The sequence below is a fragment of the Columba livia genome, chromosome Z (genome assembly GCF_036013475.1).
Source record: "Columba livia isolate bColLiv1 breed racing homer chromosome Z, bColLiv1.pat.W.v2, whole genome shotgun sequence".
In the NCBI taxonomy this organism is placed as follows: domain Eukaryota; kingdom Metazoa; phylum Chordata; class Aves; order Columbiformes; family Columbidae; genus Columba; species Columba livia.
In genome coordinates this window covers 19,532,448-19,676,626 of record NC_088642.1, presented here as the reverse complement: position 1 = coordinate 19,676,626, position 144,179 = coordinate 19,532,448, and the positions used below count along the sequence as shown (strand labels likewise).

At 40.4% G+C, this 144,179-nt stretch overlaps 3 protein-coding genes and 1 non-coding gene across 10 annotated transcripts; 3 read left to right on the top strand and 1 right to left on the bottom strand.

Annotated features, from left to right (window-relative positions):
• Positions 1-16,665: 16,665 nt before the first annotated feature.
• SUB1 (SUB1 regulator of transcription) lies at positions 16,666-29,835 on the bottom strand. Of its 3 annotated transcripts, none has more exons than XM_065047511.1 (5): positions 29,751-29,835; positions 27,821-27,893; positions 25,998-26,117; positions 20,573-20,681; positions 16,666-20,137 (listed from the first exon to the last, which is right to left on the bottom strand). In XM_065047511.1, the coding sequence occupies exons 2-5, from the start codon at positions 27,890-27,892 to the stop codon at positions 20,058-20,060; spliced, it is 381 nt and encodes a 126-aa protein (XP_064903583.1). In that variant the 5' UTR covers position 27,893; positions 29,751-29,835; the 3' UTR covers positions 16,666-20,057. The 3 variants fall into 3 exon arrangements, with proteins under 3 accessions (XP_064903583.1, XP_064903585.1, XP_064903584.1); XM_065047513.1 differs by lacking the exon at positions 29,751-29,835 and adding an exon at positions 29,404-29,555; XM_065047512.1 differs by lacking the exon at positions 29,751-29,835 and adding an exon at positions 28,269-29,501.
• An 11,612-nt stretch (positions 29,836-41,447) lies between these two features.
• Positions 41,448-88,839, top strand: ZFR (zinc finger RNA binding protein). Of its 4 annotated transcripts, none has more exons than XM_065047510.1 (20): positions 41,448-41,649; positions 41,925-42,009; positions 59,667-59,949; positions 61,690-61,834; positions 62,562-62,780; positions 64,050-64,297; positions 65,343-65,534; positions 66,634-66,922; positions 67,844-68,037; positions 70,674-70,793; positions 71,753-71,898; positions 72,276-72,438; positions 74,082-74,287; positions 74,518-74,668; positions 76,100-76,241; positions 81,072-81,169; positions 81,991-82,086; positions 85,711-85,822; positions 85,932-86,029; positions 86,443-88,839. In XM_065047510.1, exons 1-20 carry the CDS (start codon positions 41,613-41,615, stop codon positions 86,620-86,622), a joined length of 3,204 nt encoding a protein of 1,067 aa, XP_064903582.1. In that variant the 5' UTR covers positions 41,448-41,612; the 3' UTR covers positions 86,623-88,839. The 4 variants fall into 4 exon arrangements, 2 of the variants coding, with proteins under 2 accessions (XP_064903582.1, XP_064903581.1); XM_065047509.1 differs by having other exon boundaries at positions 66,634-66,934; XR_010469259.1 differs by lacking the exon at positions 81,072-81,169.
• Positions 57,868-58,004, top strand: LOC135577475 (small nucleolar RNA SNORA66). The gene has a single exon (XR_010469288.1). It is a non-coding gene; the product is annotated as a small nucleolar RNA SNORA66 (small nucleolar RNA).
• Positions 88,840-101,265: 12,426 nt separating the features above from the next.
• Positions 101,266-138,991, top strand: MTMR12 (myotubularin related protein 12). Of its 2 annotated transcripts, none has more exons than XM_065047505.1 (16): positions 101,266-101,480; positions 109,622-109,676; positions 110,841-110,980; positions 112,817-112,889; positions 114,090-114,220; positions 114,891-114,984; positions 117,421-117,544; positions 118,738-118,813; positions 121,195-121,301; positions 123,497-123,621; positions 130,499-130,577; positions 132,229-132,299; positions 133,153-133,325; positions 134,077-134,244; positions 135,161-135,322; positions 136,159-138,991. In XM_065047505.1, the coding sequence occupies exons 1-16, from the start codon at positions 101,421-101,423 to the stop codon at positions 136,732-136,734; spliced, it is 2,214 nt and encodes a 737-aa protein (XP_064903577.1). In that variant the 5' UTR covers positions 101,266-101,420; the 3' UTR covers positions 136,735-138,991. The 2 variants fall into 2 exon arrangements, with proteins under 2 accessions (XP_064903577.1, XP_064903578.1); XM_065047506.1 differs by lacking the exon at positions 101,266-101,480 and adding an exon at positions 105,912-105,950.
• The last annotated feature ends 5,188 nt before the right edge of the window (positions 138,992-144,179 follow it).

Sequence of the window (144,179 nt, the reverse complement as noted above, 5' to 3'; positions counted from 1 at the left end):
TTTTTCTTCTTACAATCCCTTCCATTAATTGCCTTACAGAAAAGTTTGCTGCCAATTAACACAGACTGTAAACCAGCAAGTCAGAGAGCATCCTTATCCTCCAGATTTCAACACCAATGGAAGTCACACTTGCAAAGCATGCAAAAGAGAGTTGTGACCCCCCCCCCAATTTCACACAAATGACCCTGAAGCATTGGGCACATTTCAGGTGAGCAGCAGGTACACACTAGTTACAGCCTGAGGTCTGGCCCCCAGGATGTCCGCATGACCTTTCCTTCTCCCAAAAACAGAGGGGTTTGGACACTGCCCTACAGCAGCTTTGCTCTGTCTCTCGGTCATGACTGGAAAATATTTCTGTGTCCACCAGCTTCAATGCAACAAGAAATATAGGGACTTTCATGATACACATGAAAATACAGAGTAGATGATGTTGGCCCAAGAGGCCATGGCAATTTCATACCCACTATAGCCAAAAGGCATCTTTCCTTTCCTTCACCAGAAAGTATTTGTTTCTTTGTTTTCCTGGCTGCATCAGTAAATTGCACTAACAGCAACGTAAGCAGAGTCTGTAGAATTACAACCTGCACCACAAAAGTCATAATGGGCTAGAGACAGAATTTATACTTAAATCCTTGCTTTTACTGTGGGTTATTCAATTAGGTACCTTACGTTACTGAAGAGAGGAAGTAAGTGCTCTATACTCAATATTAAAAATGTACACAGAAGATCCACATGGGTCAGATTATTAGACAGCTAATGAACTTGCTGAGAAAACATCTAAGAAAAATCACACAAATAAGTAGCAAACAAATTCCACAGGATCTGTGGATCAGCACTGCACAGGAAGCAGACTGAAAAGAGTCGAAGACACTCAGATAAATGAAAGGAGATTTAACCTGAAGCTGGCTTTAAATAAAGCCACAGAAAGGCAAATACACATTTAAGGATTAATCCATTTATGTATTTAGGATAGATTTTGATGCTTGTTTGATAATATTTGTTTAAGAATGAACTAAGACATTGCTCTCTAGCTACAGCCGGTTTATATGCAATCAGTCCTATGTTGCTTAAGTTGCAGATCTTCCAAAAAATAAAGAAAATATTATTAAAAGCTGAAAGAAAATATTTTAGAATTATATTTAAATAAGCTAAGAAAAGATACCTAGGGCCAAATTAATCTGTGTTGCCATCACACTGACCACAACAGGATCGCATTTGGAAAGTTTTGCGTCAACTTTGTCAGCTGCATATCTACATCTTAAAAACCAAAAACTAACACAACAACTGACATGTCTCATGCTCTCTACTGTCTCACAAGGTCATTTGCTTTCACAGCCACTCAAAAGGAAACTTTGCACTTCAGTTCTGTCACTGCATAGCCCTGACTGCCAGTTATCAGAAGGGCAGCACTGAAACTGGTGAGGGGTCTGGAGCACAAGTCTGATGAGGAACTGGGGCTGTTCAGCCTGAAGAAAAGGAGGCTGAGGGGAGACCTTATCGCTGTCTACAACTACCTGAAAGCAGGTTGTAGCATGTAGGGTGTTGGGCTCTTCTCCCAAGTAGCAACTGAGAGGATGAGAGGAAATGGCCTCAAGTTGCACCAGGGGAGGTTTAGTTTAGATATTAGGAAAAAATTATTCCCGGGAAGGGTTGTCAGGCATTGGAACAGGCTGCCCAGGGAAGTGGTGGAGTCACCATCCCTGGAATTATCTAAATGACGCATAGATGAGGTGCTTAGGGGCTGGGTTTAGTGATGAACTTTGAGTCCAACCATATATGTAAGACTGCCGTCTTAAAAGGTCTTTTCCAACCTAAATGATTCTTACATACAAGGACCTTGCCTCTCTGATTTGTAATTAGTGACGATAAGGTACAAGATCTGTAACAGCCCTGATTTTGTTATAAAACTCTTCTCTCGAGTCAGACCAATAATCCATTTAGTCCAGTATTACATATTCAGCAGTGGTAAAGGAGACATGATTTAGGGCATGGCTTCGTAAGTGCACTACTTTCTGCTCTCTACTCCCCCAAGCTTCCGCAGCATCCAGAACCAAGGATGTTCATCAGTACATTTCTCCTTGGTTTTCTTTTTTCAGATTCCCTTCATGCACATGCCTTTGTCACATCCTTTTGAACCTGCCTCCATCACCCTTTGTGGCAGTAGCCTCACAAAGTGCTTTCCTTTTCCTGTCTTAAAACTCTCTCCAACTACTTTCACACAGTGGCACCTAGCTCTTGTGTTGTGCGACTTGTGAGAACAGCGATCCTCCATTCCATTTATCCACCACCTTCTAGACTTCCTAAATTTCATCATAAACCTCATCAACATCTCCCCACACACTGGGGAGTCCCAGTCTTTGCTGGGGCCTCACACAGGTACAGCAACATCATGGGTCTATCTACATGTCCAAGAGCATCTGACTTTGAATTAAACTAGTAAACTCCTTGGTTTGTGGAAAAAATAAATAGGAAGAAATTTCTATCCATTACAGTAAACATGTATTCATGATGAAACCCAGACAAAGTAGATAGGCATAAGGTTTGAAAGGTAAATATTTATTTCATTGAATCTTTGAATTATGTTTTCTGATAGCATACAAAAAAATTAATCACTCCTAATTATGGACTCGCGCTAAGTGTACCAATATTGAAAGAATTTTCATTCTCTTAGGCATAGACAAGATGGATTTTAGTGAATACAGGGTGTTAGAGCTTCTTTCACAGAAAGTCTATGAAAGCTGTGATCATGAAACAGTCAATGGGAAGAGCTGTCCCCTGCAGATCCTTCAGGATAGTATTTTATACCTGGAGCTGAGTCATTCTGTCAAAGACAATGATACTCAAATACTAGCCTTGCTCTGGGAGCAATCAAATTGTAATAAGATCTCTCAGTTATCACCTTGTCACATGAGGCCTGTGCAATTTGGTCTAACGAGGCATTCAGAACAGCCAGGCTCTACTAGGTAATGCAATCACAGTAAAATGTAATATATAAAGATCCTCTAATTGAAATTACTGATTAGAAACTGTCAGTGAGATTCAAATATACAGTATAAGGATTGCAAAGTAATGAAGTCCACAGAATTTCTGAAATAAGTCACAAATGATCTGACAGGGTCTGTGGCAAGAAATAATCTAGTTTAGCTTAATGACAAACCTTAATAACATTCTCCATATCACCCAGCTTTTCTAGCACACAGTATTATTTTGTAAAGCAAATGAGAAACCAGCTGATATTTTTTCCCTTCCAGATTCCCTGCAAAGCTGAGTGTCTAAATCAATTGCACTCACATTTCAGAAGACATTGGCCTCCCATGCTGAATGCTCATCTGCCAAATTTTAGCCTAGAAGATATTTGGGGATGTGGGGAACAACGCCAAATGTAAATTCCACTGGGGGGTATAACAGAAGCACTGACAGCACAACAACATAAACACATCTCTGTCTTCCTGGATGCTTCATAAAACCAGCTCTCTCAACTCTTAATCTCTGCTTCAGGAACTGATGAGCTGTGCTGTTTCCAACAATATTTTGTGTTACTTGTTCTCAGTGTAAGATCTTCCTGAGGACTCGGGGCCCCATTCCTGCAAGCTGAGGCATGCGAGCCTCCACAAAATCCCATTACCTTCAACAGGACTTTGTGTGGGTGTAAGAGTTTGCCTGAACAAATCAGTTTGCAAAATCAAAGCCTGAGAGACTGCACTTGAGTACATTTTCACCTCTGTCTCCTCTCCTCCCTGCAGCTGGGCCTTAACTGTATTTCCCCTTAAGACGTCCCTCCTCTTCAACTCAGTCAAGGCTTATATCCCAAATTTCTCTGCACTCAAGTCCAGACTTTCACGCTCCCTCATCTTTCTATTCAGAAGTCACTATGCCTTTACTCACCAGGTTTTTTTTCCCCTTTCTATCCACCATCCACCTCTTTACCCCCATTAAAAGCTCAGTCTTCTGCCCAGCATATCAGATTAGGAGCAGTCTCAGCTCATCACAACCTTCACTCATAAACAAAGCCAGGCCTGAATCATAGCTGACATTTTCATGAACTAGAACAGAGCCATGATATCTGATTCCCTAGAAAAGGATTTGACTCTCTGGGGACACACATTTATGGTCAAATCCTATTCTAGAATAAACTTCTTATGGATTTGCTTTTAAACTTTAAATCACTGTTTGTACTAAGTTCTGTAAAACCTATTCCTAAAGAAAAATTATTCATAGTGTAACCAGTAAAACTTTACTGTTAAGCCTGGTGTAATAGCCTTCACTTTGAACATTTTATTTCAAGGCCAACCTTGCAAAACTTCCTCACCTCTTCTCATTGAAACCCTGAAAACTCGTATGACTGGTCCTGCTGTACAAAGTTACTTACGGGTGTATTTCCTGGACCGAGGCACACATGAGGTGTTTAACACATAATCCCAGAAATTGCTTCCATCCAAACAAACTACCCTGGCATAACAAATTATGCAAATGTCCACATCAAATCCAGAACTCCATGGCAGGGGAAGGCAGACACGATTCCACGCTGTTTTTTCCAGCTCCATCTACTATTACTTGCATTCCTGAACCTGCGGCTTTTTGTTTCACAGGCAGTGTCTGATTTTCCTTCAGGATGAGGCTTGGCATCATTTTTAATGGTTCACTTTTCAGACTGGTAATTTCAGAAGATTTTTTAACATACTTTATATGTTTAGAAAACTGGAAAGAAAGACCCAATATTGTCTGACACCTGACACTGGATGCAAGGTCTCCCTTATCTCCCTAAATTCTATACAAGCTGGAAAGCATAAAACATTCTACAGTCCTTCATTGTAAAAAGACAGCCATCTTCAGCTTAAAGTCTCTGTTGGTCAGTAAAGGTATTTGCCCAGTCATCCTCAACGATTACCGCTGCTGAAACTAACTATACTTGCTTACTGAAATGCATCTTTAACACAACCCTGATCACCTTAAGAGGTATCTCAAGTTTGCTCCTAGATTTCCTTCTCATAATAAAAAAATAAGTTTAGCAGTAGATTTGCTAAAGAAACATGCCTTCCCACTTCTCTTAGAGAAAACATTCACCTCGTTTCCTGTTGTATTTTATAACCAGTCTTTTTCCTGAAGATTTCTCTAAGTATACATAGCAAGGGGTGCATTGATTGAGCTGTTGCAGGACTCTTTCAACAAATTCAAACAACAAAACAACCCCTTTGCTCTTTTTTCCTGTCTTTGATCCTACAAAACCCAGGAATCACTGTAAATCTGTTATCACTAACAAAACAGGTGTACTTTGAAGTCCTACAAACATTGTCTCCTGCCTACAATTTACCCAGAGAGATGCCCCACCTGGGTACCCCAACTCCCTTCTGTGCATCTGCTCCCCCCACATGCACCTACCACAAAAACTGAAGTTGCTTTCTTGTTTCTACATAATGTCTTCCTGCACCCCTGGGAAAGGGATGTGGATTATCACTTCTGAGACACGTAAGAGGTGTAATAATCTCAGTAGGCTGAGAGACTTTCAAATTGATGGGATTTCACATTCAGAGTAGGTGTGAGGATTGTCCACATGCCCAGTCCTCCCAGATTTTGAAAAATGCTGAAGGGATATTACCTGCAGACCCACAGGGGTAAGAATTTGATGCATCTTGCTCTCCATATTTAGATCTATTTCCATCTTTCCACCTAACAGACGTATAAAACCAAAAAAAAAATACTGCAATTTACTACAGCTTAACAAGATTGACAAATTCTGAATTTTTCCATCACTTAATTGGTCAAAGTAAAAGAAACTATAATGCACACTTTATAATTTTTCAGTGCAATCTGTGTTCTTCTCACTTCCCCTCCCAAAACAACAACATAAATTATATGGAAAAATATGGGTTTCTTTTTTAATTAATTCTGGGCTGAGACCAAGTTTTTAAGTGGAAGAAAAATTTTATGTCCAAGTTTTAACCTCTGAAAAACAACTTATAATGAGAACGCTGACACAATTTTAAGTGGAGTGACATGAATGGCGCCAATATAATGTAGTAAAAACATGTGGAAAATAAAGTATTTTGTTCCAAAAGGATATGAAATTCCCAACTCAGAATAAAGTATATATCTGATATTTAGTGGATTCTACCAAACATAACAATTTTTCAAAACATACAAGGGCTTCAGGGAGTGTAGGATTAAACCACAATTCAAAACCTCTTCATATTGGATACATTTGAGACAAAGGGATCCACGAGCCACAGGGGCTAACTTCTTTCCTTCCTCCAGAAACTCAAGTGGGACTTACTCTGTGACAATAATGGTAATAGATAAAATAGGAGCTCAGCAAAAGATCTGCCCAGCAGAAGCATTCGAAAGCCCACATAAAATCAAAAATATTATAAACCACTTGAAATGATGAGCTGTGTAGTGACTATGCAGCACGGGAACAATAGCAATATACCAAAAAATAACAGAATTGGAGTTGATATATCTTTTACAAATCAGCAGAGGTAGTTTTAACACTGACATGAAGCAGACCCTGAGATGAGCTATTATAACGTTATTCTTTATTAGTTGTTAAGCACCAACGTTACATTCAGTTCTTCGCCAAAGAGCCCTTGTCCTAATGGATTTACAGTTTCAGGCCCTCTGCCATTTTTTCCAGCCAACTCTTAAGTCCTTGCAAACTCCTAACGTCAAAATGGATAAAGAGATCTGCCAACACAAACCAAATCACTGCACGAAAAAGTACGATAAAGAAACTATACAAGGCTAGAAATACAGAAAGAGTTAATAGCACTTTTACAAATCACTTGCTGTGGGAAATAAAGAAAAAAAGGAAATATTTAAGAGTTATTTGAATGGGAAGAGATGGATCAGGGAAACAATGGATTAATTTTCTCCTGAGAACAAGAAAACTGGTATGGAGAACTTTAGAAGACACTTGCAGAGTTCTACCCAGCATATTTGATAGAGCAGAAAAGGGAAAGAACAGCCAGGAAAAGCAAAAGGAGCAAAAGGGGTTGGAAAATGTGTCTTGTATAGGATTGGTAGATATTGTGTCTCTTGGGCAGGGTACAAACAGAAATCAGGGAAAAACCTAGTGACTCACATTTGTAAAAAAAAAACAGCTGTCCCTCTGTCTTCCTTCTTCCTGCTCTGAGCTGTAGGGTCTCACCCTTGGTGCTGACATAGGCACTCATCTGATGGGAGAGGGATCATCCCCCCATGTTCCTGCTGAGTTATTTTCTGGCCAAATTAGCCACTTGAAGAGCAATAGAGAGAGGAATGGAACTGTACTTTTTCTGCATCAGCGAGCCATTAAATTGGTTTAGCCAGCTTCCCCCCGTAGATGCACCTCTAACATGCACACAAAGGAGCTTCAGCTGAGGGGCTCTGTGATGCAAAAGCATTCTTGCTGGAGTGGAGCTGCCTCCCTCACCTCTCTGATGGGTCCATGCTCAAATGCAAGCACAACTGAACTTCAAAATTGTTACTATTAAAGCTCACTTTGTTCTTAACCCCTGTAGCAGGTATCCATGTCTATTTCATGAGGATTAAAATGCAGCAAATTATTAAGCAAATCCATTCTGGTATGCTGCTAGCAACGTGGGTTTCACTGATCATCTCACAAATACAAAAGCCTGCACTAGTACCTGTCTATACTAGTTACCAAGTCTCTGTCAGAAATCAACTTCACATCAGTGCATTTTAAGTAGCGATGGCCAAGTGGTACCTCAGCTGTCAATATTTAAAATAATGCTGACATCTAGTGGCTGGCTGTACTCATACACGTCTGTGCAAGACTAAAAGCCATTTACCTTCCAGTTGTGCACTGTTCGAACTTAGAAGATGCATCCTAGTTCTGTAGAGATCATAAATTAAATATAAAAGGATAAGAAAAAATATAGTCAAAAAAAAAAAAAGGAAGAAAATGTTATTATTCGACTTTTGTAGATAGAAGTTGCCACGGGGTAAAAGAACTCAGGGATCTGGGCGTTCTGTTTGACGGCAAGTTGACCATGAGCCAACAGTGTGCCCTGGCAGCCAGAAAGGCAACCGTGTCCTGGGTGCATCCAGCACAGCATTGCCAGCCGGGCAGGGAGGTGACTGTCCCGCTCTGCTCTGCACTGGTGCGGCCTCACCTGGAGCACTGTGTGCAGGTCTGGCCGCCACAGAATAAAAACGATATAAAGCTGCTGGAGAGTGTCCAGAAGAGGGCTATGAAGTTGGTGAAGGGTTTGGAGAGGAAGCTGTATGAGGAGTGGCTAAAGTCACTGGGTTTGTTCAGCCTGGAGTAGACTAAGAGGAGACCTCATCACAGCTACAGTTTCCTTGCAAGTGGAGCAATAAGGGCAGGCACTGAACTCTTTAGTGACCAATGACAGAACCCCAGGGAATGGCAGGAAGATGTGCCAGGGGAGGTTTAGGCTGGACATTAGGAAAAGGTTCTTCCCCCAGAGGGTGCTGGAGCACTGAACAGGCTCCCCAGGGAGGTGTCACAGCCCCAAGCCTGAAAGTGTTCAAGAAGAGACTGGACAACACCCTCAGACACATGGTGTGAACTGTGGGGTTGTTGTGTGCAGGGACAGGATTTGGACCCAATGATCCTTGTGGGTCCCTTCCAACTCAGAGCATTCTGTGATTCTATGAAATTAGAAGCCAGATGATTAGAAGCTGATGGGGTCAGAACGGATGCCAGCTGGAGCTGAGGAAAACTAAAGCAGCGTCCAGACTTTCCCAAAAATATCAAGTGTTTGAAAATTGTCAGATTCGATGAGCTAGAGAGACACACATTGAACACTAACCCTACCACACTTACTTCTCACAGCCTCCCCGCAGGACAAGGCTGTTGGCTGGCTCCGCACTATGCCACTCACTGCTGCTCCTGGTCTGAGCAGGGAGGAGACGTCCTGGGCTGAAGTGTCTTAAGTGACACATATACAAAGAGAACACACCCAGAAGAAGCAGCTGGGCCTCAAGAGACCAAAGAGGAGCTTGAAATCTGGCCAGGGCAAAGATTAACCATCTCTTGTTCTGTCTTACCTGGACAGTAAGCTTTTTGTTGAGACCTGTAAGCTACAAATCAAATAAAGCTATACAAGGATGAATCTCATTGTGAGAAGTTTCTGCAAAGACCTTCACATGGATCTCACTTTTGCCCTGGACTGCAGCTCTGCTCACCTTAACTGCCAGAAAACTAGAAAAATCTAAATAGATACATTTCCAACAAATGAGCGTCACTGCCCATACACCACTCCCATACTGCATTTCTTTCCTGATGCATTAAAAAGCAAGAACAGAACCCTTGTTTACACAATGCATTTAAATTTTCCAGTAGAACTTAAACATCAGGCCCTCGAAGATGAGACTGGGAAGCTTTGCATACATTCACATGCTGACTAAACTGTGAGATGGTTCCCTCTCTTCAGAGTTATGCAAAGCTGCTCTGAAGTTTTCTCCAGATGTTGGTTGTTAGAACAGCATTTATTGATAGAAGAGTATAGGCTGACCCTGCGCCTTACCTGCTGCAGCAGTGAAACAGACAATCCAGAGATTAACAAGTCCACCTTCCTCGTGCTGGAAACTGAGTTGTGCCATTTTCTAGTGACAAAAGGCACGTGTTCATCTGGAAACAAGTTATTGGCCTAGAGATACACTTCATACAGCTGGTTTTGCATTATTTTTTTCCACAAAGAACCACCCAAAGAGACAGCTGCTATACTTTGCAACAGTACCTTGCTTCATTTCAGAGCAGACTTTGGTGGAGGAAGGGTTTTCTCCTTTTTCCAGGTACCAAGCAGCACCAGAGATAACAGGTAACAAAGCAGACAGCAAGATCCCATAGGTGCCACTGCTGCTACTACCAGCACCCCAAGAGAAATGCCCACTAGGACTGAAAAGCTGTCGGGGGTTAAAAATAATTTACGGAGAATTAGGACCACATCAAGATCACTGATCATTTGAGAAAACCTGTATGTACACTGAGTGCCACAAAATACTATATTTTAGTACCAGAACAACAGATGGAGTGGGGCCCACCTTGCCAAAGGACAAGCCATGAAGTCCACATGCAATAATCCATCTTCACAAATTTTTCAAACTTTCAAATATTTGACAGCAGTAAATGTTCAGTATTGTCTGAAATAACCAAGTCCTGAGGCAACAGAAGCAATATGTGGCTCATGTGATCTATGCTGGTGTTCATCTCATTGCTCTGGCAACTTTCCTAGAAACTGAAACAAAATTCTTAGCAACAGTAAACACATGTTGTTCTAAATATTTCGAACAATGGACATTGTCTTGTTTCAACATACTACTCAAAGTCGGCATACCAAGACAAAAATATATCTGCAAAACATTGGCTGATTAAGTCTTCAAACTGAATTGACACAGCAACGTTTTTCCTGGGAGCTGAAGACAACTTGTTCTCCAATATCCCCAGTCCCATCATTAAAACAATGAGGGTGTTAAGATGATGTTCTAATTTCATTACTTTGAAAACAATGACCCAAATCCCTGTCCTACCAAAGTCAAAGACTCATGTCTCAAGAAATGAGACATTTGTGTGTCAAGAAGTAGGGGAAAGCACTCCAACAGATTTCTTTTAAGTGCTGAGACGGCCTGGCACTACTGGCAGGCAGCAGCAGAGCACTCAAATAAGCTTTATTCACAACTATTTGCCATCATAACCCAATACTCTCGCTATGCTGACTTCAGTCTTTTCACAAGAGTCCTCCATAAAACATGGTTGACCTCTAAAAGACGACAGATCTAGGGGGTTCAGAAACATTTTCAAAGTGAAAGATTCCAATCTAATAATGCAGTGTTATTACAGGCCACACACATGTAGACTTACAGATTTTCTACAACAAATACCTGTAATGACAACAGCGCAGAGTCTGGTTGGAGGCCCGTTGTTAGTGGGGTTTCCCAGGGATCAGTACTGGGTCCAGTCCTGTTCAACCTGTTCATCAGTGACCTGGATGAAGAGACTAAGTGCACCCTCAGCAACTTTGCTGATGATACCAAACTGTGAGGAAGGGCTGACACACCAGAAGGCTGTGCTGCCATCCAGAGAGATCTGGACAGGCTGGAGGACTGGTCAAGGAAGAACCTGATGAATTTCAACAAGGGCAAGTGTAGGGTCCTGCACCTGGGGACGAATAACCCCAGGCACCAGTACAGGTTAGGGGTGGACCTGCTGGAAAGCAGCTCTGCAGAGAAGGACCTGGGAGTTCTGCTCAACAGCAGGTTGGCCATGAGTCAATAATGTGCCCTTGTGGCCAAGAAGGCCAAGGGTATCCTGGGGTGCATTAGGAAAAGTGTGACCAACAGGCCGAGGGAGGTTCTCCTCCCCTTCTACTCTGCCCTGGTGAGGCTGCATCTGGAGTACTGCATCCAGTTCTGGGCTCCCCAGTTTAAGAAAGACAAGGAATTACTGGAGGGAGTCCAGCAATGGGCTACGAAGATGATGAGAGGTCTGGAGCATCTTTCTGATGAGGAGAGACTGAGAGAGTTGGGCCTGTTCAACCTGGAGAAGAGAAGGCTGAGATGGGATCTCATCAATGTTTATAAATATCTCAAGGGTGGGTGTCAAGAAGATGGGACCAGACTCCTTTCAGTGGTGCCCAGCAACAGAATGAGTGGCAACAGGCACAGACTGAAGCACAGGAGGTTCCATCTAAACATGAGGACAAACTTCTTTACTTTGAGGGTGCCGGAGCACTGGAACAGGCTGCCCAGAGAGGTTGTGGAGTCTCCTTATCTGGAGACATTCAAAATCCGCCTGGACACGTTCCTGTGTGATCTGCTCTGGGTGATCCTGCTTTAGCAGGTGGGTTGGATGAGATGATCTCCAGAGGTCCCTTCCAACCCCAACCATTCTGTAATTACCTTTCTACTCTTCAACACCCAAGAAAACCAAGTGCATGGATCGAGACGTGTCTCAGACAAATTATTAAGAGCCATTGTTATGGGGTTAACTAAAAGGGTTTTCTTAACACTTAAATGATCAAGTGAGAATTAATCAATGATTGAATATAAATTAAATTATAATTAAGCAATAATTGAATGGTAATTAGTGATTTGGCAATTATTTAAATTACTATTTAAACAACAGTTTAGGCAGCAAACACTGCTACTCACTACTCTTCTAATAATTAAGCTATAGCTGGAGATATATTTACACATAAATGATATACCTTTAGACCAAATGTAAAATGCCACTTACCTCACTGCAGATACCAGATGCCGGGTGAAGGGTCTCTCAGCCTTGAGCAGCCACCTTGAGAGGGGTCCGTGCCCCAGGGGAGCTCGCTGCCGTACCGCAGAGCTCAGTGGGCTCAGCGAGGCCACAGGCATTTACAGCATGAAGCGACAGCCTCGTCATCAAACCCAGCCTTGGTGTTTGTGCAAGTGTGCAGCCAGGGCAGCTTTGGTTTTGTCTAGTCCCAGCTTGGGCTGGTGCTGTTATCTCCTGATAAGACATGGCCCAGACTCCCTGGTGCCTGAGGACACGCGGCCTCACGGGGTTCTCAGGGTTTGCATGGCCACAGCAGGGCTGGTATCGGCGTCACGTGCATGTCAGTGATGACTGAACCTAAGTGCTGCTGTCAGTCAGAACCAGGGCATCCATCACAGCACCATTACAAACTTACCGTACACATGCTCTGCTAACCTACACCAAATTATTATTTAAGCAACATTTCCAGCAGAGAACTTGCATTTAGTAGCCACTTACATAGAAATCTGTCTGAATATTTGTTAGAGAAGATGTAAGTTATTGAAAAGTAATTATTGAGGTTTACCCAAAAAAAACAAAACAAAACACACCACTTATCTGAAATATTACATTCACTGTTGAAGATACACCAACAGGTTGTCAAATTGTTTTGTAGGAAGGTTTTCAATTCAGATCCTGTATTTTTCATGTGAAAAGCAGTAATAAGAGTTATTTTATTCCACTTCACACCTTCCATACGTACTGCATGCATGGAAAAGATCCATAATGAAAAAAGATCTGCTTGGCAACAAAACAGTACCTTACCTTGCACTGGGATTTCCATCCTAAATGCTGCACCGGTCAATGATGCCTATGGAAGTACATGGACCATGACTCAAGCAGACATGTAACCAGATGCAAAAGAGAACTGAACATTATCTGAACTATATACCAATTGCAGAATTATAAGTTTCTTGACCATGTGCTAATCTCCATCCCCTTGAGGACAAAACCACACAAAATTGAATTTTTAATTCATAAAGCTAATATCCATCCAAATTTTACTTCAATAAATACACCAAAAACTCTTAAAAAGTCAGTTGTGCCCTTCACCAATACTGCAAACTGCTGATACCAAGGTTTTGAAGCCACACTGACCTAAAGCAGACGTAACTCTTTGCCCAAAGCACACAGCAGCCCCTTTGTGCGAGAACTTCCACACAAGTTAAAAGTCTCTTACCGCAGTCAAGCGACCTCTGTCTGTGGAAAGCTACAAAGTTCTCACAAAGCATCAGAGCAATTTACTTCTTCAGTTAAGATTAATGCTTCAAAGGATCAAAAACACTTAAAAACTATATATTGGTTTAGATTCTACCAGCTTTAAAAATTTCCTGGTGCTAAACAGTGTTCATGTAGGCAGATTTTTTTTTTTTTTGAATCACTATAATTATTTCAAAAATATTGCATTAAAAAGGGCACGTCTGACGAACTTGTGTTTGAACAGAAGTACAACTTTAAGCTTAGCATTTTTTAATAGTTTTGGGTTTACTTTTCACCTTCAAAATAGGAAAAATATTGTTTCTGGAACATGTCCTGAAAAAGTTCAGAAAATAACTCATTTCTTTAGCTGCACGTTTTCCCCTCCTCACCTTTTCACATAGCGTACCACAGCCTTGCAACTTTACAGTCCTGACAGACACTTCTCTCTTTTATAAGCAGGTGCTTAGACTACACAGTAGTCTCAGGCAGATAACAATCAGGAACTTAACAAAATCTAGTAAGAAATGCATCCAAGCATGAGTTTGCAAGTCCATTTTCAAAAGCTACAACTGGAGCATGTTAAAAATAAGAGATTCAAAACTCCTTAATGATCACAACAAAAAAAATTTCAGCTTCCTGTAAAACAGTGCCAGAAAATTAAAATAACAAAAGGCATGAACAAATTTATTGGAGGAGCAGGGAAAATACCTAGATAACCTATTTACAAAAAATTGCCCCCAAAACTCAAAATGTTTGTTCCAAAACATTTTAAAAGCCACAAACATTTTCCATAGGTTGCAAATTGTTTTGACAGATGAAATGCGCATTACTATGGGATAGTAACACAACAGACGCTGTGGGAAAAAAAAAGATATTACGCATTCTGTACACAGTCTCAGAGGAGCGACTCAATCACAAAGAAAACAAGCAGGGACAAGCACACTGCAAATTAAGACTGTTCAAAGGTTCCTCTGCACAGACAGGAGGGCAGTCTTTACATCATCATAAATGCTGCTCATGTCCTACAGTGCACCTCAGGAACTTTTCAGGCTACCCAGGCAACTGAATTTTCTTTCCAGTACCCAAACCATTGCAATTACAAATACCTCTGCTTATGGCAACCAGATACCCAGGTGGCAACTCTAATAATGTTTACCCCAGGAACAGTCTCACTGTGGTATTTTTCAAGTTGGTAGTATTCACTTCAGGGGGAAAAGCACCTGTCCACTGCTTTCACTGCAGGCAATAATTCAAGCTAATACAAAGGAAATTACTGCATTTGGGAAGTATGCATGTTGGCAAGAGTAATCCAGCTATTTCACATATACTTTATATTATTTTTTTTAGCATTGTGATAAAGACATATGACCATTAATTGGCCTGTGGTAGCAATAGCAGCTGTATCTGCCAACCATAATTAGGAACCAATCTTTAAGGTATCTTTGACTTGTGATGACATGAGTGTAGTCAGAGATGCTTCTGTTCCAAGAGATGGAAGCGATGCCTCCAGTCAGAATACAAATAACAAAGGAAATGCAAAGGGAGCTGCAGATCTCAGTAAGGGATGGCGAATGGAAAGCAGAGGAAACAGCAGAACTCCACAGAGACACTTCATGTTGAGAGAGCAAAAAGCTTCAAAGATCACATATAAGCAGCACCACAAAGAGACAACTTTTATTCCTATATACCACCTAACTTTCAATTTCAAGTAGTTAATTGTTAGGGCCATGTCAATCTCAAGTTTGTTCTTAACAATGTCATTCACCTCTCTCTCAGATGTATTGTGTGAGGATATTATAGTGAATAGAAAAACTTAGGTCTTCCTACTCCTAAAATGTAAGGGGCTTTATTGTCTACAGCCTGAAAATTGACACATTAGCCCACTAGTGAAATCATAAAACATTTAAAATCTTCATATGTGAAACAGTTCCTCCTTAGATAACAAAGGTAATGGGGCTTATGTAGTATCTTACCCCTTCTTCACTTAAGTAGTTTTTCTGCTCAACTGAACCAATCACTAACAGCAGTCTACGAGGCATGCTGGGCAAAGAGACATAAAATGTTTTTCTTGTTTAGCCTTATCAAACACACCCAGAGATTTCCAAGAACAGTCTGTTCACTCCACCAACTTCCAGTTTTTCAGCAAGCTGTGTTCACCTTTAGGACTGAGAGCCCACCTCCTTCCAAAGGATAACAACGTTCTTAAAAACTCGAGTCCTCAGCCCAACCTCAGTTCCTACCTCACTTATCATCCCATCATTGAAGAATACATGGATTCATTGAAAGCAAAGAGGAAGTACAACGAATACCAAATTAAGAAGATCTTACAAAAATAACATTTTTCTTAAATGAACCACAATTTAAGCTTCCCTGAAAGACTATCACTAAGCCATGGACCATTTATTCCAGTTCTTCAGCAAGTGTCTCCTACACTTCTACACGACAATAGAAAGGACACATAGGCTTGATCCATAACAGGAAAGATATTGCCTATCAGAATGCTCTTCCATACCTGCTCACCAGACATCCAGTGAAAGATGTGGAAGGCAATAAGTGGAAAGCAGTAGACGATGAACAGGTAGAACATGATGACCCTCCGTCAACCCCAAACTCCATTTCTTCTCTTTGAGCCACAGTAATTTCTGTGCCCGTGGCTAGAAATTGCTAAACTAATCAAAATTACTTGAAAAATCTGTTCAGTTCGACACTACAATCAGTTAATCCACTCCTTACAAACCAGTCACAGCAAGCATGTAAAAACCAAACATCCTTCCCAAAGAAGCCTCCGCTGACCTAACTGGCCAATGCAAATAAATAAATAAATGTGTGAGAAGCTTTAGCTTTTTTCTATCTAACCTAGGCTTAATTTATTGTTAGATCAAAACAAAACTCCACTGAAAAAGATAATCAGCCGTTTTCTTAACAGCAGTGGGTTAGCAGGCACTTTCCTTCTCTTTGATATTTGAAAGTGTGTTCATATCTGCTGGTTCCATATTTACACACCACTTGTTCTTCCATCATTACGAAAAGTTTCTCTCCCTCCAGGCTATCCTATCAATCCCCCACCCACAAACATGGAACAAGTATAAGATGATTAAGTTTTCAAATTTCCAAATTACAACAATTGCAAGAATGAAGCATCAGTTTCCATAACAATTTGGGGAAAAAAAAAAAGTTTTAGTGAAGCTAAAGTTCTATTAAAAATAACACTTATGTCAACAGAAGTCTTCATTTATTTCCAATTGTTCAAATTGTTATTACATGTATAACATTTAACTATTTTTTTATTTGAACATTAAGGTAATTACAGCTGGAGATCATATTTCCAGTGGTCTCTTTGCAGTGGATACCACCAGAGCAAAACATAAAACATTCCACATGGTTAACAACATGACATTTGAGTTACCAGAATTACAATCATGAATTTTTTTACTAACATATCACATAAGAAGTATGTAACTGGGGCATTTCCTTTAACAAAAATATCAAACTTAGTACTGGATTTGCTAAATTTCGATATGAACATCTCTACATAAGAGGAACATCATACATGACAGTTTGATTTATCACACATACAGTACTTTGGCAACTCTGTGATGCATTTTTCTCCCTAAGCTCCTTAGTAGGCTTAAATTATAAAACATATTGCTAATATGCCCCTGCACAAATATAAAAAATCAAATGCATCTTTATTTTACCACCTTAATGGGAAAGGGAGCAGTGTTTTATCTGACATTACACAGCCTTTTCACATATGCAGAGTCTTCTTCCATAGACACTTACTTCTACAGGTATCCAAACTAACATTTTGTCTGCAATAACAGATTAAAAAAAAAAAAAAAAAAAATCTGAATTTTCTTCTCAAATTAGAAAGACTACAGCTATAGACAATTGCATGACAAATCACTACCAGCTGTTTATTTCAAAATAACAGCAAACATGTCAAATTTTTATCAAATAACAAGCACATCAGTCATCTGAGGTGCAATGGATTTCCTCAATTCAACTCAACTCATTTTGAGCTTTTGTGAAACTGATAGGTTTATTTAATTACCTTTCTTGTGGGACATTCATGCAGAAGACTGGCTCAGGTAAAATGTATTTTATGATTATGACAGGCAAAAGGAAAAATATTTTTAAACACACAAGCTAAGTAAAGTCAAACTGCTCCAAGTTTCATCAAGTAAATGGGATAAACATCTCCAGTACTTATCACAAATTCAGCAAGGGGGTTACCTATAATAGGACTGTTAACAAATACTTGTTTATTTGAACACCTCTATCACCAGTTTCCACAAGAGAACTAATCACTATATTGAAACTTTTTCACTTACTCCTCTCGAATGAATTCTCCACCTTCTGAATGCAATTACATTGTACTCTGATACACAACTGCCATCCAATGGCCTACTACAACAGTAATCAAAGCGAGGACAACGTTCCCTCTAATTATGCACTTTAGAGTAGCCACATGAAAGTCTTCAGGTACAGTGGCTAAAATCTGGTTGCAAAATTTCAGGTTTAAAGGAAAAATTCGTATATACATACCACAAATACAAGTTACCTAGAGCCTGTCAACCATGACCTGAAGCAATTTATTTCATTCACCTATCTGTGAAATTTTAGCACATCTTTCATATTTATTCTATTTAGTCCAAGTATCCCCACACACCTATAAGAGTAACTCAAAAAAAGAACATTGTGCCCAAAAATGCACCTGCTACCACAAAACATTGCTTTACCCTTTTATTCACCCTCAAGCAGTTCTTAAAAATTCAGATTTCCTGAGCTACACAAATCCAGATCTTTATTTGTAACATGTCAACAATAGGTAAGTTAAAAAGCACGTAGAAGTATCTAGCATAATATTTAAATTAAATACTATAAATTTAATTTGATGAAGTCACTCTTCCTCACCCTTCAACGCTTATTTATATTGAATTACAAACTGCAACACAGGAATAGTATGTGTATGGCACCTCCACACATGCCTGCAGTATAAACATACTAAGATATTCCAAAATTAAACAAATAGTAAATCCTGTTTATCTATACAAAATTTTAAAAATATATGAAGTTTAACAACAAATCAGAAAACTACAGCTGAACCAATTAAATTGTGCCTTCACTACACATCTCAAAATATCAATTTCATTAAGCTGCTTCATCTTCTTCCTTCAATTAACTGAATTAAGCCAGAAAAATGAACTCCTGTCTAATTCTGCTAACTAACATTTTTTCACTGTAGTTATTACATGTCAGCTAGCTTTGATTTTTCACTGTTAACTTCTGCACTGGCACACCCCTTATCTCTCCAAGTTCTACTCAAACATCATATTGTCCCTCCTTCATTCCATTGTTTGTGACACCTACCAAGAAGCCCTTCAACTGTGGCAGCGTCTTGTCTAACAGAGCTTCCACTGCACAGAAGCTTCTCTTCCAGACACTGCAATGTTTGACAAGTGAAGTTCGCTACTCGTGATCCACTATGTACCAGCACTCCACTACAAGCACGAAGCATCTTCTGTACAAAAGATAAAACAGCTGTGCACATATAAGCCACACAAAGCATGCCAAGTTAAGTGGTTTGGGCAGGCAGTGTGGACAGGGCAGAAGCAGGAGATCCAGACGTTTTGGTTGAAGCGATTTTAATCCTGTTTGACCTGTAACAGCCTAGTTTATGCATCGATTTTTATGCAATACTCTCGAATGAACAAAAGCCCTACAAAGACAGGTCAACTGTTCTTCTCTATAGAATAACTAGTTTGTATGTGCTTAAGAATGAATTTAACGCAGAGCTTGAAAAGGATACCTAACTAATAACCACATTTGGAGCTTTTAAATACTATCTTACTCTGAGGTATATGTTTATTACTGTAAAAGTTTATGCATCACATTCTAAAATCTAGGGTTCAATAAGAAAGGCTAATTGTGTTTTCTAAGACAAGCAAGATATAAAAAAATGGGAAGAAATTGTGTGTGGCTTGTGTTCAAGTGTTACTGTTTATCGTAACATTTCATGCAAGTAATGCAAAAAAGTCATATACTCAGGAATGTTTACATCTGAATAAATAGGGTAAATTAGCAAATACAGTATTTAAAATTATCTACAAAAATGTGTTTTACCAAGTCTTCACTGTTTGTATCAAGTCTTAAAACAGAAAGCTGTCAGGGCAATACTAAAGAGTATGAAATAAAAGCAAAAAAATAAATTGAGGCATTTTAAGAAATCTCCTCAGAAAACAAATTCATATTAACCATTAACTAAACTGAAACTAAAACGAAGACTAAAGCTATTAGGTGGTCTTATCAGCAAACACCTTCAATCAAACAGCCATAAACAATTATGCTTTACATATTACTTGTTTTGTTTATTTTACATCATGTGGTGAAAGCAACACTCTTACTTTTAGTAAAGTATACACAAATAGCCTCACTCAGAATACACTTTTAATGCACATAAGAAAAGTATTCATCTTACAAATCGATTTGCAATCCAAATATACAATAGATTGGAAAACAATATTTTAGAAAACAAAAGCCAATATAAAAAAAAAAAGTTCGCTTTAAACAACTGAAATGATTAAAGTTTCTGTATGGTCTGTCTTTACAGTTTTCTTACTGCATCATCAATATCAGAAATCTGTTCCTTCAGCTGGTTCCACTGTTCTGGATTTAAAGAAATACCTGAAATGCATTAAAAATAAACACTTAAGACAAAAAGAAAAATGTAGAGAAGAATCTTGCATAATTACTATTAAGGCTGGTTTCATACACGAAGTCTATGTTGTGACTACTAATGCCTGAGCTACTTCAACAACTGTCTCAGTTACAAAACTAAACTACTCATTTGGAACACTTCAGATTAACTTCAGACTTTAGCTGATCTCTGATCAAGTTTATAAACTACAAATAAAATTAGTACAGTAAAACAAATTAATTCACAAGTAGTAGGCAAAACACAGAAAGTGAATACAGCTCTGGCCTTGACAGAAGGCAGCACAAAATAATATTACTCTAAAAATATAATGTAGTAACAAAATATAAAAATCTGATACACAACATTCTCCAGCACACTGTAGCCAATGTTTTAATACAAAATAACATGAAACGGAACAATACCTTTTCTGCCAGGCTTCATTTCACCTTCTTGATCCATCCAATATTCTCTAATATCAATTAAGACTTTCCCTTTAAAGTCACGAACACTGACATACCTCATTTTGCCAATCTGTCAAAACACATACAAGAGTCTTTTAGGTATTTTACATTATTACAGCCCTCACTTTTCCCAGCAGTATCAGATTCAGACGTGTGACATTGCACACTGAAGCCCATTTTAGACACCAGAGAAACAACTAGATCAGAAGCTTAATCCAGAGTAGTCAGTAGGCTAATAAGTAATGACAATATAAATGGATGAACAACTTAAAACAAGTTGAGCATTCAGTGCTCAATGCAAAAGTAGCTCTCCTAGGCTAAAAATACCTATATTCTTAACATGTTTACTTCTTAAAAAGCCACTAATTTTCTGCTTTCTGAAATAAAATTTTGCCTCTATTATAACCATCTCTGTTTGCAGCATTTGTGAACAAACAGGGAAAGAGGGAGCTATACTCCCAAATCTAAATCTTGGTACATTCCATGTACAGAAAGCAAATTAGATACACAGGATAATAACAATTTCTGGACGGGTTTTTGTTTGTTTCTCTTTTTTTTTTTTAAACACAGTTAATACAGATGGAAATTAAAGTTAGTCACCAACTATCCCATGTTTATTCCGAAATCCCCACGGCTCTTCGCTGGAATTGTAGTTAAAAGATTATCTCACTGTACCAGGTGTTCCAAAAAACCATTTTAATCTTTTAAGCTTACCAGTATGCAGCATAGTATGAAATGACTTTGGAATTCCATAATTTCTGCACTACAGTGGCTTTACTGAATTATGAGGGCACTTTCTTCTTTTTTTTTTTTTTAATGGGGAGGTAGGGGCGCAGAGGGGGAAGCCAGCAAGGGAACTGACAACAATGCATTACACCACATATTTAAGTGCATTAAAGATTTTCCAAATCGGATAAAAAACTATTTGTTCACATAAATTCAAACTATAGTGCGAATTTGAGAATCAAAAATTACATAATAAAATTACAATTCATGTAAGAAATTAGTAGAATTCTGCGTGTACCTTCTAGATACACTTTAAGAAGAAAGAACACATTCTAAAGTAAACACTATTAAAACAGAATATTCCTTTCTAATAGAACATTAGTTTTCAACTTCCTTAGCTTATGCATCTTGCATTTTGATACTATTTAACGAGGGCCCAAACCTTACTGCCATTAAGTCTGACCAAAAATGTTGAACAATTCTCTAATCAACTAAAATATTCCACAGATGTTTAAGTCATAAACTGTTATTTCACAAAATAGATATAAACAATAGAATTTTGTTTCCTTAATGTAATTTTTCTTCTTATGCAGATCATGCTAAATTAATTCTAAAATTGATTTTAAAACACTAGGAACATCTTTAGATACACAAGACTGAAACAGTTTTCTTACTTCACAGCATCCTTTAAAATTACCAAGACGTAACAGTTTATAAGATAGTACTTTTGATTGATTTATTAAATACTTTCACAGTACTACAAATGTAACATTCAAAAATAAGGTATGATGTCATGGTAGCTTAGCTCTTTCAGACCAAACTTGGTACCATGCCCAAGCCCGTCAGCGCTGCTGGCAAAGAATATCTTCGACTACATTAACAACATTTCTTGGTTTTACCCTTTAACACCTCGGTGACTTTTAAGGTCGCCTTTAAGGACAGCTTCAAGTGATGGTACTCCACAACACCTTGTTTTTCCAGGACTATCAAAGAATATTAGAGCATTGCCAAGTAATTCCAGATTTGCTATAAAAACTGAAACTTGATATAATATAGCAGATTACAGCTACAAATACAGTAAAAGTGTTTAGGATTTGAATTTTAAGCATGAGACTATATCTCTTAATTCAACTACAGCAAGGAGCGGAGCAACAATGTAAAGTTCATTTACTCAGTTGGTAAATCTACCTTAAATGGAAACAGTTCCACATGAAAACACTGAAATTAGATTCTACATCAGTGTCTATATTTCACCTGAATGCCCATTTTAAATTTTGAATGTTTAGTTGAACTCTGTGCAAAACAGTAGCCGCTGCTAAAAGCTTGAAATAGGCTTCTAAAGTATGGTTTCAATTAACATCTAAAGTTAAAACCCTCAACACAAATCTGATTTAACTATTCAAGCAAACTGATCTTTCTTGATCTTCAGTTACCTGCAATTCTGCCAAATTCATTCTGAACAATTATTTTTTCAAGCAGCCACTGACAGTCCTAGAATAATTTCACTGACCTACAACACCTTTGTATCTCTATGACCACAGCAGTATTCCAAGGGCTGAATTGACTTATCACAGCTTAGTTACTGCAGTTCAGTGTTCACAGACAACATATGCTTTCTATTAAATATCACTTGTCCTTAGATTATACTATTCTATTGAATTACATAAATCAGAAGACATTAAAAGCATTATTTCCAGGCTTCCGTTTCTTAGAATAAAATGCAATGAACTGTGTCGTGGTTTCTTTCACAGCTACACAACTGACTTCCTTTGTGAGTTTCAACAACCACCTTCTTCACCATTCTTTCATCTTATTTCCAGTTTGTCTTGATTAAACTGTATACAGACTGTGGATGCAGAAACAGCAAAAAAGCATCCTTCTTTCTTAGCTGCTCACTATATGCATAGGATCAGAAGCAGCACAATAAAGAGTCCCATAAACAGAGAGATCTGCAATACAGCAAATGGATTGTGAAACACGTTGGTGACCACTTAAGTTTCAGAACTAATGTGCTAAACCAACCACCTTTCCAGAGCACCATAAACTTGTATGTGTATCTACTTTTAGGAGCCTATGATAGATAAAGATATTACACTGTGAAACTGAAGAACGTATTCCCCAAAAGTCAAAAACCAAATACAACCAAACTTACATAAATAGGAAAAATTAAGTGGAGGGGAAAAGTGGGACAACACACAGGCAGACATCTTTCGAAGTAAAAATTCCAGTGAAATGCAACACGGTTCCACTCTCAATAGCCATTAATACGGTATCCTGACAGCATTAACAAACCTTATCCAAATCAGGCATAGGCAGATGACAGGATCTGTCAAACTAACCAAAGCACATGATGCAGAGCTCACGTTGGCTTGAAGCCACAGAAGGAATCTACTGTATCAACACTAAATCCTTCTAAACTAACATGAATAATGCTTGTCCTTAGGGCCTCTACAAGAGTAAGGTAAGTTTCCACATGCCAGCTGTACCCAAATCCCTCAACAAATTCCAAAGATACTAGCCTACATATAAAGCCTAAAAAGGCCAAGACACGTAAATAAAGAAAATACACAGAGTCTTTTATATTGAATTAATTCCCTTCTACTTACATTTATACTGTTCTTCATAATTAGTTTCAAGAATACCATTACACCAACACTAGTCTCAAACAAAAATAATAAAACTTAGCTCTTTATGAACATGTTGAATCTTTCAAATACAGCTGTCACAGCAAGCTCTATATCAAGTATACTTTAAGAGCATAGTCTGAAGGTGTAGAACAACACGCCTGTAAGTTTCACATCATCTGCTGCTGCTCACATAGTGTGGACGCCACAGAACTACTGACTATCCTATGAATGCTTTACAGCCTGATTTCCATCAACTGAAGCCACACTCGTAAGTTATACTGCAAAGTCACTTGCACACCAGAGATCATTTTACTGCCACAGGAAAGCAGAAAGGAGAGTTTCTAGTATTACTAAGAGTCCTAGAACAAATAAAACCATACCTAAAAAATTAACGTGCAACTAGATCCTCCAGCACAGTCTCCTGGGGAGGGCAAAGAGAGAAAAAGTATCCTCAGACCTACAGTGCTATTTCTACACTGAAACAGTTGCATCTTAGTTAACGTACATAAGATGTTGCAGCATGAAGAAAATTCACAATGCTTCACATAACACAATAAGTGATATAAAAAAAGAAAAATCTGTTTTTGATAAACTAAAAGGCAGACAGAGACTAAGTAACACTGATGTTTTAGGTCAAGGTGATACTCAAGTATTTTTTCTTTACTGTACTCAACACTGTTCTTATCAGACTAATAGGAGTCCTCTACTGCCTGTTTTTAGTAATTTATCATCTTAGATCAAAAAGGTTGAAAGAAATCAGAGTACGCAAATACTTTTGCTTTTATTTGAAAGGGTTTGGTTTTTTGTTTTTGTTTTTGTTTTTTTGTGCACCGGTGAGATTCAAACATTTTAACTGCTTTCCCCAAGGCTGGAATTTCCCAACTTATTACAAACAGAATAAACCTTATACACATTTTTTTGAGTTCTAACTGCAGTTCGCCTCATTATTTATAGAAGACATTACTTCATTTTTCCTACATGGTTCAAAGTATGCCCCAGCAGAACTACAAATATTATATTCTTCCTTTGATGAGGAAGAGTCCAGGCATTGCTCTCAATTGAATCTCTCCCTCCCAACTATATGTGAAGAGTCAAGTGAGAAATGATACATTAAAAATAACTGCCCTGTATTACAGTCACAGTTAAGCAAGTCTTCCCCCTGGAAAAGCTTTTTTTTCCCATATTATTTTGCACAACTACAGCCCAAAGCCACTTATTTTTGCCTTACTCTGTGATGGGGCCATCTTATTAGGCACCTCTCCCATACCCTTTCACAAACATAAGAACCAAAGTTTCTAAAAGTTTAAGTTCCTTTCCAGACAGCTAGTCAGAGACATTTAAGAAGTCATGACACACACCCCTAAAACACGTAATTCTGAGCTTCATGTCTTCTTGCAAAGCCTTCAGCACACACAGCTACTACCTCGGCTAACCCCAGGAACTGCAATACTCTAAATTCACAAATGGATCTTACTACTGAAAACTGTACATTCATCCCACCCTAAAAACGAGGACAATGTCAAAAATTACAATATTTTTGGATATTCAGTGAGAAAAACATGCATCATAAAACAAAGGTACACACAAAACTTATTACAAGACACTGTACTGTAATACAGCAGCCACATTGCCCTTGACCTAGTTAAATAGGAATGAAGAGTCCAGACTTTGGTTTCCAAGAACCTTTCAGGAGCCCTGATTAAAAAGCATTTCCATGTAGAGATAGTTCTGATCTAACATTTACAGTATATTCATGGTAAGTGCTGTATTTATGGACAAAATTACTACCCAGCAAGTTACTATGGGCAAAGATATGAGGGTTAGTTCAACTGCTACACCTCAGATTCTTTTACTCTGCTGAAAACTGACAACGCTTTTTCTGAGCATCTCATCTGCACAGCTAACATCAAAATCCCCAACACTTACGGAGACCAAGCACTATGCCATCAAGATATTTGATCACCTCATAAAATTTATACTGAATATGGTATAGCATGTTACCTTAACCAGGCTCTAAGAGTCATCAACTTTACCTGAAACATATTCTCGTCTCTGTTACTGCTTTGCTTAGAAGAAGCTGCACCTTTTGAACTTTCACCAGTCTTTTGTTTCTTTATAGGTTTTTCTGGAGTTACTTGCTTTTTCCGCTTTGCCTTGGAGCAAAAATAAAAAAAGAAAAATATGAACCACAACTGATCTTATAAGTTATGAAAAAGTTTACGTTAGAGGTCACAAATTACTACTATGCAATGCACATTATCATCTTCTTTCTGTGAAACAAGAATTCAATGCTGTATATTTAGACTGGAATTAAAAAAAAAAAAAAAAAATATCAAATGAACTTTATTCCATTTCCCAGTGAGGTTTACCACAACAGTTTGGCTTTAAAGAGAACTGAATGAGATGAGAATATATTTCAAAAAGCCTGTTCTTTCTGCACAGTAATACTGTCAGTTCAGTCATTTTAATAAAAAAATTAAGGTCTCATAGAAGTTTCACCCTACTTTCCACTGAGTACAACAAAAAATGCAGGACAGCTTACAAATCTTCTAAAAAAAAAAAAAAAACAGATAATATAATGAAGAAAGGATCTAGTAATCAGCTCCATTAGAGCAGATTTTTCTCTTTTGTTAAATCACAGTCCAATCTCTGTCCATAACACGATAAATCAAACATGTTTTAAGAACATTCAGATGATATCACCTGTAAATCACATTACCTGCAGATGTTACGAAGTTACTGTTTCTATTAATGGTTATATAGGAATCATGCCCACTCCAAAAAAAAAAAGTAATATGAAGATACCAAAACTTAGTCTCAACTGCTAGAATCATATTGTGGATAAACTCTTTTAAAGGCAAACAATTCCAACAAATATGGAAGGTTATAATAGGAAAAAACCCAATGCCTTAGGCCACTAAAGCAGAGTATTAAGACTCTGTCTTTTCAGGAATACATTTCCCTATCAAACTCACCTGAACATTTTCTCTTATGTTAAGATCCAACACAATGCCTGGTTTACGAAGTGCAACCAAGTCACATTTGAATCAATTCACTAAAGCAGAATGACTCTCTTCACATACTACACTTGAAGACCTGACACCTGTGTTACCACCTAACATTTCTTAAAAAGAGAAATTCAGTGTTTTTTTCAATTTTCGTTCATGCCTAGCAGATCTATATAAATGTATAAATTAACTAACTATAAAAAAATAAATGGGAGCACTCAATTTATATATTTAAACTAGTCAACACACGTTAAAATTAATCAACTCGAAGACATTCAGGCTGGCTCAGATTTTAAGCGAGAAACTAGCAGGTGCTATTACAGTAAATATAAGAATTTGTAAGAAACAAAGAACATGGAAACAAGATAAGCAAGTGGCACATGGAGGACAGAGCATCTGGTGGTTTTTCTTTTGGACAAGTAATCCAGATAACAAAATGCAGAGGCATGGATGGGGGTGTTTGCCCTCAAAATTAGTCCAAATTCTTGCCACCAGGGGCAGCTTATACAAGAAGCCTTCTATTACTTGCCACAAAGCAGCAAAGAATTCCAGGAAGCTTGTGGCTAGATATATCACACGGAAAACCCTGCAGAGAGCAAAGTGCAATTTAGGAAAAAACGTTTAGTGCAAGGCAAAAAGCATCCTATCCATTCTACCCCTAATCTTGGGGGCTGTTTTGTTGTTGTTGTAGTTGTTTGAGAAACGTTAGGTGATGTTTTAGGGGTTTTTTTTAAGTGTCTGATGAACCACATGGAATGACACGTATTTTCTGACATGACCTAATCCCTTAATCCCAACCTGAAATATAAGAGTTAATACAGTAGTAATAAACTGTATATAATGTTCACCTTTTTGTCAACTTCACTATCTGAATCACTGGCAGATGAGCTTGAAGACACAAGTTCCTTTGACTTAGGCATTCTAGGAAGAGAAAAATAACATGAGAACACTATACAAGGAATATGTGCCATTACTTGTTTGTAGAGGCTCATCTTATTCAAAACCCTCCTAAAGACTTTCCTGCCTTTTCATATAAGCTTTAATACACATTGCACATGCAATCTCAAAACACTCTTCCCTCTTATACCTCATTCCCCTTTTGCTGCAACTACATTAAATGCAGTGGTTTAGTTTCTGAACTGTTTACAAAGGGTACAATTTCTCACCAGTTTCATACACTCCTGGATACAGCAGAAACCACAATGTAAAAAATACAATACTGTCCTCCAGCTGAATTATCAATATTACATTCACAAATACAAACTTCTAAAGTTCTAACCTTATCTATGAACTTACATGGGCATTTCGCTCACTCGGATTTGCAAGCATCATGCTGCATAATCGTAATACATGAAGCTAAAGTTCTCCCCAAAAATAGAAAAATCTGAAAAAACACCTCAGTTATAATGAACTACAGTATTGCGATTAATATTTCCACTGCAGCTTTAACACATGAGTCTCTAAAGTCTATTCATTCGCTAGACAAGTGGACATTCAACTTTCCTTGAATGCATGCTGCCAGGTGTGCTTCTGCATCTCTCCAGTATGCAAATGTGTGGTTACATATAGCAGTTGCACATCTTGCCTGCTACGAGAAACTCTTTGCAACAAATACAAAGCTCTTTTGTTCTTCCAGAATAAAAACAAGCATCCCAGAAATAAACTGTATAAATTAAACTAAGCTAGGAAAGTATTAAAGAGGTATATCTCAGGAGAGGAAGTGGAATAGCAGTATTTTTATGCTGGCAGTGAAATAAATCGCATGCAAAGGAAAAAAACACAGTCTGAATACTGCTAATAGATCAATGTGGTTCTACAGCATGCTAAGTTCTGTCACAATAGCCTGGAGCACAAGGGCTGAAGCTGTAGCACTGAAAATGAAACAGGGTATGGGGAAGCGCACACAAGCCACGCTGTAGGGTGAAGTCAAAGGAGAACTGGAACGGGAAAATACGCACAGGGATGGTAGGAAATCGGGGAGTCGAACAAGAAAACATTGATACGCCGGGGGGCTTAAGGGAGCAGGCAGCAGCAGGGGAGAACCCCAGGGTCCGCACCAGGGGGAGCGAGCGACAACATGGAGGAAGGTGGGGGCGGAAACTAGGGAAAAGGAATGGGGAGGCGAGGTGCCCCTCGTGAGAGGCCGCCAGGCAGAGCCTGAGGAGACACCACAGCACCGGCGAGAGGGAGGGCAGAACGAGACGGACCAAGTGAGGACGAAGGAAAGGGAGAGAGACGAAGGACACCAGGTAGGCGGGCCCGAGCCGCCATTTTCCTCCCCTATTCCTCTTTTCCACGACCGGTGTTGCCCCCCAGGGGAAAGGAGCGAAGGCCCAGACAGGGGGACGCGGGCAAGGACGCGAAGGCCAACCCGCGGCAGGGCGGCACCGAGGGGCTGCAGGTCACCGACAGCGCAGGGCAGCACACACACAAAAAAGGGTCGGGGGTCGTTAGCGGGCAGGGTCAGATCCCAGCGTGGGGGAACCGGAGCCGGGCGGTTCCCCGCCGCCATTTTCTCCCTCACTCAAATCCTCTCTGCCCCCCCAACATGGCAGCTTCTCCTCGACGGCGGCTCCTCCTCCCGCCCCAGGCCCGCTCCTCAGCGGGGCATCCCTCCCGCTGGGCATCGCGGGCACTCGAGGAACACGCGAAGCCTCGCCGCACGGCTGCCCGGCGCGCCCCCCCGCGCCCGCGCCGCCCGGGAGATGCCGAGCGCCCCGCCGGCGGCGGCAGCCCTGGGGGGCGCCACGGGAGGTGCGTGGGTTCCCCGGCACTCACGTCTTGCTCCACGCGCGGTTCCTCTGCACCACGAGAGAAACGGAAGTGACGCACGGCGGAATCCCCGCCCCTGCCCCGCACCACGTGGGAGGGGCAGAGGGGAGGTGTTTAGAGAGGTCGCGTTCCTGTGCCGCTGGTTCCCGCCGGAGTTGGGGGGGTGGGGTGGCAGGGGGGCCCCGAGCGCCTCCCATGGGGCTGGGGTACGCGTCCGCCGCCGAGCGCCCGCCGAGCGCAGGTCGAAGCGTGCCCGCCGAGTCATGTTGTGGGGCTGACAGCAGGGCCTGGCCTGGAGCGGGCACCCCTCGGGGCTGGGCGCTGCTGAGGGGACGCGGCGGCGTGGCCGGGCCTTCACCCGCCGCTTGGGGAGCTGCGAGAGAGGCTCGGGTCCTGGTGCCTACCAGGAACGCTTAAAAGGATATATAAAATAAATCCTTAAAAGGCTGTTCTCTTTAGCACGCTTTAGCGTTGCCGTGATGTCGTTGGGAGCCGCCCGGCGGCAGCCGTGCCCGGGGCAGCGCCGTGAGGCGGCGGCGCTCCGGTGGGTTTGGAGAGCCGGGCCGCAGCCCCCGCGGCAGCTGGGCCGCTCTCCAGGAAAGCGCCGGTTCCCCTTTCTGTCCCCGGGTTTCACTTTCCTCCTGCAGAGCTACGCGGTCGGGGGCAGCCGAGCGTGAGTGAGGGTTCCGTGGGGTAAGTGCGGGTCTAGAGCGCTGCAGACAGAAGGTTAAAACAATCCCTGCTCCTGTTCTGAGCACCTGCTTCTTCACAGCCCCCAAAGCAATTAAAAACAAACAACAAAAAAAACCCACAATATACACTGACTTGAAAATAGAATTTTACAATCTCGCTTACTTCTGTAGGACGTTTACACCAAAACAGGCACCCTGAAGCTGTCCCCTGTGTCAGCCCTTGAAGAGGTGCTGCAGACCTAGTGCATTTGAACAGATCCACAGCAGCTTCTGAGGGGAGGTGAGGAAAGGGTCCCCTGCCCCCACCTTGGTGGAGGACAACTTTCAGCAGCCTTTGCGAACTGCAGTAGGCCAAACATGCTGCTGGAGCTCGAGTGGGTTCATGTCTTTGTCTTCCTATGCTATACACTGAAGCTTGTACTTTCTTTCTGTTTATAGAGAAATACTGTCGTAGTCACCACAACTTCACACAAAATTAACACAGCCTGTTATCATTTGCTTAGCACTGTTTGCACCAACATGTCATGCAGTTTTGCTGCAAGCACAGCAGGATGCTAGTGCTTCAAGGACTCATTATCAGTTTAGTTTTGTCCACTGTTCATTGTTTTTGCCTCCCGCTTTTGTTATCATGACATAGCAAGCTTTTTATAATAAGTGCAAGCAAACTATGAGACTATTGTGGCTGCTGCCATCGCCACCATTTGGGGTTTTTTGTTAATGGATGGCCTACACAGCACCAGGTCTGCTGGTATCAGATGGTGTTCATATGTCTCTAAGGGGGAAGAAGGTCTTTACACGTGAGCTAGTTGGGGTCATGGACAGAGCTTTAAACAAGGCATGATAGGGGTATGGGATGGGGATAATATCAGGCTTACCTGTGACAAGCTGTGGGTTGAGAAGCCAAGGATATAGAGGGGTGGGGTGCTAGCGAGGACCCTCAGCCTGTGACCTTGAGAAATGTTGGCCACACTGGAGCACACTTGAAGTCTGATGGAGATGAGGCAGGGACTCCTGAGGTAACAGCAGCCAACAGGAAAACTTCAGTGAAATGCTTTAAAGGAATCAGGGGGTGATCTTCTCAGAAGGTTGCATGGCTGACAGCCCAGCTAAGTGCCTCTACACCAATGCATGCAGCATGGGCAACATGCCAGAGGAGCTGGAAGCCACTGTGCTGCTAGAAAGCTACAGCCCAGTTGCCATTACTGAAACTTGGTGGGATGGATCTCATGACTGGAGTGCAGCGATTAATGGCTACAGCTGTTCAGAAGGGACAGGCAAGGAATGAGGTGTCGAGGGATTGCCCCCTAAGTTGACAAATGGGTGGTGTGAAGAGCTGTCTCTGAAGAACAGCCACGAGCACATTGGAAGCTTGTGGGTAAGAATCAGAGGTTAAAGCAGCAAAGAGAACTCTGTGGTTGGTGTTTACTACAGGCTGCCTGATCAGAGGGAGACAATTGACGAAGCCTTCTTACTCCAGATACAGGAGGTATTGCACTCACAGGCTCTTGTCCTTCAACCACCCCAACATCTGCTGGAAAAGTAGCATGGTGAGCTGTGGGTGATCCAGGAGACCTCTGGAGTGCATAGAGGATAATTTCCTTAGCCGGGTAACAGACAGCCCTACCAGAGGGGATGTGATATGGGACATGATGCAAGTGAGCTAACTGGTGATGTCAAGACTGGAGGCAGCCAGGGCTGTAGTGACCAGGCACTGGTGGAACTTGCAGTCCTGAGGGGATGTGGGTCAGGCAAAGAGTAAAGTCAGGACCCTGAATTTTAGGAAAGCCTAGTTCCAGCTGTTCAAGGAGTTAGCCGAGAGGATCCCCTGGGAAACTGCCCTCAAGGCCAAGGGAACAAAACAGAGCGGGTAGATGTTTATGAACACTTTCCACAGAGCACAAGAGCTCTTGATCCCCAGGTGTAAGAAATTGGGTAAGGAGGGCAAGAGACTGGCATGGCTGAGTTGAGACCTGCTGGTCAAACTAAAGGGAAGGAAATGCACAGGCAGTGGAAGCAGAGACAGGGATGCTGGGAAGAGCACAGGGACACTGCCCAGTTGTGCAGAGATGGGGTCAGGAAGGCCAAGGCGCAGCTTGAGGTGAACTTGGCAAGGGACGCAAAGAATAACAAGAAGGGCTTGTACAGATATGTCAGCCAGAAAAGGAGGGTCAAAGAAAGTGTACTCCCCTGGTGCGCAAGACTGGCAAACTGGTAACAACAGACAAGGAGAATGCTGAAGTCCTCCACGACTTATTTGTCTCACTCTCAGTTCCCACATTTCCAGAGTAGAGGAACTATAAGACAGGGACTTAGGAGCAAAGTTCCTCGCATTTTAAGTGAGAATCTGGTTCGTGACCACCTGAGGAACCTGAATGTACATATGTCTATGGGACCTGATAAGATGCATCCCAGAGTGCTGAGGGAATTGGCTGAAGTACTTGTCCTGTCACTCTCCATGATATTTGAGAAATCAGAGATGTCAGGTGAAGTTTCTGGAGACTGGGAAAAGGGAAACATTGCACCCATTTTTAAAAAGTGTAGAAAGGTGGACCCTGGGAACTACCAACCTGTCAACTTCACCTCTGTGCCTGGGAAGAACATGGATCAGGTCTTCCTAGAAGCTGTGCTAATGCACATGGAAAACAGAGGTGATTCAGGACAGCCAGCACGGCTTCACCAAGGGAAATTCCTGCCTGACCAACCTAGTGGCCTTTGATAACAGAATGAATGCATCAGTGGATGAGAGAATAACTGTGGACATCATCTATCTGGACTTCAAATTGGAGATATATGGATTTGATGAGTGGACTGTTCAGTGGATGAGGAATTGGCTGGATGGTCACATCCAGAGAGTAGTAGTCAGTGGCACGATATCTGGATGGACACCAGTGACAAGTGATGGCCCTTAGGGGTTCAAATTGGGTCTAGTACTGTTTAATATCTTCATCAACAACATAGACAGTGGTATCAAGTGCACCCTCAGCAAGTTTGCAGAGGTCACCAAGCTGAGTGGTGCAGTTGACACACATGAGGGACAGAATGCCATCTGGAGGGACCTGGGCTCATGAAATGGGCCCACACGAACCTCATGAGGTTCAACAAGGCCAAGTGCAAGGTCCTACACCTGGGTTGGGGCAACCCCTGGTATCAATACAGACTGGGGGATGAAGGGATTGAGAGCAGCCCTGACGAGAAGGACTTTGGTGTAGTGGTGGAAGAAAAGCTAGACATGAACGGGCAATGTGCGCTTGCAGCCCAGAAGGCCAGTCATATATTGGGCTGCATCACAAGGAGTGTGTCCAGCAGGTCGAGGGAAGTGATTCTGCTCCTCTGCTTTGCTCTGGTGAGACCCGACCTGGAGTCCTGTGTCCAGCTCTGGAGCCTCAGCACAGGAAAGACATGGACCTGTTGGAGGGGGCCAGAGGAGGCCACAAAAATGATCAGAGGGCTGGAACAGCTCTGCTGTGAGGACAGGCTGAGAGAGTTGGGGTTGTTCAGCCTGGAGAAGAGAAGGCTCCGGGGAAACCTTCTTGTGGCCTCTCAGTACATAAAGGGGGCTTATAAGAATGATGCAAACAGACATTTTAGCAGGACTTGCTGTGATAGGACAAGGGGCAATGGTTTTAAACTAAAAGAGGAGAGATTCAGGCTAGACATGAGGAAGACATTTTTTACAATGAGGGTCATGAAACACTAGAACAGGTTGCCCAGAGAAGTAGTAGATGCCCCATCCCCAGAGACATTCCAGGCCAGGCTGGATGGGGCTCTGAGCAACCTGATCTGATTGAAGATGTCCTGCTAATTGCAGAGGGGTTGAACTGCATGACTTTAAAATGTCCCTTCTAACCCAAACTGTTCTATGATTCTGTGTTCTGTTTTTCAATAATGATAGGTGTCTTTGAGAATTATTCTGGCCATTGAGTATAGTGTCTGTTTGGGCTTTTTGGTAAATTACACTTACTGTATTTTACTCTATTTAAAAAAAAGAAAGAATATACTAAGAAAATATGCTGGCTTTAGAAAAGTGGGAGCCTTAATTTTTCCAAGGTAAATTTATTCTTTTACCTTCTGAGCGAGTAATCTATCCCCCCAAGGGGTATAGTTCACTTTCTGAGCTCTTAAAATAGATTTTTATAATGGGTTTGTCCCCTCATCAGACATTTCCCTTCTCTGGCTGCCTTAAAAGGGCTTAAATTCTTCTAGTTACAATCTGATTGCCTCATTTCATATCATACATCTTTGGCCGAGAAGAATGTGGTAGCATTAGCTTTTCCTTCAAAGCAAAATTTTAGCATGCAGGTTTTAACAGGAATGCTGAAAAATACAGGCTCATGCTTCTGATCACATAGCAGTTACTGAGTGCAGTTGTTGACTCCTCTACTTACCAATAGTAAAGCTGGTAGGAAACACATTTTGAGCCAAGCAGAATGAGTAAGCTTTCAGTATTCAGTACTTACTAGTTTAAAAGGTGGATGAAGAAATCAACTGAGTTAGTCTGTAATATGAACACTAATTTTATTCAAGTATCAGGAAAGAAAGAGTAAGGGATACTGCCAGGCAGTATTTTTGCTTATGTACTGTAAGCAGTTCACTTCTCATATGCATATGATGTGTAGTTTGAGTTTGCATTAATACTTGCATAATTTTTTATTATGCTTAGTCTTGGGTGGTGGGGGGTTTTTATGTTGCAATTTGATATTCTAAACACTAATATATTCCGTTTCTTGTTTAATAAATTAGTTTCAGTTATTTTATGAACATGTCTGTTGTTATAGTCTCTGTTCAACACCTAAACCCTACTTTTTTGCTTTAAACACTTAAATAGTTGGTGAAAACATCTGGTCTTTGTCTTCACTGCTTAAGAAATGTTATTTCTCTTTGAAAAAAAAGGTTGATAACAAATGTCTTGTGACTATGTAGCTATCTGAAATAATTTCCAAGTGAGACGATAGCATTTGGCTCCTTATACTGATTTTAAACCTTTTCCTATCTAGGGCTTTTACAAAGAGAGCACTAAGTATTGACTTACCTTTTCAGGAAATGAAAGTACAGCTCTTGTTAAGATGGTCGGTAGCATACTGTGTAGGAAAGCTTTAATACTCTGCTGCATCTGCCCTGACCTCTGGTGGTCACGCAAAGCTCAGCTCAGAGTCTGGTTTTAAGTAAACTGGGAGGTTACCTCTGACAAATCTTACTTCCAGTTTACTTCCATTTGCTACGATAAACAAACAAACAAACACAAAACCAAGCAACAAAAAAAAAAACACAAAAACCACAAAAAAACCAACAAAACTTCATGTTTGCCTACTTTGGGTGGTTAACAAAGAAAGTGCAAAAGCTTTAGAGTCTTCCCCATTATGTTTCAACTCAAGTTTTGTAGTCCTGTGGTAGTACTAGAGATGTGCGTGTTGGACATAGAATAACAGGACTATTGACACTAAATGTTATATGGTGCTTTCTTCTCACCATTTTTTGGAGATCTCCTTCCATATAGATGAAATGAAGGTCAAAGATTTGTTTTTCTGAACATTACCTTGCCATTTTTTTTTCTGTGATATTTTTAGATAATTTTAGAGCTTTGCACAAGTAGAGTAGCTTTACTATTTAATCACAAAATAAAGTTTTGCATTCTAGTGTAAGTTTTCATTCTGTAAATTCATGGCTATTCTTCTGTAATTTTAATCGGAACAGAGATGGAGAAGATTCTTTTTCTTATTTAAAAAAGAATGTTACACTAAAGCGATTCTGCCTTTCTCCCTCTGCCACATGACTTGCACATTATCACTCCATTTATTTTCCTTCCAGTTAAGGATACTGAAATTGGTAAAATTCAAAATGCCCTAAAGGATCTAATCTGAATTTATTACTGTTTCATTTTGAAGCAAATCTGATTCACATGTCTTACAAAGATGCAATCTTCTTTTATAACCCACTGAGGTTTTTTAAGTATAGACTATGAATCTGATCTTGCAAGCTAGTAGTAACATAAATAGATGTTATGTAATGGTTCACAAAGTCACCGGGAAGCATCAGGTTCTTATTAGGAAACTGCTGAGGGCAAGACTTGTATAATACCACTGGGTTATTTGCCTTTGTTTTAAATTCTGAGAAAATGTGAAACCTTGATTTCTTTTTGTCACATTTAGTCAGTGTGACTTCTCATAAAGTATGTTGCAATCTTTTTTAAAGTGATATAGGCACTGAAGATTCAATATGCAAAATTCAACCAAAAAAGTAATCTGAAACTTCTGCTGAATTTGCAGCTGAATTGGGCTGGCAAATGAGAGCTTATGCTCAGACATAGGCAGGGCTGAAATTGCAAGATACAGGGTAGAATATTTGAATTAGAACTACTAGAAATTACATGGATGAAAGAAGTTATGAAAACTGAGACACAAATCTGTACTGTGAATAAGAAAGAGGGTTTTGTCCTCAGCTTGTGGAGTCAAAGATCAAAAAGAGGGTAAATATCCCAAATTCAACTAATCAGTGAAGAAGCAACAGGCAATTGCTGGCCTACCCACTTGCAAAATACAGGGTGAATGCTGCAGTGTTAAAAGCTATGTGAATGTCTGTGTGCACGTAGATGCTTATATTTTTAATTTAATGTGTACTGAATACTTTATATTCATCATTCTCTTGGAAAGTTTATAACTTTGGAGCAAAGAAAACTTCTGTTTTCTTTTTGTCCAAGTACTGTGATCCAGTGGTCCAATTCTGAACAACTTTTAATAAAAATCAGGAGGGGGGTGTATAGATATCTCCCATTTGTATTTCCAGCGTCCATTGAGGTTCTCACGGCAAAGGTCATGCTGTGTATGTTCTTCTATAGAAGATTTGTGTAGATCCTTCTCCTAAAATGCTCTCCTGTATCGCTTCAGGATTAGGGCTTTTGCTTTTGGAAGCAATAACAATTAAATGTCTTCTCTTCACCCAATAGCTGCTTTCTTCACAGAAAAACACTTTTAATAGAAGTGCACCACAGGGGCTGGAAATTAATTTATTTTCCTGTGCATGTTCCTATTGTGCTTTATTAGGAAAAGAACAAACAAGAGGTAAAGTACTATTTAGTTCCTAAAACTGATAATAATGACCAACAAATTATGTTGAGTGAATGTTGGCATCTTAAATAGCTACACTTAATACGCAGCTGCAATAATGTAAGATTCACATGGGAAATTACTTTAATCTTCTAATTTGTTTTATGAACAAAAATACCTTCGCCAAAGTCTTACTGCCTAAGATGACTGCGGGTGCTGAGGAATAAGGGAAACCCAACCCCTGCATTTGTGAGGACTGTGGGAGATCCCATGCAGGGGCATTTTGGGTAGGTATGTCTTACAGAAAATAAGTACTTCTAAAATGATAACTTTTTAATTACTCCAGAAGTGGTTTATAAGTCTTGATTAGTTTAGGCACAATGCCTATCATAGACAAAGTAGACAAATGAGATGCAAGTGTTAAGAGTTTAAGTTTCACTTTGCTCAGAGCTTTGAGAAGCCTCTGCTGCTGAGAGGGAAGAACTGCCTGGATGTGGAACAGGGCCGTGGGGAAATTCAGTCACTTTGAATGGGAGATTACTGCACTGACTGTGATGCTCTGCCCAGCAGTTTTTAGGAGTAATCCGATGGACAGCTGGTGCCTAGAAACTTCAGATGAGTGAGACCTGTACAGAGGCTTTGCCTCACCTGTACAATAAGCACATGGGAATTGTTGCAGAATTAAGTATATGTCAGCCATGGCACCTTGGGGAGTTTGAAACTAGTTTGAAGTTTAGACAAGACTGAGGTCTTGCTGTGAACTTCGGACACATATGCTAACTGCAGCTGCTGCCTTCTAGACCTTGTGAGAGCGCTGACCAAGTACCTGCTGCCTGTGCTGGGCTTCAGTGGAGAATGTGCTCATGTGGGAGAGCCAGTAAATACTGACACGGGCAGTACGGCACGGAGACTGTGCTGGTTTGACTGAAAATGACTTGATTTTCTTCATAGATACCTTTCTTTTTCATAGCTAGCATGGTCATTATTCGGACTTAGTTTGAGAACAAGCGATAACACCCCAGCACAGAGTTAATATTTTTAATTGCTCTGGTCTGAGAGACAAGAACATTCTCAGCGCTCTGCCCACAGGTGTGAGGTGTCAAGGAAGGGGGACCATGGATGGGACAGAGCTTGACTGACATTCAGACTGATCAATAAGAGTATTCCATCCCATTAGCATCACATTTCATATTTAAAGGGGGGGGTAAGGATCTTCCAGTCTCGCTCTCTATCTCTTGCTCTTCTCATTGCTCTTGGAGACCTGTTCAGGGGAGTTCTGTTTGGGATGTTGTCATGGAGGCACCCCGTAGGTTAATTTAAGGGACAACAAGGTCCAGAAACAACTTTTATTAAACCGGTGAGAAACAGGGTTTTAGCACTCAAAAGTGACTTAAATAAAGGTTTGGATATCAGTTGAGGAAAATTATTTAAGGGGCAGCCACTAATACAACAGGCGGTCCACAGTGTGCATGCACATGGCTTCACTCAAAACAATGCTGGAGCCGTCCCTGAGTCCCGAAGACATACACACTTGCCTGAACACGGTGCAGGATTATTTTTAAAGAGATACATGCACTCGTAGTGAGTACGGAAAGTGTACACTCGCGATTGTGCGAGGGTAAATTTATAATACACCCGCAATCCTGTGAGAGTCGATTTACTTAAACGTGCAAGTGTGCACGGAATCCTACACGTGCTTATGTGGAAGCACGGGAAGAAAATACAGTCACGATTGTGCGAGCGGCTCTCGGCGGCCACTCGCGATTGTGCGAGGAAATAATTTATACATGTGCTCGTGTTGGGCACGGAAAGTTACGCGTGCAAGTGTGCACGGAAGGAAAATACACTCGCGATTGTGCAAGGACATAAAGTACTCGTGCAAATGTGCACGGAAAGTTACACGTGCATAAGTGCATGGGAGGAAAATACACTCGCGATTGTGCGAGGATTAATTTTACACGCACTCATATGGAGCACAGAAAGTTATACGTGCATATGTGCACGAAAAGTATAAATATACTCGCAATCCTGCGAGAAGTTTTACTCACACCCGTGGCGGCGAGGCAAGCGGAGTCCCTGTCCCGGGGAGGGGGCTCTCGGCAGCAGCATCTGGCTCGTGCTCCGAGAGACCCGCGACAACAGGCGGAGTCTCGACGAGAATCCCGTTTTTATCTGATCAGATCTGACTGTAGGCATTCTAGAAGCTTCTCTGCACCCCCCACACTGACTGTAGGTGCCCCTGAAGCCTCCAAACATCCCCCACGCTGGGCCCAGCTCAGTGTGCCTGGCACTCCCTTCTCCTAATGGCCCTGGCCAGGGTGCTCTGTGGCCAAACAAAAGAAGCTGTTAGCCTCAAGTAGCAGAGAAAGAGGGAGATGTGCCCACTCCTTCCATACTGAAGGAGGGAGGGGGAGGGGGGTTGCATTCTGCCACAGATGTTTAGTTTGACCTTTTGCCATTTTGCAGAGACCTCTGAGCCTTTCTGCCTTTTTCTTCTTTTCTCCCTCCAAGATCAGTTGTTTTAGACCAGTTGCTGCTTCCTGGGACTGGCTGTTTGGTGTGAATGGAGCTCGTGAGGAATTGCATTGAGTATCTTTTATTTTATATTCTATTTCTATCATATATATATACATACACACACTCACACACATATATATATATATTTACTAGTAGTGTAATAGTATTTTGCTGTTTTATTAAACTGTGTTTATCTCAGTCCAGGTTTATCCCTTCTGATTCTCTCCCCTATTTGGGGTTTGTGGTGGGGGTGAGTGAGCAGCTATTGTGGCTGTAGTGCTAGCTTGGGTTAAACCACGACAGGGACAAACACCATTATGGGGCAGGGGTGGTGGTGACCTGCTTCACCTGGATTTCTCTTACTGGAGCTACTCACTGCTACATGCTGTGCTTTTGCAGGGAAGAATGAGAATCACAGAATGTCAGGGATTGGAAGGGATCTTGAAAGATCATCTAGTCCAGTCCCCCCCTCTGGAGCAGGAACACCTAGATGAGGTCGCACAGGAACATGTCCAGGCGGGTTTTGAATGTCTCCAGAGAAGGAGACTCCACAACCTCCCTGGGCAGCCTGTTCCAGTGTCTGTCACCCTCACTGTGAAGAAGTTTCTTCTCATATTTAAGTGGAACATTTTGTGTTCCAATTTGAACCCATTACCCCTTGTCTTACCATTGGTTGTCACCGAGAAGAGCCTGGCTCCATCCTCGTGACACTCACCCTTTATATATTTGTAAACATTAATAAGGTCACCCCTCAGTCTCCTCTTCTCCAAGCTAAAGAGACCCAGCTCCCTCAGCCTTTCCTCATAAGGGAGGTGCTCCACTGCCTTCATCATCTTCGTTGCCCTGCACTGGACCCTCTCCAGCAGTTCCTTGTCCTTCTTGAACTGAGGGGCCAGAACTGGACACAATATTCTAGATGGGGTCTCACCAGGGCGGAGTAGAGGGGAAGGAGAACCTCTCTCGATCTACTAACCACCCCCCTTGTTATACACCTGAGGATGCCTTTGGCCTTCCTGGCCACAAGGGCACAGTGCTGGCTCATGGTCATCCTGTGTCCACCAGGGCCCCCAGGTCCCTTTCCCCTACACTGCTCTCTAACAGGTTGTTCCCCAACTTGTACTGGAACCTGGGGTTGTTCCTACCCAGATGCAAGACCCTACACTTTCCCTATTGACCCTATCTTTGCAATATGAGTCCATGGGGGTGGTCCATGGTGACGGTGCGGAGCAGGGGACAACAAATGGAGGACGGGGACAGGCGGCGCTACGAGCAGCGCTCCCTGTGGAGTGGCTCGCCATGGCGGCTGGGCCTCAGGAAGGAGGACTACAGCGCCCAGGAGCCTTTGCACATCCCGCGCATGCGCACAGGGGACACGCGCCTCAGGCGCGGCGCCGGCTCCCCGCGCGCTGTTCTGCGGGCGTGGGCCGGACTGCAACTCCCAGCGGCCCCCGCACATCCCGCGCGTGCGCGCAGCCCCGGCCCGGCCGCGCTTCGCCGTTGTCGCCGTAGGTGGGTGGGGGGAAGGGAGCGAGCGCGGCGGTGAGGAGGAGGAGGAGGAGGAGGGAGGGGGGGGTGAGAGTTGAGAGTTCAGCCGCCGCTGTCGCAGCCAGCTCGGACTCATGATTCCCATATGCCCGGTAGTTTCGTTCACCTATGGTGAGTAACGGCGCTCGGTGTGTGTGTGTGTGTGTCCGTGCGCGCGAGGGGGAGGGGATGCGGCCCGCGCGCGGGGCGGGGGCGCGGGGGGAGGGGGGAGAGGGTGTTCTGTGGCGCCGTGTCTGACCTGTCGCTCGTGCGTTCTTTCCGTCCCTTGTCTCTCTGTCCCTTTCTCTTCCCCCCTCCCCGCCTCTCATTCCCCCCTCCTCCTGCCCGGGCCTCCTGTCATGGCCCCGACCGCTGCCGCCGCCGCCTTTTGGTTACCGTCGCCACAGTGCCCAGCCGGCTGGGAGAAGATGCCAAAATGGCCACCGGCAACTACTTTGGATTCACCCATAGCGGGGCTGCTGCCCAGTATAGGTAACCACCGCGACCCCTCCCTGCCCCGCCCCGCCCTCTCTCCGCGCCCGGAGCCCCTTCTCCCCGCTTGGCCTCCGGTCCCTGACCGGCCTCTCCCCGCCCCTCGGGCTGAGCGCTCGGGCCGCTCCTGTCCCCTCATCCCGCTCCTCAGGGAGCGTTGTGTCCGGGACCCTCCTGCGTGTCCGCGCCGCCCGGGGCCGTGTTTTCTGATCCTCCTGGTAAGGGCTTCCCTGCATCCCCGAGGGTGTGAGGGTGGGGAGGTGGCGCTGGCCACCGCGATGGAGGAGGAGAGGCAGCGACGGCATCAGGTCCCGAGGCTCCTAAATTAAAATGGCCACTTGCCGTCAACGCGACCAGTGAGTTACTGCCGGCCGCCCCCGGGCCCTTCTCCTCCTTCAGCTTCGGGGAAGATGGGGTTTTCTCCCCGAGCCTTTGCCCTCGCTTATGTCGGCGTGGGAGGATGGAATCCTTTTTAAAGCAGGTTAGAATTATATCAGCTCTACCTATTGGAGCCTGGAGGGATATGGGAAGAGCTGAAGCACCAGGAAATACAAGGGACTTCATTCCACTGAAGTAATGTTATGATTAATTATCTACGAAAGTAGAGAAGGTACTTTCAGGGCCAGGCACATTTTTGAAAGATTTCTTACTTCGAATATACAAGACTAGGAGCAGATCTTATACTGGAGCTTGGGGGCCTGTAACTGTATAACTTGTATAGACACACTGCCATAAGTCTTTGTATCTTTGCAGTTTTTGTGCATCTAAATTATGTACCAGCGTATTAAAAATAATTGGTAGCATCTATTATCTCACGTTTTCTGAAATCAGATCACTTAATCTGGGAAAAAAAGAGATACAGCCAGGAACGACTTAACATTTTTGGCTTGTGTTGAAGTAGCACTCTAAAGTCCATATTTGGATCTATGTTATTCATTTCATAAATCTGTAATACAGACCTTGCTTGATTCCTACATCTTGGTTAATGAAAAAAACAGAATTATAAAGCAAATATATGAGAAGTTATTAACAAATGAATGCAGATGTGTGATACTGTTAGTTAGCTTATCAAAATTGCATACCTGCATAGCTTCAGGAATATACAATTTTACAGAGGTCTTGGAATGACTCCAAATCTATTATTTCTATCTGTTTTTTCCTGGAAGTGGATGTAAGTTTCGTTTACTCCAATGCTTGATAGTTGAAGGAGAGGATTAAATTTATCTGCCTTCTAGTTCTTTTATGCTTAGGTGTTCACAGTATGTTTATGTTTTACTTGACAGTTATAGTGAAATTTGAAACAGGGTTTCATGGGGTATGAAGGAGTATCTAAATAGGATATTTTTTTGCCTTTTTTTTTTTTAAGTAAGTATATTCTCTTTAATAATAATCTGAGATCCATGCATCTACATTTTTGAAGTGGAGATGAATTTTTAAAATTGTTGTTCCTTTTATTGTGGAGCTGAGGTGGTCTCTAGACTCAATAAACATGAACAACTTACTTGAAATTTCTGTTTCAGTTGCAATATAAAAACATAGAATTGGAATAATATTCAAGTTCAAAACTTCAAAATTGTTAGTTAATCCTAAAATCCAAAGCTTCAAAATTGTTAGTTAATCCTAAATTTGCCCTTGAGAAAATGGAAAAACTAATTTAAATAAGCTTTTTCCTTTGCTATCACAATGCAAGATACTATTTCATATGCTATTAGTAAAACACTGAATCCTATAAACTATTTGTATATTTACCACATCTGAAAGGGAAGAGACACAGCAATCAGTGTTAAAGCAGCCCTTTCATAAGAATTAATTCAATATTTTGAGCAGAAAACTAAATCACTTAAAATGTGTAAAAGGGAACTTACCTTCATGAAGCAGTCTTGGCAGGTCCTTAATAGGTTGTTCGCAGAGAGCTACAAAATCATAGAATAGTTTGGGTTGTAAAATGTGTATTCCAGTCCAACATATTTGAGAAAGAGATGTTGGTGACAGGGGAAGATAGTAGAACATTTAGTATTGCAACAAGTCCTGTACTATTGTTAGCAGTATTTGAAATAACAGTTTAGAGAATAATAAAATTATTGCATTCTTAGAAACCAGTATAATAGATAAACAAATGGATATTTATCTGCATAGCTAATACGTAGGTGAGCCTCATAAATCTACCAAAAAAAAAATTCTAGCCACAGAAGTCCGTGGACTTCTAAAAAGTTGCTCAAAACACCAAGTTGCTTTAGGAGGGCAATACAATATTTCGGTTGGAAGGGACCTAGAATGATCATCTACTCCAATTGCCTGATCATTTCAGGACTGACAGAGAAGTTACAGCAGGTTTTTAAGGGCCTTGTCGAAATGTCCCTTAAGCACTGACAGGCTTGGGGCATTGACCACCTCTCCAGGAAGCCTGTTCCAGTTTTTGACCACCCTCTTGGTAATGAAATGCTGTCTCATGTCCAGTCTGAACCTCCCTGATGTAGCTTTGAACATTTCCCACATGTCCTGTCACTGGATCCCAGGGAGAAGAGCTCAGCACCTCCCTCTCCACATCCCCTCCTCAGGAAGCGGTAGAGCAATGAGGTCCCCCCTCAGCCTCCTTTTCTCCAAACTAGACAAGCCCAAAGTCCTCAGCCATTCCTCACAGGACATTCCTTCAGCATTTCCACCAGCTGTGTTGCTCTCCTCTGGACCCATTCAAGGACCTTCACCTGCTCATTAAGTGATGGTCCCAGAGCTGCACACAGTGCTCAAGGTGAGGCTGCACCAACGCTGAATCCAGCAGGACAATCCCCTCTTCTGACCACTGGTTATTCCATGTTTGGTGCTCCCCAGGATGGGGTTTCCCTCTTGGCTGCTCATCATGTTGAGCTGCTGTCAGCCAGCACCCCCAGGTCTCTTTCTGCAGGGCTGCTCTCCAGCCACTCCTCTCCCAGTCTGTACTGGTGTCCAGCATTGCGCTGTGCTGGGTGCAAAATCCAGTATTTGGAGTTGTTAAATTTCATCCCATTAATCATTGCCCAGTGCTCCAGTCTATCTAGATCCCCCTCTTAACTGGCTTCATATTTAATCAAAGGCAGCAAAAGAGCTAAGTACCTTTCAAACCTCTAAATAATGGATTAGAAGCATTCTTGTTTCTTTCAGTGTTGTCACTGCATAAGATTTCCTGCCACCCGCTCATTCAAAATTCTTTCTGTGCACTACCCAGTAATAATATAATGACTTAATGAGAAAAGCATTAGGTTATGCAAATACCAATAGAGGAAGTTTCTCCAAGGATTGCAATACCTTTACAATCTGTGCTTTCTGCTAGCGGTGGCATTAGGGCCTAAGGTTATAAATCTGCATGCAGTGCAAACTTCATCGGTTACTTATTTAAGTAACTGTATTAATCCATCTATTTAGAAGCCTGAAATAAATGTGGAATTGGTAATATTAGCCCTATTTTCTTTGTGTCTGTGTGTGTTCTCTGTAGGTCACCTGAACTACTGTGTGTCTCTTCTGTTTGAAATAAACAACGGAATATTGGCTTGTCTTTAATGTTTAAAAAATAATAGCATTCTTGAGTCAATGCTGGAGAGAGGCTTAGTTGTGCTTTTATTCTGAAGCTGGCTGATGGAAATGTGGGAATGCTGTTGGAGAGATAGGAGCATTGAGAAGTATGTCGACAGAGAAGTGTGTGAACGTGGTAGTCTCATTAAATTGTTAAGATTTTGGGTTCTGTTAAGAAGAGAAAAATGTTTAAGTGTCTTGAGTTTCTTCTTAGTAATATTCGTACTGTGTACTTTCTCTAAAGAGACAGGTCACAGATGGGAGATTCTTGGGTAGTTTGAAGTGATTTGTTGATTTTTTTTAATTGCTCTATTACTCTTGCTAAGTATGGCAAGACTTCACAGGTAAAGGCAATTTAGCAGTTCAGGTCCAGAGCAGACCACAGTGCCTGTGAGTTTAGGTTAAGATGCAGAGTTCTAGGCAGCCATATGGAAATCAGCTCCTGCAGTTGTAGCTTGTTTGACATTCAGGTACAGTGTGTGATGTTATACGATATTTGAGGCTGGTGCAGAACAGCGAAGGATGGTGAAACGCTGTGGATGTGTTAAGTTGGCTATTGGGAATTGTTTGGACATGGAGTGTTCTTTTTGCATTTGCTAGTACTTCTAATTACTTTTGTTTTCAGTGTTTGCCTCAGTTGCCTTTTTTTCAACTAGATACTGGTTTCAGAAGTGTTCAGAGACATTAGGGCTGTAATTCACACAGGTCTATTAGCCCAAGCTTACGGTATCCGGTATCACTAAATAGAATTCAGACTTGTGCTGGTGGACAACACAAAGAAAAGGACAATACTGAGTGGGACATACGGCTTATTCTGAAGTGAAAATGTACTACTAGGCTTAAACTTACATTAAGAAACACATTTGTTCATCTTACAGTAGTGTTCTATGCAACCCACTCTAAAATGCATGGGAATTAAAGTAATCAGTCTTATAATTAGATGAATGTTCCTATATCATAGTATAACCACTCCAAATGCTTGCTGTTATTTTTATGCCCATGGTATCTTGAGTTGCATCATATATTAAAGCATATTTGTTTTTAGCAAAAAAGACTTAATATGATAGAGCTGCATGATGCTGATTCTCTTTTGTTCAACTTATGCTAAATCTGAAATGCTGTCCTAAACTTGCTGTTCCAGTGTACTTCATGTGCACAGGAAGCCTCCAGTAAGCTACTGCTCTTTGTAAAAAGATTTTGATAGATTTATTTTCAAATCAGTGAGGTCCCACTCTCAAAGGGGTTGTGCCGATTTTAGAAAGACAGTAAGGGGCTCCGGGTTTGTTAATGTGGACTGTGTGACAGTATTGCAGTTGACTAATGATGAGGGTTGGAAGAGGTGGTGGTAATTGGGGAAGAAAGGTGCCTCACTAATCAGAGGGGCCTTTTTCATTTTTAGAAGGGAGGTCTGCCAAATAGCTGAAATTTGCAGCAGGCTCATGTCTTTAGGAACTGAGCACTTGGGGAAGGTTTTCTGTTAATGGTGTAGTTACTTCCTTAGTAGTTGTAACCTCAAAAGGGATTAATGGTTGGAGGCTTAACTCTGGGATGTTAAATTATGTGTAAAATTTTGTGTGCTGCTAAAATACAACCATGGTAGTTAAAAGTGTAGTTGCATTATTGGTACTAGAAAAGCAAAGTAGTAGCTTAAGGCAAGAAATACAGAATGTTTTAAGCATTGAATACATTTTTTCCATACTAGTGAAGTTTATTTCCTTTTATAGAGAGCTTGCCAATTTTAGCATTATTTTCTGTTTAACATTTTCATTAATGGTTGGGATGATGGAGTGTGCCCTCAGCAAGTTTGCTCATGACACAAAACAGGGAGGAGTGGGTGATGTCCCAGAGGGATACAGAGCCATGTAGAGGGATGTCAACAGGCTGGAGCAGTGATCTGACAGGAATCTTGTGACATTCAACAAGAAAAAGTACAAAGCTCTGTAGCCAGGGAGGAGCAATCCCTTGCACCAGTATGTGCTGGGTGCCACACAGCTGGAAACCAGCTTGGCAGAAAGGGACCTGGGGGTGCCAGTGGAAACCCAAGTTGAACACAAGCCAGCAACGGGCCCTTGCAGCAGAGTAGGCAAACCGTGTCCTGTGCTGCATTACACAAAGTAAGGGAGGTGATCCTGCCCCTCAAACTCAGCTCTGGTGAGGCCACACTGTCGTGGTTTGATCATGGGGAGACAATCAAAACCATGGCAGATGGTTTCCCTTCACCCATTTTCCCCCTTCAGGCCCGCTCCCCCCTTCTCTTCTTCTCCCTCCGTCTCACTAGGATTTGGGGAGGACAGGAAAAGAGAAAAGTAAAGGAAAAGAGAATTGGGAAACTTGAAAACGTTTACTAAGACTAGGAAAGCGAACACAGAGAAAAATAACACAGAAACAAATATTGTAAAACCAGTCCTGAAGTCCAGCAGGATCCCACAGTTGAAGCGGAAACAGCACGAGACCCTTGCTTGCAGGAACAGCAGAATGAAGGAAAGCAGTCCCATGAAAAAGAACCGATGCACCGAGCAGCCGATGCAAAAAATAGAGCAAGCCAGTCCACGTGCTCTGCTTTTATATGCAGGAAATTATGAATGGGATGGAATACCCCTATTGGTCAGTTCGTGGCCACGACTCGGGCCAGTTCCTTCCATTGCTTGCCCCCCCCCCCCCCGCTTCAGCCCAAAACGGGGTGGGGGGGTTCACAACACCAGGACATTCCACCCCTTATTACATACCATTCGCGGCCAATACAATCTAACTAATACAATCTATTAATACTACCTAATTACTTACAACTATATACATATATACCCCCAGGTGTAGCTTATTATTCTCTTAGTCCTTGGACCATCCCTTGGAAAAAAAAAATCCCATCTAAGTTCACTGATCACAACAGACGTAAATACATCAACTTTGAAGAAGCTGTCAGATGCCAGTCGAAAAACTGTCTCTTGTTCCATCTGAAAGACTGATTAGACACTGTTAACATGGAAATTAACATCATGCAATTCAGTCTTGACTATTTTCACCCAAAATCAAATCCCCTTGTGGTACACACTGGACCTCTCCATCTCTAAGCATCACCCACCAGCTACTGCCCGGTCCTTGGGCAAAGACAATCCCACGAATAGGTTTGCCTTTGCTTGAGGCAGGAGTGACCCAAACTGCTTTTCCCAATATATTTTTCATGTGTACCACCGGGACTTTATCTCCTTCGACTGTATGTAGAATTTCTGATTGGGCAGGCCTGGCTCAATCGGTTGATCCCCTAGTGTTGACCAACCAAGTGGCTCTCACTAGGTGTGAATCCCAGTTTTTAAAGGTTCCACCACCCAGTGCCCTTAGTGTAGTTTTAAGCAAACCATTGTACCTTTCAATTTTCCCAGATGCTTGTGCATGATATGGAATATGATATATCCAGTCAATGCCATGTTCTTTAGCCCAGCTATCTATGAGACAGTTTTTAACATGAGCGCCATTATCTGATTCAATTCTTTCTGGTGTACTATGTTGCCAGAGAACTCACTCTTCAAGGCCCATGATCGTATTGCAGGTGGTAGCATGGGATACAGCATAAGTCTCTAACCATCCGGTGGTTGCTTCCACCATTGTGAGTAAGTACATACCGCTTCCCCTCACGAGTCTGTGGAAGCGTTATGTAATCAATTTGCCAAGCCTCTCCATACTTTAACCACCACCCCCCATACCATACAGGCTTTAACCTTTTGGCTTGTTTGATTTCCGCGCAAGTCCCACACTCATGAATAACCTGTGAAATGGTGTCCATAGTCAAATCCACCCCTTGATCGCGAGCCCATTTATAGGTCGCATCCCTACCTTGATGCCCTGAGGCATTATGGGCCCACTTTGCTAAGAAAAGTTCACCTTTATGTTGCCAGTCCAAATCTACTTCAGCAACATGAATCTTAGCAGCTCGGTCTGCTTGCTGGTTGTTACGATGTTCCTCAGTGGCTTGACTTTTAGGAACATGAGCATCTACATGGCAAACTCTCACAGGCAGCTTTTTTAGGCGAGGAGCAATGTCTTGCCACGGTGTGGCAGCCCAAATGGGTTTGCCCCTGCGTTGCCAGCTGTTTTTCTTCCATTTCTTCCACTGCTGCAGCCACCCCCAGAGGGTGTTTTCCACCATCCATGAATCAGTATAGAGGTACAGTACTGGCCATCTTTCAGCTATGTCCAGTGCCAGCTGGATGGGTTTCACTTCGGCAAACTGACTAGATCCACCTTGCCCTTCGGTGGCTTCAGTGACTTGTCGTGTGGGACTCCACACAGCAGCTTTCTACCTTCGATGTTTACCTATAAGGCGGCAGGATCCATCCATGAAGACAGCGTATCACTTTTCAGTCTCTGGAAGGGTATTGTATGGTGGTGCTTCTTCAGCATGCGTTACTTCTTCTTCCTCAGGGGACATCCCAAAGTCTTTACCTTCTGGACAGTCGATGATTACTTCCAAAACCCCTGGGCGATTGGGACTCCCATTTCGAGCACGTTGCATGATCAGTGCAATCCATTTACTCCATGTAGCATCAGTTGCGTGATGCGTGGAGGAGACCTTTCCTTTAAATATCCAGCCTACCACCAGCAGTCGAGGTGCCAGGAGGAGCTGTGCTTCAGTACCAATCAGTTCTGAAGCAGCGCGGACTCCCTCATAAGCTGCAAGTATTTCCTTTTCGGTTGGAGTATAATTGGCCTCAGACCCTTTGTATCCTCGACTCTAAAAACCTAAGGGTTGACCTCAGGTTTCTCCTGGTGACTTTTGCCAAAGGCTCCAGGTAGGGCCATTATCTCCGGCTGCGGTGTAAAGCACATTCGTAACATCTGGTCCAGTCCGCACTGGTCCAAGAGCCACTGCATGAGTTATCTCACACTTAATCTGCTCAAAAGCTTGGCGTTGTTCAGGTCCCGAACGAGTCACCCGATAGAGAGGGTTCACAATCTGCCTGTAGTCAGGGATATGAATCCTCCAGAAACCTACAACCCCCCAGAAAGTCTGTGTCTCCTTATTAGCAGGTGGAGACATGGCTGAAATCTTATTGATCACCTCCCTTGGGATCTGCTGCTGACCATCTTGCCATTTTATGCCTAAAAACTGGATCTCTTGACCTTACTACATTTTATGGGAAAACCAGCATCCAACAGAATATGAATTATTCTCTCACCCTTTTCAAAGACTTCTCTCGGTGTCACCCCATACGATAAAGTCATGGATATACTGCAAATGTTCTGGAGCTTTACGTTCTTCTAGTGTGGCTTGCATCAGTCCACGGCAGATGGTAGGACTGTGTTTCCACCCCTGGGGCAAGCGATTCCAGGTGTATTGGATGCCCCTCCAGGTGAAAGCAAACTGCGGCCTGCACTCTGCTGCTAAAGGTATAGAGAAGAATGCATTAGCAATATCAATGGTAGCGTACCATTTAGCTGCCTTTGACTCCAGTTCAAATTGCAGGTCCAGCATATCTGGCACGGCAGCACTCAGCGGTGGTGTAACTTCATTTAGGCCACAGTCATCTACAGTTAGTCTTCACTCATCGCTAGACTTACGCACTGGCCAAACTGGGCTATTGAAAGGTGAGCGAGTCTTACTGATCACACCCTGGCTTTCCACTTGACAATTTCTGAATAGGAATGAAAGAGTCCCGATTGGTGTGATACTGACGACGATGCACTGTTGTGGTAGCAACTGACACCTGCTGATGATCAACCATCAGCAGTCCTACAACAGAAGGGTCATCTGAAAGACCAGGCAAATCAGACAGCTGTTCAGTTCTCTCAGTGTCCACAGATGCTATCCCAAATGCCCACCTATAACCTTTTGGGTCCTTAAAATACTCTCTCTTAAGGTAGTCTATGCCAAGGATGCATGGAGCATCTGTGCCAGTCTCAATGCGATGCTTTTGCCAATTTTTTCCAGTTAGGCTCATTTCAGCCTCTACAACAGTCAGCTCTTGGGATCCCCCAGTCACTCCAAAAACACTGATGGGTTGTGTTCCCTTAGAGTCTGAAGGAATTATTGTGCACTGAGCACCAGTGTCCACCAAAGCCTTGTACTCCTGGGGGTGTGTTGTACCAGGCCATCTTATCTGTACAGTCCAGTAAACTCTGTTATCCCTTTCCTCCGCCTGGCTGGAGGCAGGGCACCTCTAATCTCGGTTTTCCATGGTCTCTCAGTGTGAATTAGAGGTTCCTTCACGAGCATCAGAATCTGTTTTGTAAACTGGGGCAGCGCTTTTCCTAGAAGCCTTCCCTGTTAACTCATGCACTCGTTCTTGAAGTTCCCCAGTAAGTTTATTGTACTACTTACTCATATCTTCTCCCTGCTCACGTAGGAAGGACCACAGTAAACCTCTGATGGTGGCCTGCCTGTGTTCTCCCTCTGGAGATTGGGAATGCCTTCTCTCTCTCTCTGGGGATCGGAAACGCTTTCTCTCTCTCTCTCTCTGGATATTGGAAATGCTTTCTCCTAATATCTGAAACATTGGTTCATACAAATCGTGAGTCATGTGTGTCCTTCCTGAGTGCTTTCATTTCTCTCAACAGCTTTTCAAAACAGTCAACAGTTACTTCACTCAGTTTCTCCACCCTAGAGACATAAGCCCCTAGGGGATCAGAAAGGTTTTCCTCAAATTTCCTCTGCTAAACCACAGAGTACCGTTATAAGCACGGTCCAGTTCTTTGTTGTTATATAATGTAAAACTATTGACAAGAAACATCCAGAGAAAATAAGGAATACTTGTGCACAATGTATCAAATAACTTACAGAAAATATACTACAGCATTTTTCAAATCAAAGTAATTCACCTCAACGTTAATACCACTATACAATATTCTAAACACCCAGACCTGCGACTCTTATAATCCTATGAGTTGGCACCGTGCCGGGAAAATTGAAAGGCACTTCTGATCACTTTTAAAAACTTCCGATTTTTTTCCCGTGGCACCCCACGCTGCGCCTGCCGCGTGGCCACGTGGAGCCGAGCCGCGCTCAACGGAACGGCACACAGCGACACCTAATGGCCGCGCCGCGCAACGCTGAGCGCGCCACGTGGCCGCCGAGGCAAAGGCTGATGGCGGCGGAGGGACGGCAGGGCGCAGGAGCGCGCGGGTCCGACCCTGCCCTTAGAAGTGCCAAAACACTAAAAATTTCTCAAGTCTCGAATTTGCCCGCATCCGCATTCTCCACCAATTATCTGTCGTGGTTTGATCGTGGGGAGACAATCAAAACCGTGGCAGATGGTTTCCCTTCACCCTTTCCCCCCTCCCTCTTCTTCCCCGTCCTTATCACTAGGATTTGGGGAGGACAGGAAAAGAGAAAAGTAAAGGAAGAGAGAATTGGGAAACTTGAAAACGTTTACTAAGACTAGGAAAACGAACACAGAGAAAAATAACACAGAAACAAATATTGTAAAACCAGTCCTGAAGTCCAGCAGGATCCCACAGTTGAAGCGGAAACAGCACGAGACCCTTGCCTGCAGGAACAGCAGAATGAAGGAAAGCAGTCCCATGAAAAAGAAGCGATGCACCGACCAGCCGATGCAAAAAAGAGAGAAAGCCAGTCCAGTGCTCTGCTTTAATATACAGGAAATCATGAATGGGATGGAATACCCCTATTGGTCAGTTCGTGGCCACATGACTCGGGCCAGTTCCTTCCATTGCTTGCCCTCCACCCAGCTTCAGCCCAAAACTGGACGGGGGGGCGGTTCACAACACCAGGACACGCACCTGGAGTCCTGTGTCCAGTGCTGGGCTCCCAAGTACAAGAGAGACACGGCCACAGTGGAGAGAGTCCAGCAAAGGGCCACAAAGATGATGAAGGGACTGGAGCATCTTTCCTTTGAGGAAGGGCTGGAGAGCTGGGACTGTCTGGCCACGAGAGGAGAAAGCTGAGTGGGGCATCTGCTTAATGTATATAAATACCTGACGGAAGGGTGCAAAGAGCCCACAAAGAGCCAGACTTTTTCCAGTGGCCCCTAGAGACAGGAACTGCGGCAATGGGTGCAAGCCGAAACACAGGAGGTGCCTTCTGAACATAAGTGAACACTTTGAGACTGTGAGAGTGACTGAGCACTGGCACAGGTTGCCCAGGGAAGTGGTGGAGTCTTCCTCCTGAGAGATATTCAGAAGCCATCTGGACATGGTCCTGGACAACGGCTTGAGGTGGCCCTGCCTGAGTGAGACTGGACCCCAGATGACCTCCAGCGGTCCCTTCCAACCTCAGCCAATCTCTGATTCTGTGATTTTGACAGGGGAAATGTTAGTAATTGGTGGTTTTTAGGCAGAAGTAACATCTTAATCTCAGTTCATTTTATCTTGCAAGCTGTCATTGTGAACATGGTTGTTGACTAGACTTGGATAAAATCAATGTTTTCATAATGAAGAAAGCAGTATAGGTAATGAGCAGTTCCTTGTCTGCAACTGAGTAGGGAGGTAGGAACAGAGCATATATTGCATCACTGTTACAGGCACTTGCAGTTACATTGTGATGTACAGTGGGGAAAACCTTGGAGATTTTGGTTGGGTTTAGATCAGATAATGAAACTAATAATGAAGATTAACAAAGCAGTAAGGGTGAATTGAAAACATGAGGATATTTGTTATTGAGGTGATTTATTTATAGTATATGGTTTAGCTATCCAGTAGCAATCCGTATTTTTTGTTTGTAAGGAATAGTGCAAGGATGTTTTTAGAAATAAGGAAGAGGAAAGGAAACTCAAAATTGCTGCAGAGAACTGTCTTTGTTAGACTGTGGGTAGTTAAATCATAGAATACATTACTTGGAGCTGCTGAAATTTTTATCTACATAAACTGAAAAGCCACAGAATTCAAGAGGGGGTTGCACATTTGCATGCCTTCAGACCTCACTTTGGATTCTTAGTGAACTGGATTACAAATAATGTTCTGTTCACAAAATGTTAATAAGAGGAAATATAATTTTTGTTGAAGTTCTAAAAATACATATTCTGTCCTCATCAAAATTTTATGCGCATAGTGAGTGACAGGCTCTAGAAAAATGGAAGTCACTTTTAAAGTACAACTAACTGTATTCTGTAGTGCAATATTTCATTTCACCATTTTTGTGGTTTATTGTTAAGTGTGTTTAGGAGGAAAAAAGCTCTTTATTATCATTATTTTGTTTTTAATTTGCTTTGCCCAGGTTCTGTTAACACACTTGAATTGTCATCTGACTTATTCACTTATTCAGTAGTGCCTCTTCCTAAGTTCGGATCTGAAGAAGCAGCAGATTGTACTGCTTCTTTCAGCTTTTGTGGGGTTAGGGTTGTTTCAATCTGCAGATCCCTGAAAGAAAAACTGCAAAACTGTGGTTTTTGCTATTCTGCTACTAACAGAATAATCTATGAAACTTCAAGAAATCTGTCAGTTAGGTCTCAACAAATATGGTTTCCTAAATGCTAAAATGTTCAAATGTTCTTAAAGGTTAGATTTAAAAAAAATAAGTCATAGTCATTGTTTTAGTACAAAGAATTTGTATTGTAAAAATTATTTTTAAAGTAGCTTAAATGTTGTGTTAAGACAGCCTGAAAATCGCTGCTTTAAATGAAAAAAAACCCAGCAAGAACTATGTTTAAAACTGGCAATTTCTGAGGAAACTTGCAGTTTGGATAGAGACAAAGTTGGTTTTAGTCCTCATCTTAACTAAGTCCTCATCTTAAATAGCATTCTTCAGAAAACTAAAAAAAAAATTAATATCTTTGCTGCTAGAAAGAATTTTCAGTGTTCCGCACCCTAAACACAGCTGGAGAAGCAGCAATATTAGTGTGTGTGTGTTGGTTGTTAGTATGGAGATGAACTGGAGATCGGCATTTTTGTTTTTCTTTGGCTTGCGTGCACGTGAGTTACAATAAATTTTTGTTCTAAAATTAAATCAGTCAGTGTGATGAAAAGCAAGGCTTACAGGAAACCTTTTATGTGCTTCCTTTATACATACTTTTTATGTGGTATTTGTCTCATATGGAAATAGACTGCATTTTCCTGAAAATGTGTTCCTCTGACAATAACTACAGATAACTGTATTAAGTTTCTTAATGTGTGACTTACTCCACAAATACCTTAATGTATAAAATATCTTACAATCTTAAGTCATATGAAGTTATTAACTGGCAAAGTAGAAAGCATTGTATCAAAGCATTGTATTTTTTTAATATTGTTAAAATGCAAAACATAAAGCTTTCTACTTTAAATTTACATTTTCACAAAACCCCCACATTTTCTTACTAGAAAAGGGATATAGCTGGAAAGGAAAAAGGACAGGAGCCCAGTGTTCTTCAGAAATTAATTCAGTATTTGTTTCTTAATTGCTCTTAATTCTCTGTCATTCTTGGGCTGATACATCAGAGGAAATCCAGGTGTTCTGTCAGTGTTGCTGTGTAAAAGTAACTAACAAGTGAGGGTTCTGCTGTATTAGATCTAGTAATTATAACAAGTTCTCATCTAAGCTTTTTTTTGTGCAATAATGTTGCTTATTTACAAACCCACATTGTATGGCTTTTGAAGTTAGAAAGACCTGTGTGGTTTTGGAACTGCAGAACAATGTTTTGCTAAGCGGACTCCAGTACTTCATTTATTGCTATTTTTCAGCAATTTCTACCTCCTAGCCAGCTTCTGACTTAATTTTAAGTGTGCTGCCAGCTTTTTTTCACTTTGGAAGTCCATATTTATTTTTCTGTATCAAAAACACTGCTACGGTTTCTTTGTGGAGTTTAGAAAAAGGTTTTAATTGCTTCTTGAATATCCTGGGTTTTGACAAGGGGGTTTAAAGTTACCAACAAATTCATCTAGTTATTTTAATAGCTAGTATGGAGTAGTGATGGCTGAAGAATGTTAATTTTTCTGAAGAATGTTTGCATGCCCTTACCCCGTAGCACATACAGAGTAATTTGGTTCAATTTTTCCCCACTGTGTTGGGAGATTAAGCTAAATAGAATTACTTGCTTTGTTGTGGTAAATAACATGCATGTGGTTTGCTGACATGGCTCAGCTGTATTTCATTGTTGCTCTAATAGCTTGATCACGTGTGTAAATCTTTCGGAGTCTTATTTATTTGGATAAAGTTGAAATACTTGATGTGGTGCAGTAGGGAGAGTTATTCCTTAAGGTAGAGATTAGTAAAACAATTGTAGAGAGTGGTAGAGGTGGTTAGTAGTATTAGTACAGTTAGACAAATTAAATGAGTAATTATCAAATAAGAATAATTGCAATGGAGTTCCCTAGGAATTGGTTCTGAGTCTTGCTTAGTATTTGTTGTTAGCATGATGTGTCGTGATATTTGATATGAGGAAAATACTGTTAACACACAGGTAACTTTACAAGAAGCTGCTCTGGGGAAGCTAGACTGTTTGGAAGGAGAACATGGTCTGCAATAGAGTGGGTAGCACAGCAGAAACTTCATCTGAAATGATGCATGTGGTTCTTGCCACCTGTAGTCAAGAAAGAAGAATAGTACTGGGATAGGTACAAAGGTGAACTGCAAGAAAGATCACTGGAATAGGCAGCCTGGTAAAATAATCTAAGAGGAGATAGGTTCATCTCAGCAAATGTGATGAGACACTAATTATCAAAGAAGAATAAAAACTCTTGTAAGTTAAACAAAGAAGTTGGCACAAAAATATTTTTATTTAAGTTAATGGCATGAAAATGTCTGGTCATTTTAATCACAGAATCACAGACTGGTTGGGGTTGGGAAGCACCTCTGGAGATCATCTCATCCAATCCGCCTGCTAAAGCAGGATCACCCAGAGCAGATCGCACAGGAAAGTGTCCAGGCAGGTTTTGAATGTTTCCGGAGAAGGAGACTCCACAACCTCTCTGGGCAGCCTGTTCCAGGGCTCTGGCACCCTCAAAGTAAAGAAGTTTCTCCTCATGTTTAGATGGAACCTCCTGTGCTTCAGTCTGTACCTGTTGCCCCTCATTCTGTTGCTGGGCACCACTGAAAGGAGTCTTGTCCCATTCTCTTGACACCCATCCTTAGAGACATTTATAAACATTGATGAGATCCTCTCTCAGCTTTCTCCAGGCTGAACAGACCCAGCTCTCTCCGTTTCTCCTCATAAGAAAGGTGCTCTAGGCCCCTCATCATCTTTGTAGCCCACTGCTGGACTCCCTTCAGTAATTCCTTGTCCTTCTTAAACTAGGGAGCCCAGAACTGGACACAGTTGGAAGGTTTTCAGGGAGAAAAGGGAGTGGGATAAATTTAGAAAAGATGTCACCATGAATTTCTGTAACATAATGTAGAACAACTTCTAAAAAGGATGTAGCAGTCAATTCCAGAATATTTTTCTTGTAGTCTTGCAAACTCGATCACTAGCTCTGCATGATGTTGCAGAAGCAAGGGGAACAGGTTTGCTAAAGTAAACATGGTCATAGAACTGTACTGGCCTTAGAAATCAAATTATTTGGGCAGTTAATTCTATACCATGATAAGAAATTTCAATACAAAAATAGCACAGGAGAAGTGAAACTGTCTGTACCAGAATCTTATTAATTGTCCTGGTGATAATGATCATAATCCTCTTCACAATATTAAATACTGAAAAATGTCACGTAGTTTTAGTCATATGTATTCTGAGAACAAAAGCATTTTCTTTAATAAACTGGCTGGCACTGTTACAAAATATGATACAGAGCCAAGTTAATGCTTCCTGGACAGGTCCCTGTTCTTTCTCCTACTCCCTTTGTTGTTTGTTGTGGTGTTTTTTTTTTTTTCCTGTTTCCCTATGCATAATTTATGTGTGTTCTGGCACTTGGCAGACTTGTTTCGTAAGCTCCAATGTTTCTAACACTTCTACCATGGGATTCTATGAGCCCAGCAACAACTATTCTCACCATTTTCTGCTAGATTAATGACTTAAGTCAATGCACCGAGTGTCCTGACAAGTAGCAGAACTAGCACCAGTGGTGGCATAAGAAAGCACAGCTGGGGTTGCTGTGTGGGAGGAGGGAAGAGTAAGAGTGGAGGTAGGATGGAGCAAGGCTTTTCTGTTGGCAGGATTGGACTGGTGATGTGTTCAACTGCAGCCTGAGCTAAACAATCTGCTCTCTGTTTCCTCAATTTAATGTGGTTTTAGCAGATATATATAAGAATGATAGTTACCTTGGAATTTGTGAGTATTTTATGCTTCTGTACTGTTAGATATGTAGGTAATGCAGTCTAATTTTATAGGCTGTCACTCACTTTTACCATCATAAAATAGTCTTCCTGAATTTTCTGGTGGAGTCCAATTTCTCACCTTAAACTAACAAAACAGAGTCTTCCTATGTATGTCAAGTAGGAGGAATTGTTTCAAGCAGTGGTGGGAGCTACACCAAAGCGTTTCAGGCTGTTTTCTTTCTATTGTTGTACTGAGAAATTGAAAATTAAATGAAATGTAGTTGTGAGTACCACTCACAACTGAATTAAATTTGAATGGAATGCAAGTGGTCTTTTAAGCAATCGGGCCTATGATGGGCAGAAGGTGGAGTCCAGGCATGGAAGTCCAGTAGTAATGAAATTTTCCACATCACTGTTCTAAGAACTTTTTTTTTTATGTATTGAAGTTAATGGGTTCTGCTTTAGTTAAAATGACAAAATCAATTTTCATAAAAATAAACCAATAAAAATTACTATAACCACAAGGGAGTTATGGAAATGTATTTTGCAAAAATAATGGTATCTATAGTTAAAATCGATTTGTTTCTGGTAGTTATGTCAGAGAGAATATTGGGGGAAAAATGCTGTAACTTTTTATTCCTTTTGGTCTTGAGCATAATGGTACAGTTCCGTTGTACCACTGAGTATGTTTGTTTCATGTGAGATTTTATTTTTCATTTTCTTCTGAAAAATACAGGATACTACTTCTCTGCTAGGCATGGAGTTGGTTTTGAATTACCTTTTAATAGTGCTATGGAGATGTCAAACCCTATAAAGATTTTTAAATATTATTGGACAACAGTGCAGGATTAAAGTGTATGCATAGATGGGTAGCTGCTGCAGGTCTGTCTGTACAGCAGACAAGTATTAATCAAATCTGGGATTTTGAAATGTGTAGGCATTAGTTTAGTATGTTGGATTGATGTAATTATTTACTTACTGTCCTTTTCCAATATAGCCAGCAGCCAGCTTCGGGTGTAGCCTATTCCCATCCAACTACAGTTGCTAGCTACACCGTTCACCAGGCACCGGTTGCTGCACACACCGTGACTGCAGCCTACGCTCCAGCAGCAGCTACAGTCGCGGTAGCCAGGCCTGCCCCGGTAGCCGTTGCAGCTGCTGCAACAGCTGCCGCGTATGGCGGCTACCCTACAGCACACACAGCCACGGACTATGGTTACACACAGAGGCAACAAGAAGCCCCACCACCACCACCTCCTGTCACTACACAGAATTACCAGGTGGGTTAAAAAAGAAACCACAACCTTCTGTTGCACAATTTTTAAATGATGTGGTAAAAGGAAGAGGCCTCTTTGGATAAGAGAATGTGGTAATACTTATATTTTTTTCTTCTCTGAATCACAGTTTGAATACAAGTCAAAGTACTTAGCAAAAACTGTTAGAATGTGAAGTGGCTGCAGTCTCGTATGTCCTGTATAGAGGATTATCATTGCTAGTACTGCAGGAGCTAAGGTCTAGACATTGGTACAATAAGTGATGAACTGATGTTTATCTCCAAGTGATTTTGTGAAACTGCTGTTGAAAAGAGTAGTACCATCTTCTCTCAACTAGCTTAAATGTTTGAGTGGCATGCAGTAAACTGGGTCGTGGAACTGATGTAGCTGGAAAAACTGTTCAGATAAAAGTTTTCAGTGGAGGTAGTAGTAGTGTTCCTTTGTCAGGTTCCTGAGTGCCACGGAAGTTCTTAGTACTGAACATACGAGAATAGAACATTGCCCTAGGACAGGAACAACCCTTTGGGTGGTTTTTGGTACCCTTTGTGAGATCACTGCCTAACCTCGTGTTCCCTTCCACAAAAGGGAACTGTTTGTCTGTTTTGATCTTGGATGCTGAAGTAAGATGTGTCTTGTAATATTTTTTGAAACTTTTTAGTCCTAAACTCACCAAGACATTATCTAGAGTGTAATTAGTATTTTGGTTTGTTTAAAAGGACAACACTGTTGCTTAATGTTTTCAATCCTTTTGTATAGCTTTTATAATTTGTTGCATATGGTAATGAACCATGATGTAGTAGGATTTTCTCATAGCTCAGGTACTCATAATTACCAGGTCAGCTATTAGATGCATTTGGATAGAAAAGAGAGTCCCCTAAACTACATAAAAATAGTTTTATTTTACACTGGTTGGGTGGAACATAGATTTTATTGTTGCATTTCTTGGAAATAAAAACAATTTTTATATCTCAGTGCCTTTCAGCTATAGTAATTCATGCTTTGCTACTCCTCAGTTGATTAACTCTTTATGCTTTACCATTAATATGGTGAGGATGAGAGAGTATATGTTCAGACATACAGTGCCTTCCAGGCCCTCCCGTTCTAAGCTTACTAGCCATCTCCTGGATTCTAGATATGTCAAATGGGCTGCTTGCCTTGCTATTGTAGATAAGATGTAGTTCCCTAATGGACTAGTTTTGAAATATCAAGAAGTAAAGAAAGCTTTGAAAGTACCACTTTCATACTCTAAAAAATAGAACCAAGGAAAGTATTGTTAGTGATGGGATTTTTAGAGCAAATAAAGGGTCATGTTTGTAAACCTGTGAATTTATTGAGGTTTGTAGAAATTCCCATTTTGTGGAGATCTGTGGTGTTTTTTCACATCATATTTTACAGAAATGTAAACTGATACAGTCATTATGAAAATTATGAGAGTAGTTGCTTTTCAGTAACAAAAATAATTTGGTAGGGGAAGCTATTTAATGGCATGAGGTTAATTCCTGTTTAAAGTCTGAAAAAGATGATCAGAGTTGTTTTCAAGCCTGAAGTATCTGTAAAAATAAATTTATTTAATGCATTAATTTGTATGTACTGTATCTGTAAACGTTTGGGTTTTTTTTTTAATCTACCTTAGCAAACCAGAAGAAAACACATTGTTTCTTTGACTCTGCTAATGACTTTTATTACTGCAGGTATATACTTGAAGGAGAAAGTCACTGTTTTTCTCTTTTTTTTTTTAATTTGCAGGATTCCTATTCTTATGTTCGATCTACTGCCCCAGCTGTAGCTTATGACAGCAAACAATACTATCAACAGCCGACAGCAACTGCAGCAGCTGTGGCTGCTGCTGCCCAGCCTCAGCCTTCAGTAGCTGAGTCGTACTACCAGACAGGTGGGTGGCATGATTCAAACTGCTGTCATTAGACACGGTCTGTGTGCTACTTTAATAACTTAAAAATAGGGGGTTTAATATTTCACGTAATCCAGATTCTTTTTTTTTAGTCATGTAATCTCTCTCAACATGTAGAAAGATTTGCTCTGCCTAGAACTTGAACATTATAGTGACATTTCCATATGTAGCTGTATCTGAGGTTTAGATTGTTTTTAAATATACTGAAAACTTAGTTCTAGGCAAATGTCTTGTTGATGTGTCTAGAAACATTGCTGAAGTAGGCTCCAGTAGTCACTGGTGGGTTCATATGGTGATTTGCTTAGAAAGACTTTTTTTACTTCTTTAGTTGCTTAATATATGTAGTTATTAGTTTCATGATTGCTACAAAGTATACATTCCGTTTACTTTTTTTTACTTTAATAGGAAACTTTACTTTCATTTACTGTATTCTAGTAAAACCACTGAATGAGGCGGTTGTTTAAAAACGTGGCATTGCAGTTAAAAATAAAGAAATCTGAAGCTAACTAGTGTGAGCTGTGACATGATTAACAGTTGTGTGATACATGGTACACAATGCATAACCATAACTAAAAAAAAATACCCAACACCAAAAACACATTACACATGTATTGCCCAGCATATAATTAAGTATCACTTAATATGGTTTGCATTTCATTCAGCTAAAATATGTCAATGTTTGTACACTTTTATTTTCTATCCTTATCAGCTCCAAAAGCGGGATATAGCCAGGGGGCAACTCAGTATACCCAAGCCCAGCAAACACGACAAGTGACAGCTATAAAACCTGCAACTCCAAGTCCAGCAACAACTACGTTTTCTATATATCCGGTATCCTCTACTGTGCAGCCAGTAGCAGCTGCAGCTACTGTTGTTCCATCCTATACTCAAAGTGCGACATACAGTACAACAGCAGTTACTTACTCTGGTAAGAATTTTGTATATTGTGTTGCTGGGATCTCTGCAGTTGTTACAGGAGAGGCTTTAAATACTCAGAATTTTAGCAGTTTGTTTTCAGTTCATCATAGTCTACTGGTAAGTATCAACCAGTTCGATCATTATAATGGCAAAGTATTTTGCTGTATCTTTAGAAGAGGTTTGATGTTTGTATATGCCTATTTTGTTACATGTGAGAATATGCAGAGCATTGGCGTTTTGTGTGTGGCGTTTTGTGACTTACTGTAAGATTTGGAGAGAAAAGATGTGAGACAGAAAAAAATAAGGAAACACGTCCATGCAAATACTACTCAGTGAAATTGGAAGAGAGCGTGCTGCCATCAAACAGCAACTATAGAGACAGGGAGGACCAGTCCAAATCTTGTACATTTGGGTTGTCTTGACCTAAAATGGGAGGTGAATAGGTGCTTAAAAAGACATCCCTTCAAACATTAGAAATCCAAGAAGTAGTTAAACATGAAAAGATGATAACTTTCTGGCAAGATGGTAATAAACTGGCATATCACAGCTGCCTTGAAATTGTTTTGTTTTGTTCTCTGTTTAAAAAGGGATTTTAAGACTTCCTTGAGACAGAGCCTGATCAGAGGATTAAAATAGTTGAAGCAGTAGATGTAGAAAGTTTATGGGAAAATTGGCTTAAAGGTATGAAAGACCAGTTTCCTTGATTTATTCAACTTTGATACTAGAAATCAAGGACTGAATATTCAGGTTTTAGCAAGCAAGCAGCTCCTATGCACTAAAATAACTTAAATCAGTGAAATAAAATATAATAGCACTAGCCATTCTTTTTTTATCTTCATTTTCCCGCTTTCATCTACATAAAGTCTGTCTTCCTTGCCATTTTGAAGCTTGAACAGTAAATCTGGTTCTAGAAGACTGCTTATTTCAAGTGTCTTTGATAAATCTTTTATTAGAACTCTTGTTACATCATACTCATTCTTACCAGATGTACCAGGAAATTTCGCATGTTCTTTAGGAATGCTTTCATACCTCTAACATAACTGTGTGTTTGCAAAGATGTGTCTAAAATTAAAACTCTTCCTGATACAATTGGTATCTATGTATTTGCGTACTGTGAAACATGAAGAAAAATTCAGACTGCCTAAGAAGATCTAGTAAATTGTTTATATCCTTCCCTGCCCCCTTCAAGTCTATTATGCAACATGTTTTCTTTTATTGTGTTATGTAATTGATACATGATGTACAATGATGTAACATTTATTTTATTTTGATCTTTGAGGTACCTCTTATTCTGGCTATGAAGCTGCAGTGTATTCAGCTGCATCGTCCTATTACCAGCAGCAGCAGCAGCAACAGAAACAGGCAGCAGCAGCTGCCGCTGCTGCTGCTGCAACCGCTGCTTGGACAGGGACCACCTTTACAAAAAAGGCACCATTCCAAAATAAGCAACTGAAACCAAAACAACCTCCCAAACCACCCCAGATCCACTACTGTGATGTTTGTAAGATCAGCTGTGCTGGACCACAGGTACCTGTATTATGTAATATTCTGCTATACACTTTAGCCATAATTTCTTCAGCTAAAAAACCTGACCCTTTTAAGAATACTGATTAATTTTTAAAGATCTGATTCTATAATTCTATTAAAGAAATAATAAAAGGAAAATATGCGCTATTATGGAAAGGGTTCCTCCGAGAAAACAAAAAGATATATCCCCTTAGCTTGTACAGAGAAGCTTCAGCTGTGCTTTTGACATCAGAAATATTCTAAACATTGAATTTGATTTGCTTTTTAACATAGCAAACTTCTTAGAAAATACTTTTTTCATAATTGTGGAATTACATACATTTTGTAAATGGTAAGCCTGAAAATTTAATGTTCATTGTATTCCAGCATCCCAGTTTAGTTTCGCAATGGGTACAACTGCTTACAAAGTAGATACTTATTAATGCAGGGTGTTTATGTGCATGTCTAGCTGAACAGTTCTTGCTCTTTATGTAAACTTGTCATTATTTCCCACCTTGTCTGCTCTCTAGATTGCCAGTGTTGGTATAGGAACAAATAACAACTTCTGCCTTTCATTTTCAGCACAGCTTTATTTGTGTCCTACCTTCTTTTGAATTGCTTTTTTTTTGTTGTTCTCTGGATACAGTTAATCACTGTAGTCTTCTAGTTTGTGGAAAATTCAAAATCAAGAATAATTGAATGCAATGCAGGAAACTACAGCTTTCTGATCTTATCAGGTTTTCAATGGTAATATCTGTTGACCAGTACTTGATTGAGGAAGAGAGAAATTAGAGAAGCCCGTATCGTATTACCTAAAAGTAGAAGAAAAGCTCATCTTGTATTATCTAGAAGTGAAGTCCCGGGGTTGGAGAAGAAAATTTCTTGGTCTTGGAAGTGGCCTGCTAATGCCATAGAGCATGTCACATGGAAGAAATGTTCTAGTGTAGGAAGTATTTCTTAAACAAAGTATGAGGTTTATGCTATGTTCTGTATTACATGTATTCACATGAATGATGAAAAAGCAATACAGAATGGCTTATTGTGTGCGTATTGTTTATTTGAACAGACTTACAAAGAGCACTTAGAAGGCCAGAAACACAAGAAGAAAGAAGCCGCATTAAAAGCTTCCCAGAACACCAATAACAGCAGCACTTCTGCTCGTGGAACTCAGAATCAGTTGCGCTGTGAGCTTTGTGATGTGTCTTGTACAGGGGCAGATGCTTATGCTGCCCATATCCGTGGAGCAAAGCATCAGAAAGTAAGAGTTTTCTCTTATTCTTACTATACAGGTCAGTCGTATATTTCTTCTTGTCATTTTTTCTCATCCTTGAGATGATAAAATACGCAGAAACAATGTAATTTGAATTATTTTGCTTAAAGACATGTAGTTCTGTATTTTTTTTCAAACTTATCCATAAGCTCAATATTGGAGGGGCCTGGTTGGGAGAGAGGGGGAAGAATATTGCCACGGCATCAGTGAGGAGAGGCTTTATTAGGGAGAGTATGTAAATTGTAGGAAGAAGGTTTTGAGTAAGATGGGAAAAAGAGTTAATGAGGACATGCAGTAGCATGCTTTTGCTCTCAGTCGTTTTCAGGATCTTTCTTGACATTTGTCTTATTTATCTGGTGCTGTGAAGCTTTAAGTGTGCTTTGAAACACTGTAAGCTGAGTCAGTGCCAAGAGACAGGACTGTTATGCATCACTCCATGGTATTTCTTGCAGAGAAAATTGTCATATGGGAACAGGGAACAATGTCCTGTAGTAAACTTTGCAACTAGTATGTTTAGAAGACTTGCTGAGCTTGTTTTCCCTACTGTTTGGGTGCAGTTAGGTGGGCATTCTGGAATAAAGACTGTGGGCCTGTATTTTAAATTTGGCTATACAATAGCTAATGCAATGACAATGTAGAATGTTTGTTTAGATATTACAGATTTTCCTCATAACTCTGGAAAGATTTATGTCAGTAAGAGATACAGTATTAATAATCAGTTTTTATAGCTCTTTGCATCTCAGAATGCAAAGTGGCATCAATAACGTCATTCCTATTAAAGTAAACAAATCTCATAGGAGCTTTAAAACAATTTTCCCTATATAATTTTTTGTTAGTACAAGAGCAGAAATTACAATTTAGATAGACTTGCCTAGTGTTCTTTCTTTCATTAATAAGCCAACCTATTTAATTTTTGGGTGGTGCCCAGTGGCTCTGTAGGTTTATGGAATATATTATCATTATATATTATATTTAGCCAACTTTTTAGTTATGTGGAATTTTTTTTGTTATAACGACGTTTGTGTTACATAGTTTTCCACAGTTATCACAGAGAGATCATATTATGAATTTCTCTTTATTCTTATAGGTAGTAAAGTTGCACACAAAACTTGGCAAACCCATTCCTTCAACTGAACCAAATGTGGTTACCCAAGCTACTTCCTCAACATCCACATCTGCTTCCAAACCAACTGCCTCTGCTTCAAATATAGCAACTAGCAACAGTACCGTGAACTCCTCTGTTGCATCCTCTGCAGTGAAAATTCTTACTCCCACGGCAAACACACCACTTAACACTGCGTCCAACAACAAAACATCTTCAACTGCTGCTAATATAGCTGTAAAGAAAATATCTACACCGAAAATAAACTTTGTTGGCAAGTACAGAAGTCAGTCTTTATTTTGAAACCTAACCTATTCTATTTTTTTTTAAGACTTAGTGCAGCAAATATGAATGTATTCAGTTAACTTTATGCATGAGTAGATATGTGTTTAAAGAATTACTGATAGGTGAAAATAGAGCATAAATAAAAGTTTTGCTTCAAAATTTATGGTGTTTTCTGCCCAGTTGTCTCCACATGACCTCTCTTGGACGCTTCTAACTTCATACAAAGTGTCCCACATTTGGTTTCTTATGTAGTAGCTGCTGGAATATTGCAGTTTACAGTCCAGTTGATCCTAACTTCAGTTTACAGCCTGGGCAGTAGATCCAACCTGCAGTAGGTTTGCAGTTGATAACTGGGCAACTGAGACATCCTTCTAAGAGTGGAAATCTAACGGTGGAAACTTTTGAACTGAGCATGACAGATGGAAAGCAGCTGTTCAACAATAAGGTATCCAGCTCTTGAAGGAAAAACCTATGCAGTTTCAACAGTGAGAGTATGCTACCAGCTTTGTTAATAGAAACATTACAGGGTTTTGAAGTACTTTTTTAGATCCATTTACAAAAGGAAAAATTATCCGATGACAAAAAAGAGATTATTAAATTACGTTTGCTGTGTTGTTCCCATTCAGTCATATCTATTTTAGAAAGGCATGAAAATTGCAATTATATGAAGCAAAAGTTTTTCTTGCTAAAATAAAAAACTAAGTATTTAAGTAACTTGAATGTTGTTAAACTTACTTTAGAAAAACTTAAATTGTATTATAAATATGTTTATGTTTAAAATAATTTTAAAATATTGAGAATACTTTGGCCAGAACATCAATATTTGCAAATAAAGTCTTCGGTTTGCACATCCAGTGTAATCCCATTCTCATTTTATTAAAGTTAACAATTTAACTTTTTTGACTTCTAGGTGGCAATAAGCTGCAGACAACAGGAAGTAAACTGGAAGAAATGAAATCCGCTGAAAGTGTTAAAACACCTCCTGCTGCTACAGTACAAACACAGGAAGTAAAAGCAGACACAGCAGCTGAACCAGTGACTCCCACAACTCTTGCTGCCTTGCAAAGTGATGTCCAGCCAGTGGGCCATGACTATGTGGAGGAGGTATAGATATGAAAATGTGTACTATTTTTTAACTAGTGAAAGCTTGTTCAACGTGAAACAGAATCACAGAATGGCTGAGGTTGAAAGGGACCTCTGGAGGTCATCTGGGGTCCAGTCTCACTCAGGCAGGGCCACCTCAAGCCGTTGTCCAGGACCATGTCCAGATGGCTTCTGAATATCTCTCAGGATGGAGAGTCCACCACTTCCCTGGGCAACCTGTGCCAGTGCTCAGTCACTCTCAGTCTAAAAGTGTTTACTTATGTTCAGAAGGCACCTCCTGTGTTTCGGCTTGTGCCCATTGCCTCAGTTCCTGTCTCTAGGGGCCACTGGAAAAAGTCTGGCTCTGTCCTCTTTGCACCCTTCCGTCAGGTATTTATATACATTAAGCAGATGCCCCACTCAGCTTTCTCCTCTCGTGGCCAGACAGTCCCAGCTCTCCAGCCCTTCCTCAAAGGAAAGATGCTCCAGTGCCTTCATCATCTTTGTGGCCCTTTGCTGGACTCTCTCCACTGTGGCCATGTCTCTCTTGTACTTGGGAGCCCAGCACTGGACACAGGACTCCGGGTGTGGCCTCACCAGGGCTGAGTTTGAGGGGCAGGATCACCTCCCTCGACACACTGGCCGCACTTTGTGTAATGCACCCAGGACACCGTTTGCCTTCCCTGCTGCCAGGGCCCGTTGCTGGCTCGTGTTCAACTTGGATTTCCACTGGCACCCCCCAGGTCCCTTTCTGCCAAGCTGCTTTCCAGCTGCGTGGCACCCAGCACATACTGGTGCAAGGGATTGTTCTTCCCTGGCTACAGAGCTTTGCACTTTTTCTTGTTGAATGTCACGAGATTCCTGTCAGATCACTGCTCCAGCCTGTTGATATCCCTCTAAGTGGCTCTGTATCCCTCTGGGACATCACCCACTCCTCCCTGTTTTGTGTCATGAGCAAACTTGCTGAGGGTACACTCTGCTCCATCATCCATATAATTAATGAAGGTGTTTAACTGGGCTCAGTTACTAGCCTCCAACTAGGCTTCATTCTGTTGATCACCACTCTCTGGGCCTGGCCATCCAGCCAGTTTTCAATCCACCTCACTGTATACTTATCCAGTCCATACATCAATAGGTTGTGTATGATGATATTATGGTGAGACTGTGTCAGAGGTCTTACTAAAGTAGACAATATCAGCTACTTTCCCCTCAACTACCAGGCTGGTCATTTCACCACAGAAGTTTATCAAGTTGGTCAAGGTTGACGTGCCCTTGGAGAAGCCATGTTGACTATGTCTGATAGTTTTCCTGCCCTTAGTGTGCCTGGAAATGGTTTCCAGGATTAACTGCTCCATTACCTTCCCAGGGACTGAGGTGAGGCTGACTGACCTGTAATTCACAGGATCCTCGTTGGAGATAAGAATTACAAGGCATTGAACCTGCAAAGGATTGTGCATATGTTTACAATTTTGTATTATACATGTTTCTTTTTTGTTTAGTGGGGCATTCTTCATATGGGTGGCATGAGATATGTGGATGAAGTCTGATGTAAATTTTTCATGGTTTGCTGTTTTGTAATTATTCAATTTAGTATGTTCAGGCTCCAGTTTAAAGCTGTGTACTCTTTGGAGTGGAAGAACTTTGTTCTTTACCAAGCACAATGGTGTGTCTGTCAGAATTGAAAATTCTAATCTGACTTCCTTCAGTTACTGCATGAACTTTTTGGCACGTTTTGAGACAGGCTAACATTATCCAGGATCACTGAATTGGATTACTTTTTGAATCAGTGTGCTGATTTGACTGAAATGGAGTTAATTTTCATCATGCAGTTAGAAAGCCGCCTTTTTCATAGCTGGCACGGTCATTGTGTAGATTTGGTTTGAGAACATTAAGCTAACACCCCAGGGCAGAATTAATGTTTTTCTTCAGGTATCTTTCCAGTGGTTTTGAGTTGGAATTAAGATAATATAAGAACTTACTACTATTTTAGTTGTTGTCTGGGAGCAAGGTCTTTCTGGGCTCTCTATGTGCTGGTGGGAAGCAGTGAGGAAAGAGGGCACGGATGGGGCAGACCCTGACTGACAGCCAGGCTGATCAATAACAGTATTCCATGCTATTAGCATCATGCTTCATATTTAATGAGCGTCAGGTTTTCTGGCTCAGGGGACCCATTCTGGTTCTGCTCCATTTTGGTTGAGTTCCATTAGGGAGTTCCTTTAGTTAGGCCTTTTGCTGTCCTGCCATTTTGCAGTTGTCCTCTGGGCCTTTCTACCTTTTTGGCCTCTTCACTTTCTTCCCAGGATTGGCTGTTCAGGACCAGGGTACTCTCTTCCAGGGACTGGCTGCTTGGCCCAGACAGAGTTAGTGCAGAATTGCTTTGAGTGTCTCTTATTTTATATTTTATTCTTACTTTCATGTATTTAATTAGTATTATTATATTAATATTATTTTGTTATTTTATGAAACAGTTTTTATCTCAATTCATAAGCTTCTTCCTTCCCTTTTGATTCTGTCCTCTATTTGGGGCAGGTGGGGGTGGGGAACGAGCGAGTGGCTATCTTGGCTTTGTTTGCTGGCTGGGCTTAAGCCACAACGATCAGCTTTGTTTAAAGCAAAACAAAACACCAAAAGAGATGTGTTACAACTTTATTTTACAGGTAAGAAATGATGAAGGAAAGGTGATCCGCTTTCACTGTAAACTTTGTGAATGCAGCTTTAATGATCCTAATGCCAAGGAGATGCACTTAAAAGGAAGGAGGCACAGACTTCAGTACAAGGTTAGTAGGAATGCTAATGCTTCTATCAAAAAAAACACTTGATGTCAGCCACCTGATTACACATTCTTCCATTTAAAGACTAGACAAAAGTAGGTACTCTGAGTAAACAGCATATTAAAAAAAGGTAGAGAAGTGTATTTCTTAGGGAGTATAGTTTTAAAGAAGTAATGCAGACTGTGAAAGTGTATTTTGTTTTGTTTTGGTTTTTTTTAAACATTTTGAACATTTCTTTTAGGCAACTTTTGCACCATTAAAATATGCTACAACATATGCAAGCAACAGTAGGTTTTTATGTTGTCTACCATTAATTTCAAAAAGTGTAAAATAGTAGTGCTCAATGTTTTGGGCAGATTAAACCATATAAACCCTTTATGGAGATGTTTGAGAAAGAAGTGTTGCAAATTTTTTCAGTCATGAATGAGATACAACCCTATTGACATATGCTGTGCTTTTTGATTGGAATAATCTGGTGTCATCCCAGGAGATAAAATGGACCTGCATAATTGTGAAAGGGATGAGAGAAGAGAAAAAATTGCTAGAAGATTTTATTCAGTAAATCATTAGTATGGCCCTATATGAGGGACCCTTCAAGGAACAGCATCAGGAAGCACACTGTAATTAAGATGGAATGTTTTTTCAGGCTATAGTGTACTCCTCCTGCTACACAATGAACAGCAAATTACTTAGTAATTCATGTAACATTTTAATGTTAAATTCCTTTGTTCTCATATAAGAGGGAATTCATACTCTTTGTAATATATTGGTATTTCTTTCCTTTAGAATACTGAACACGGATTTTTCTATTTCAGCTACTCATTCAATGCAGTTCTAAAACTATATTTTACTCCCCTTGATTTTATCATAGACAGGTAGTGTTTGTTAAACATGTCAGAAGAACCCTGTAACCTTGAGATGGCAAGAGGAAAAATAGCATTTTATTCATTATTTTTCTCAACTAGAAAAAAGTAAACCCAGACTTACAAGTAGAAGTAAAGCCCAGTATTCGAGCAAGGAAAATTCAAGAAGAGAAGATGAGGAAACAGATGCAGAAAGAAGAATACTGGAGAAGGCGAGAAGAGGAAGAACGCTGGAGGATGGAAATGAGGTAATGTACTCTGTTTTATTTGTGAATGAAGCAAAGGTGCAGTCAGGTTATCTAAAAGTAACCATACTTCTGTAGCTAATTATTCTGAATGCTTGTTTTGGCAGCTCTGCACTATGTTGTTTTAAATTAATTTGTCGTTATCCTTCTGGTATTTTTGTGTTCAGTCCCTGTGAGGAATGCAGACCTATTAGAATTATTTTGCTATAAATTCAGATTCGCTTTTAAACTAACCACTCATTTTAGTTACTCTCTGGAGTTCACTGGTATTTGCTTATGACTACTAGAAATGAGTTAATGAGAACATACAATAATTTATTTAGAATGGTTGCGAGTATTAACTGCTATATAAAGAGAACACTTTGATTGATGCACTTCAGGCGATATGAAGAGGACATGTACTGGAGGAGAATGGAGGAAGAGCAGCATCACTGGGATGACCGTCGCAGAATACCAGATGGAGGATATCCTCATGGTCCTCCAGGACCACTAGGCCTGCTGGGAGTTAGACCAGGAATGCCTCCTCAGCCCCAAGGGCCAGCTGTGAGTTTCTTAACTTGAGAAGAAAAATCAAATCATACGTAGCAGGCAGCACAGCTAATAATTACAAATTATTCAGTGCTACTTTAGTTGTTTCCAGTGTTTCTTAATAAAGGATTTGGAAAAATGGAGAAGAAATTATATACTAGTGAAACTGTGGAGGCGGACCTGTCTTCCAAAATAAGTCCACTGAAATGACAAAATGATGCCTTAAAGACAAATATTGTTTCTTCTGAAACATAAATCACTCTGTATTTGTGTACTTCTTTTTATTTTATCTAGTTGCTTTATACAATATTATTTATCTAATTGTGGACAAATGTGTAGATAAAAAGTGGTTAGATCCTCAGTCACAGAGGATAATGGTTAGTGGTGGGTTGTACTCTGTCTGGAGGTCAGTAATACATGCAGTATTAACGTGGATTTATCCTGGGATTTGGCTTATTAGCACCTTATCAGTGACCTGAAAGGTGGAGTGAGTGCACGCTCATAAGGTTTGTAGCTGGCGTGAAACTGAATCAGTTTGGGGTGGGGAGAAGAGCTGATACCATTGATGGCAAGGGTGCCATCCAGAGGGACCAAGGTGAACTGGAGGAATAGACTAACAGGAGCTTCATGAAATTCTACAAGGACAAATGCCTGTTGCTGCACTTGGGAAAGAATAACCCCTTGCACAGATACAGGCTGGGGAATGACAGGCTGGGTAACAGCACTGCTGAAAGGGACCTGAGGATCTTGGCAGATAGGAAGCTGAACGCAAGTCAATATGTGCCCTGGCAGCAGTGAAGGCAAACAATGTCTAGGCTTATATTAACAGCAGTGTAATCAGCAGGTAAAGGGAAATTATCAGCTTTTATTAGACCCACACTGCAATACTACATTCAGTTTTGGGCTTTCCAGTACAAGAAAGATGCTATAAACTGTAGCAGGTTCAGTGGGAGGCTACCAGGATGGTCAGGGGTCTGAAATGCATGCCATGTGAGTGGAAATTGAGGGATCTGGGCCTATTCAGCCTGGAGGAGAGGTTTAGTGCAATGGAATAGCTTTAAAATAACTGTATGTTATAAAGGCAATGGAGCTGGACTATTCACAGTCATGAGAGGGTGAGATACAACCAGCTTAAACTGAGAAAAAAAGAGGTTCAGATTGAATACAGAAAATATTTTCTTTTCACACAGATGTTGTGCAGCCTCCATCTTTGGTTTTCAAGAATCAACTGGATAAAATCCTGAGCAACATTACGTGGTCTTAAAGCTGACCATGGCTTGCACAGGAGGTTGGACTAGAGGACCTCCTGAGGTCCCTTCCTATTTGAATTCTGTGATTCTACAAAAGCAATCCTAATACTTTCTTTCGCAGCAATATGCAAGTATTTCCCAGATGATAGACAATACGTATTTATGTTGGGGAGATACTTTTGATCCTCGGATTTCATAATTTGTTGAATTTTGATCTATTTTATGTTTTTTCAGATGTGATTGATTGTAACCAGTTTCAGTTGTTAAGGACACTTCATGTTTTGTTACATTTCAGGGGTTTGAGATTTGAATATTCTGTTGTGTAGCGTGTTTGGTTTTTTGTCCCTTATGATTTGTGAACTTGGGAGCCTACCCAAATTTCAGAAATACTCTTTTTCATCTCTTTAGCCTCTACGCCGACCTGACTCTTCTGATGACCGCTATGTGATGACCAAACATGCAGCTATATATCCAACAGAAGAGGAGCTGCAAGCAGTCCAGAAAATTGTTTCTATTACTGAGCGTGCTTTGAAACTTGTTTCTGACAGTATGACTGATCTTGAAAAAAGCAAGAACAAAGAGGGAGATGACAAAAAAGATGGCAGTAAAGACAGGTAATTTTTAATTACTTTTGGAGTATTTCATAATTTGTTTCTGAATTTTTTCCTTCCGCTATTATCAGTGCTTGCAGGGATTCTCTTCTCTTAGGGTTTTGATATGGCATATGTCACTATGGCCTCAAAAATATGCAGAATACTCTTATTTTATTTCACTTTTCTGTCTTTAGAATTAGTTTTAAGATTTTTGTATCATTTTAAATGCAATTTTTAACTATAATTCACAGAGCTTTGAAAGGAGTTTTGCGAGTAGGCGTTTTGGCTAAAGGTTTGCTACTCCGTGGAGACCGAAATGTTAATCTTGTTTTGTTATGTGCTGAGAAGCCTTCTAAGACGTTACTCAGTCGTATTGCTGAAAGTCTTCCCAAACAACTTGCAGTAAGTAGAAGTTAAATTTTTGGATTTTAATTTTTGTAAGGATACTGTAAAAATCCATCCTCAAGTCAAATGCCCACAGGGCTGACTGTGCCACGTTTCATAGCTCAGGTTCAGTTTCTTTCAATTTTCTGAGTGTTTGCATCTGAATTTGGGGACTATGCTGCATGTTTTGCTTTCTGTATGTTGTGTCCATACAAGTGTCTATGTGTAGTGTCACTCATCATATAACAGATTTCATTTAACTGGGAAATAGAAATGAACAGAAGAAAAACTATTATCCAGTTACCAGCAGTGATAGAGGTAATTCGTGCAGTGCTAGAGGCAGCTTTCTGCCTGAAGATCAGGGTTTTCCATGTCAGTCTGTTTGTACTTATATCTTGTTTCCAATTTATATGTGTCAATGCTTTGTACTTCCATAATGACTTAACCAAGTTTTTTGTGTTTGGTTGGCAGTTTTATTTTAATTTGGCCCTTAAAAAAAAAGTACATGCAGTCCTAGACCATTCAGCAGAATTCATATAAAGCATTTTCTATATTTCCACAAGAAATAAAGTTTCTGCTGAATAAAGCCTGTCCACCATAATTACAGAATCCTTGTCGCAGCGTAAGTATTTCAGTACTTTCTGGTAAAATGTTTGGCAGAATCAGTAACATGATACAAGCTTTAGCAAGATAAAATTGATTAGAAAATCATCTTGAATATGCTTTTGTTGAAGAAACAGAACAGAAGAAAAATCTAAAACTGCACATCTTGGGTCTTGCTTTTGTGGAAGTCGTCCTCCCTCTAGTTTGTGGAAGAATGTGACAGACGTGCCTACAGCTTCCTTTTGGGGATATTTAGAATTATTAAACCTAGTTGCAAGAAGCAATTCAAAGTAACTACCTCATTAGTTACTCTTACATTTTTTTCCCTGGTGTTTATCTTGCCCTTTCATCGTATAATGTTGTGACAGCCAAGTATAGAATGTACCCAGCAGTAGCCATTGTGTAACTGCTGGCTTGAAGAACAACTCGTACATCTTTGTGCTTTTTAAAGGCTCCCGTGTTCAAATGAGAAACATGTGCAGCTGACATTGAAGTGGCACTGAGGTTTTCTTTGTCTCAAACACTGTCAGGATTCTTGTTATGTAACTTATTTGTATGTGAATTTCCTTTCTGGGTAGGTTGTTTTTTTTTTCTTTTGCATGCTTGGTGACTGCTGTGTATTTTCACTAATGGACACCATGCAAGTCCATATATATATATATATCTGTATATATATATATATATATATCTTAATTGTGTATGCTGTGCTTTTTTTGAATATAGAGGTATCTCCTTCATATAATTATATTGTGTTTCTGTCTTTCTGTGAAAAACACTATGTTGAAATTCTTCCCGATGCTTTTATTTGACATGTGATAATGGAAATTTCTGTTTCTCGATATTTAGGTAATAAGTCCTGAGAAATACGATATCAAGTGTGCAGTGTCAGAAGCAGCAATAATTTTAAATTCATGTGTGGAACCCAAAATGCAAGTTACTATCACACTGACATCTCCAGTCATTCGGGAGGAGAACATGAGGGACGGAGGTTGGGAAGTTGTTAAAGATGTTACTTCTTTCTCACCTGTTTATGTTTATCTATTCTGCTTAAGATGGCATTAAGGTCCTGGAAGGCAACATGCTGGCACATGTATTTGATCGAAACCTTGTTTTTCAACAACCAGTCTTGGTAGAGAACAGTTGGTTAAAATAAATGCGTATATGATGTGTTTATTTAATTTGTAAAATTTCTAACTTAACGTCCAACCTCAGCTTTCTGGAAAAGGTACAAACATGGCTATTTTTTTCCTCTCTTTTAAAATTACATGGAAAACTAAGTATTTTAGAACAAGTGGCTATAAAGTGGCTTTCTAGAGCAGCCTTGCCCTAAGAGATTGTGTGGTTTTAGGAAATCGAATAATAGGGTTTGGGGTTTAAACTGGGTCAGTATTACTATCGCTTGCACATTCCAAATAGCAGCGCCACTTAAAATGCACTTTTATACTTTGGTGGTAACAGTGCTTCTAACTTTAAAAGACAATGTGATTTTTTCCAGCTTTCTGAGGTTGCTTTTTGGTCTGGAGTGCTTTTTGAGTGTATTTAGGCTCCTGGTATTACAATCAGTCTTCTATCCAACTGGCAAACCCAGACTAGTACAGTAAGAAATGGCTTTGTCGTTGAACTGAAGCAGAAGGTGAAGCTTGTAAATCAATTCACATTTCTGAAGTCCATAGTTTCTCTGGTGCCAGCAGTGTTGCTTTAGGGTCTGTTCTGTAACACTTTCAAAGCTCCAAAAGCTTTTAAGCCAACAAGCATGATTAAATGTCTGCAGTACATTGGTTCTTTTTGTTTACGGGTCAGATAAAATTAACTTTTGTTTCCTTTTAATCCTGTATTTTCATAGTTGAAAGAGATCATGGCAAACAGGGTTCTGGTGTTTGACAGTGAACCTACAAATGGGAAATCTGAGGTTACTTTAACACTTACATGCAGGTTGAAAAAAATGTATGTGTGTATGTATACGTGTGCTTGTGTATATACGTACTTATAGAAGCCACGCAGGTTTGTTTTATTTCATCTCATCATTACATGTCTTCTGAAATACTTGAGACTTCTATATTGCATCAGTAAGCGTCCTGTAGCTGTGCAAGCAAGCTGTGTTAACCAAGTTGTCCTCCATAATCAGAAAAATATTTCAAGATGCATTCTTGGTTTGGATGACTTCTGAAGCATCTTCAAGAGTGCTTTGTACATGATTTGTAAGATGTGCATAGTATTCCTAGCTATAAAGGCTTTCTAAATGTACTGGCACACCCAACAAATTTAGTTGTTTTTTGACCATCTAACTGTATCATGACCCTTCGTTTGTCTGTGCTGAATCAGACTTCACAAATTATTTAAGTTTAATAAAGAATACTTTAATGTAAAATATTTGATTATCGAATTAGATTAACCACTAAATGAAATGTTTATTTCTTAATATACTGTGCAAAAGTGCAATATCAATTCCTGCCGCAATACTTAATTTCAATTAAGTGGTTTATGGCATAAAATTCTATTATGTAGACTAAAAATAAATTTCAAATTACTGCCATCAATCCCTTAATTTATGCCACCTAAAGGAAACAAATCTGTATTTTGTCTGACCCACACTTGAGTTAAAATGATCATTGTGAGTTTATTCACTGCTGGATGCAGTACTGCCTCTAGGCAAGCAAAATCAAGTTAGATTTCTCTTCAAGACACTGAGCAGTATCAAATGGATGTGCAGAAAAGAAAAGTTCACTTTTGAAACTAGAGCAAATAGAAGATGGAATTGCAAATTATTGCAGCAAAGAAGGCCTTACTACGAAGACTACTGCTTATTTGCTGCAGAGTAACAGTATGTGTTTGTGTTTTTTCTTGCTGCAGCTTGTTATGCTCTGTGTCTTACAATGGTTTAAAGTTTTCATTTTTTTTTAGCCCGCTTGGGGAGCTAGTTCAGGTGATAAGGAAGGCTTTACCGGAAGAACCAGTTTGAGTAAAGATGAGACTGAGACTTGCACGTGGAGTAGGATCATGTTTGATGTGTAATAACCCCATTACATGATAAAAGGCTAAAAAAAAATACAGTGAAATAAAATTGTTAACCGCATAGCTACTGTTTCTTACAGTATTGTGCGTTTGACAGTTTACTGAATCAGATGCATTGAAAGTGCTCTAACCCCTGCTGTGGAATCTTTCCTTCAGCAAACAAAATGTACATACCTATAAACGCATATATGTGTGCGCGTGTGTCTTTTTTATCCTTAGCTAACAGCCCCGGTCCAAAGCCTTCTAGCAGAGGGACTTGATTCCTGTCAGGGGTTGCTGCCAAGACATCGGAAGGATTTTTGACCAAGGTTTTCTAAAGCTCAGTGTCACACCTGCCATGTTTTACAAAGGGAGGGGGTTTGGATGCATAGTCCTAGCATCTGCTGTTACTTTGTGTGTCGTTTTCTTTTTTTCCTTTTTTTTTTCTTTTTTTTTTTTTTTTTCTTTTCATCTTTGTCTCTCTCCTAGAATTAAGCAGTGTTCACACTAGTCTTGAAATAGTTGACTGGGTAAAATGTGTTTCCCATAATAAAACTTACTGAAATTGATATACCTGTTAACTTTTAACAAAGAGGTAGTGTGGACACAGCATGTCTAACTGAAGATTAACCCCTTATATTTAGGCCAGTAATAAATTAAGTTACATAGGTTAAGAATTTGTGCTTGTGTTTTGTAAATTAATTCAGTTTTTGTCTTAGCTTAACAGGGTGGTATGTTAGGCATCTGAATTTAGTCAAATAGTCTTTAAGGGGTTAATCCTGAAATACGAAACAGATACAAAAATCCACAGATTAAATATTACAAGGGTTTCCTTGAAACATTTTTTCGGTCAATGTATTCTCAGTGCAATAGGTGCCTTGGCAACTTATGGCTTTCAGAGTCTTTCTAAGTTTCAAGGATATTGATGTGATATCTGCTAGTAGCACATTTTAAATTGATATTTCCAGCACGAAGATTCTCTTCTGTGCATTTAAACTGTAATTCTTTGTAGTAAAATTGTTTTCCAAATTGAAGTTTGAAGTCACCTATTTGCATATTAGTTTCAGAAGAATGTAAATAATTAACTGATGAGGCTGCTAGGCCCAGCAACCCCTATTTTTATTTTTAATTTCTCAACCTTACTTTGCCACTTTTTTCCTGCTGTGGGTTTTTTCTGGATGTTCTCCTTGTCTCTAATATCCAGATTGTACTTGTTTCATCAGTTATCTTACCTGGCACGTCTCTTGTATAGGCTTGGGTTTGGTTTGTTTTTTTTAAAAAGAAAATACTGTTCTAAATGTCTTCATTTGCTCTGTAAATGCCTCGTTAGTGCAGTTTTTAATCTTTCCACTTTAACATATAATCCGTAAGTTGTGTGAGAAGATAGCTGTGTTCTTCTCAGCTTCCTTCTTATCTTGAAGTCTTCCCACTTTCAGCCCTGTGCAGAGCAATGGGACTATCCTATAAAAATGCTCAAATATGAATGTAGTACTTCAGATATTGTGGAATTGTACCACCATGTTCATGCATGGCTTTTTAGCTCTTTGTATAATAAAGTATCCTACTATTTATTTTACATTTGTGTGAAATAGATGGTTTCAGAGCTGTCTTTCTGCAACATCCCTGACAGCTTGTCCTTGCAAGCATGTTTCATGAGTCTCAATATTTTTTTTTTAATTCTCTGATTTACATAGATTTATATCTTGCTGGAGTAAATTGTGTTGTTCCCTAAAGCCACCTCCTGTGAAATGAGTACCATTGAGTGAGGGCTTTTTGTTTCATCTTATCTCTTCTGCTTACCATCAGTTATGCTACCAATATACTTTGTTACTACCCACAACAGCCGTTTTCATAATTAGTGAAACAACTTTTAAAGTTGATCACTGCATTATATCAGTACAGTTTTTAAGTAACCCAAGGATACCATTTAACATTGTTCAGTGGTTCCAGTTCCATTTGGAAAACCACTTCCAAAAGGGCCTGTTGATCTCTTTGCTAACAAAGCAATTGGCTTGGTAATTAAGTCTTCTTCTGAACATTTAAATATGCAAGCTCTACTATATTTTCTTTGTCTTTCACATGTTCTGCTTTGTCTTTTATACTATTCCTTGCTTTTCTTTTTCCTGCTGAATCTTAAGTAAAACAGTCCCTTTTCAGATGCTTCTTTGCATCCTAAATTATATTGAAGCACATATATTATGGGTTGAGGAATTTTATTTATATGAGTAAGAGAGAGGGTACTAGAAAGTAATAGAACTCTCTAATATTGAAGAACACTTCATGTTTCTTTATTCAGGTTTTTCAAGCAAAATAATCTCAAGTTTAAGGTATGATAAAAATAACATCACTAAACATCCAGTGCTTTTAAGATTTGTTATACTTAGTTTTCAGAATAGGTCCCAAATAACACGTGACCATTAAAATTGACAAGAAACTAAGTTTGAATGTTTCTACTTGGTTAAAGTGGATTTTTGTGTTACTTCTGTCTTGTGTTCTCTGTGCTGGTGCACTGTGTCCAACCATCCTTCCTTCAGTATTTAATTTTAGGTGATACATGTTTTTCCAGTGTTAGCTTAAATAAAGAAGTACCACGCATTGCATAATCTGCAGTGCATTTGAAAATAAAAGTGTTATACACTGTTGATCTTCACACGGGGTTGATGCCCTAATCCTAATTGAATGGCTTTTTTTGAACATTTACATTTGTTGTTCAAGGGTTTAAACTTTAAATGGCATGTGTGACATTGAAGCTACTTTAAGGAAGTGTCTTGCTCACCTGGTCAAACACCCATTCCTCACTGCATTTTGCCAATTCAATCCATTTTAGATGTAACCTCGGGTATGGTGAAAGACCCACCGGACGTCTTGGACAGGCAAAAATGCCTTGACGCTCTGGCTGCTCTACGCCACGCTAAGTGGTTCCAGGTTCGGAACATCATTTTACTTTCTTCTTGTAGCCTTATGAGAGATTAGTTCAGTTGCAATATAAATGTTTAATTATGTGAAAACACTCAGTGTTGTTCATGCTAATAATACTTAATATTTTTCTGGTCCCTAAATTTAAATGTAGAAGGTTGAGTATGGAGGAACTGCTTTATGCAGTTATTGCTCATTTGACGTGATTTTTTTTTCCTGGTCATTGAGAAGGCGATGCTGAAAGCTTGACTCGCTTGGGGTGATCATGTGTTGTATATTTGTTATATATTCCATAAGGCTGCAGAGTAACTTCGCTTTAAATAATGGAATATGTGTTTAAAGCTTTGTGTTTAGATTTAAGACTTCGTTTCCTATTTCTTTAAGTGCGTTAAGTGTAGGGAATGAAAGGTGAGAAGCAACTGTTTGGTTTAGTGACTTTGCGTTCTGGCAAAGGCACAATAAAGAAACCAAACAGATTCCCTTGACCTTTCAGTCTCTATACCTATTTCTTAGATCTTTACTTTATCCTTTTCATTTCTAATATAGAAAGATACTGTATTTATTGTTACAAGTGAACATAGGTCAAAGTGTACAGGGGATCAAGAAACGTTATTCTTGTATAACCTGTGCACTTTGACTTCTACCACCTTAAATTACTAACCCTGTATAAAATACTGCTGTAAATGGCGGCTCATGGAATAAAGTTGTAGAATTATTTGTTTCAGTCTTGCATCTGAGCTTCCATTGAACAGTGGTGTTTTAGTCTTTCAACAAGCCCTATTTGCTAAAGGGGCTGGGATTAATTAACTTGATTTTGTATTGCTCTCAAGGCTAGAGCTAATGGTCTGCAGTCCTGTGTGATTATCATACGTATTCTTCGTGACCTCTGTCAGCGAGTTCCAACTTGGTCTGATTTTCCGAGCTGGGTGAGTAATATTCTGTTGAATGAGTCTTTTTAATACACGTGGTGCTGCAAGTAAAACATAGGGAAGTGTTAGTACAGTTTTTAGATGTCAACTTTTTCAAAAAGTAATTTAGGGTTTGGTTTATGTTTTTTCGTTCTTTCTTTTTTTCCCAACATATAATCCAGAGTGCCTCTAAAAATTTAATTTTCTGAGGTTGTGTCATTTGGAACTGGAATTATTTTTTTTCCCAAAAGGAATTTTCTTGTTCTTTCATTTTCTCTGTGGGTATCATTCATATTCTAGATTTAATCTTTTGTATTTTCCATTATTTTGTATAAAATAATTAATTTTTTTCTAACCACCTACTCTAAATTGCTTGGGGTTTCCCAAAAATTATTTAAAATAATGTCAACCGTGCCCAGATAGTTCTATGATAACAGAAAGGCTACTTGAAAGAACAAATCACAGTAATAGTAATTCCTGTGTTCATTCATGTGTCCCTTCCACAAGGTGAAATACTACAGTACTTCAGTGCTGTCCATGGATGTGTCACCACTAGCATTTGAGTCAGTGTCACTTAAATCACTGGATTGTACTGGGTTATCTCTCTTACAGACAAATATTCTTGGAGCATTCCTTTTGCATTGACTGTCTGTCGAGGGTTAAGATTGCGGGGTGACAATAAAACCCTGGCAGATGTATTGTTAACCCCCTCTCCCCCCCCCGCCACTTTCCCCTCCCTCTTCCCCCTTTTCCACTCAGGACAGGCGATTGGGAGGAAAAGAAGGACAGAGTGAAGAGAGTTGGAAAAAATTAAAGATGTTTTACTAATGCTACTAATAAGAATAGAGAAAATAATACAAAATATACAAAACCAATCTTGAAAGTCTCAGCAACTGCAGAGCCGGCACCCGAAGTCCTGGATTGGACTCTGCAGCCAGCCGGAGCTGGATTCAGTCTCTCACTAGGCCTCAGTTTGCAGGGATGACTAGCAAGGTCCTCTCCTAATGTCGGCCTTAAGGAAAAAGGGACGAGATCCTCGTGATCTCCCACTTTTATATGAAGTATTCACGTGAATGGGATGTTATACACAGTTGGTCAGTTTCTTGCTCACTTGTTTCTCGTTGCCCCTCTCGCGAGATGTCCATCTGTGCTTATCAATAAGTTTGCATTCCATTGCTAGGTTTACCAAAACATGTGTCTGGTGCTCCAGGAAAATGCAGTTAATATGAAGGCTTTAGCTGACAGGCAAAATTCACTGAAAGAGAAACTTGTTTTTAACAAAACCAGGACACTATCTTAAACGATGCTCTCCAGAAGTGCAACACATGCTCCAAACATCAACAGAAGTTCAATCTGTGGACTAGACAAAGTCAGTCTGAAACAAAATCTCTGAAACATGGATCGTGTGGAAGTAAACTTAGCTCTGACTGTTTTGTTTCATAGTCCAGGTCCAGTTGCACTGTGTTGCTTCCTTTTCAGTTTTGGCAAGAAGAGTGTTAACATTGTCAAGACAGTGTGACCCATTAGCATTATTTCAGTGAGAAATGCTTTACAATTGTGCTAAGCTTGCAGACAATTTTATTAAATTACTTCTGATAATATTTATGGCTTCTAGAAAAAACTGTGGAGCAGTTATTTCTGGGTTTTAAATATTTAAAGTAAAAAAGAAAAAAGACAGTTTCTGTGCTGCATTTCATGAAAGATACACTGTACAGATATAGCTTAAGAGAAGGTACGTAAATGCCCTCTCAACATCATTTTGATACTGAGTTGCCAAGGAATAAACCCTGGTATACTTTCAGAAAAGCATCCTTAGAACTATTGCAACACACAGCAGGTACCTGGGTGAAGGACAAGGAATGCTGTTTCTTGTTTCTTACATTATCTAAGGCACATCCAAAAGGGAAGGGAGGTAATGAAGCAGAGTGCCAGGCCGAGCTGTGTCTCAGTTCTCTGCAGAAGTGATTTCCTGATTTGTTCCTCATACCTGGTGCATTGTCAGTGACATAGATCAACATTGAAGTCTATGTAGTCAGCTGTTCTTCTGGCCCGCTGGCAAAGTCTTACTGATAAAAACAATGACAGAATGAAAATGGTGATTCCACGTATATGTAATTTCTGCCAGTCACAGATGGAATTTCATAGATTAAAAAAAATGTATTTTTCTTGATACATAACTTCTCCTAACCTGCGGGCTGGAAGCATGTTACAAACCAAAGAGATGCCAGAGCTTTTCAAAAAGATCCTAAGTAGCTGTAAAAATAGATGATAATAGGACCCTAGTAGCACCCTCTTTACATACCTAAAAATAAAAATTAAATTAGAATAATTTTGACAAGTTCCTACAAGTTAGAATGAACTATTATTCAAGTTTGATTTTTCAAACTTGAAATCCATCCTTTGTACACATAAACACGAGGGCATCATAATTCACATTTTCGTAGGATTAAGTTGTAGACTTTAGTGTATTGTATGAGGATCCAAAAGAGCTAGACTTCAAGAAATGCAAAAAACATTATCTACTTTTTTTTTCCTTTTCTGCTGTATTTTGCTTCATACTTGAAAATAACTAAATTACTGTTACTAAATCCTGAGTGATACAATGGGAGTATGGAAATACCATGCTCAAGAACTGACATTTATCAGTTAAATGGAGCTAAAATAAGGAAGAATGGCTCCCTTAGTGTAGGATTGTAATCAACACTGCCTGTAGTTATTTGCATGCATCAGAATAGGCCTTTACGCCGGGAAAGTAAAAATAAAAGGCAACAGCTGAACAACTGTAAACTGGATGGGGAGGATGAAAAAACAAGCTCCTCAAAAAAAAAACACCAAAAGCCAAAAGAGACTTGCTGGAGGATTAAACTTGCCAAAGGGGTAGTACTGAAACATCCATTTGAAGCTGGGGTAGGAGAAAACACTATTCTTTACTTTTGCAAATATCTTCTGTAGGTTTTTCTGGAAAAAATAGTGTCTAATAAAAGTAAACAATGGAAATATTCACAGAAAGTAATCCCAATATTTGTAATATAGTTAATTGTTTAAGCTATTTTAACTAATATCAAACAATGTATCAATTTTAGAAACTTGTTTATCATACAGGTTTCTTTGCACTTGTTTAACATCTGAGTTAGTGTTAGCCTATATCCATGAGAGAACGTGCTGCTGAACTAGTAACCACTTAAACGTTAAAAGTTAAATTTTTGATGCTCTAAGTTTCTTGTAGAAAAAAGATTACTTTCTGTAGCATTGTGTTAATTTCATTTTATACACTGTGTGTTGCTTATTCATGTTGCTGACAGATTAAGGTGACCTACGGTGTTTCATACTCTCTTTAAAAAATGGCTGTACAACTTGTCTACCTGCATATGTAGGCTACTACTGTACACATTTCTCCAAAACTTTTGAACATCTTGTGATGAGAAGGAGCGCATCAGTACTCAATGTTAATCTTGCACCAGGTTTCTTTTTATTCATCTTTATAAAATATCTGATTTTCTTCCATTTTAACTGAAAGTGTTCTAGAATGTATAATATTCTCCAAAACTCCAAATTCAAAAGTTCTGTGTTGAACAACAGCAGCAGTATTTTCTGTTTTAATCCGTCTTCTAAAGTGGCTGAATTTTCTTATTGTTGCTCTAGGCTATGGAGTTGCTTGTGGAAAAAGCGATTAGCAGCGCTACTGGACCTCAGAGTCCTGGGGATGCACTGAGAAGAGTTTTTGAGTGTATATCTTCAGGAATCATCCTTAAAGGCAAGTTGCATTTGACCAGTGTCTGTATATTTATTTTAACTAATTAAAAATCTCTAATCTTGTTTGAAATAAGGTGGAGATGTGCTGCTAATTAGTATAACCATTGTAGGTGGTCCTGGCCTTTTGGACCCTTGTGAAAAAGATCCTTTTGATACACTTGCTGTAATGACAGATCAGCAACGAGAGGATATTACTTCGAGTGCACAGGTAAGGAAATATATATGTGAAGTAACTAAATTTGATGGCTGTTTTTTGAGGTGGTTTTTGTTTAGTGATTCATTTTTCATTATTGTTGTTAGTTGGTTGGTTGTTTTGTTTTGTTTAATGGAGCTAGATGGTGGACACAACTTTCCCTGGCAAGCTTTGGCTACTTCAGTGCAAGTCCAGCAGCTAAAACACATGTATGTTATTTTAAAGCTAAGTTCATGGACTTTGTACCGAAGCAGCAAATGTGACATACGCATTTTATTGTGTTTACTTCATTGGGGGATGGAAGAGGGGATAACAAGAGCTAAGGATAATATCATACAGCGCTAATGTTCTTCATTAATTGTTCGACAAAGTACTCAAAATTTACATTTGTTTCTAACAGAAGTTCCTTCTTTCTACCCTTTTTCTAGTTTGCACTGAGACTCCTTGCATTCCGTCAAATACACAAAGTTTTAGGAATGGATCCTTTACCACAGATGAATCAACGCTTCAACATCCATAATAATCGTAAAAGAAGAAGGGACAGTGATGGGGTTGATGGATTTGAAGCAGAAGGAAAAAAAGACAAAAAAGATTATGATAACTTTTAAAAATGCTTGTCATCAGTGCTAATGTCAAAGGTGATAAAAAGTCCATTTGTTGCCTTGCTTTTACTTCATTCATAATAGTGTCTGTTTAAAACATCCAAAACCAACTTGGGAATTACATTTGGAAGAGAACAACCTAGCTCTTCTGTGTGATTCTGAATATTTTAATGGATGTACTATACCAGACAAATTATGGATGGAGAGACTGCAAATGGAAACTCTCTCACAGGAAAAAATAGTTTTCCCTCATTGCATTTCTTTCAATGTGTTGCTAACTTCAGTAACTTTTCTTCTTTGATTTTGATCTTTTTTTGTTAACAAGTGCGTTGTCTTCTTATCTTTACTGTATTTAATGCAGCATTTGTGCTTTTGTTGCTATGTGTATTTTGCCTTTTTATTTAGAAGTTTTTTGTTTGCCCTTGACACTAGCTTTATAAGTTACTTTGGTTTAGATAGTATAAACTGTTTCCCTTCCAATTAATATCTTACAGAAGTTTTGGTTTGTTTTTTTTTGTAAAGTGAGACTGCAGGATTATATTTTATTTCTAAATGTGAAGGGGTTACAACACATAATTATCCTGCCATTTGAGTGCTCAGAATTAAATGTTTTTGCCAATCTTGTGGCACTTGTCTCCTTAGTGTGATATAACGGTGTAATTAAGACAAATTTGTGTTAATCTAATCAAGTTTGCTGTTAGTTGTGCATTAGCAGTATAAAAGCTAATATATACAGTATGGTCTTGCAACAGTTTTACAGCAGCTGTATAATTGATCAAAGTTTTGCATGATGTTTTTTTGTTTTTCATAGAAGAGCTTTTAAAACTATAATTTAGGTAAAATGCGTAGATCTTTGTATGATTGACTTTGTGACATAGGAAGGCCAAAAAATAACTTTCTGAATTTCTTTTCTCAACATACAAGCAAAAGCGGGCATTTCCCATTTAGACAAAGTTAGTTATTCTTTTCAGTCAACTTTGTCAGTAAGATATTAATGCCTCTCAGCCCTTAAAATAAATGTTCGTCATATCAGTGCCTGTGAGGTTATTCCTGATAGCTATTCCTTTATAAACTTTCCGTGATATTTTTCAATGATTCAAATTTAAAAAGTGAAGTATTACTGAAAAAGTGAAGGTTATAAAAAAAAAAAATCCCAGAAAATTATTTGATGTGGCCATAGTGTATGCTTATGTCTCTTTCAAAAAGCTAAATATAGCAGTGGTGTAAGTAAAAGTTACATCATACTGTTGATGTATGCTCTGGTACACAGGTGTGATTTGTTGTCACAGCACTACAGTGGAATACACAGATAAAAGCTAAAATTTATTAAATGACTAAAATTCATTATACACTGGAAACGGAAGTTTCACTCATTCCGATCAGTGTGTATTGTGCTTTGTTGCAAACCCATAAACCACAGATTAACATAGACTAACATTCTGGTAATTACTTTATCAATGGCTGTAGGAGACTATCACACATTACAAAGATCATTTGTTATTTCTGGTACTGTTTATTAAAAAATGTTTTTGTTCCATTTTGAGGTCAAATTTATCTTTGACCTTCTTAATATGTAACTCTTGGAGTAAGGGGATATTTCTGTTTGCAACTTGTACTGCTAACAGCATGGGCCTATAGAATAAAAATACAATATTTTAGAAAAATAGAGGGTGTCTGAAGACTTGAAGAAAAAAATTAATACAATGTTCTTCATGCATCAAGAGTGCAATTTTTAAGAGAGTGGTTATTAGTGGTTACCAAATAAAAGGAGAGCTTTCTCATTGTAAGAGTGGTTTCTTACTAATTTCAGCATCAGAAACATAGAAAGCAGAAACGCTTTAAAGTTATTTTAAAAAAAAATACACTTGTTTCTGTTGTCCAGTCTTGATTCATAGCTCCAAGCATATGCTTGCTCTTAGTCTTTCTTTAAGAGGATATTTTGCTGCCATGATGTCTAGTTAGCCATTACTATTTATTTTGAAAGCTACAGGTGCTATTCATGTGGCTTGTTCAACTCCATACCAAAGTTTCTTTCCTCATAAAACAAACTTGTCTGTTCAGGCATGTGACCCTAAAATTTAGGATTCAAAAAAGTCAAAGATGTGTTTTGGATTTCCTGTATTTTTGTTCTACTGGCCTTTAACTCTTAACCAGTTTCTGGATCTTTTGAAATATTGTATACGTAACGTGATTCCACATTAAACATGAAGCTGTGACCATGAATTTTGTGCTGCGTGGTGAAGAGTGAATTTGCAGTTTGTTTCCAGTTTTCCTGCCCATTTTAATGAGCAGTTTTAGGTGACTTCTGATTCTTGTTAATCTAAGAAGAATGGAAAAACAGGTTGTAAAAAGTGCAGAGCTATCTTTGATTCTAAAGATTACATTGTTCACTTAAGAAGACAAAACCAAGACAAAGTAATCAATTTATGAACAAGTAATAATTTTCTTGTCTTGTGTTCTGGTAATGCTAGTGGTTTACTAATCAGCAGTGTTTGGCTCTTTTATCCAGCAAAGTGTGTACTAAATCTCAAAATCCCAGACACCATGGTCATCATACACAAAAGAGAAATGTACACAGCAATAGTTTTCCCCTCAGTGCTCACCTTAGCAGAACGGTTTGTGAAAGTGTGAGCTGTGCTGTTTTGAAGCTTTTTTCAAACTTTCACTTGTCTTCCTAGTTTATGAGTGTGTCCTGTCTCTGAGCGCTGTGGTTTCGCATGGACTCCAGTACAGAGGTATTGCTGGAAATTAAAGTCTGTTGGACATAGTCCATCAACTTCTTGCCCTATTACAAAATTCTAGGCGAGCTGTTAAACTTACAGAGCTATTGAATGTGATGGGTTTATTTGCTGCTTCTGTCTCTAGGCTTATTTCACTACTTAGAAGTGATTTAATAGTACTTAAAGCAGCTGTACCTAGCAACTTTCTGAGAGTTGGAATCAACTTTAAATAGTTCTACAACAGTTTGTGTGCATATTTAACATTCTTTTTGCTGGTTGAATATCTGCTGGTCATTAGTCTGTTAAGAATTCACGCAATGCTGAATTTATTTATTTATTAAACAATTAAGACTTGTTTGAACTACCCAAGTGGATTTTAATAGTATAGCATTAATAAGGTGGGGGGGGAAGAAGTAGTAGGCACAATCTGCGATCTGTTTTTTTCCATTTCCATAGTAGGTTTACAAAGAACAGTGACAGATTGAACAAAAACACCTCTTTTCCTTCTGTTTGTTGGTTTGTTTTTTTTTTTTCCTCTGACAGCTGTAAGCTGAAGCCCTCTCTAGCCAAAAAGGCTAGCAAATTAAATTTCTCCTGAGACATCAGGTGTAAGCTGAAGCCCTTTCTAGCCAAGAAGGCTAGCAAATTAAATTTCTCCTGAGACATTCTTTTATGAATCTTCTCAACAGTCCTTTTTTCCTTCAATGTGGTGTTTCTCAGCCTCTTTAAAATTAAAGAGATATCTAGTCTTGGGGAGGAAAAAAATCCAAGGAGTGTCATCTACAGAGTTATCCCAATGGTTTTGATTTACATCCAAATAAAAATCAGGTTTCATTCTGTAAATATCTGTTAATTTGTATTCTCACATTTTGTTCTGCTTTCTAACTTGGATTATGAAAATGTGTATCTAGATTCTGAGTACTAAGATAATTTTGCTGTTGTTTATTGAACTGCATTCTGATGTTTTACAGTTTGCATTTTAAGAAACACTGCCCTAATAATTATTGACAAGTGTAAAGTTCCTCACAGGGTAGAGGCTGTTGTTTTTCACTGGTACATGACTGGCAGCTGTTGCTGGGATTTTATCCCTTACAGTGCACACTTCCCCATTTATCATAGCCTTAACGTATCTGCCTTAGCAAGGGTCATCATTAAGGCTTGTCATCTTTAATACGTGTGCTTTCTTAAGCTATTTTGCAAAGCCATGGCCATGAATATTTATTCTGAAGCCAGTGATTCATTTATCACAGGGTAGTTTAAAGCCTATCAGCTTTTCAAGGCTCAGCCTAGCTTCAATTCTTTCACATGTTGTCTATATCAATCCTAGTTCAGGCTGACATCCTAAATCCAGAGAAACATAAAATGACATCAAGAAACCTCTGTGGATTTTTGAAGTCTCTCTGTATTTAAAAATCTGAGATTACAGAATGGAATAACTGACCAAGAGAAAACAAAACACTTTTTCTACAGCAAAAGGTTACTTTAGCTTTAAAAGGGAGACAAAAAGCCTCTTATTTCTACATGAGAATCACAGACCTTGCTCTTTATGTAAGCTTTTTCTTTCATTTTCGGCATGCTGCATCATGTTTGTGTTAATTGTATGCATATATAATTAGGAAGTTCTGCCGAAAATATATAAGACAACATTATCACAGGCTTCAGTGCTGGCATAACTCTAAATTTGCCATAGTCTGCTGGTTACACAAGTTAATGTTTTCTTACCAACACAGTGAGCTGAGCTGCACTGCTAATAATGCACGTGAGAACAATATGAGTGAGATGAAGGTGCCTGTATACTTGGGTTTACTGTCATTTTACCTGTTTCTGGGGTGCATGCTGCCCCAAAAGGGGACGGGTTTCTCAGAGGCCCAGGCCCATGGCTGCCAGTGCCGTGTCGATAGCTCAGTATGACTTGGGACATCTAGCGTGGCACTGTTTAGGTAACTATGATGTACTTAACACATGAGAGGAAAGTGCAGGTGCTTTTACAAATTTGAGCCAGTGTGATCCAGAGTGTTTCTAGTATAGCGAAACTTAACGAAGGTGGGATAATCATGAAGAAAGCGTTGTGGTATCAGCAATGGAGTGTGCATGACACATTTAAGAGCATATGATAATTAAATGCCATCTCAATTTCTCCCAGTAACTTCAGTAATTTTTTAAAGTGTGTTTTGTAAGTGGAGAGGGAATAGAATAGCAATAGAATATTTCAGTTGGAAGAACCTAGAATGATCATCTACTCCAATTGCCTGATCGTTTCAGGACTGACAGAGAAGTTACAGCAGGTTTTTAAGGGCCTTGTCCAAATGCCCCTTAAGCACTGACAGGCTCGGGGCATCGACCACCAGGAAGCCTGTTCTAGTGCATGACCACCTTCTTGGTAAAGAAATGCTGTCTCATGTCCAGTCTGAACCTCCCTGATGTAGCTTTGAACGTTTCCCATGTGTCCTGTCACTGGATCCCAGGGAGAAGAGCTCAGCACCTCCCTCTCCACATCCCCTCCTCAGGAAGCTGTAAAGAGCAATGAGGTCCCCCCTCAGCCTCCTTTTCTCCAAACTAAACAAGTTCAAAGTCCTCAGCCATTCCTCACAGGACATCCCTTCATGCTTTCCACCAGCTTTCTTGCCCTCATCTGGACACATTCAAGGACCTTCACCTGCTCATTAAGTGATGGTCCCAGAGCTGCACACAGTGCTCAAGGTGAGGCTGCACCAACGCTGAATCCAGCAGGATTCTCTGATCCTCTTCTGACCACTGGTTATCCCATGTTTGGTGCTCCCCAGGATGGGGTTTCCCTCTTGGCTGCTCATCATGTTGAGCTGCTGTCAGCCAGCACCCCCAGGTCTCTTTCTGCAGGGCTGCTCTCCAGCCACTCCTCTCCCAGTCTGTACTGGTGTCCAGCATTGCGCTGTGCTGGGTGCAGAATCCAGCATTTGGAGTTGTTAAATTTCATCCCATTAATCATTGTCCAGTGCTCCAGTCTATCCAGATCTCTCTTCAAGGCAACATGTCCCTCAAGAGAGTCAACAGCACCTCACAGACTGGATCATCAGCAAACTTGCCACTGGTGCATTCAATTCCTGCATCCAGATCATGGATAAATACATTAAACAGAACTTGTACATGACTTTCCCTTTATTTATCATATGGAGCAAACAGCTTGTTGCTGGTTGTCACTCCACAAATTTTCATTCCCAAATATATTGTTTCTGACAATGTGTCCTGTTTTAAGTTCATTGTCATTTTGTGGTCTTTCATGGAACCAGGGGCCCACACATTTTAGCAGGAAAAGGCCTGCCCTTCCCCAGCCTTTTTCCCTTTGGTGGTCAATCACATCAATAGCTGCATTTTTCCAGTGAAAAGTAGTCTTTGAGTGAATTACAACTTTAGGAAGAGAGAAGAAAGTGTGTGTAGGGGAAGGTATCAGAAAGAACAGAACTGATTAAATCAGTCCAACTGAAGAAATAAAATGAGGAAGGCCCTTAGATAGCTACAAATCAAAGCTAAATTAAAATGGAAAGAAAAGTTACATCAAGTAGTAACCCAGCCAACTTCACACTGTGAAGATAGTGTGGGAAAATGAAGAAAAATGCTCTGTTTTGTGCAGAGAGAAGACCTAGTCCAGTACATCATTTGCCACCCATGCAGCAACTGCAGTGCTCCACAAAAAAAAAAGACAAATAAATAGAAGTGCCAAGTGACTGAGGAGGTTGAGGTTGCAATGCTTTGGGCCAGGTGTTAATTAATGTTACATGAAATGTTACTGCAAATGGGCTGGGAGAAAAGCTGAAGGGAAAGATGAAGAGAAGGGACTGACTTTCCATGCATCTATCCTGCTTCTCAGAGAAAACTGTACATCTGGTGCCCGTGCCTTGCTGCCTTACACGTGACTGAAGGGGAGAGCGTTGGAAGAGCTTGAGCACACTTCTCCAAACAGCTGGAAACCAAAAATGCTGCACAGCCAAAAAGAAAAAATGCCGTGTTGTGCAGAAAGTCAACATGCTCTGCTGGACTCGCGTTTGAAATGTGTCGGTGCTCACGACAGCAGAGAGCGCTGCGTCGTTAGCAGCAGGTTCCGCTGGGAAGGCAGAGCGGTAGTAACTTCCACCTTGCTGTTACAAGCATGAAGAGAAAACTGACGTTTCAGCCACCCCAGCATTCCTCTCTGTTGCCAGAGAATGCAATATTTATTCAAAAGAGTTTTAAAATAAGTAAATAAATAAAGAAAGAAATATTTAAGATGCAGCAAAGTTGCCATGGCAGCAAAATCCTACATAAAATCTCTGCTCATGGATCAGGAGAGAGCAGTGGTTCCAAACACAATCGTGACTATCTCATGAGGAAATTGAAAGTAAGTACTTTTAGAGGTAAAGAAAGGAAACATTTCATTGTAGGCACAGGAGAAGGGAGAAAAGAGATTCAGTTTGCCCAGAGTGACTGGGGGTCTCCAAAGAAGAAAAGTGCTATAGAGGTTCTCCCAGGTAAGGGGTCCTGCTGAGGAAGGTAACCTGAGAAAGAGTTTATAAAGACAGACTTGAGAAACCATGTGTCAGAAGAGTATATCTGGCACTTCATTGGGAACAGGAGGAGAGGGACATTTCAGATGCAATTCTGCATTTTTGCTGTCTTGCATCCATTTCTCAATAAACTTCTTGCAGCTGCTACCAGGGGTGATTTCAGGGCAATAGATTCAGGGTAAGCATTCCTCATATGGCAACAGTAAATCACAAACCAGGATTCTGGATGCTTCAGCTAATGTCCCCAGCATGTTCTCCAGCGTATCCAGAGGCACAAGATGTGCCAATTTACAAGCTGTGTGACCAGTTCAGAGCTCCTTTTACAGGAACAGCCAGGGCTGAGGTGTCTCCTAAGGAGCAGTGAAGCAGAGTGAGAGAAAACAGACTTCAAAGCCCAGGGCTTGCAACAAAGTCCACACAATAAACTTTCACTGACCCTCTGCTGGTTTATATAGTCTCCCTGAGGAACAGTCTGCCTACAAATGTCACCCACACATCAGAAAATAATCGAAGATTTAAAATAACTTATTTCTTTGGAAAAACCCTCTGGAGTTCTGGAAGCGCAGGTCATTTCTGGAGTCCCTGAGACACTGAGACATGCCAAATTCCCATGCAACCGTTAGGATACGTTTTAATTCGAGAAAGGTTGGTAAAGAAGCTTTCCAATGGCTTGCAGCTGAAAACCACAGCAATTCTGGAGAAAAATGTTCTAGTAAATCAAATATAGTTGCTCACAGGGAAGAATAAATAGCTTGATAAGATGTCTTCTACAATATATGCTGCTTCTACTAGGTTTGCTGGTTCCAAGATTCGTTTATCTTAGCCAAATAAAGGTTTACCTTGCTTATACAAAGGTCTTCTTGGACTCAGGGACAACAATGGGAAGCTAGAGCCAGCCTCTAGACTCACATTTGTGGTTTACTATTAGTTTCTGCTAAAGGGCATGTAGCTTTCCTTAAGGAGTAAGTTTGTTCCTGTTCCTTAAATTATCTGGGCTGGAATTTTTGGTTACAGCAGCTGTATGGGAGATGGGGATGACAGCACAAGCATTTACCAGGATGGCTCCTGTCAGTACCCCAGATACGTGAGTATTGACTCACACATGCATTTTTCATTAGGAAATCAAAGCCAAGATCATGTTAAAGGCCTGGTAGGCAAAGTAAAACAAGCACATTTTATTTCAGTCATGCACTGGACACAGTTTTCACTGCTAAAGGAAAGAACAGAAGAGACAAGATGCTGCTAGCAAGATCTTCGAGTCTCTATGTGTGCTTCACAAAGAGGCTACTGTCTAGGCCTAATACTGAGTATTGCTCCCTACGGATACACTAGAACCTGCCTGTCCGGTACTCCGTGACTCAGACACTAGATGGCCCTTTGTGGATTCTCTCCTCCCAGAGCAGGAGTCCTCATGGCCAGTGGGAAGAGTCCCAGGAGGCACAGCAGTTTAACTAGACAGACCACATTCCCAGCTGGTGGGGGACAGATGGAAGTCTTCCCCAAGGACCTCCATTATTTTTGGAGAAGCTACTTGGGCAAAAAGTATCTGAGCCACTGAGTAACTCCAGCAAGGACCCCTTGGCAGCTTTTTCTACCACTCAGCTCAGCGACTGGCATCCAAATTGGGAGCCGAATGTCAGCCTTTTATTTTCTGGGGTTTATTCCAAGACACAGAATCAATTCAGACTCTTTGGTCTCAGGAAGACCATGTATCCATTCACCTTTCTTGTTTTCTAAGAGGTCATGTTCCTTAGCACCTCCCTTTGGATTGCAAGTTGAGAAGAACTGAGGGTAAGAGATGAGCCCTGGTTTAACTCTGGCCTGACATCCAGCTGTGGTGTAGGCTTTCTCGTGTTATGGATGGGCTTTGGCTCACCCTTTGGGTACTGTTAAGGAGAAGAAGTGTCCAGCCTGAAGTAATTTGGATTCACAGCCTTTTGGAGAATAAAAGGAAGAGGTTCACCACACAACAAAGAAGTCTGTGTGCGCCCATGAACAAGTAATTGTGTTTGCTTTCAAGAGAGCTAAAAAAAGGTGGAGAACTTCCCTAGCTCGTGTGTTCTTGTTCCTGATACCATGCTTCCTTGGGTGAGCAGAGTTATTAGTTACTCACTTCCTCTTCTCCCACTTGTAGCTAAGAAAAGTAGATTATTTTGCTAGTAGATATGAGGTGCTCTGACTTTGTTTTCCATCCTCAAGTTTAAAACATGTAATTCCCAACTGCGTCTCTATGACTAAAGTAAACACTCTGGTTCAGGGTGTGTTCTCAGCAGTTAATACCTCTGACCTGCTCTTCATTATATACTTGTTCATGTGGTCTTACACTTTTCTGCATTCATGTTTTGACACTCTACACCCCAAATGGTAGAGGAACCTTCCTGGTAAGTGGTGGGATGCACCCATGGTCCCTCTCCATAACCTTTGAATATCTAGATTATCTCTTGACCAAGACTTAAATTTTCAGTTTGCTTATTAGCTCTGGAAGGCAAACAACAACAACAAAAACACATTTAGTAATTAAGGGATGGACACAAAATTGCAGTGGTCTGTATTGCTACCGCCGAAGTAACTGCTGTTTGCCATCTGAGTCATGAACTGGCCATGTGGGACACCACCAGATGGCTTTACATAAGAAGTAAAATCCCAGGACTAAGACACATGATGGTGCAGGAGTCAGAGCAGAAGGTTTCATCTGAGGAAAGGTGCTATAGAGCTCCTTTCCCTTTACTGGGGGAAATTCACACAAAATCTCCCCAAATAAATTAGGTTCTCATAGCAATAAATAGAAAACTTTGCTTACAAAATTAGAACACACAATACGGTCAGTAAAGAAAGAACACTGTGACAAAGAAAAAAAATAAAGAATTAATGGAGGACAGCATTACGTGATCTGTGACCACATCAATGAGAATGAAAACAAATGGCTATATTCCACAAATCTAAATGTTACCTTGGAGTTCACTATGAAAGTGCCAGACTGTGAAGGATGAAATCTGAACCAAGATTGGAAACTAAGTCCCAAAGGACACTTTAAAGTACCAGCAGATTAAAATGTCAATGTAAATCCAGTGCTAAAAGCATCATGTTAGAGTAGAGCCCTTCTTTTGTTAATAGGTTTGTCTAAATTTGCAAAACGCTAACACACATTACTTTTAGTAGGAAGTTGTCTTACCCTGTGGAAAGCAGAGATAGCTGCTGGCTGTTTATAAGAAGACTGATTTGCTGACCTTTCCTCAAACACATCACAGTACATTCCTGATTTCCAATTTTTTCTTTGATAGTTTCCAGTAATCTGATTTCCACCTTCACCTTAAGTCTTCTACATTTCTTACATACTGATTTCAGCTACTTCAATACGGTCTCTCACTGTTTAACATACTAAGCCCTAAACTGAGTTACTTAGTTGAACAATAGAAGTGGAGAGTATCAGACCTAGCATGTGTGGTCGACCTCTGTATAACTGGGGTAAATCTAACACTTCTGGGACACCTCCTGCCTTCTAAGCATGCACAGCCACCTGTGATGCTCTAGGAAGTGCCAGACTAATTGTGCATTTACTACGGAAATATCCAGATTTCCACACCTAAGGGCAATCATTCTGGTAACGCCAGACAAGAGTGAGAGGAAAAAAATAAAGGATAAAAATCTTAAAATTCTACCCAGGTAGCTTTTCAGGACAGAATAAGAAGATCATGGAGACTTGATAAATGGTGACTTTGTGGGATTCTCCTTCCAGCTGCTATCTCAAAATCTTACCTGCATCACCACTGGAGGTGCGTATACGACAAGCAGTGTCCAGGCCTGCATCCAGCTGTGGTGTGGGGCCAAAGGGGGAACACAGCTGCCCCTCCTGCCAGTGGTTTATCACTCTGGAACAGAAGCTCCACACACAGGAGTGCCTTTGCAGGTCTGTGGAAGGGCAAAGCCTCCCCCTCTTTATTTTCTTCAAAATGAGTAAATAGGAAGCAGAATTTCAGATTTAGTACCCTCAACACTCAGGCATGGCTTTAACATTAATTCTTTTCACCTGCCTACCCTACACCAAATCACCCACAACACACAATGACCTGCACCCCTGCCTGAGGCACTGAGGTGGACAAAGCCCCAGGCTCAGAAAAGCTGGAATGTGATATAAAGCTGTATTCAGTGATCTTTGCCAACTGCGCTCCAGATACTGCCTAGGATAATGCCTTATCCAGGCTACTCACTTCCCAGAGCCAAAGCAACCCTGACAAGGAGAACTGCCACAAAGGAAAATATGAGATAAGGCTTGCTGTAGCTAAGAGGGTCCCCGAAAGAAAACTGATAGGAAAGTTGCAAACAGCTCCTTTGTGGCTCCCTTCCATCAGCTGTTCCCACCCAACCTGGGTACAGCTGAGAATTCAGCCCAAAGAATTAGTCAAATTAATGGCATGTAACTTTTTTGAACAAAGCATTCTGTGTTCATGGGAAGAGCGGAGCTGGTCTGTGAGTTTCCCTTCTGCAGACAGCTTTAAAGGTAAGTACTGTGATTATATTTTTAGAAAGAATGCAAAAGATCAGGAGAAAATGGGGGCAGTGAAATGCCGTATGCTCTTAACCAACCACAGAAAAATTAGAACTTGACTTTTTAAAAAGTTTTGCTTTTCTTCATTAGCATGACTGTCATTGACATACACATAAAATGGAACAAAATTAAATCATATTATGTTATAAGCTCACCTTTTCTTGTATTTTGATGTGGGGTTTGTTGTTGTTTTTTAAAGGAGAGAAAGTCACTGGCAGCATGGAACAAAACTTCCTATTTGGAAATAATGTGGGAAGATGGATCATCATCCCAGGAAATTTCAATTTGTTGCAGAAATGATTTTTTAAAAGGCCTTTGTTAGTGACGAGAACAATCCCAAATGATACAACACTGAACCATCTTATTTCCTCATAGGGAGGAGGTGACTCAGAAAAACACTACAGAGTAAAAATGCTGGAGGGAGGGAGGGAGCACAGGAAAATAATAGAAAAGTTAATATATAAATACAAAAATGAGAGGCAGCAGATGACTACAGGGGGAGCACACAGATGAGGTGGGGAAGGAGGACACTCAGAAAGGCCAACTTCGGCTTGCCCAAGGTGCCCTGAGCACTGGCCGCTCTGTCAAGGCTTTTTCTGTACAAGGCTTTTATTTGGTTGCCCCATTAGCTTCAGGAGGAGCCTAATTCCCCTCCACTGACTGCAAGGGGAATCTACAGAGGTTAGGTGGCTGGGCTGAAGCTGGCTTTTGGTAATACTCCTCACAGACACCCAGAATTTTAGAAGAGCAAGGCAGAAGACTGCACAGAGGTCTTTCTGGGGAAAGGGAAGGTCACCCAAGCCCTGGGTGCTCTGTAACCTGATACAGCACAGTGTGCTGTATTGCAGCTCTTCTTTTCAGAGGCAAATGTACCCTTCTGAGGTACGTTACTTCGCTTGTGTGACAGCTTTGTTTTGTCCTTTCCGGAAAAGGTGAACACGCTGACTGATGAAGTGGGGATCTGAACCCAGCCGTCACATGCCAGGAAAAGGGTTTCAAATCCCTCCAGTGATGGGCTCAGCCTGGTGTGTTTGGCATCCTGGGGAGCACACCAGGACGTGGGACTATGTGGATATTCCACTGATAGCAGTTATACACGTTTGGATTTTGAGGATGTAGGGCTTTTTTTGATGAGATGTTGAAGAGTGAATTCCCATGTGCTATGTGGGAACCAAAGCTCCTTTTGCACTTCCCATCGGAGTTAACACTCTGGCCCAGTGTCAAAACATCCCTTCCTCTTCAATACATGCTAAGTAGCTGCTTTTTGCCTTAATCTGCTCGTAAACTTCAGGGTGCGTTTGGAGGTAATCCTGCTGTTGCCACTGTAAATTCAGATGCTTTAAAATATATTTTTTATAGTGCTATTCTCGTTATGTATTTGCTTACAACTGGAGAGCATGGAGGAACTGTCCCAATTTTCTGTTCACCAAAGGTTTGCACAGTTGTAACCACGGGCTGTATTTTTGACCTATGCAGCTGAGATCAGATGCAGTGTAAAGGAATTATGTGGAAGCAGCTGTGGAGTGAAACGTGAGAGCTCTTCTGCACGGGATCCCACACCAGAATAGCTTTTGTTGTAAAAGTACTAATGAAACCTCATCTCTGCATTTTCTTTTCTCAGGCTGGTGGTGACTAAATCACTTTTCATTCCTTGAGACTGAAAATAGGGAAATTAATTTATTTCTGAATTAAAACAGCAACTCTATTTTATCTTTGTAAATGCCATCTTAGGACTCCCTGTACCTCTTTTTCTTTCTCCTTTTAGTTTCTCCAGGTATGGGTTTGCAGCAAGGTAAATTAAGTGAAGTATTACAACAAAAAGAGAGGGAGCAATATGAAAAGTGCTTATTAGTAGTACTTGGAGGAGCTATTGATTTTTCATGTCCTACAGTCTATTGAAGTTTGTAAAGTATGCTTTATTTTTGCAAAAATATTTCCATACATACTCTGTATGCAAATTGTCACCTCAGTTACCATTTGTCATTTTAATTGCTGGGTAGTTCTGATGCCACAGGCAGTTCACAACATTTGCATTGTTCTTTATCCGCATAAAACTTAACCTTTTAAAAAACAACCTAGATACCCAGTAAACCTGGTATTTATTTACAGCTCTGATTATACAGTGTCCAAAGACAACATTCCAGGGAGGCTGCAGCTGTTAACGCTTTAATAGACATTGGGCAGACGGCTTTTCAGGGTCTATCAGCAGCCAGGTTTAGAGAATTACTAAAAATCTAGAGGATAGTTTAAACGGGTAGCCTGTTCTATGACATTTTCGTTGCACATCTCCTGACTGAAGTAAAACTCAGCGTGTCATTTCACTTAACACGCAGTTTTCTTACAAGCATGCACGGATGCAACACGGGCATTTTGCAGATGAGTAAGAAATGGGCAATTTAAACAAAGTGACAATTCCACTACAGAACAGGCGAGAGGGAACACTCTGTCAGTGTCCCGCAGAGCCGTGGGGATCCCGCGGGAGAAACCCGGCGGGGCGGCTGCCCGCCCTCCGCCGGCACCGGCTCCCGGCCCCCCGCGCCGTTGCCGGGCGCGGCAAGGCGGCGCTCACCACCCGCACAGGCGGAGGTGCCCCAGTACCCCCGGTGCCCTGCGGCCACCGCCCCAGCCCGGCCCGGCCCGCCGCGCCCCTTGTGGGGTACGGGGAACTGCGCCCCCCGGCGGCTGGGCTGGGCCGCGCCCCGACTAGCCTCCCTCTCCGCCGCTCACCGCCCCGCCTCCTCCAGGCACTTCCCCTCGCGGCCAATAAGAGGATGGCGCAATATGAGTGACAGCAGTTGTGGCCAGTGAGAACGGGTGCGGCGGGGAGGCGGTGCTCTAGGAATGGCCGGCGGCGGGGTGGGCGGGCACCGGCGTAGGGGCGGGGTCAGTACGTGCTACGGATACCGCCGCTTTCCCTGCTGCCGCCGTTGCCGGCTGGTCCCCGCCGCGGCCCCCTGAGGAGAAGCTCGGGGAAGCGGTGCCGCTGCGGGCTCCAGGGGCAGACGGGAGGCGGCCGGAGCCATGCTGGGCAGCGGGGCCAAGGTGGCCAAGCCCTCGTTCGTGTCCTACATCAGCCCGGAGGTACGGGGCGGCGGGACGAGGAAGGGGCCGCGGGCGGCGCGGGCTGCGGGAGGCGGGCGGAGGAGCTGTGAGGCAGCCGCAGCCCGGGCCCGCGGGGCGGGGGCGAGTCCGGCGAGGGCCCGCTGGGGTCTCGTCAGGGCCGTGGGAGCAGGGCTGCGCTCCCTTCGGCGCGCTGTCGGGCTGCTCGGCCGGAGTTTGCCGCCGGGAGGTGTGAAGAGCCTGGCGGTGCGGCCGCGGGACGGGCGTGCGGCTGGAGAAGGGCGGGTGCGAGCGCTGCCGGTGCGCTTTCCCGGGGGTGGCGGGTCCGGTGCCTCGGAGGCGCTTCCCTGGGAACGGAGAGGAAGCATCGTGCCTGTTGCTTCCTGAGAAAGCTTAAAAAAAATGTAGCTGGCCGGTCAGTTTTGAGATGGTTATTTTTCTGGTGCTTCACGTGGGTTGTTTTCGCAAGCTCTAAGCAGATGTCAGGCTGTCACCGTGGCTGCTCAGCTTCTAAGGTGGGACTTTCCCACCCTGTTTTTCTCGGCGTCCCTCACCGGCACTCCCGATGTGTGCTCTGTCTCTGCAGGCTCCTCCTGTTCAGCTCCGCTGGTCCAAAGCGCTGGGGCCCTTCTCTAACAGCTTAGGGTTGGACTCTTGGCTGTACATATCCTTCATATTGTTCTTCCTGTTGTCCTTTCACATATTTATTGAAACTTATGTTGGCAGTCTAACTGAAGTGGCTTTAGACTCAGTTTACTGAGGTCATGTTGTTAGCAGATGTTGTTAGATAAGTATTATTATTCAGTATTCCTTCATTTAGTATTCCTGGTGAACAGCTGTTTTCTAGGAAGACTAATCTTCATGAAAACTACCCATTTCTTTTTCCCTCCATAGTTCTTTGTAATCTGTGTCAAACTGGTTCCTCTTAATTGTTGAATTCTCTTGAGAGCTTCTTAGGGAAGAGATTTTTGTCTATCTTGTTAATGAGTACAGAGTGGGTCACTGATAGGACCTTGGAGAATCTGCTGGTTTTATTTCTCACTGAATCTGAAATAACAATGCAAAGTTATTATGGCTTAGGTCAGCTGTGCTGATTACAACTTACATCCTTATTTTGTGATAGAAACTCTAGTTTTATGTTGTTAAGCCCTGGTGACTTGTAGTTTCATCAGGTCACTTTAAAAGCTTTTTCTCTTCCTTGTATTTTTTTCAGTGGAAATGGATGTAAATGATAGTTACAAATATTTCTGGAGTCAGCAAATATATGTATGAAGTCAGTCTTTCACCTTAGGAAAGTATGTTGTACAAATATACAAAAAATGTGTACTCAAGGAACTGAATTTTGCAAAGGTAAGATCTTCACTTGTTGCACCTACTGAAAGCCACTTCACCATTTAAACAAGCATTCTGGGTGATTAAAGCTTGCTGGAAAAAGGGACCAGTGAGAAAACGGTACAAGTCAAATATATGTAGTGCAGTAAGACAGAAAACAATAAAGAATACTTCAACTTGATTATAACTACAGTAATGTAACTCTTCAAATATGATATTGTTGGTTGCAGGAAGGCAAACAAAGGTATTTAATACTGGAAGATGAAGCTTTTAATAAAATATCCTGATGTACTAGAGCTCGCAGTCATTTACTTTATCCATGTTGCTTCTAACTATCTCCTTGATGCACTTAAATGTAGGAATTTAATGGACTCTTGCAGCAGAAACTTTGAAATGTGGACCTGATGACTGCCCTAGAATTAGTGTCTCTTTCACAGCTTCAAAAGCTCAGTCAAACTGAGGTCAGATTCCAGTTGCAAGTAAGGGAGATTTAACTATTTGCTCTGAGTTTGGCATCTTGACAGCCTGTGACTACCTTAATGGGATGGTTACACAGCAAGCTGAAGACTTCAGTGATTTTTTTATTTTTAATGAGGATTAAAAATAAAATGTTAGATCTGTGATGAAACCTGTGAGGCTAATTGTGGATCTGGGAAAAAACCCACGTTGATTAGATATCCTAAAATAAACAGAAGTGAGCATGTCTCAAGGAACAGTATTCCTTATGTATGTGAGAAAATAGACTTTCTGAACACAAATTTCCTGTACCTGTTGACTTTCATATAGCTGAGTTTTAAAATTGGGGTTAGACTGATAGAACAGTGGAAATACTTCAATCCCTCTTATGTGGAGAATAGCTTGGTTAACTGGGAACTTTCTTTTCATCAAGACAGTGCAACTACCATCCTAGGGCAGACTAATACCCTGTCTCTTTCAGTATCAGGTGCTTGGGCGGAAGTGTTGGCAACAGGTATGTTTAGTATCATGCTTCCTCTGGTAGACCCTTGTCAAAAGATGGGAAACAGCAGTTCAGGGATTTAATGAGCTTGAGGTTGTGTCTAGATAGCATTTGAGTTCATGATGAACTTGTCTGTGGATTTACAGAGCCTTGCCTTGAATGTATTTCTACTTCTGACTTGCAGCAAGATTTTCTGTCAATCACAATGCAATATAGAGCAATACAGTAGTGTTATGCTCTCGTCCTTGCAACCTCCAGATTCATTGTGCTTGTCCATGTTCCTCTGGTATGTTGTTTGAGACCTAAAACTGCTGCCTCTATGTTATGTGAGCCCTACAGCAAGACGATGTGACAGGTAGAGCTGAGCTTTTTTCTAGCTCTAGCTCGTTTAGTCCATCCTCAGATACCTGATGGACACATTAGGTAATGTTCAGAAAAATAAAATGAAGTGAGCTTTATACTGGTTTTGGCATTTGTGTGTTTGAATGTGAAAAGAAACAGGAACTCTATTTGTGTTAATATATAGCAAGACAGAAGTAAAGAGTGAACAGAAAATGCTGTTTATTGAAGGAACAGAAGTGATTTCCGCTGTGAAACCCCAGAATGTCTATAAAAGCAACGCTTTTGACATCTGACTAAATATAACCTAGTTATGCTGTGCTGTGTGGAACTACAGATCAATCAATGGTCTGTTGAGAGCAAGACCGTAGGATGTTGATATTAGTGACACACTTCCCCTCAGGACAGACTTGGCTACCATGCAGGAAGTGGGGTGAATAGTAGGGTATAAAGTCAATATTTTGACATGTCTGATTATAGACCAGGAAAATTTGTCTATGGAGACATAGAAATAAGAACCAGTGAATTACTTCATGATTTCTAACTGAAATATTACTAAACTGAAAGCATTTGTGAGGCCAACAAGCTGCATCATGTTTTACTTCAATTTGAATAAAAATTTGTTTGTTAAACTTGATTTAAAGCTTAATGTTACTTTTTGTGCATGCATTCTTAAAAGTTAAATCCTCCATGTTAATTCTTATAGGATGTTAGGTCTGCTATTAGCCCATGAACTTTAAGAGTTTGTTCTGCTTCATTCTGTTTCTCTGTGAAATCTGGAGTGCAGAGTTGTGAGGGTAACTTTCAGACCTCTGGTGCTTTGTCCCAAATCATGCATTGCTGTCAGCTCATAGCCACTATGAACACTTGTTGCTTGTGAGTCTTGGTGCAATATTTACGCTCTTAAAATAGTATGTCACTCCTTTTAAATTGGAGCGATGAAACTGAAGAGTGGCACAAGGAATGGGAGTTACCACAGCGGACAGCTGGGCTGTGGGCTGACGTGGGGGAAGCTGGCTGTTGAAGTCAGAGGAGAGAAACAGGACAATGTAAGGAAAGAGGAAAGTATAAAAGATGAAAAGGACATGGAAAACATCCACTGTGACCTAATGGGCTATTAGATAATGGAGCTGTGAAAGGAAGGAAAACAAGCATTTAGAGAATATTTTCAGCACCGTTATTAAAGTGTAGTAAGTATCTTCTTTGGATTGTATGACAACACAATGTGGGATTGTTTGACAAAGAAATAGTCTTCCAGAAAATACCAAGTGTGTATTGTAGTTCATTTCTGAATACTAGTGTGTATTCAGAATGTGTGATAAGCGTGTGCACAGGTATTTCCTCTTTTGCCTGAAATTTCAGTGAAACTACTCGACAAAAGTTTGATTTATTTTACTCAGGAATACTGTAGTCATTTGCTAAACCACCACAACTAACTTGCAAATATTTTGGTGAACAGTTTGAGTTTTACAACTGATAAAGAAAAATGTGTAGTTAAGAAAGCTATCACAGCCCTCTGTTAGTCTTCTAGTATAGTAAATAAGAAAAAACAGGAGTTCACTGTAAGCCTCACCACAGGGTCGAGCTTCCCTGTGGCAAGATTACTTCTGGAAAACTATATGAGAACATTAAAATGCCCTGTGTTCTCACAGCACTGCTATTTGCTGTCGGTCTTGGAAGGATGTATGTTTCAGCCAGTACTCTTGAAACCCTGGAAGTGATAACTGGTTCCTTTATTACATGAAACTAGTGGGAAATGTTTTTCCCAGTGTATTTACTGAAAATCTTGTTTTCAGTTTTTGGAATTACTGCGAGCACAAACGTCTGGCTGTGGATAAATGGAAACCTTACTGTGTGCTCAGGTAGGTTCAGAGTTTACAGCGTATTCTAGTTTGCAGCAGCAGACTGTATGCATGGTCTCTCTGCTGAGAGTGATGATCAACATCCAGTATCAATAGGCAATACTGGTTAAAGAAAATTCAGTTCTCTGACAAGATCAGAGTAAGCAGGGTTCTAGCTTGCAGGGAGTTTTTTTTCACATTTTACTCATTTTCTGTCCACAGTCGATTCCTCCCTGTGGAATAGGAGGCAAGGAATTGTGCTTAGTTGTGGTGAGGCTCTAGGACAAAAAGCAGGATCATTTGGGATCTCTCTCGTGCCCTAACTGCCCATAATTGCTACTGGACTGTACTGACTTAAACTGGATATTGTGTCACACATGGTGGCTCTTTTATGCTTCAGCACTTAGGGAGGACGTGTCACCAGACAGACTTGAGGAATATATTTTAGCCCCTTTGAGTATGTTTTTGGGAGAGAGCTGAATATAGTCCCTGCAAACTGCGCAGTTGTTCTCTATACTTGGATAAAAATCAAGAAGAAGAGAAAAGGTAAGTCTTTCTTTAAGAAAAGTGTTTATCTATGGTGTCGTCCCTCCGCTGTTGAGGCAGAGGATCTGCATGGAGCGTGTTGTCTCCTTCTCCTGGCACTTCATGGTTTCCTAGTGCTATCAGCTGAAGGCAGTTTGAAATGACAAGGAGAATGATGCATTATGAATTAGTGTAGTGTGAGATGTTGTCAGCCTCCAGTTTCACTATGACTTCGTAGTCTGTACTGTGGTAATTATGGAGTGTTCCTGTCTTGCCTGCTACTGTTTGGTAGCCTGGAAAAAAGGGATGTAGCACAAGGTAAGTGTGCAGATGAGAAACATCTCCAAGTAAGAAGTTACTGAAACCTTCAGCAAAGTTGAAGTGTTTGTTTCTATAATCTCTGAGGCAATTCAAAGTTAATTTTCCTCATTTGTATGGTGTCCTGTGGGTATCTGCTTTTAGCCGTTGCTGGTAGGTAGTAGGGTTTCCTGTGTTGTATCTTGAGGAAGAGGTGCCAAGATTCTGCTTGGGGCATTCAGAACAGGGAAGCTACAGATGAAGAAGTATCTACTTGGAGGTGCGGATGGCTTTCAGTGTTCATAAATGGGAAGTGCATGCATGCTTGACTTCAACAAAGGGTCAGAGGCTGAAGTTTCCTGAGGCCTGAGTGGATTTAGTAGCTTGTGAGAAGGGAGAGAGACTTGCTTCTTTCTGCTGCTTCCCTTTCTTTTGTTTCTGTGCTCATCAGACCTGTTGATGAGCCAGTTCTGCTAACAATGGGCAATAACAACAAAACCAAATGTAGCACAAGTACAGACTTTCCAGCTGATCTTATGAACCAAATTACCTCACCATGTAGTCAGACAAACCCAGGGATAAAAGGAGAGGGCGGGTGTGAAGTGTATGACTGATTGAAGGGGTGTTGGGGAGCATGCATTTTAGTGTCAGCAGGCTCTTAAGTATCTAAGATCTGTGTTGCCCCACAACTGAAATCTGTTAGAAAAATGAAGTTGAAACAGAGTGGAAGTATTAGCTAAATTTATGGGTTCCTACACAACTTGCACTGACTCATGGTGAGTTAACAACTTGTTTTCACAAAGATCTTTGCCTTCTCTCTTAAAAGAACAAATATAAAATACGACATTAGTAGAGTTTAATATATTTTCATATCCTCCTGTGGAAAATCAGCACAGCAACTTGGATTGTTCAGCAATGTTCATGGCTTGCATTCTAGCTCTCCCTAGTGCACATGCGTGAAAATTTTCTTTAAAATATTTATTATTTTATTATGGGAATGTAAATGCTGACTTTCAAATAGAACTCTTCTGGAGGCTCAGCTCTTGGAAGCTGTTGTGTGCTATAGGAATTCTGCCTATAGCACTTCAATGTCTGTGGGTTTTTGATAGCTTTTATAAAAGATTCCATGCATTTTAATAAATGGATGTAAGCTCAAAGAACTTATTTGAGTTTGGTTTTGTGGTTTTTTTTTGTTTGTTTGTTTGTTTTTTTTATTCAGGTCTTACATGCTCACACCAGCATAAACTGGTACTCATAGCAATAAGTATGAACATTCAGGCACTGAGTATACATAAACAGTAGTTATTACGTGTGTTATGATATCCCCCAAAGTAAAAGTTACTGGTAGAACACCTAGTTAGTATACTACTTTACTGTTCAGTAGCAGTGATTGTTGGCACACAGTTTGTGAGCAGACAGTGTTGCATTTAGTTGCACACAAATAGTGATAGTAGGAGGCATAGCTATAAAGGCAATACTAAAAACAAAGTTTAGCTTAGAGCTACCAGTGGCAAAGAGACAACATTGGGAAAACGTTATTTCTTCTCTGAATGCAGCAGTGTTCAGCTGGAGCCATGTTTGCATAGCGACTTACTTAGCTGACAAGAATGAAATATGATTAAAATTTACTTGTACAACATCCAGGCTTAGAAGTTAAAGGCAGCAAATTGTGTTTTGTTTTCTGTGTTAGCTGCCAGCTGTAGTTACTGATTTCTTTCTTCACAGCACCACCACTGCTTCATTTTATAACTTTTACCTCTTTTCACCCTGTCTTGAGTGTCTCTGCAGTTCTCATGGTGTGGTTTCTTAGTGGTTTTAGTTTTGCTGGGCACCTTTCAAGCTTCTCCTTGGGTCTTCTGAGTGTTGAGAGCAAGTGTTTATGTGAATGGCAAAGGGGGATTATTTTTATGCTCTCAAGGGCTTTTGTTTGTTTCTTTGTATTTAACCTGGCAAAAATGTTATTGCTTATGCCTCCTTTTGATTGCTTGTCTTGATTTGCATTATCTGACTTTGGATGCTGGTGACAAGCTAAAATTAGCTTGCTTACGGCTTTGGCCCCAGGGGGGTTTCCAGTTAACTAATAGTTTTCCAGAAAGACTCCAGTGCATGTGAAGTGATTTGGACTTGGAGGAGGAAGTTCTGAACTGGCTGAGCAGGAAGGGTGTAGCATGTCCTCTAGTTTAATGGTTTTTGTTAGAGATTTTAGTCCAACTATCAGTGCCTCAAGGCTAGAATAAATGATACTGAGAGTTTAATAGGACTTATTTGTGCAATTTGGGTCCAAATTAAAGGATATCTTGTGACGGGTTTTACCATTTGGCTCTGAGATTCTGAAATCCCTTTCCCTGTAATGTTAGTAGTACTCTTTGAGTAACTTTTGTACTTTTATTTCAATAATACATGTAAGAAAAACAGAAGTAGATATCAAAGGATGAAGCTTGAAAAGCTGAAAGGAAAACAAATATTAAATCATGCACAGAAAAGCTTAGGAATAAACTCTGGGAGATGGTGTTGTATTATAATAGTAAGTTTATGCTTGTGCATTTGCATGTGATAAGAGAACTTGAAGTATTGGCAATGCTTTAATTCTTCCTGTTTCTTATATAAATAATGCATTTCCTTTTGCGTTCACAACTGCATGTAACCCACTGACAATGTGGGTGTCAAACTACAGACTTATTTAGCTAATAGACTACTGACCTTTAGTGGAGGAAGCACATTGCCCACTTATTCTCCTTAATTTAGGATTTTTTTCCGTAATTTTAATTTATCTATGTGCTAGAATATGAAGGATTTAAGAGAGAGGGTACTGTTATCATGTGTTGAAGGTACAATCTCTGCAAAGTAATAATTATTCTTTCGCTCCTTAGGAAATACACATAAAGGAACCAATAGAAAAGGAAGTAAATCCTCGCTTATTACCAGGTAACAGTTTTATATTGTATTATTAGAATTAAATAATAAAATATTAGACATGTAAACCATATTTAAATATTCCTATGTCTGTCCAGCAAACAGTCATGTGACATCAGTGTCCCAAGTAGTAAAAGAGAGGTTTTGGTTTAGCAACCCACACAAATGGAAATGTTTTAAATATTTGCGTCTGCGTGGGTTGTTTAAAAAATTATAAAATTTTCAATTTTTGTAGTATATGGTATCTTGTGGAAAAATGTCTATACTTCAGTTTGCCTGGTTTCTTAAAAGATAATTTGGGTAGGTTTTTATTTGTTTGGGAACTGGAGACCAAGAACTAGTGGAAACTTTCTAATTGCTTTGCTTTACTATGAGTTACTTAGGCCTTCTGATGCCTCATTCACTGTTTAGATTTTTTTTTTTTTTTAATTTGCAATTACTAATATAAAATACAAGTAAAATCTTAGAATAAACTAGTATTATTCTGTTGGGTTTTCTGTACTTTATAGGACAGACTGAGAGTTTGGCTGATTATATGCACTAAAACCTGTTTTTACGTTTTTGAACTTGAAGTTCAGTTCCTGATGATTTTAAGATCAGAATTTAATCAACCATTATTTATGCAAACTTGTATTTGAGGACTTTAAAATAGCCCTGGGACCTGTAAAACAAGCAACATCTCCAGTCAGAGCTATGAAAAAAACAACTGATGGATTTGTAATCACCTCAAATGTTTCACCGCTCTTAGAGTTTAGAAGTAAGGAAAATTGGAACAGTTTTCAACTTGTTTATTGATGATATTAACTACTCTGCAGTGGGCTTTAAGACGTGGTTTTTTTGAGTACACACTCACATGGTTGCTCTTTGTAGCTCCAGGCGTTGTTTTCCTGCTGCTTAGAGTGGCCACGATGCAGGTGCTTCTGGTTACAGAACTCCTAAATGTGTGCAGCTGGACAGTGTTCAGTCCATCTTGAGAAATGTTAATAGCCTAGAAGGCTCTCTGTGTACTGATTCCAGGATCTGCCTCTTAGTCTTTTCATGTAACAGTGATGAAATATCTCCAGGCATATGGTTAGGTGAAGCCGTCAGGAAGTTAATGCTGAGTTTAAGGTGACAGTTGAAATAATTCAATCAAGTATATCAGTTGTGTTGCAAGACGGTGTTTCTTTCACACAGGTGAACTGCTGCTTTGTGAGGCAAGCACGGTGTACAAGTATATACAAGAAGATGGGTCAAGTCGTGGCACCTATGGGAAACTTGTATGCACAAACTTCAAGATTGCTTTCCTTGACGATGATTCTGCATCAGATGATAATGTAGGAGGACAAGTCTTTTAATTATGACCAAACATGCTCTAAGGACATATAGTGTCTCTGAGTGAATAATATCTTTACCTTTTACAAAGATGCAGAATGAATGTAGATTTATAACAAGTTTTAATGGCTGCAGACCAATTTTAAATAGTCTGTATCTGCCTGGTCTACGCCATCCTTGCTCAAGTGAAAATGTTGCAAGGATGCATGTGGACACTTACAGTAGACTTAATTTATAACTCTGCGTCTTGTGAGTTGGTAATTTTGTGAAGCTTAAGTTAAAATAATTGTTTTGAAATTTAGATCAACAGTTTAAACATGATTTCTGACTGCTTATCTAGTAGAAATTGCAAAAATCTGAATGTGAAACACACTTCTAATGTTGTGTAACATCTGACTTGACTTTGGGCTACATCTGTAGAACCATTTGAGAGCTGCACAAGGCTAAGCTGATATTCAGTGGAAATGCTCTAGATAAGCTCTGAATTATTCCATTCAAACTCGGGTATTGACTGCAAAGATTTAAAAACTTGGTACTGTTGAGTTGGCAAATGTTAAAAAAGCCTTCAGGTCTTAGAAATTACTTGAATCTTGTTTCTTTTATTTTAGGTGCTCAAATGCAAAGGGGAATGGTAACGCCATACCTTTTTTGATGTGCATAAGCACCTGAAATAGTCTAGTCCCTTTAGGTGATAAAAGTGAAGGGCAGCCTAGTATATAGCTCTTGAGTGCGAGGTGATCTTGGAAGCTCAGAATAATAAGAATAGAATTTGACACATTGATCGTAGTCAGAAATTTCTTGGGGTAAAATTTCAGGGGGTTCAAATGTTAAGCTAAGGCTTATCCAGCCAAATAGGATTTTTTGGACTTTCTGGAATTACAAAATTACAGAATTAATTGGGACAAAGCTGCAGAGCCCTTTTCCACAGATCACATGAGATTTATGCTAAAGTTGGTAGTGGTCATGCTAATTTCTGTTCCATTGCTAACTTTAAATCTTGGGTTTATAGCATGCCAAGTCAACTATTATATAATTTATATATATGTGTGTGTGTGTGTGTGTATGTGTGTATGTATGTATGTAACGATTATATAATTCTCTTAACAAAAGTTAATTATTAGCCACCTGATTCAGAGTGGTGCAGACCTGGAAATAACTTGGATGAGGTTAACTCTGTTCACAGCTGTCTTCATGTAAAATGTGATTTGCTGGTGTAGTGCACATCAGCCTTCTGGTAATTTAACATAACAATATTTAATTGTGGCGTCACTCAAATGTCACTTTTAACTTTGAACTCATGAATGATAGAAACGAAGAGAGTCCCAAATCACTTCAGGTTTGTCAAAACAGTAGATAAGAGAATTGAGTTGTTCGTGTCTTCATTTTACCCAGTGATAACTCTGGCTGTCTTGTTGGAATATTCTTGGGATGCTTGTTCTTTTAGGAGACTTTCTATTTCCTGCCAGGTTCCCATAGCAAGGAAACTTGTCATAAAATGGCTTGGATTACATCAAGTTACTCTATTTCCTGTTTACTGCAATGATTCTAGTTTGAAAAGTGACTCAATAGAAATGCATGCTTTGAAGCTATTTGAAAAGTAAAAACTCAGTCTACATTTCAAGCATGGCTCAGACTTAAATAAAAGTGGATCTGCAGTTTATAAACTATGGCTGTATGACTTGCATCTGTCTGTATTTTAATAGCTGTTCTTCAGTATTCTGCCTTAAACAGCTCATAAGAAGTAATGCTGGTATTAAAGTACTGAATACAGCCTTTACTTGTAAGAAAGTGCTACTGCTTAGTAGTGTGAGATTTCTGATAATTTTTTCATGTTCTAGGAGCCACAATTTAAGAATAAGATTGTAGGAGAAAATGACATAACCCTGCAATGTGTAGATCAAATCTATGGAGGTAGGTCAGCTTTCTCCTGTTTGTTTAACATGCCTCATGCTTCTGAGTCTTACAGTGCTGGTGCTCTTTTCGTATGTACTTGCATTTTAGAAAACTGATAGCGTTGTCACGTTGGGAACTAGGATTGGGTAGTCTGGACAAAAGAGCCGCAGTTACATTTGACAATGAAATGACAGCTAAGAGTTCTATTAGAACATTTTGATTAATTGTCTTGCTGGGACAGACAAAACCATTTCTTCAGAAAGCTGTGGTTGAAAGCAGAGAAGAGTGTACAGTGAAATGTGATTAAAACTTACGCGTAAGGACCTTCCAGTGTATCAACTATTTCTGTAAATACAGAGATCACTTCATTAGCACAATAGCACTGCAGAGCAGTACAGGTACTAAATTCCCAAACAGTACCTTTTGCTTGCCTAAGGGAATTTTGTTTTATGAGGTTTGTGATGTCTTCAAAATATCAAAGGATATGGAAAATGAGGTTTTAATTTACTTGTAAATGAATGGGTGTTTTGCAGCAGAGCTTACAGGCATGCCTGTATGACTTAAAAAGGTAAACAAGAATGGGGCTTGTAATTTCTAAGTAGCAGGAAAGGATTTATAGAGAAGCCTGACTTTGGACTAGTGTTAGAGTATTCAGAGTATTTATGAACCACAATGTGGATTTGTGAAGCAGTGGACTAGGGAGAGACTAGTGGAAGTTGATTATGAGAACACTATTTGATTTTGCATACAATGGCCTAGCTGGCAGCACTTGAAGCTGTGAAATGATACATCCTCAAACAGAAGTGAATAAAGGCCTCTCCTGGAGATTTTATTAATTTTATTATTTTTTTTTTTTAGTGTTAGGAGCTTAGAATGATCTCACTTGTTTGGGGACTTTCCCTCAGGCAAAATTACTAAGTTATGTTCTTTGTGCATCTCAGAACTTTGGACTTATTACACAGTCAGAATGTGAACAGAAATAATCACTTAGCAGCTGGCTTGTTGCAAGTTTGGTTTCTGTCTTGCAGGAAGTAGTTTAAAAAAAAGTTGAGTGTATTAGCACAAGAGCTTGCCAGTCTATGTTGTATGATACTTGTTTTGACTTGCTAAAACTTGGGCTTGAATTAGTCTATTGAGAATTTTTAGAAGTTAAGCAGGGATATCTTTATCAGCTGATGGCAATGTTCTTTTTTTCATGTTTACTTTTTAATTTTGCAGTTTATGATGAAAAAAAGAAACTTCTAACTGGACAACTAAGAAAATACCCAGAGACGCTAATTATCTACTGTAAAGATCTTAGAGTATTTAATTTCTGCCTGAGATACACAAAAGAAGAGGAAGTGAAAAGAGTAAGTACAGCAACTTAATTTGTTTTTCTTTTTTTAAGCTTAGTGTTGGGTGTTTAGTTGTGGGGGTGAGGGAAGGACGAAATTCACCCTGAGAGATCCCTTCAACTTGAGGTGTTTTCTGATCATTCCCAACTCAGAGAGAAAGTAAAAGACTTCGATTTCTAGCTGACCTTAATAATGAAACTTCGTTGTGTATAGCAGTTAAAAAGATTGGATGTACTGGCTCTTTGAAGAAAACTGGAGCTGGAGAGTACTATATGAAATTAGCTTCAGCTTTGGCAAACTTGTAAAGCTGTTCTCTTTGTGATACATAATTTCATTACATTTATCGCATTAGACTTCAGCCTTTTTGATACGAAAGCAGTTATTTTCCTGATAACATGAGTTCTTTTGGCAGGTTAATCTGAACTCCAAACTAAGAGTCTACTACTTCTATTTAACTAATAAGAGTCATTCTAATAAGAGTTGGACATGTATAATACTTCTTATTAAGCCAAGTAGGTACAGTGTCTTGCAGATGACAGAGAGAGTTTTCTAAAAGTCAGTTTTCAGTTGTTAGGGATAGAATCCATTGTTTAATACCTAGGAGAGGGGAGAAAAAAAAAAAACACTTTTTTTGCACTACTAGTCTTAGTCTTTGTTTGGGTGTTAATTTCTGGTCCTTTCCTAGATCGTCAGTGGTATAGTTCATCATAGCCAGACTCCTAAGCTGCTTAAACGCTTGTTTCTGTTCTCTTACGCATCAGCTGCCCCAAACAACACAGGTAAATGTTTTTCTACTTTTGATCTGTATTTGTAACATACTGTTAGTTTTTTAATGAGTAATTTTCCAAGCAAGAGTAGCATCACTGGATTGAAAACTTCCTGTGATCAGTATGTGCAAAGGCTTTTCATCTGCTTCTGGCTAGAGTGCTTTCCACTAGAAAATATTTTGCTTATTTAATCGATGTGTTTTTTCGGTACTATTGCACTGAACCAAACTTCCTGCTCTTAGTTCTTAGATGCCACTGAAAATGTAATCATTTGACAGCAAGTATTTCCCTTTTTGTGCTTATTTGCAAGTAATCTGCTTCTCCCAGGTAACTGCAAAAAAAAAAAAAAAGCATAGGTTTGCATAGCAAGATTCCAGTAGACATCTGACTTCCTCTTAGAGTGAAGAGGAAGTTACATAATCTTCCCACTTGATCAAACTTTGCTGAATAATACAGTAAGCTGCACAATTCAAGATAAAAAGTTGTCAGTGTACTTTCTATTTCTAGCATTTCGTAGTTCAGACTTCAACTGAAGTAATAGTACTGTTTTGAAATAGGAACCTGATTATTTGTGTTCCAGGAACACTTATTCCCTTAACAGAAGGAAGTTTTGATGTACCCAAGGTATTAATCGGACACTTAGTTTGATAGTTAAGGAATTACAGAATCATTGAGGTTAGAAGAAACCTCTGGAGATGATCTAGTGATGCTCCTTTCCAACAGCCCTTATTTAGAATAGCGTTAACTACAGCAAGCTTACCAGGGTCATGTCTGGTTGGGTTTTTAATATGTCCAAGGACTGAGACTCCATAACCTTTCTGGCCAGCCTGTTTCATTAGTTGATAGTCCTCGTAGTGAAAAGGTTTATTACATTTAAATGGGAATTTGCTGTATTTCAGCTTGGGTGCGCTGCCTTTGTCATGTCACCAGATACCACTGTGTGGTTCATCTTCTTTGGTTTCCTCCTGTGCTTCTGCCCTCAGGTTGTAAACACTGGAAAGGTTTCTTGCCCCTCTGCATCCCCACCAAGCCTTCTCTTGGCTGAATGATCCCAGCTCTCTGTCTTTCCTCATATCAGGTTCTTCAAGCCCTTTAATGATCTTAATGGGCCTCCAGTGGATTTGGTCTGAGGCCTGTGCCTGTCTTGTGCTGGGGAGCCCAGCCCTGGGCACAGCACTCCAGGCACAGCCTAACCAATGCTGAGCAGAGAACAATAATCACCTCATTCAGCCTGTAGCCAATGGCTTTCCTAACGCAGCCCAAAAACACTTTGGCTGCCTTTGCTGCAAGGGCGCATTGCTGGCTCAGGTGTTTCCTGCAGGCGTCATCTGTAACTGGTGTTCAGTTTGAGCTATAAACATCAGAAAGACTGTAAGCTTTTCCAGATGGAGACTAAGCAAACATGGGAGAAGCATATTCCTTATACCAACATTGAAGTGTTGTGCAAAATTCTTTCATATTTTAATAAACATCCTCAATAATAAATGCCTAGGTCTCATTCTTTATGAAGTGGTTACAGGACAAACCAAGGAGACTTTAGAAAGTGGATTTTGTGCCTTTAATGGTCTGACACTCTTAAATCTTAACTTGTACCTTAGAGCTCATTAACAATGTTCTGTTTCCAGCTGTAAATTTTTCATCTACCTTATCTTATGTTGGGAAGTTTTAACTTGCCATTGTGTCTTCTGTGAAAATTCTAGCTCTGTTTGGTATTTCAGTGTTAGCTGATGTTGCAGGATACTTAATTATGACAAGTGTTTAAAACAATGTGCCATACTCCATAAATTACATGATTATTATACAAGATCTGGTGCTAAATGAATGTACTCTTTTAACTCTGGCTGAGGTGGCTGAATAGAATTACAGGTGAAGTTCTCAGTTGAAATGACTGACACTGAATTGCTCTAATAGTTTGGGGTTTTTTTGCTGTGATGGATTTTCTGCTCTTATTAAGTGGCTGAGATGTTCTGTTCAGTGCAAAGCCGCTATCTGTGATGAAAGAATGAACTTTAAATGAAATGCAGTATCTGAATTGCCGAAAGGCTTTTGGTCTGATTACTAATTCTACATCTAAGTGTATTTTATTAGATGCCAATCTAGGGTACACTGCAGTAGGGTACAGTGGTATTTGCTGCACAGCATCCTGGGTTTTAGTCTGGATGTAAGGAGAACCTCAGTTGTATGGAAGTTCTCTAAGAACTGATGGGTTTCTGTAGGATAAACTATTCCTGAAGTTATTAGTTAAAGCAGTATTTGGCAGAAGATGTGTTGTTAAAGATCAGCCAGAAGCAGTGTGTTGTACAAAGGCATTTTACCTTTGACTCAAGGCTTTATGTACAGAAGAGGTTTGCTTGCTTACCTTAATGAAAACTAACTGATTAATTTAGGAATGTGTTCATGTTAGAGTTCCTGATACTCTGCAGAGTTAACGCTATTGGTGTCTGACAGATGGAAGAAACCAAACTGTGATGTTTGATACTCTTGAGGACTGGCGTGATGAGTTGGAGCGGACCAAAGGGAACGTGAAATACAAAGCAGTGACTACCAATGAAGGCTACAGAGTCTCTGAAAAGTAAGCTTGCCCTGGTTAATAGTGACCTATGGATATGCATCTCGTTAAGATTTGCAAAACTCAGTGCTACTGTTGATGCTGAGCGTCATATGGTGGTTTAGGGGTTTTTTTAGCAACTGGTTTCCATTTTGGTTAATGGGATACTTTAATTTGGGAGTTCAGGAAGTCATTTTACACAATCCCTGCTCAAGCAGGTTTAACCTCAACATTAGGTCAGGCTACTCTGGTCAGTCAAGCTTGGAATATCTCTAGAGGTGGAGAATACCACCTTAAAATGGAATAAAAAATTTGTAGGTCTGGTACCTATGCTTTTGTCATACTTACTGGTTAGGATATTTTCTCAGTCTTTACTATGGTAAAAATTAAAGTCACATGCACTTGAGATTTTCTTATTAGTTGGGTGACTGAATGAGGAAAGAGTAACTGGTTTAAAGTATATCTAGAAAATGTGCTGATGGAAGTTAAGTTGCGTTGCCTCTAGTGCAAGATGAGAGATGTGTACGTCTACTAATCTAGCTAAGTAGCTGGTGAATTACTGAACCCCTTAGGATGTACTCAAGGCTGTGTGTACTAGTGTTGTTTAATATTGAAGTCATGAAAGTTTTCATGAACCTTGGAAACACACACCAATTTTCAAAGAAGTCTTAAGTATTCCACAACTTTGTCTTGAGAGACCCAAGCTGAGGTTAAGTGCTTCTCTTCTTGTTTCTGTGGGCCTTGAATATACATAGTATTGGCTAGTACTGAAAATTCATGATATATTAAGTGACATCCTTGAATTGTGATGTGAACTGCTTATGAGGCATGGAAACAGAACTAGTTATCTTATAGTACAAGTTTATCTTTTGTAACAACAAAGAGTGAGAGAACCAAGGCAATCTTAACTATCAGTCTTACAATAGATGTTAAAAGTAAATGTAGGACTTAATTGCAGCCCTGGAAAGGCAGGGTTATGTTGCAGTGAAAATAATGAACATTTCAAGGCTGGAAGAAAATACCTTATCCAGCTGAAAATAAAGGGAGAGTGTTGAGGACAATATAATTATCTAGAACATTATTGTAACTGTGAGAGTGAATGTATAATTAGTATGTAGGCTAGAAAACTCACCATCATGAAAAGGAGCTTGGAGAATGTTCTTTGTAAAGTTTTTAAGGGCAATACACTCTTTTTTTTTTTTTTTCTGTTATCTTAGGCTGCCTTTGTATTTTGTTGTTCCCATATGCGTTTCTGAAGAGAGTATCTTGAAGTATGAAGGCAGAGGCATTCCTGTAAGTACCTATGCATGGCTGTGGATATCTCATTGAGAAGTGATAATTTTAACAAGTGTTTCAGATGCTACTGCATATGATTTTTAGAACTTGTTTTCCACAGCTCACACTTAAACCTGGAAGAAGAGGTGCTCAAAGTGTTCTGTATTCCCCTTAAACAGTGTAAAGGAAAATGGCTGTTCACAGCCCCCATTTACTTATATCAAATGTCTAATGTCATAGAGTCTTCTGTCGAGGTTTTGATTGCGGGGTGACAATAAACCATGGCAGATGTATTGTTAACCCCCTTTTCTTCCCCTTCCCCCTTCAGTCCCTCCCTCTCCCCCCTTCCCCCTAAGGACAGGCAATTGGGAGGGAAGGAAGGACGGAGAGAAGAGAGTTGGAAAAGTTAAAGATGTTTTACTAATGCTACTAATAAGAATAGAGAAAATAATACAAAATATACAAAACCAATCTTGAAAGTCTCAGCAACTGCAGAGCCAGCACCCAAAGTCCTGGATTGGACTCTGCAGCCAGCCGGAGCTGGATTCAGTCTCTCACTAGGCCTCTATTCGGAGGGACGACCAGCAAGGTCCTCTCCTAATGTTGGCCATAAGGAAAAAGGGACCAGATCCTCGTGATCGCCCACTTTTATATGAAGTATTCACGTGAATGGGATGTTATACTCCATTGGCCAGTGTCTTGGCCACCTATTTCTCCTTGCCCCTCTTGGGATAGGTGCATCCATGCTTATCAATAACTTCACATTCCATTGCTGTGTTTACCAAAACATGTATCTAGTTTGCCAGAAAAATGCAGCTAATATGAAAGCTTTAGCTGACAGGCAAATTCACTAAAAGAGAAACTTGTTTTTAACAAAACCAGGACATCTTCTTATGCTACTAGTCTGTCTATCCACCAGCCTGTCTTTTGTGAGACTGGCTGGCATTTAGCTGAGGCAGGATGTATGGCTTGAAATGCTGTTTGAATATTGAAGTGAAGACCATGCATGTGCAGACATACTGGAATACGTCCAGTTGCCTAGCTTGGGTACTGGCAGGTCACGTGACTCTGGTGCAGCATTGTTACAAAGCCAAGTAGCCCAGCTGAAAAACTGGTTCTACCAGTCTCAATAGAAAATTAAGTTAAATATACTGTTTCTTGCCCTCTAGCAAGCTGGCTTTGGCTTTCTGCCTCATACCAGAGTTTAAGAACCAGTGAGACAGAGTAGATAGAAACAAGGAGCAAAGTAACCTCTACTTATGAGGTCTTCCATTATTTGCTGCATGTCTATAAGGTTTGCCAAGGAAAATCATGTTTACTTCATGCCCTTAAATCAACCAGTCCATGGAGACAAGTGTTGTGTTGTCCTGAAGAGTTTGTCCTTTCAGATAGTGAAGTTTGAAGTAGTTTGGTTTGCTTTTTCTTAGATAGTCAACCAGACAAATGACAGTGTCTCTTACAAAGAAACAGAAGTGTTGGTTTGTGGTTTGGTTTTGGTTTCGTGTGTGTTTGTTTTTCAATTGCATCCTACATTGCTCAGAGGCCTTGTAGAACTCTTACCTTTATTTCCAAATCCTTTTTGGGAAGTTGCTAGCAGACTAGCTTTACTATATTAAATCTGTTTGAGATGGCAGTGAAAGGACAATACAGTCACTTTTTCCACTCTTGATGATTGTGAGGTTTCTGCATCCTTCTAAGGTGCACCTCTTGGCTACTGTAAATTAGTAGCAGAAGTCTTAACTTCCTTATTTGATTTGTTTAATATTCCTGATAAAGTTTAAAGATCAACTTCAGAGCTTCAAGCAACAGGTGTGAGTCAAGAAATTACATGTCAAGGGAAGAAGCTTTGAGGACTGACTTGCTACAGGAATACCTGTAACTATGTAATCTGATTTAGTTGTGGAGTTCTTGTTTAATATCGTATTTCATATGCCTTGGTGACTTTTTATGCGTAGTTCACATAGAAAGACATGACAATGTATTTATTGTGAGTTAGCTGAAGGGTGAACTACAAGAAATAGGCTGCTTATAGCTGTGTAGACAGGAGCTGTCTTGCTGTGGCATATCTTCCAACATAATTTGGCCATACACCTTTTAATCAATTTTTTCACCTGTGAGTACAGTTGAGAAAACAATGTTCTGATATAATCTGACATTTTCTATTTCCCTGTTCCTGTATAAAGTTTGACTTAAAACTTGTGAGTGGAAACACAGTGTACTGAGGCGTGTAGTTTTGGTGTAAATGTCCAGTTTGCTCCTACTAATGATATGTGGAATACACCAAAAATTTGATAAAGCACAGCATAGAAACATTTCTTGTAATCACTTGATCACTTAAGCAAATACTTTGTATGGGACAGTTTACCAATTTTTATCACTTGGTAAATGTCTTTCTGCAGATTTGGTGTTGGTCTTGCCATAACGGTGCTGCTCTTCTCAAAATGTCTGCATTTCCCAAAGAACAGGATGACAGCACTTCACAAACACATAAAGCCTTCTTGGATGGGTCAGTAATAGCTATTCTGTCCACAACACTTTGCTTGGTATGGACCTTGCTTCTCTTTTTCCATACATGCTGTATCTTTAAGCTTGCCCGCATCAGGAAACAAGTTCTAGACCTAAAAGTAGTTTTCTGTAGTGGAATGGGTTTAAGCTCTTGGCCTAACAGCTTGGTCGGTTGTGTAAGACTGTAACATCATTGTAGGCTTAGTTGCAGAAAAATATATATCTATATATCTCTGTATCTATATTGCATTAATATCTTTAGAAACTGTGGCTTGTTATTAGGTAAAGCAACACCGAAGCCTGTAGGTCTTACGTACAGTTAAAGTATCATTAACTGATTGGCTAAATTATATTTGCAAGCAAGTTCAGACTCTATCTGTAAACATTAATTTGCAAGCTGAGTTTTAAATGTTTGAACTCTGTTGTCTTTCTCAGAACTCAACTTATGTTCTTAAACAGCTTTAGATAAGCAACCTAAATGGCTGAGGCAATCTAGCAGTTTGCTACTGCTGCTTTCGTATGTGATGGCAGACAGAGCTTTTTTCAGCTGAGACAGGGAGCTGAATTAGTCCAGCAGTCTGAAAAATGCCCAAGCTAACGTAAGAGGAGGAGCACAGCCACCTGGCTGAGAGTTATGGCAATGACTTCTTGCTCTTTTTTCCTGGCTTTTTTTTAACCTGTTGGGTATCTTGGATAGAACTTCTTCCTTAGCAGCCAGCTAACAGATCAGGCTATTGTGTACCATTTGTGCTGCTTCACTGCCAGCTCCTTTCTCCTCATACGTGGAGAACTTGTTAATCACATAGAACTAACAGAAAATAGGTCAATAAGGCTCTTAAAACCCCTTGTTTTTAAAATTAATTATACTTGCATGGGAAAGACTTTTGGCCCTTCCTGCAGATCCTCTAATATTTCTCCCCTGAAACCAGGAAGTTTCATGACTTAGAGCGCTTTGCAACGCTGTTTCATAGTGTAAAAGTAAGAAAAACTAGCAGTACGTTGCAACAATGCATGAACGGATATTTTGATGCCTGTGGCCATCTGGACTTAGGGGAATAGTGGTGGGTTTTTTTGCTATGGAGTGCTGGTGGTTAACCACTAATATTTAAAAATATATCTACAAATTGTCCATAAGGGTGTGTTAACATTCCATTGTAATAGTAGTCTGAACTCAAGCACACAGCAGTTGTTTACCATTAATAGCTTCTTCTATTAAAGTTGTTTAGAGCCAGACCTTCTACCACAAATTGTTTGCTTCAATTTGGAGGAGGTATTGTAATTAACAAATGATTGCTTTCCCTCAATCCTCTTATCTGGTGCCTCTTCCAGTAGGTCTAGTAACCTGCGTTCTGGATGTGGGCTCCTGTAGTTCTCACTTAAAGCAGGCTTGTGTGCTGCAGCATACGGGAAACAAATGAGTCTGCCCTGTCTGGGCAAATGCCTGCAAGGCTTCACTTCTGAACTATGACCTAGAGCAGCTTTTCCCAAATCTTGACAATAAAAAGCTGACATGACAACAGAGGTATTCACTAAGCTGATGTTCATCTGAGCTGTGGAGCCTGAATGAGAAGGGATATTCTGGGTCCAAACCAGAGCTTCATCTGACCTGGCAGTTTTTCCTCTCCTCCTAGGGAAAAAATCAGCAGATATGTATGGCAGCACAAGGCAGATATACTTTCTTTTTCAAGTCCAAATTGTTTCTTCTTTCTTTTGCTTCTATGTTTCATTAACAGACTTGGCAGCTAGGTATTAAAATGTAATTTGGTTGGTGAAAGCCAGGTAAAATTTTAAGTGTCTGCTGGGAGGTTTGAGTATTTCTATCCATCTCTTCTTTCTGGACTAATTTCTAAATAGCCTGCTAGTAAAGTAATTTTGGTGTGTGTCTACTGAAGACAGTACTAAAGGAGCAGTAGTGAAAATCAAGTTATGCTTGTAATATAACTGCACAAATATGCACAAATATAATTTTATTGGTGTAACAGTTAAGAGCAGCAAAACTTGTCATACACTTGTAGGCAAGCTTCCAGCCAGTGTTTAAAAATGCATGGAGGCCATTAGCTTTCCAGTGTGTGTATCTTTTTCATCTTACAGCTGTTTCCCAAATTGTGCCTATTAACTTTGTCTTCAGTGATATTAGTTGGTGCATTATTTGACTGGTGAAGCAGAAGACTTTAACATCTTGATGATTTGATTTAGAATCTATAAGACAATTAGCAAACCTCCCTATGAACTCCTGAAGACGGATGACTTGTCAAGCAGCCTTCCATCTCTGCAAGATATCCAGACTGCGTACACAAGATTTAAACAGCTGTTTTTGATAGGTAAGTCAAACTTTAGCTTTTTTTTTTTTCCCCCCTAAAGTGACTGAGATGCAAAGCATAATAATGCTAGTTTAGGTCTAAGGAATGTAGTCCTTATCTTGATTGGTGACTTGCTTTTGACAGTGGTTAAAAGCAGACCTTTATGTAACTGAAGGCTGTGCTTATAACTGGAGTGTTTGTAGTTGACTGTTTGTAGTTCTTAGACTTACTACCTATTGCTAAGCAGTCACAGTATCTGAAAATTACTTCTAAACAGAGTGAATTAGGAGTTTAAATGTATTCTGGTTTAAAATTTGTGGGAGAGATTTTGTTTTTTTTAGTCTTTTGTGGTCCCTTGAAATTGAATGTTAAGGGTTAACCTTTTAAGCTTTTGTGCTGTGTCAAGAGTTCAGTCTAAATACTAGTTAATTTTTGCCCTGCCTTTTGTTACGAACTAGTCACATCTCAAAACCTATGAAGCATTAACTTGCTTAAAATTCTGTCACTGTGGCTGTAGTGCTAAATGTGACTGCTCTAACTAGGAAGTCCATTTGAACAGAGTAAAAATGGAAGCCATGTGAAAGTATAGACTTGGCTTTCAGACTTTGCTGGGACTGTAAGTATTTTGCTGTCATGAAACAGTACTTTGACCTCACCTGTTGGCATGAGAAAAGCTCCACAGCACCTTGCAACTGTGCAGTGTGCCATTGGGCCATTTTGGACAGTAGGTCTTCTAGAAGATAATGAGGGTAAATGTTGCAGTAACCTCTGATGTCGTTCTGAACACTGGTGCAGTTTGCCTGTGGCTACTGGTGTTGGATTAACTGTATATTTGCAATGTAGCCTACAGACAGTATCCACGTTGTGTTGGTTTCATACGTGCAGATTAGCTGGTAAATTGGTAATGATTGCAGACTAGTATGGATGATTTCTGGTAAATACGTAGTAAAGATTTCAGTGGCATTCTGAAGAGAAGTCCAGGATATATGAGGCATTTGCCAGAGTTTCACAGTGAGGATTTTGTCCAGAATACAGTGTCAAATCCACAGTGAACCTTAGGAGCCAAAATTAATTACCTATATTTTAATGTAGTTTCTGGTAACTTACCCTCTGTCACAGAGGCACTTCAAAGTCAGTTTTAGGCAGACAACAAGTTCCAAAACAGACTTTATTCTAGCTGGAGAAGTGTAGCCAATAAACTGACTACAAACAGGATTTATACAATTATTTTGCACTCCGATGACATAAAATATAGGTTGGGATATCAGTTAAGGAGATTTTTGGGGTACAACAACATAAGAATAATGATGATCCACAACGTGCACTCATACACTCACAAGAGACAAAACTGGAGGGTACCCACGAGAAAAATCACTCTCCTGGGTTAGGCAAGGACTCTCACTTGCCTGGGTTAGGCAAGGACTCATTCAAGGATACATACAGTAAACGACCACTCACCCAAATGAGGAGGTGGGGTGCTCTCAATCCCAAGAAGTCTCCTTAGACGGTGTCCCAGTCTAAGGGGTGGGCTCCAGTCCACAGACCCACGGCTCCGACAAGACCACTCAAAGGGGGCCTTCGGCAGGGACCCCGTTTTATAGCCGGGTCAGATCTGGTTGTGGGCAATTATAACATGGTCCAGAAGCTTCGCAGCTACTCTGGGCACCTCCTTTGTTGAGGACCCTGTCAATTGACTCAGGGTCCGGTTGAGGGCCCTGTAAGTTGAGGGTCCCATCCGCCTTGCCCCTCAGCTGGTGGAGGTGAAGTCACCCTGCCCTGGGGCAGGGGAAGGATGTGGCTGGCAGCACCTTGGCACCATCCTGGGGCTCTATGTGGGTACAGGCATAGTGGGGAACAAAAGGTGTTGAACAGACATCAGCTGTCCCACTGAAGGCTCCAGAGCTCAGGAGAAGGTGCAACTACCACGCCTTCCTTTAGGAAAAAGGCTAAAGCTGGAATTTAAGTCAATTAACCTCTCAGGAAACAGTGCATTTTCCAATGGTATAACTTTGTCACTGTCTTGTAATACTTGAAGTGAAATGGAATATGCTAAAACTGCATTCCATTTTGTCTTACAGCTTTTAAAATAAGCTTTGTTAGTAGATCATGGCTCACTGAGTATAGCACTATGCACTACCAGTCTGAGAAAACCATTCAGGTAACTTTTTGCAGAAGTAGTAAGATCCTACTGAAGTGGACTATGTTACTACTATTTTTCAAAGTCTGAACAAATTAACCATTATTTTGTTCCATACTTGCCTAGTTAATTTGATTTAGGTAACCTCCAGTATAACTTAAATTTCCTGAACACATGCCCAAACTGAAGTTTCAGTTATAAAAATCCCTCATTAAATGAAGCAGAAACTGCATTAGTAGGTAGCTGCTTGAAAGAGGATTTTGATGGGGACAGCCTGGATACTCTTAAATTTTTCCTCTTATTTGAGATGTTGCAAAAGCAGATGCTTGTTATACCAGGCTGCTCGCAAGCCTCAGTGAATGCCATCTACCTTAAACGAGACTTTGAACATTTCAGTTCTCAAATCCTAATGGAGTATTTCTTCATTTTTGTAGAAAATAGGAAGGAAGGGAATGTTTGCTATATATTGTGATGTTATTAAGGAAAATACCTCAATTAAGGGGTGAAACTAGCTGCAACTCTTTTCTTGTGTCTTTAAAAAGAAGTTCCTGCACTTTCTTGGAGATGATTTTGGCTCAGGGAGAACGGCCAGACCAAGCGATTTTTTTGCAGAGGTCTGCATACAAGTGGTTGAGTGTAGATGTGGTTGAGCATGACCGAACAAAACAAACAGCCACACTTAATGTGCCTACTCAACTTTTTGAGTAAAACTCTTCTATACTATCCCTAATGTAAGAGAACTAAAGAAAATTTAAGTATGGGCAGCTGAGAGTGGCCTCACAGTCTCAGGCCCTGGTTGTTGTGGGGGATTTTAACTTCCCTGATGTTTGCTGGAAGGACCATTCAGCCAGCCAGCCACAGTCCAGGAGGTTCCTCCAGTGCATTGACCATAACTTTCTCATGCAAATGGTGAAGGAGCCGACCAGGAGAGGAGCGCTGCTCGATCTCATCCTCACTAACAAGGAGGGTCTGGTCAAAGCAGCAAAGGTTGAGGGCTGCCGGGGTTGCAGTGACCACAAGATGGTTGAATTCAGCATCTTGTGTGGTAGGACCAGGGCAATAAGTAGAATTGCAACCCTTGACTTTGGCAGGGCTAACTTCAGCCTTTTCAAGCAATTGCTGGGGGAAATCCCATGGGCAAGACTGCTTGAAGGAAAAGGGGCCCAAGGTAGCTGGATTGCATTCAGAGATTGCTTCTTCCACGCTCAGGATCAGAGCATCCCCACACGTAGGAAGTCAAGGAAGGGAGCCGGGAGACCTGTGTGGTTAAATACAGATTTGTTTGGTATGCTCAAGCAAAAGAGGCAAGTTTACAGGTCATGGAAGCAGGGGCCGGCCACTTGGGAGGAATATAAGGCTGCTGTTAGAGGATGTAGGAAGGCAGCTGGGATAGCTAAGGCCTCCTTAGAATTAAACCTGGCAAAAGGGGTCAAGGACAGCAAAAAGAGCTTTTTCGAATACATAGCAGATAAAACTAAAACCAGAGGCAATGTAGGCCCACTAATGAATGGGGTGGGTACCCTGGTGGCAGAAGATACAGAGAAGGCAGAACTACTGAATGCCTTGTTTGTCTCTGTCTACTCTGCTGGAGGCTGTCCTGGGGAGCCCTGTACCCCTGAGACCCTGGATGAAGCCAGGTCAACGGAAGAGTTTGCTTTAGTCGATGAGGACTGGGTTAGGGAGCAATTAAATAGTCTGGACATCCATAAATCCATGGGTCCAGATGGGATGCATCCGCGGGTGCTGAGGGAGCTGGCTGAAGTCATTGCTAGACCGCTCTCCATCATCTTTGCCAAGTCTTGGGAAACGGGAGAGATGCCCGAGGACTGGAGGAAAGCAAATGTCACTCTAGTCTTCGAAAAGGGCAAGTAGGAGGACCCGGGTAATTATAGACCGGTCAGCCTCACCTCTGTCCCTGGGAAAGTAATGGAACAGCTTATCCTTGGTGCCATCTCAAGGCATATCAAGGATGAGAGGGTTATTAGGGGCAGTCAGCATGGCTTTACCAAGGGTGAGTCATGCTTGACCAACCTCGTAGCCTTTTATGAGAATATAACAAGGTGGATGGATGATGGCAGAGCGGTGGATGTGGTCTACCTTGACTTCAGTAAAGCCTTTGACACAGTCTCCCACAGCATCCTCACAGCTAAGTTGAGGAGGTGTGGTCTAGACAGTAGAGTAGTGAGGTGGGTTGCAAACTGGCTCAAGGAGAGAAGCCAGAGAGTGGTAGTCAATGGTGCGGAGTCTAGTTGCAGGCCAGCATCTAGTGGAGTGCCTCAGGGGTCAGTACTGGGGCCAATATTATTCAATATATTCATTAACGATTTGGACGAGGCAATTGAGTGTACTATCAGCAAGTTTGCTGATGACACTAAGCTGGGAGGAGTGGGTGACACGCCAGAAGGCTGTGCTGCCATCCAGCGGGACCTGGACAGGCTGGAGAGTTGGGCGGGGAGTAACCTGATGAAATTTAACAAGGGAAAGTGTAGAGTCCTGCATCTGGGCAGGAACAACCCCAGGTTCCAGTATAGGCTGGGAAATTACATATTAGAGAGCAGTGTACGGGAAAGGGACCTGGGAGTCCTGGTGGACGACAGGATGACCATGAGCCAGCACTGTGCCCTTGTGGCCAGAAAGGCCAATGGCATCCTGGGGTGTCTTAGAATGGGGGTGGTTAGTAGGTCGAGGGAGATTCTCCTTCCCCTCTACTCCACTCTGGTGAGACCCCATCTGGAATATTGTGTCCAGTTCTGGGCCCCTCAGTTCAAGAAGGACAGGGAACTGTTGGAAAGAGTCCAGCGTAGGGCAACGAAGATGATTAAGGGAGTGGAGCACCTCCCTTATGAAGAAAGGCTGAGGGAGCTGGGTCTCTTTAGTTTGGAGAAGAGGAGACTAAGCGGGGACCTTATTAATGTCTTTAAGTATATAAAAGGTGAGTGCCATGAGGATGGAGCCAGGCTCTTCTCGGTGGCAAACAATGATAGGACAAGGGGTAATGGGCTCAAGCTGGAACACAAGAGGTTCCACTTAAATTTGGGAAGAAACTTCTTCTCAGTAAGGGTGACAGACACTGGAACAGGCTGCCCAGGGTGGTTGTGGAGTCTCCTTCCCTTGGAGACATTCAAAACCCGCCTGGACATGGTCCTGTATGACCTCATCTCGGTCTTCCTGCTCTGGCAGGAGGATTGGGCTACATGATCTTCTGAGGTCCCTTCCAATCCCAAACATACTGTGATACTGTGATGGAATATAAGATGTTATTGCTATAGATGAAAGCATGTTATTTCTAGAAGAAAAAAAAACAGAAATCTCTTTCCCTTGGTATCATGGCTTTTTGGGTCGTTTTGAAGGACTAGAACTTGTTACTATAATCTTGCATTGATTCAGAATGGACAGAGGTTTTTCAAATAGTGATGGCAGGCTAAATGAAACTTGAGATTTGGGTGCAAGGGAGTATTCTAAACGTCAGATGGAAAGATGGTGAACTGGTGACTAAAGGGTATCTTGAAGTACTGTGATGTGTATACTTGAAAGGGTGTCATATGAGAAGGTTGGAAGTTAATTTGAAGATATTAATCAGAAAAGATTGGAAGAAACAAAACCTAATGTGAACAGAACTGACTAGGGAGCTTTGAAGATTCATTTAATTCTTTTGTGGAGAACTAGCTTCTGTGGCCCAGGCGAAATGAATCTGGGAAAGTTGGTGGTTTTCTTTGTGGTTTTTCTTTTAAATGTATAATGAGCAGAATGAAGGGTACAAGCAGGCAGAACAGCTGCAGGAACAAAGCAGGTATATGCCTGTGCACTTGAGTATCATAGATGCAAGGTGCAGAGAACAAAACAGAACTGTGTGTTGGAATTAAACATTGGAAGCATATGGAGAGACTTTGGGAGGGGAGAAGAAGTTCTACAGAGACATGCAGAACCAGAGCTATCAGAAGGAGAGCAGGGAAGGAGGGAAGTGTGGTGTATCTCCATTGTTTCTCAGTAGTGGGACAGTTGTGCGCCTTTGGCATCAAGGTTTCTGCTTATGCAGGAAAGGTAATCTAATCTTGTTTTAATTGACCATATCAGCTTGTGAAAACTTTCCAGTTTCTAAATGCTGGCTTTGGTAGAAATAAAAGCAATAGAGATGTAGGTTGCATTTAACCAGCTACAAATACAAAAAATGCTAGTGAAATTCATAAGAGTTTAAGGACTTTGGTATTGTAGGCCTCCTGGTTTATCTTAGCTATTCCCTCTTTTATCTGCCTTAATGCCTCTTCTGTTTAAAACATTTTTCAGGTAGTCTTATAAATTTATATAACCTACTTCTAAAACTCATTCCTGTTTCTGACTCTAATTATAATGACTCTCAAAATCCAGTCTCCTTATGATAAGGTTTATATAGATCATGTTTAGAGTCAAGGCAACCAGAACTTGGGAGAACCATCTCCTCTGATTAAACTACTTTTCTTTTCCGTTCCCATTTTGTCAACAGATGTATTTGCTTGTTTTTGTTGCTATGAACCGACAGCATACTTCTTCTGAAAGCCCTATGGTGCTCTAAAATTTTACTGGTGTTTTGTAGGACTACTTCACTTCCTCGTTTAGTTACAAGGTATTGACTTCAACAGTGATGAGCATTTACTGACTCCTTAGTATTGGTTGTTTCATAGCAGTTCATAAGTGAAGAGTAATACAATGGATGGCTGTTAATTAGCACTAAATGTATGTGAACAAACCAATTTCTGGGTTGTGTTGTTTTGGTTTTTTTTTCAGATAACAGTACAGACTTCTGGGCAACTGATGTGAAGTGGTTTTCATTACTGGAGAGCACAAACTGGCTAGAGATAATCAGGTTTGATATATCTGTAACTTTCTGGGTTTCAAATTGTTACTAAAATAAATTTGTTATTAAAAGTTTCCTGAAATATTATGACATTCTTTACCTGCAGCAGTAAAGACAATTAAGACAGACTTATGGTCCCATTGATGTATCTTATTTCTACAACTTGAGACAGTATTTTTACAGTGCAGGCTTATGTAAAGGCTCCCACATAAAGGATGGGAGAAGCAGCAGATCATTCCAATTTCAACTCTTCCAGCAAAACTATTAAAACTATAGATCCTAGTAATTTCCGTCCTACACTTTGGTTACCTTCTTCCCAAACTGAAGAATCCTATTTGTTTTTTGCATGAAACCTATTCCATGTCTCTGACTGGCCTTGCCATTCTTCTCTCTACTTCTGTAGTGTCCTTTAGGGACGGGATGAACTGCAGTATTCAAGATGTTAGCCCACCAAAGATTTAAAAAATGACAGTTGTTCTCAGTTTTGTCCCCTTCCTCTCCTGATTGTTCCTCAAGTTCTTTTTTCTTCTCTCAGCAGTCCACAGTGAGTAAGTGTTGGAATGGCACTGGCTAACTTAAGGCTTGCTATAGTGGAATGTTGAGGCTTTTTATTTGGCTTCAGTGCTACTTTGTGCTAGCTCTGTTGTCAGCCAGTTTATTCTGTGATCAGCTTGTTACCATGAAGTGCTTCTGCAGTCAGCTTTAGTTCTTTCTTGTCTTAATAACAATCAATAAATATTGATAGTTATTCATTCCTTAATCCAGAATTTAAATGGATGTTTAATGTGAGGTTCTAGTGAAAATCATATGTTGAGAAAAGCATTGACATAACAAAGATAACAAGCAGTCTAAAGTAAATGCCAGCCCAAATTCCTGTCCTTAGTGTTGTTTTGAGACTGGTCGTTTCCGTACTTGGATCCAGTTGCTTTCTGTATCAGCCTGTTCTTGGCTCTCACAGTTAGCAGGAATGCCTTGTCAGCTATTGTAATGCTAGAACAAAGAATCTGACAACTCCACACTTACGAAATAAACTATCAGCTTCTATAAGTGACCTAAGCATTTGCAAGAATCCTAATTTGTGTGCAGGCTTCTGCTGAAAAGAACCAGCTTTGTGAAGAGGTAGGTCTGGAAACCAACAGCGTTACATGTGGTTTTATGTGGTCTTCAATTCCACTTAGTGTTCCTTGTGTAAGGGTAATCTCTGAATAAATTTTGACTGCGTGTTTACAAGATATGATTCTAGGTCCTTCCCTCTGGCTCTTAAAACTGGATTATGGGAGAAGCTTAGTATGTAGTGGGTTAGAACGTAAGTGTGGTGATGTTGACTCTTTCCAGGATAAAGATCTATCTCTTAGCAGTTGTATTAATAATATGAGTGTGTGTCTGATGGCTGCTATTGACCCAGAATAAAGCACTGTGTTACAAATATACAGAGGTAACAACTGGAAATGGATGACCAATGGCCAAATAAAGATACTTCTTGGAAGTTTGTTCTTGAGGCTAAACAGTTGTTCACTTACCCAAGTTGAGCATGGTTTTTGTGGTTTTAACGATTAGTCAAGTATGACATTCCAATCCCTTTTAGGGGAAACCAATGTAAGAAAGTTAATTGCAAAAACACTATGAAAATGTTCACTTATCTTTGCCTGTACCACAACAGGCGAGTCTTGAAGAAAGCAATAGAAGTTGCTGAGTGTCTGGAAAGACAACATACAAACGTTCTCCTTATAGGTAAGAATTTAATGAGATTATCCTATATATTTTTAAAAATTTATTTAGAGTTTCTGTAGATGTAGCCTAAGATGTGAGTCTATAATTATGGTACAGGCTGGTAAAATTCATAGAGTACCAGACACCTATATCTCTCACACTCCTGGAAATGCTTCCTGTAGTTAAATAAACCACAGTAAGTATAGCCCCAGGCTAAGACAGATGAGTTATAAATGAGAAAGCTGCTGATAAACTGTCAGGAGAGTCATGCTACCTGCTGTTTCTGCACTCCTCTTTCTTAACTTGTTTTATTGAAGACCTCCTAGACCTTTTGCTGTGCTTTAATGGGAGGTGGGGGAGGGATACCTGCAGAAAGAACATGGAGCATTAGAACTTCTAAAAAGAGGTTTTTATGTTCTAGATACATGCTGAATACTATGTACTCTCTTTGCTAATAATACATGAAAGAATACACTTACTGTACACACCTTGAGCAGTTTATTTTCCTAGATTGATTAAAGTAACCAGGTGAAAAAACAAACTCAGTGTTAACTGTTAAGCTGTTTTCAGATTAGGTTTTTGATTGGGGGTTTTTCCCCACACACTGCCATTTGGGAAAGCTAGCATGGGGAAGAGATGTTTCTACAGGGCATTATTGTGCTGTAAGTGGACAAGAAACCTTACATTTTTACAAAGGGAAGTATTGGAAACGTGGATTAACTTTTCTCTTATGCTGTTGCACTTGCAAGAAATTGCGTGCTTCTCTCATCTTGAAATACAATTTTGTTTTTGTGAAACTAGAAATACTTTGCTTTCTTACCCAAAGTTTTAGGAATGGCTTAACAGACAATGTGGTTTCTGCTCTTTTCTGTAGAAGAGAGCGCCACTGATCTGTGCTGTGTAATCTCTAGTCTGGTTCAAGTGATGATGGATTCACACAGCAGAACAAAGGCAGGGTTTCAGAGCCTTATTCAGAAGGAGTGGGTAATTGGAGGACATGGCTTTTTGGATCGTTGTAACCACTTACATAAGAGTGACAAAGAAGAGGTATGTTTGGGGTTTTTTATTACTGTCCTTGCTTACTGTTTAAAAGATTACTCTGTGTAAAGAGGGAATTAGATGTCCGTCCAGAAGTTCCAGTCACCCTGAGGATCTTTAATTTTATGTTTTGTTTTATGGGCTGATATTTTGGACAGTGTCACTGTTTTTGGTGTTTAGAGTTCAGCAATGTATTTCTAACTAAACAGAACAAATGTAAAATTTCCTGTTCAATCTTGTGGCCTTTCGAAAGACATGCATCTCATGTCCTTTTAAACTACATTAAATGGTAGTAGTAGAAATAACTTGAGCTGCCCATTCTTGTCATATCTAGAGTGTCATTTTGTGATGTCTTGCTAAATGTTGCAGTCACACCTTTCCATTTTTGTTTGTATTTTGGAAATAGATCAGATTGCTATACAGAATAGAAATCATAAGTGCAAACTGACTGGTTCTAATCAAGAATTGCTATAAACTAGTTTTGTTTTGCCAACTTTAAAAGGCTGCATAGCAGCAACTTTGATAGCTAGTTAATATGTGCAAATTCAGGTTAGCAAGTGTTCATGTCTTCTGTCAACAATTGGCCAAGCATAGCTCAGGTGATTCTTCTTCAGGGTTCAGCCAAAGTTATATGCAGCAGTTCTGTAGTTAACCAGATTGCTTTCCTTAATATTTGGAGAAACTAAATGCTATTAAATGAATTATCTGCATGGTGGAACATTTTTTTTTCTGAAACTGATGCAGTATCTCTTTTACTCAGGCTCCTGTTTTTCTGCTCCTGCTAAACTGTGTTTGGCAGTTGGTACAACAGTATCCTCCAGCATTTGAGTTCACAGAAACTTACTTAACTGTCTTGTCAGACAGCCTCTATGTGCCTATTTTTAGCACCTTCTTCTTCAACTCACAACATCAAAAAGACACTAATACGGTAAGCATTTGTTATTTGCTGGATACAATGTGTTGGAGAACAGGTTTGACCAATAAGTGAGGGATACTAAAAAAAATTATTCCCTAGCAGCACTTATTTCCATGCTTACTTGAAGTGTGGTGCCTTGAAGGGTAAATGAGCGCGGCTTTGCGTGTAAGGAGGCAAGTTCGGGACTTAGGAGTTTATTATGACAAAAGGAAAGTGACTTGGGAACATATTACTCCTAATGTGTGGATATGGGTTCACGTTTGTTGCTTTTCTATGAAAATGTAGTTCCTCAACCTAAGAGGGATATCCTGCTGTCCTGCAGAGTAAGTTGTCTACAAAATTCTTGTATAGTATTTTCTGTTCTGTTCTGTTCCAAAATCAACATTTCCTGGATGTTGATTTACATTGGGGCAGTGGAAGCAGTGAGAGTATCCTCTGCAAGGCTGCACAGAGACTTAGAACAAAAAAAAAAGTAAAAATCACCGTCTTGCATATAAATAAAGTGTTTATCATAAAGCTTAAACTGGTGGCACTGCATAACTGCAGTTAACTTTGAAGTTTGGAGTGGTTTATTCCACAATCATAACATGCCCCTTGTGTTTGAAGAACTCTATGTCCTGCCCAATTTTCAAAACTTTATTTTGTTGTTCGATTATTTAATCTTAGTTTCAGCTGGGAAAAGTATTCCTGGTACTGTGTAATTGCGCTGTTGAAATTAAAGACTGTCTGATGTTAGAGAGAATAATACAGAGATAGCTTTTGTGTCTGTACTCAAACCTGATAATGTTCATCTGTTGAATACGTAGAAATCATGAGTGGTGTTGCAACTCTTTGGTCTCTTCTCTGAAAAGCCGGTTTCTTAATTTCACCTTGACTTGGTCAGAATTCCTTTCTAGCAGTATTAATAGTGAGCTGTTTGTCTTGGCAGAGTGGTGAAAGCCTCAAGACACAAAGTGGCCCTTTCAGATTTCTTACTGTGTGGGACTGGTCTGTGCAGTTTGACCCCAAGGCCCAGGCTTTCCTGAACAACCCTCTTTATGCAGAGAAGCCAAAACCTGAAAAAAGTCAACGGAAAACTGCACGATTCAAAGTAAGTTATGTGCTGCCTAACTACTTTTTTAAATGATAAAAATACTTTACACATCATAGCTGTGAACTCAGGTTTTTTTTTCTTCATACTTTTGTGCAAGTGTAGTGATAACTCATGGCACTTAACATCCAGGTGAGCTGCACTGATGTGTTTGGAGTGAGCTTAATTTGTTGTTCCATGGAGTGCCTAACTGAAATACATAGGAGGTTTATAATGACCTTCCTAATTTTGTGTAACTGGAGTGTTTGCTTGTACTTGGAGAGTGGGGAAGAGTGACCACCACCAACAAAAACTGTCTAGGGTGTGAAGGATTACAGGGTTGGCAATCTCATTACTGGACAGTAGCACAAATTCAGTAAGAAAAGTTTGTTTGGGATAGCCTCCTTCTGTTGAAATATCCCTGTTGGTAAACTCTGTTCTGTACAAAGCACTCTCCGAGACTGTCAGCATGATCTACAGCATTAATCAGGGAACTCTTACATGGTGGGAGGCAATGAGGAACCACTGGATAAAAACTTCTAAGCGCTCCTTGATTTATGTGGCTAGCTTAAACTAAACATGGAAGTTGGTAATACTTGCATTGTTGCTTAATTGCTATAGTTACAGTGCAGGGAAGGTATCTGGGAATATTATGCATGCCGTATGGGTATTTGGTACATTAGCCATTGAAGACAAACAGGTTTAGACGATGTAGCAAAGTAGTGGCTGTGTTGAAGTGACTTAATTGCTTGCAAGTATGTTCTGAATCCAAGTTATGTTTTTATTTCTCTTAAGATGTCTTCTAAAGTCCCATCAATACTTATCCAAGTAAATTTTTCTTTTCTTTCCTCTTAAAGCATCAACGGCAACTCTCTTTGCCATTGGCACCAACAAAATCTTCCACAAAGAGAGGATTTTTCAGGGAGGAAACAGATCATTTAATTAAAAACATTCTGGGTAAAAGAATTGGCAAATTCATAAATTCTTCAGATGAACCTCCAAATAGCTTCAGGGAATTTTATGATAGCTGGCATAGTAAACCTGTTGACTATCACGGTCTTCTGTTACCTCGCATCGATGGCCCCGAAATCAAAGTCTGGGCACAACGGTATTTACGGTGGATTCCTGAAGCCCAGCTTCATGGTGGTGGTACAATAGCTACAGCTGCCAAGATTTTGGACTTGATGGAGGAAGTGCAGAGCTTGCAGGTGAAAATGGATGAAGAACATAGTCAAGCTATTTCTGTAGGTGTACATTCTGTTCCACTGCTGAGAAATTCTGCCCGTTTGTCATCCTTGTTTCCATTTGCTTTACTTCAGAGACAGTCTATCAAACCAGCTTTACCCACTAGCACCTGGAAAGACTTGGAAGATGAAGATGACTTGGTCAAGAGGGATGATGAGTTTGTTGACCCAAGTGGTGATATCTCATAAAGTGTATGTAAATTAAAGTATCAGTTGTATGTGGCTAAGCTCTGAGTTTTAAATGTTGTGCTGTATCCTCATATAAGGAACTCACACCAGCATCTGCAGCTTATCTAATGGTGTTTTGGGGTTAAAAAAAGACTTGGTTAGGAAGAACTAGTTGCCATGATTAACTGAGCGTATTTTGAACTACCATGTCACTCTAATAGTATTTATTGCAGAAGCACATTTTTTAGCATAGGTGTAATAAAAACAGAGCTCTAGGCTGCAGTAGCCATACGGCAACTTAAAACAAAAACCAAAAACCACAACAAACCACCACAATCACACCGCCTTATTTTCTCACATGAATGATGTAATTGTGGAATACTAAATACAGCAACAATTTGTATTTTGACGTAAAACATCTTCTTCTGCTAAGAGTACTAAAATTGTAAGTACTGTGACTAGGAACTATTAATACATCTGCATTTCCCTCCCAGCCCATGTAAAGCAGGGAAAGATGCAACTAAATGTGCATTCACAAATAAGCTTTTTACAGCTGAGGAATAAACTTGTGCTCACCCAGAATTTTCTGTCTACTGTGGCATCAGCTGAAGTCACATTCTTGTCAGCCTCATCTTTTCAGACTGTTCATCTTCGGCTTGTTATAACAGCAGCTTGGCTGCTCTAAGCCTGTGCATGCACTTAGCTAAGGATCAGATGCAAGAGCTTAACTACACATTTCAGGTCTTACTGTGTGGCTGCTGTGCTATATGCCCTTCCTGCCTTGGAATGTTAAGTCCCAAATGTTTGCTATTAATTGCAAGAAATGGCCTAACTGTAAGATTCTAACTTGCCATGAGTATTTTTTTTTCTCCTTTTAAGAGAGTGAGACTTTCATTTTGTCTTTCCCCCGTTACGCCCATTGCCTTTGAGGCTTTCTGTAGCTTGCACTGAGACCCTCCACGTAGAAGGGAAGACTCTTTCTCTGTAATCCTCCTGTGAAGCTGGATGTGCAGTCTGTTGCCACTTGTTGGTGGTGCAGTCTATGAATGTGGCATTCACACCGTGTGAATGAACGCTTGCATCCTCTTGCTGGATGTTATAACAGTACCTCAGTGAAAAAAGCCATAAAGAAATGCCTGTTGACTTTGATCTACTATGTTTATATATTAAGTATTTTTACTGCAAATAATTGTCCTTTGTAAAGCTGAACACTATTTGACCGTCAAATCTGTTTTGAACCCTTAAATTCTAGAAAACTCCAAGAATGGATGCAAGTCATAAAATCAGTTACAGTAAGAAGGCAGACATTGAATGTTTTCTTTATTCTCGTACCAATTTAGAGATCCGTGCTGGAGAATTTAGCTGTTGAAGAAACTGTCGCTTAAACTAGATCAGCTCAGTGTAATTGGGGATATTAAACTGGGTTACTGATTAACTCACTTTATACTGGGTTGTATTAATATATGAACATGTATAGCAAAAATTTATCAGCAGGCCTCTAAAAATAAATTCTAATGTGTTAAAATAAATGTATTAATGCGGAAGGGGGGAGAGCTTAATGCAACTATGCCAAACTGAAGCTTCCTAACTCTTGATTGCCTTAAGTCTTAGTAGTGCAAGGACAATACTTGAGTATGTAGTGTTTTATTTAAAAATACTCTAGTACTTAACACTTCCTTCTGTGATACATGTGATCTTACAGCTAGCACTTGCTAGAATGGGCTGTCCAGCACATGTCCTTCAGACTTTGTTATTGTAGTTTAAGTGACTCATGTATGCAATAGTACTTCACATGTTGAATGAGCAATGCATTTTTATGGTGAAGAAATACCTATCATTTTAAGGTCATCTGGCTTCAAGGGGATATTTTTAAACACTGCCAGTAGAAAAAAAATTAAATGGATTTTTCTGTACTTTTGATCAAACTGTTGTAATGTTTCAGTCATGAAGATTATGTATTTATATTAAAGAACAGATGTTGGACATCTTATTTGTACATAAGTTAACAGAAGTTTATATAGAAGAGAAACATATATGTGGAATTGAACTTGGGGACACTTCTAATGTAGAGCAAATACCATTGTTATTGTTTTTCCACATTGTGGGATTGGAAATGTACTTAATATTTTTACTCCAGGCTTCTGTTTATACCTCCAAGTTTTTACACTGAATGCAAGCTAGAAGCTTTAGTTTGGGGCTTTTTTATTACTGTTATTTCTCTCTAGTGGGCTGTTTGGACAGTCCCAATAAAATATACTTTGACATATTTGTCCTGAAATGAGAATGTATGTTTAAGCTCTTATTTTGCAAGTGATGCTTTAAATTGTAGCAGACCTGACACTCTGCAGTGACTCGGGTTTTCTAGCTGTACGCTGGGTTTTTACAGATGGTTACAGTGCAGGAGCTGTGCGGTTTGGACCTGGCTGTGCTCTGGAGAGGTGCTGCGCATCCAGGGAAGAGGAGTTGGTGTGTTGTAGTAGGATGACTGTGAGAAGTTACTGAAAGCACCTGCCGAATGTCAGCGTTTGAGGGCTTCTCAGACACCATTTCAGTCTTAGCAATGTACTTGTCTTCTCCCGATTCAAGGGGGAACATTGTTCTTGCAATGTTAAACTAAGCAGCTTCTCAAAACGGCTACAGTGAGGTCTTTCTCAGACCAAATGTGTTTTGAGAGTAGATTGGGAGACAGTCACAGTAAGCCTGAGTACAAATTTATAACTTCTGATTTTTTATTTAAAATACTACAAATTACTGTCTTCTGTACAAAACCAGCAATAGCATGAATCACATATTCATCATGCTACTTTGGGTGTTTACTAAAGAGAATGTTGCAAGACTGTGACAGATTTGAAGTCTCATACAGCAATATCTTACACAGCAGCAGTGAAGTCCCGGGTCACGTTGTAACGCAAGGTGTGCCTCTGCCTCACCCACGTCTTCTGAACATGAGTGCCTGTACTTTGACCGCTTGGCTTTGATTTAATTTGCGTTCACTACTGAAAATGTATGCCATATTGGAATGCAAACATGCACTTCATAAAGGTACTTACAGCCAACTTGGCCTCCTGATCTCTTGCTCCAGTTAGAGCTTTTTCCATTCATGGTCAAAGCATGGAAGTGTAACTTCTTCAGGAGGCAGCAGACTACTTTCAGCTGTGGAATTCTGATGGTGGATTAGTTCTGTCGTGCCAGAGATAACTAATGTTTAGCTGGAAACTTCATATGCAGTTTTTTACTGCCTGGTACTCTCTTGACAAGAACTAGGTTTTGCATAAAACTTTATTTAGAAATTATGTGGGGTGGACTTCATTTTCTGGGGCAGGGAGGAAATGGATTAGTGAACTCCTTTGAGTCTAAAGAGCATTCTATACACAGAACTATATATATTCTTTCAGGATTATTTTAGTGGCTGGGGAGGTGAGAGGGGCAAAACTCTTCTCATGCTCTTAGGTTCTTTATTCTGTTTTACAGTAAAGTTAGCTTGTGACAAATACTTTTTGTCAGCATTTGCAGGATGGCAGAACTCTCACCTGGTGGGATAGTAGAGTTGTCACGGAAAGGAGTGAAGGCAGAAGGTGAGGATAGCTGATGTTGGAGCTGGAGAAACAATATTGTGGGGAGGCCACCTCCATGTTGAATATAAAGGGAGTAGAAAGGAGGTTGTTCAGGCTGTGTTAGAAGAACACGGTAGGGACTGCAAACAGTTCCAGGTCCTGGAGAGGCTTCCTTTGGAGGTAAGTTTGACTTTAAAGAGTATCAGCTTTAAATTTGTTATGGAGACTGAGAAGAGGTTAACAGAAGGCTGTGAACATCTGGGCAAGTGTTTGTATGGGCAACAGATGTTTGCTGCCACGTTTTGGATCAGTGTGGAGCCTTCTCATGTGGAAAGCCTACAGAACAGTAAACACTGTTGCTTGATTGCAGCATGTTACTCCACTTCCAGCAGGCATTTGGTTTCTCAGTTGTTTTTTTTTTTAGTTTCAGCAATCCAGTAAAAAGTAATAGATACTTCCTGTAATGTTAAGCCTGGATGCTTAAAGCAAGCAGACGACACAGAATCATAGAATCATTTAGGTTGGAAAAAACCTTTAAGATTGTCAGGTCCAACCATTAACTTAACAGTGCCAAGTGCACTCCTAAGCCCTGTCCCTAAGCACCACATCTACACATCTTTTAAACCCCTCCAGGGACACTGACTTCACCACTTCCCTGGGCAGCTGGTTCCAATGCCTGACAGCCCTTTCCATGAAGAAATAATTCCTAATATCTAGTTTAAACTTTACCTGGCACAATTTGAGGCCATTTCCACTTGTCCTAATAAACGCCTAAGAAGTGCATTTGTTAATATATTTTGTGCACAGCAAAACTATGAAGGCTGATTTTCCCATGGCATTGCTTTGTCTGCCCATACCACAGTTCCCTCAACTCTGTCGTTTCTTCTGGCATTTCCTACCTTTATTCTCATAGCATAGCAACTTCAGTCTTCTGTCCACCCATCTCCTCTCCATTCTTAAGTCATGTTCTGTATCAGCAGTTATTAGGTTTGTCATTGCTACAAACTTACTGCACAAGCCAAATTCAGTACCTCGATTCCTGGGGGACCAAGTAAATGGACATGACTTAGTGTTGCCAGGCCTTATAGTCTCCAGACCACCCGTTGGAATCTAATAACTTTTGAAATCTGTTTCTGTCAAATACAATCAAAGTTATCAAATGGTTTACAAAGCTTTGGTGCAGGTGGAGGGGAAACTGATTAGCTCTCCTGTGTGGTTCCTAAGGAAATCACGGTGAGAGATTGAGACTAAAACCTCTGTATCTGCAGCTCAAGCATGATTTAAATCTGCAGTTTTCAGGCTAAAAGTAATGTTAAATAGGAAAATCTGCTCATTTAGACTCAGATCATGTATCCCAGTTTTCTCATAATGCAACATTTTTTTTCTCTCTTGGATAATTTAGGGTTTTGTACTCTGAAATAAACCTTTCAGTATGCTATAAGGGCAAAAATTCAGGCTAGAGTACCACCGAGTTTCCTGGGAATCAACTGATGTTTGTATGACTTCTGAAAGTCACTTATCCTTATTTTGATTCCCATCTGAAGCAAATTACCAGTTAAGAACAGCTAACACAGCTAGAATTAATGTACAGTTTTGCTAATGAAGAATGTAAATCTTTACATATTTTATAAATACTAGTAAGCTTTTAAATGTCAGAGCTTTGTGGCCTCACTGGCTTGCTCCCTTTGCATTCAGTGTGATCCACCTTCTTTGGTGTTTCTACAGTCATTTATTTAAATTATGTTTATGTACAAATGTGATGACAGAGAAGCAAATTTTATGCAGAGAGCATAAATGCTCAGTGCTTCATGTTTTGGGGATGATGTAAGAAGATATTTCAACTTTCATTATGACCCCAATTCAGAAATTCAAACAGGATGCTCCTTACCAAGCTCCTTAGGTTCCTGCGCAGATGAACCCAGTTTGTTTCCTACAAGCCACTTCCTGCATTTTCCAGTTTCCCATTCAAAACTTTCCATTGTGGGTTCACTCTTTAAAAAATTTTCTTTACATACGATTTTGATGGCTGCTTAAGTTTGGAAAAGATTTGTTTTATACCTGCTATCTATGCTTATTTTTTCCTGTTGCATTATCCTGAGGTAGTGGGAATATCTCAAAGCCAGACAAGAAGTACTGTATTTTCAAAGTACAAGGTCCCTCCCTTCCCTGCTAATATGGAGCATGGCATCTCTGGAAGTTTTCCTGTAACAATAATAATAAAAAAATACATAGAATAAGTAAAATCCTCTGCAGCATTTTTCACAAACAAAAACTGAATCAAATAAAAAGCATGGTGATAATCCCAAGCTGTGTTTTCTAATGCAGCATATCTCCTGTAGCTTTCAGTACATTGCCGTACTGATGCCTGCAGTGCAGACCGAAGAAGGGTGGTCTGTTCTCCCAGGAGGGTGTTGGTTTGGGTTACACCCAATATGGGGCAACCATGGGTGACTGCCAAGGGGTCCTGCTGTGCATGGCACTCCGCTGTTAGTCTCATGGAGCCACCAGCTGATTTTATAGAAATACCTATTTTGCTTTTGTGGATTAGGTTTCCATCAGGTCAGCCTGTTGAGCCAAATCACCCCATGGGAGTGCTTGAGGAAACAACAGGAGCAGATTGTTTGAGGATGCGCTTCTCAATAGGCAACCCCCAGCTACAGCAGACAATGTGAAAAAGTGGAGCAGCAAGTGCAGTAAATCCAGCTCTCAAACTGCCATGTTGTTGAAAAAGAGATAAATCCTGGGAACCACATCTGATGTGCTACTCGCTGAACTGTCGTAAATAACATGCACAGCTAACTCCAGCTGCTTAACACTTCTGAGGGGAAAAAAAACAACAAAACCCACAAGCAAACAACAACAAAAAACCCACCACAGCCCAAAATAGCTTTGGTTTGAGGTTGCCTGTAGAAGTTTTACAGGGCGATTTAAAGTTTGGTTGCATTGGCTCTGACCTGTTTGCTACAGCCAGAAGTTAAGGTAAACAAAACCAGTTAATTCAACCTATGGCCATCAAACACACTTTGCTCTTCAGGCCTGTAGTTCCCTGGGCTGTGCTTTGGGTTGGACTGGCAGTGTTTAAATACCATCATGCTGCTGGGGCTGTAATTAAGTGGTCATTGAGCGCAGCTGTTGAAAAGCAAAAATCATGTTCTGGCTTGTAATCTGAAAACAACCATTGCTCGGAAAGTGATTTTGGATTCCTGATGCATTCCTGCTTTTGTCTTTTAAGCTTCAGCCACTCATAGCTAAGGGGATTTGTTACCCCCCCACCCCCCGCCAAGTATTTACTTCTTGTTTTTATTTACATTTAATGCAGGTGATGTGCTTTGTCCATACACAGCCCATTATCTGCCTCAGGTGTAGGATGGAGCTTTCTCCGTTCTGACTGGAAGACCCTAATTTTCAGGGATATTTACCCACTTAGTGTCATTCATAAAGCAGCGGCCCTTTTTAGGATTAAAATTGCAGCTGAATAACTGCAGAGATGGTGATTAAAAAGGGTTAGTTACTGAAATGAAATACAGTTATAGTAAAACCATCACTTAATGTCTTGGTATTAAGTAGAGGCTGCATGAATATGCAAATCCTCTGGAGGTCTGCAGGTAATAATGGATGCTAGAAACAGCTGAAATACAATTACCAGCGACCCAGACTCACTCAGGCAGCAGGAAATGACTGAACATAAATGTTTCTTCATAATCTTTGGGTCATATTAAAGTAATAATAGCCCTGCTGGTGGTGGCTACCATTAATATTCTGTCTAGGCTGGCAGACATGCTTCCCATTTTGACTGTTTTCCCGCTCAGTTGCCTACCTCAGCTGCCTACCAGCTCCACCCTCACAAGGCAAATGTCTCTCCAGCTACAACAGAGAGAAAAGTTGACTGAACATCTTTGCATTTATCAGAGG

What these genes read in the sequence shown, in the direction of transcription:
- SUB1 (XM_065047512.1), bottom strand. An exon ending in ATAGTGAAGTTGACAAAAAG is followed by an intron (nt 26,118 to 27,820) that starts GTGAACATTATA and finishes TTTTGCTCCAAG; the next exon opens with GCAAAGCGGAAAAAGCAAGT. An exon ending in GAGACGAGAATATGTTTCAG is followed by an intron (nt 20,682 to 25,997) that starts GTAAAGTTGATG and finishes GTGTTTTGACAG; the next exon opens with ATTGGCAAAATGAGGTATGT.
- ZFR (XM_065047509.1), top strand. Translation starts at nt 41,613, where the DNA reads ATGATTCCCATATGCCCGGTAGTTTCGTTCACCTATG. An exon ending in GTCTTCCCAAACAACTTGCA is followed by an intron (nt 74,669 to 76,099) that starts GTAAGTAGAAGT and finishes CTCGATATTTAG; the next exon opens with GTAATAAGTCCTGAGAAATA. An exon ending in GCCACGCTAAGTGGTTCCAG is followed by an intron (nt 81,170 to 81,990) that starts GTTCGGAACATC and finishes ATTGCTCTCAAG; the next exon opens with GCTAGAGCTAATGGTCTGCA.
- MTMR12 (XM_065047505.1), top strand. Translation starts at nt 101,421, where the DNA reads ATGCTGGGCAGCGGGGCCAAGGTGGCCAAGCCCTCGTTCGTGTCCTAC. An exon ending in TGTAGATCAAATCTATGGAG is followed by an intron (nt 112,890 to 114,089) that starts GTAGGTCAGCTT and finishes TTAATTTTGCAG; the next exon opens with TTTATGATGAAAAAAAGAAA. An exon ending in ATAAGAGTGACAAAGAAGAG is followed by an intron (nt 133,326 to 134,076) that starts GTATGTTTGGGG and finishes TCTTTTACTCAG; the next exon opens with GCTCCTGTTTTTCTGCTCCT.